The 144,179-nt window shown below is 34.8% G+C and overlaps 1 non-coding gene and 1 pseudogene across 1 annotated transcript; one reads left to right on the plus strand and one right to left on the minus strand.

Moving 5' to 3' along the window:
- Positions 1–60,229: 60,229 nt before the first annotated feature.
- On the minus strand, positions 60,230–101,608 carry LOC120245423 (annotated as a pseudogene).
- A 7,839-nt stretch (positions 101,609–109,447) lies between these two features.
- LOC120245427 lies at positions 109,448–109,555 on the plus strand. The gene has a single exon (XR_005531783.1). It is a non-coding gene; the product is annotated as a U6 spliceosomal RNA (small nuclear RNA).
- Positions 109,556–144,179: the final 34,624 nt, after the last annotated feature.

The following is a 144,179-nucleotide window of genomic DNA, read 5'->3' on the forward strand; positions in this document are numbered from 1 at the left end:
CTTCAGCTTAAAATATTCAATATGCCAAAGTACCATATTTTGTGACAATGTGTCTTGAACACACACACACACACACACACACACACACACATCCCTAATATTCACAGGGATTTTGCTGAGCGATATACATTTTTTATTGTTAACTTGACTGCCAGGAGTTGCTGACAAAACAGAGCAGACTGAAGCTTACTATTTGTCTTGAGAAAGTTATATGTCTATCTTTTTGTTTCTTTTGCCAGCTAAGGCATTTCATGGACTCTGTTCTATGGATGGTCAGATACTCATTTTTTTCCACTGCAAATGAGAGAGAGAAACTTCCTATTTTCACACAGTAGGGTGAGATTTAGACATCGCAGCAGCACTGGGCTTTATTAACACCAGCATTCCAAAAGTCAAACATTTACAAAACGCAAGATTTAACCACACAAAAATACTACATATTTGGTACTTTCAGAAAATTAAGAATTTCCAGATAATAAAGTTTTCTTGGTAGTGGTTACCTCCCTGACACATAAAACACACAGTATTTCTTTATTAGTTTAGATAAAAACTTTAGATGAATGGTTTCACAGAATTTCTTGTCTTTGTAAAGAAGGTAGTTGTTTTCTCTCCTTTTTATGACTTGAAGTGGTTTATGGTTATTTGATGATGTCTTATGAGTACATTATGTCTAGAATTTTAATAGTCCTGTATTAAATATCTCTGCATATCTAGGTTACAGAATACTGTTTGTTCTTCCTTAAGTTAGTATGCTTACTTTTTCTTCCTTCTTTATTAATATTACTTATTTATCTTTTTTGCTGCCATTTCCTACAACACCCTATTTGTTATCTCCATATGGACATCTTATTTTTACACACTTACTTTGATTATTTTTAAAGTAAGCATCAGGAGAAAATAAGTGGCTAAAATGGTCTCTCATCAATAAATTTCCTAAAGTCCTATGTGGACTATTGTCAAGTATATTTCAGGGTTTAGTAATATTTTTTTATTGCGAGTGCTTAGACATATTCAGGATGTAAGATGGCCACATAATGAACTTCAGAAAGATAATGACATATTTTAGAAAATAGACTATCACTAAGACCTGGTCAAATTATGTTTCAAATGGTTGAAAATAACTGAATAAACTTGGTGAAAATGTTCCCATATATTAACCCTATCATTTCATTTATTTGATTTCAGGTAGTAATTTATCGAGCTCATATTTTATAACAGATGATGTGCTAAGGTATTTATGCATATTATCATGTGAAATCCACAACATTTTAAAAACTTTTAAAACATATTTTGAAAAAGATTAATTTTCCTGTCAATGTCCTGAAACTACACGTGAAAAATTCAGATGTGAAACGTGAGGACTTAATCACATTTCCTTAAGACTTGATCCCTTCCTTTGCTTAAAATTATGTTTGTACTAAATGATAACAATTGCAATAACAATTAATTTAATTATTACTAATTAATTATTATTACTAATTAGTTTTGACAAATCCTAACTAATAACTTTTCTTTTTTCATCGTCAATATATCTGGCTAAAATTAATCAAATTCACATATACAATTCTTTAAACTTGAAGCAATACCCAGATAAAATCAAGTCAGTGTTGAGTCTATGTGGTTAATACTGATTAAAAATAAAAGCATTTTTAGTTAAAAATGTAAGATGATATAATGAAGCTAAATGAAATTTGATATGTCACAGAAAAATAACCTGATACACAATGAAAGAAAAAGAAAACTACAATTAGGAAAACTGAAAAGCTGTTGTATTATATAGGAAGTGTACAGGTTAACATAACCAGATACTTTAGACAGTGGTACTAATTTTTATCCAAAATCATTAGATAGCTTTCCATATAGCTTTTCTAGAAAAGTTAGCTAGTGAGTGGATAGATTTATGATATTTAATAAAAGCATTCAGAAGTATTTTTGAACAAAAAATCTACTTTAGCTCAGATAATCCAAATTTTAAGCTTCTTTTTTTTAATTTATTTTTTTATTTATTTTTCTTATTTATTTTTTTATTATTTAAAAAAATTTTTTTAATGTTTTATTTATCTCTAGGAGAAAGAGAGACACAGCGTGAGCAGGGGAGGGTCAGAGAGAGAGGGAGTCACAGACTAAAACAGGCTCCAGGCTCTGAGCTGGCAGTCAGCATAGAGCCCGTCGCGGGGCTCAAACCCATGAACCGCGAGATCATGACCTAAGCGAAAGTCAGACGCTTAACCGACTAAGCCACCCAGGTGCCCCCAAATTTTGAGCTTCTTAAAAATGTTTTTGGAAAAACAAAAAATGTCAATGCTTATTTGATAAGGGACATTGATAGAAAAAAATCATAATTCCAAGTCCACTGGAATTGTACTTTATGACATTTCATGCAGAAAAATCATCCAAAATGAGCATGCATGGTGACCTGTTTATATTGGTTTTAGATTTGCTGTTTATTTTAAAGTTATCTATTTGGCTTTTCTTTTGGGCAGGAGGGGGTTACTTTTTCTTAACTTCATCTTCATGAATGAAAATTGGCCTTTGATATATGGAATACATTTATAGATCTGAAAGCCTGATATATTATGGGGTCTTTTTTTCTAATTGGTAGGCCAATATACATTATTTAAAACTAAATAAGGCAACAGTTAGAAGTAGTTCATATTTTAACAGAAAGTAATCTTTTAAACAATAGGCATTCTAGATACAAACTTAATACCCAAATTTGTTTTGAAAAATTGTAGGAGGGGCAGCTGGCTGGCTAAGTCAATAGAGAATGAGACTCTTGATCTCAAGATTGTGAGTTCAAGCTCTATGTTGGGCATGGAGCCTACTTAAAAAACCAAGCCAAACCCCAAACCAAACAAAAAAACATTGTGTAAGATGTAGGAATCATTTAACAAATAAACTTAGTTGATTTTAGAGATAATTCTAAAAGACAAACACTTATATTGTTATAAAACTAAAAAGTTTCAAAGCAAACAAACTTTCAGAAAGGTATTCTTATATAGATGTTTTGTATTCTATCATTTCAGCCATTCATGTATAAATAAATGATTCTCTTAAAGTGCTTAAAATAATTGAAAAAAACGATGAATATTTTGATCATAATAAGAACTCTCTATTCAAATTTTTTTTCCACTTAGAAAACCCCTTCTTTGAGGGGATAGGGTAGGACTATGAAATAGTTTTCAGTCCAGCTTGATTGTCATGTAATTAAAATGAGCAGATCTGAATTAATGAGGTGATGAGGTCTAAGTGAAATATAAAGGTTTTCTGTGAATTTAAAAGTGGATAAAAAACACTAGCTGGGCCAATTTTTCCTCTAACATATGTTCTCTGACATAAGCACATAAAACGTGATCTAGATGATTTTTTTAATAGAACCTATTTTTAAGAACTGTTTTATGTTCACAGAAATACTGAGTAGAAAGTTGAAGTTCCCCACATATCCCTGCTCCTGACGCACCTCCACCTCAGTCGGCCCGACTGTCAACGTCCTACATCAGACTGGGACGTTTGTTACAACTGATAAACCTACACTGACACATCAATTATCACCTAAAGTCCTTAATTTACACTAGAACTTATTCTTGGTGTTACACATTCTATGGATCTTTGACAAAGAATGTATCTATCATCATAGCATTATTCGGAATAGTTTCAATGCCTTAAAAATCCTCTATGTTCTGTCTATTTTTCTTTCCTTCCTCCCTAATCCCTGTCAATCCATGCTTTTTATATCATCTCCAAAGTTTTGCCTTTTTTAGAGTGTCATATATTTGGAATCAGGCATTATGAAGCATTTTCAGATGGGCTTCCTTCACTTAGTGATATACATTTAAAGTTTGTCTATGTCTTTTCATGGCTTGATAGCTTCTTTCTTTTAAGCACTAAATATTATCCCATTATTTGGATGCACCACGGTTCATTTATCCATTCACCTACTGAAGGACATCTTGGTTGTTTCCAAGTTTTGGCAGTTATAAATAAAGCTGCTATAAACATCTGTGTGCAGAGTTTTATGGAACACAAATTTTCAACTCATTTGGGTAAAAGAAAGGAGCACAATTGGTGGACCATATGGTAAGAGTATGTTTAGTTTTGTAAAAACAAAACAAAACAAACAAAAAAACTACCAACTGTCTTCCAAAGTAGCTGTGCCGTTTTACATTCCCACCAGCAGCCGATGAGAGTTCCTCGTGCTCCAAACTCTACACAACATTTGGTTTTGTCAGGGTTTGGATTTTGGCCATTCTTAGAGGTATGCAATTTTACCTCATTTTTGAAAAATTTGTATTTCCCTGATAATATATGATGTGGAGCGTATTTTCACATGCTTATTTGCCATATGTATATCTTCATTGCTAGGTCATTTCAGGTCTTTCGCTCATTGTTTAGCTGAGTTGCTCATTTCTTAATATTGAATTTTAAAAGTTCTTTGTATATTTGGATAGCAGTTCTTTATCAGAAGTGACATTTACAAATAGGTTCTCCCAGTCTATCAGCCTTTCATTTTTAACAGAAAAAAACCTCCATAAATTTAATGTTCTAACTGCAGAAAACTTATTCTAGCTCTGGGCATTGCATGTTTCATTCCAACTATCTAACTGCTTAAACTATTCCAAAAACTTATGTGCATTCTGAGAACCCACAATTTTTATTGTACCAATTACTCTATGTTTTACAAGTTTTGTTGATAATTTCCTTTGTACAATAGCCTGTGGAAGTTTTAGGGGCTCTAATAGGCTCTGATTTAATCACTGAGTAAGTGGACATCTTTCTCTAGAGGGGAACTGGAATTCTCACTGAGTTAAAGAACCTTAAGTGACCAGTACGTGACTGGGTTAGGTAGATTATGTTAAACCAATTAATGCTACATTATATTTCCAATTATCTACTGATAAAACTTCCAGATATACTTACTATGGGCATACCAAATATATGGCACAAAGACTATCACTCATTTGATGCCTGCCTTCAACCCCAGATCCAAAGGCAGATATGGTAATTGATTAAAGTCTTTTTGTCTTACCCCGGATGACAAATTTCTTCCGCAAAGTGTTCCAGGAAGCTGCCCCCAAGAGAGAGGCCAGAATGAAAAAAATAATATTGTCATTTTCACTTGCCCACTAAAATTTTCTATGTTTTCCTTACTTAATATCCTTCACTTTTACCTTACAAACATAAAAATAAAAGGGAACAGTTACTCACTTAAAAGAATAAATTTCTTTTTTTTTTTCATTTTAATTACTGAAAAAAACCGCACCCGTATAACGCTTCTTCTTCATGAGCAAAACGTTAAGCCTTTATGCTCCGTCTCTGGAGTTTCTCTAAACACTGGGTTCGGACGCTCGACAAATACACAACATTCACTGCTTTCATACATTTTATGTTCAACCTGGGGAGACCCTCAATAGATGAGTAAATCAAATATCAAGATATTAAAGAGAAATAAATTCTAAAATAAAAAGAAAGCTTGAAAGAAGAGCAGGAAATACATGTGGGGTGGGGTGAAATCTTTGACCAAAAAAGCAACACTGAGTAAATGACTTTAGAGCAAAGACTTGAAGGGTGTACCTTTGTTAGCAACAGAAGGAAAAGCAAGTGTCAGCCCTGCTGTCTATGGCCTGGAATATTCAAGAACAGTAAGGAGGCCGTGTGGGTGGAGAATCGTAGGAAAGAGAACAGTCTGAGATGGTAGGAGACACCATTTCCTATTTCCCTCTTGCCTTTTCATAATGATTTTATTGAATTATTTCAGCAGACTTTCAGCACAGTTATTAATACACCATTTTGTTCAAGTGAAGACAAAATCAAAAGTTATATGATTTACTTAATGTCTAATAATTAGTAAATGATACCATTCCCTCCTCGATCTGGGTTTTTGGAATATAAATTCATCACAAATTTTGTTATAACACAGATGCTCTTTTATAATTAAAGAGATAGCTAACGTCTAAAATGGAAACTACCCAGCCACAGAGTATCCTTGGCACCTGACTCAAAACAGCAGGCAGATCGTGTCTTGCCAGTAAAATCGCTATTTCAGCAGCTTAATTCAAGCCGGGCACTTTATTTGTGGTTCTCTTCATCCATGCCAGTGTTCCGCTTGTCATGGACGTCAATAACTGAAGTCAGATTTTTACTTGTATATTCCTAAAAATATATTCTAAAAAATGGAATGAATGCTTGTCTAATTGTAGATGTTCCCTCTCTAGGAGGAATCTGAGTCATACACAGTGAGTCACAATTACAAAATTAATCAACAGAAATTACAATTTAGACATTGTCATTAGCTTTTATATTTTCTTAATATTCAAATATAAAGCAGATGAGCTGAAGTCCCACGCATGTTTCATTGGAAGATAAAATTTAGGTTTTTTTTCACCTTTAATGACTTACAAATTTGTTTCAACTGAATTACATTTCTAATATTTATATTTATTTCCAATAGTTTAAAAAACTTTTATATTCTACTAATTTAAACAAAGTAACTAAGGATCTTTCTCTAGGACTGTCTACAAGGAATGATTAATCATTTATATGTATACACACACACACACACACACACTGGTCCGAACCGAGTGTTTAGATAAGTGCCAATGACACAGAATAAAGGCCTAATGTTATATACGTGTGTGTGTGTGTGTGTGTGTGTGTGTGTGTGTGTGTGATCTCTGCTACTATGAACTTTGGAAAATAATAGAGTTGCCTATGCAATAAACAGCTATAAAAATAATATCTGTAGTCTAGAGGAATTTGCCCTTGTTTCTTTTGGTTCAAGACTCATGTTACAAAACCAATGTTAGTTTTCTCTGTCCACTAACTTCTTTTTTTTAAATATTTTTTAAATGTTTTATTTATTTCTAGGAGAGAGAGAGAGAGACAGTGTGAGCAGGGGAGGGTCAGAGAGAGAGGGAGTGACAGACTCTGACACAGGCTCCAGGCTCTGAGCTGGCAGTCAGCACAGAGCCCGGCGCGGGGCCCGAACCCAAGAACTGCGAGATCATGACCTAAGCGAAAGTCAGACGCTTAACCGACTAAGCCACCCAGGCGCTCCTCTCTGTCCACTAACTTAATACACAGGACAAATCTCCTGATCATCTGACACATGCATTTTTCCTTATAAATCACATTTTTTAGAAGCCAAGTTGAAGACTGCCTCTACCTTTGGTCTGCAATATTGAGCACCCAAAATAAAAACTGCATATGCCCAAAGCATATATTTAAATAAGATCCATCAAAAAATATTGCCCAAACTTATTAAAAGTTCCACTTAGCCATTTTTCAATGATGGGCAAAGAAAAAACAGACAGAAGGTCGATTGATTTGAAAACTGCAGCAAACTGTAACAGAATATTTAAGTAATTTCCTAAATATGGAACCCCAACTGCCTTCACAAAACAAACATGAACTATTGATCTGCTTAAATATTTTACTTAGATATGGAACATTCAGAAAATGTTCATGATATCAGTGTATAATGTAACAAGTTAATCTTCGTCAATATGCAACATTCTAAGACTTCATCTGTATTGTTTTGATTATTTTGTAAATTTTAAAGAAAATAAAATAGTTTTAAAACTGGATAGTTTTACATCAGAGATTAATTTATGAAACTGACCAAAGTTTCCTGATTATGCAATCTCTCATGGGTCACTCTGTGCCATTTTTAAAATCATAAGATGCTGAGGAAATAATATTGACCCCAGTCTGATTTTGTGCATGTGTGTGTGTGGTCAAGACCTCTATTCGTTGTTTTTTTTTTTTTTCTTAAAATAATTTATTGTCAAGTTGGTTTCCATATAACACCCAGTGCTCATCCCAAAAAGTGCCCTCCTCCATGCCCATCAACGCCCTTCCCCTCTCCCCCACTCCCATCAGCCCTCAGTTTGTTCTCGGCATTCAAGAGTCTCTCATGGTTTGCCTCCCTCCCTCTCCCCAACTATTTTTCCCCTTCTTCTCCCCCATGGTCCTCTGTTAAGTTTCTCCTAATCCACCAGTAAGTGGAAACATATGGTATCTGTCCTTCTCTGTCTGACTTATTTCACTCAGCATAACACCCTCAAGGTCCATCCATGTTGCTACACATGGCCAGATTTCATTATTTCTCATTGCCATGAAGAATTCCATAGTATAGATAAACCACATCTTCTTGATCCATTCATCAGTTGATGGACACTTGGGCTCTTTCCATGTTTTGGCTGTTGTTGAGAGTGCTGCTAGGAACATTGGGGAACATGTGCCCCTATGCAGTCAGTCTGATTTGGTTTAATAAGACAATTGAGACATTTTTTTAATTGATAGAAATATAAAATATTGGTAAAATAATACAGAAATAGAATAAGCTTTGCAGGATTACATAGAATATGCATACCTCCAGGTTCCTATGTTTTTATCTCCCTGGGAGTTTCTCTTGTTCCTTCAAAGGTTTTCTTAAGTTATAGCTTAAAAGGTACTTTTCTGTGACATCTAAAAATATCTTCCCAGGATTAGGTTAGCTGTCACTCCTATGTATTCTCTTAGGAATCTGTGCAAGTACATAGCAGAGCAATCATTTGACTGAACATTATCAAATTTTCTGATCAACCACTAGATTCTTATAACTGGTTTCTTGTTCACCAAGATAGTCCCAAAGTGAAGAAGGATCTTTATTACACAGCTGGTAGTTTAAAAAAAATCTGTTGGGGCACCTGGGTGGCTGTCGGTTAAGGGTCCGACTTCAGCTCAGGTCATGGTCTCACAGTTCATAGGTTCGAGCCCTGCGTCGGGTTCTGTGCTGACAGCTCAGAGCCTGGAGCCTGTTTCAGATTCTCTCTCTCTCTCCCTCTCTCTCCCCCCCACTCATCCTCTGTCTCTATCACAAAAATAAATAAACTATAAAAAATAAAAATTATATTAATTAAATAACAAATTAAAAACTATTATATCTCTTAGTGATAAAACGCCTTTTATAGATTTGACATTATAGAATGCCATTGGTTTCCCAATATATTGCATGGTACTTTTCAATAGAAAAAACACTGATGTGAAATGGAATGTTTAAAGAAAAAAATGGACTTCACTTCTTTGTTTTTAAAGTATAATCGAACACTGATGTATTATATAAAGTGAGTTATTTTCTTAATATAACTTTAAATTATTTAAGAATGCAAATCATAACTATTCCCCATACATTTTCTTAAGTAGTAGAAGTATATGATATGAATATTTATCTTTTTGTAATTGTAATTGTCATAGCTCTGTTTTAATATACATTTGTTTAAACAAGTGTTATACAATATCTTCTAAGAATTTATTATTTCTAGTATTGCGTTAATTAAGACAGTCCCACTGCATAATCTAGGTTCTAGGTCTATAATTTGTCAAAAACTTAAACTAAATTTTATTATCATTATTATACTTGGCAATAAATGGTCATTAATGCAAAATAGCAGTCATAGTGAATGATCCTGTTGTAAATGCCAATCAGACAAACTTACAGGAATTTGAGGTAGGATCCAGCCCCATCTTTTCACAGATGCTGTACTTGAGAACAGAAAGCGCATTATCCGGAATGTAAATATTATAGCCTTAATCACATTTCCTATTACATTGCAGATACTCATTTCATATTTGTCAAAATAATTCATAAAAATTAAATCCATTAATTTCCTAAAGGTCTCAGGTGGAATGCTGTATGAACCTTCATCGATTGCCAGTCCAACCCATTTTACTATTCTGTTCTTGCTATTTGAAGTGAGCCTCCTTCAAAGGAATGAAGAAAAGATCAAAAGAGAATGAGCAAATTACAGCTAATTTGCGAGAGGCATACCATTAACTAAAGCCAGGAAACTAACCAAAAAGAGCTCCTGCACCTGTCAGACATGATTAAAATGTGGCAACCACTAATGTTCCTGTTCAGGGAGACCTGAGCAGGAAAGGAAACCTACAGAAATAAAGGGACCATCCTGAATTCGGGAATAAAAGTCTACCCTTGTGTAAAAAAGGATTCATCATATTAACTAACATCCGTTAAACAACCTACGAACACTTCAGTTCCTTCAAGAATTGTAAAACAGTCCTTCAGGGAAACAAAATCTTGTATTATCTTTCTACTATACATTTGAGGATCTAGCAAACAATATTCTACTTTGAGCCTCATAATGTCTGGGATTCCTAGAGAATGAAATAATCCTTAGTTTGGCCTATGAAATAATGCACTATGACATGGAAAGGAAATGCTTTCATCTTCTTTGCTTTATATATTTTGAGCAAGAAATTTAAATGCATTTTAATATGATAATTAAAATATTGTACATCTTCTTCTCAAGATATTTTCACTACAGATAAATCCTTCTCTCTTTTTCAATTGATAGAACGTTTAGCCCAAACCAGCTTACTTCCCTGCTTTCCAACATATATGTCCTGTGCTTTCCCTCTTTGTACCTTCTGTTTTCCTGTTTTCAGTCACTGGAACTACAGAAATCTCTCTCTCTCTTTTTATTTCTCCATAACATTTTTCAAGTTTTGAAAACATACAATATTATAGACTTTCCTGACCCAACCTATTACAATGTTATTTCTTCCGGTTTCTTAATACAGTCAATTTTATTAAAAGGTGACATATGTGTTCTTAAATAGCACAGCACTATGCAGAATTGTCCAATAAATCCACAGGATTTAAGGAAAATAAGGTTGGGACAAAACTCAATATATCCTCAGTGATACATACACAATACAAGATAAGAGCATAATAAATATGGTAGCACAGCTTCACAAATGTTAGGTGATTAAGTGCTAGGTAAATACTAGAATGTCACTTTATTTTGAAAAAGACCAGTATGGACTGGGCATTGTGTGGATGTATAATGACGGGAAAGGAATTATATGAAACAGGGAGGAATGGAGGTACTTCATAGTTGGTGTCTGAGGGATGTGTATGTATGTGATATGTGCATTTTGTGGATTTTTTTTATATCCTTACATGTCTTGATTCATGTAACTAGATGCAGTTTTCTGCATTCATCTAGTGTTTCTCATGAGCAAAATCACACAGAAGCAAATGTAAAATTTGCATTATGCTCAAGTTATCCCTAATACACCAATCATGCTGGAACAAGCCCACATTTTCAAAACAATAGCTGAACTGTTATAGCTGAACAGACTGTAGTATATACTCAAAAACATAATTTTAAGCTTCTATTATATTTCTTAAGCATATATTAAATTTCTCTGGTAGACTGTATATACCTAGTGGATAACTTATTTATCATTCCTAATTATATTTCCTATGCTCTTTAAACTTTTGGGTCACTATATAAGTCCTTTAATAGAAGCTGCCTACTTTTGTTCTGTAAGCCATAACCTGGGCTGTGATAACATTCTTACTCTACATTTAATAATGCCTAAAATAATTACTTAAAATAAATATTTCTAAAGAAATACATAAATGAAAATGACAAATCATATCTCTAATGGTAACCATGAATCTTTTGGGGGGGGGGAATAATATATTAAAAAGCAGAGAGGATCCAAATAAAGTTAATACATAAATGCCCAGATTTCTTCGTTTTAGGTGTCTAAGAACACTTAGCTAACGGTGCCTTTTTTCTTCCAGTTTGGCCTCCTTTTTCTCATTCTTATTGTAAGGATATTCCTCAGTAAAACTTCTGGTGCTTTACCCCAAACCATTTTCACTTGTGTCACTTCCTTAGGCTAAATGCTTGCTAATAATTGGGGAAAAAAGTCTTAGTCTATGCATAAGATCAAGTCAAAGCGCGTTTTCACTAAACCTTCTTTGAGGACAAAATTCTTAAGGAGGTTTGTTTTCCTCCAACATAGTATTTATTCTATTTATCCACAACCCGTGGATGCCATCCCCCTCTTTAATTGTTTGTTTGTTTGTTTGCTTCCTTGCTTGTTTTAAGTTTATTTATTTTGAAGGGCGGGGGGAGAGAGAGAGAGAGTGAGAGAGCTGTGGTAGCAGAGAAAGAAAGATGGAGAGAGAGAATCCCAAGCAGGCTTACACATTCAGCACAGAACCCAATGTGGGGCTTGAACTCATTAACTGTGAGATCATGACCTGAGCCGAAACCAAGAGGCGGATGCTAAACCTATTACCTATTGAGCCACTCAAGTGTCCCTCATGTCTCTCTTTTCTTAACATGGCTGGTTATTGTTTTGCCCACTGTCTCTATGTTTTGCTCTTATTTATTTTGCATCTGAAGAGGATTTTATTATATATTTTGTTGGGTAGAGGATCTTTTGGTTTGGCCACCAACTGGGTATATATTTCTTTTTTTAAAAAACAATTTTTAAATGTTTATTCACTTGACAATGACATAGAATGAGTGGGAGAGGGGCAAAGAGAGGGAGACACAGAACCCGAAGCAGGTTCCAGGCTCTGAGCTGTCAACACAGAGCCCAATGTGGGGCTCAAACCCACAAGCTGTGAGTTCCTGAACTGAGCTGAATTTGGTTGCTTAACCAAGTGAGACACCCAGGCATCCAGGAACATATTTCTGTATTAACAAAAAACTAAATGCCATTCAATTCCATCTGTAAAATTCTTTTCTAATTTATGTGGATTTTATATAAATAGTATAAGTTATATTTCTTCTAGAAAGCAGTGAAAAAAAATTTTCTCAGAAGAATGTTTTTAATAAAATTGACTTTAGTGTAATAATGTCATAATACAGAACATATTTCTAATATTTTCTGCTTTTTTGAGTTCTAAAGAACTTGATTATTATTAATATGATTGAACTAATTGGTTGGAGAGAAGAATATGAGAAAGCAGAAAGATTAATATTTTTTGAGGATCTATGAAATACAAGCATGGGCTAGATGATTAATTACACATACGTGCTCAATTAATTTTCTCCAAATCTCTGAAAGTAGGAGTTTTTGTCTACATTTTATAAAAATATCATTTTATTAATAATGATCCATTAAAGGACTTTATTTTCCAAACATAAGCTTATGTCAAAGATCAGGTAGATTTACAGTGGGGAGAGGGGAGGAGATCCACCCTCTCCTTTTCCATGAAGGTGTCAGCTAAAAACATATTCTTATATACACATTACCTGCTTTCTTTGACATGAGAGAGTTGATATAATTATAAAACATGAATGCGTATATTCTACTTGACATTAGGTATAGCTCATAAATCTTAATAAATGAAGCCTACTGATAAATCTATAGAATATGCAAAGTTATCTTCTTAAAACGACACTACTGGATTGTTTGATGAGCTTTGAACGCTCATTTTCACAGGTGGAACTGCATTAGTCAACAAAAGCAACCACGTATGAAGATACCTTAGATTTTCAAGGAGTGTTCATTATTTACATTTCTAAGTATTCAGCTTCTTTGAAAGTGCCTGACAAACCAAATACGGCAGCTATTCCTCATGCAGAAGGGGGTGCGAGCGTGGTTTTTGTTCCCTCAATTGCAAGAGATAAATGGAAAAAAAGAAGTCTTAAAAGCTTTGTTGAGGTGCAGGTTTTATTTGATAATCAGACAGCATCTTAGCCGAATAGGAAAAGAATGTAAAGCGCTTTGTATCATTTATGAATCTAGAATATTCTTGCCCTCCTCATCCCGAAATGGTCAGTCAAGTTAATTAAGGATTTCATAAAGTTAATTAAGGAATTCATAAAAATTGAATGGAATTAGCTTTTGATTTTATTTTTTTTATATTCTGGTGCAATAAATAATTCTACCATACTGAACATTTGTTTAGTGGAGATCATTATTGGTATTTATGTATGTTTTAGAAGTTTATCTTTTTTCATGTTTGTCGGTTGGGTTACAGGGGCATGTTTTCATCAGTGATCATAAGTTTATAGAGTACTGGGGACCAGGCTATATAATTTGGTTTATGGATTGCCAGCAGGGCATTACATATTTATAGAAGCTCAATGTGCTATTGTGTTGATGGATATTATGATGGTGGCTGATGTCCTTTTTATTATGTGTACAGCAATAATTGTGTCTTAGTGCTTTAATCTCTCAGTGCAATGAAATGAATCTAACAGGAAACCATATGGAATATACATGCTTGCTCAACATGAATATTCATTATATTTCATAGAATATGAGCAAAAATATTTATAAATTATATACAAGGTTTAACAATAACAGAATTACCCATAAATCTGACAGAACACTGAAAAATACACTGCCAATGCCTAACTTCTATGTTTTATGATATATTTATTAGCGGAATGTCTGCCTCTTGGTTCACTGAGAATCTGTTGTGATTAAATGCTAAGTGTACGAAAATGAATAGCATGTAATTAGCTTTTTCAAATAAACCTAATTAGAAGTAAAATAGCCACAGAGTAATGCATACGAACATTGTAATTAAAAAGAATAGTGCAGATAATCCTACAAAAATTGCAAAGAGATTCGGGTAGGAATTTATTGTTGATGACATGATAAGCCATGGCTAAATATCAATTTCTGAGTCTGATAACATCATAATAATTCTATACAAAATATTTTTAGTGTTTTAGAAATCATGTACATAAAATACTTAACAACGGTTCCAAAAATATTAATAAAGTATTAGTAATTTGCTTTACTTGAGTAAGCACACAATATGATCTTTATCATTAGAAAGGCAGACAAGTGATTTTTCAAAACAACTAATTTCCTGTCTAAGAAAGGGTCCACCATTGTAGACAATGAATATTTAGAAATGTTTTCCCTTAGCTTTTTGACACTGCATTACCGATAACCTCTGGCCAAATTATCTTTTTGGAAATGTACTTTTGATACCCAAACACTAGTCTCTGAAAGCTAAACCATGTGCAGATAAGTAATTTTAGAATGACTAAAAAATACTTTTAAATCATAATATTGTTTTATTTATTATTTTATTTTATCTTATTTAAATTAATTTAATTTTAATTATTTAATTTAATTTTATTTATTTTAAATGTTTATTTATTTTTTGAAAGAGAGAGACAGATCGTGAGCAGGGGATGGGGCAGAGAGACAGGGAGACACAGAATCTGAACCAGGCTCCAGACTCTGAGCTGTCAGCACAAGAGCTGGATGCAGGGCTCAATCCGAGGAACCATGGGTTCACGGCCTGAGCCAAAGATGGATGCTAAATTGACTAAGCCACCCAGGTGCCTCAATATTGTGTTTTTAAAAGTGTATTAAAGATTTATTTAACATGAAATGGTGTTAAACTTGCATTTAAATTCAGATTGGGGCTCAGCTTTAAGACGTGCCTGGGTTGGCAGGCAGATCAGCCTAAATGTGCTGGAAAGGATTGATTAACTCCTCTTCTCCCGCGTCCTCCACTTCCTCACGGCCCCTCCCCCAGCCCAAGCAATTTGTTACATTTATAAATACACAGTTGCAACTTGGAAATGCACAAAGAGAAGGGATAGAGCATAAGGAACTTTTCCTCGAGCACCTCCAAACTGAGGACTTCACATACCAAGGGGCTATCGGTGATCATTTGGGGGGAAAATATAGCGGGAAATGACCGGATTTCTTGTGCAGAAGTGTGTTGACTGTTGCCAGGAGGCCGTCCACACCCGTGCTGCTGTCTGTCTGTGCCACTCCATTCTTTTTAAAGCTCGATTTACCTGATTTGATTTTTAAATGGATAGACATAACTGTAGGTAATGTATTAAACATTATTCTTTTCTTTGTATATATGCATATAGTATGCACTAGTCTTCTAGTAAGCTTGCTCTTCTCCTTCAGTTTTAACTTCCTCTATTCTTTTATCTTTTTTTTTTTTTTTTTTTTTTTTTTAGATCTGATTAACACACAATGTCACATTAGTTCTGGGTGTACAGCGTGGTGACTTGACAGTCTGCATGTTGTGGTGTGCTCACCCGTGTAGCTGCCCCCTGGTCCCACACGAGTTCGGTGCCGTTGATGACACTCCCTGCGACGAAATCCGAATCTTTCACCCCTGTGACTTCTTCATTCCGCAGCCGGAAGCCTGCACCTCTCCTGCCTCTTCACTCATTTATCCTTTCGCCTTTTATTGGTATTTTACATATATTTACGGTGGATTCGTACTACAGATTTAATGTAAACATATATTTAATATTTCGCTCAATCCAGTCATGACATTAGCTTGATTCTAATTTTTTTATCAAATATGAAAAAAAAAGTTATGATTAAGAAAACGCTTTAGGGGCGCTTGGGTGGCTCAGTTGGTTAAACCTCCAACTTCGGCTCAGGTCATGATCTCGCGGTTCGTGGGTTCAAGGCCCTCATTGGGCTCTGTGCTGACTGCCAGCTCAGAGCCTGGAGCCTGTTTCGGTCTGTGACTCCCTCTCTCTCTGACCCTCCCCTGCTCACGCTGTCTCTCTCTCTCTCCTAGAAATAAATAAAAACATCAAAAAAGAAAAAAGAAAGAAAACAGTTCAAATTCTGTCTCAAAGAGGCAGAGATTGCTCCTTTTCAAGGCCTCTGGGTAGCCCTGAAGTCACCTTCCAGTAAGTTAGAAAACAATGCTTCTCTTTCTGGGTGGGCGCAGTCCTGCAACCGACTACCTGGTGAATAGACAGACTTTGTGCAGAGGGAAGGGGTGGAAGCGGCGCGCCTCGTCTGCAGAGCTCAGGCTCCATCCCTCTGGGTCGGGGACCTCGGTAGCGCACAGCCTGCGTCCCTGTGCCTGACTACTCGGGTCGCGGAGTCCCACCCCCTGCGGTGCACGGCAGCCGGTCCCTGCTAGAAACCTTCCTGTCTAACCCGAGTACAATCAACCGAGGAGTAAACGCTAACAACAACGTTAGGGAATTACTTGCACCGCAACATGCATTCATTTGTCAGACCAAACTTGCGCCCTCGTTCAAATGCTACATAGACTTTCCTGGGACTTCCCTTTTCAACTGCAAGACAGCGCCGCGTTTCCCCCGGGGGTAGCACCCCTGACTGCAGAACAGTTTGCTCTCATTAACTGAACGTCCTTTGAAGGTTACAAGGAGGGAGGCACTTGTGACCAAAAATATAAACTCTCTGAAGAGACACAAAATGAGGGCGCCTGGGTGGTTCGGTCGGGTTAAGCGTCTGACTTTGGCTCAGGTCATGACCTCACAGTTCGCGAGTTCGAGCCCTGCATGGGGCTCCCTGTTAGGACAGAGCCAGTTTAGGATCCTTTCTGTCCCCCACACTGTCTTTGCCCCTCCCGTGCTGGTGGTGTCTCTCTCTCAAAAATAAACACTAATCTTTCATAAAAGGCACAAAATGAAACAGGAGGCAGATGTGTTCAAGAAGTGATTTCTCATTATAAACACAATTGTAATGTGTGCAAGTCCTCAGATGGTTGGAATTTCTGAGTGGGACTCCTCGGAGAAAGACAAGAAAGTGGCATAATAGAAACTGAAATCTCCTCTCACAGTTTTGCAAATCTTTTTCTTCTTTTCGCTTTCCTGTTACCAGTGAAAAAGTTCAGTTCCCTTCCATCAAAACAAATTAAGAAAACACATTTTCCCCAGACATTGTCTCATTTTGTTCTGCAAACCTCTTCTAAAGCTTATAAAGGAAACGTCTCACGTGCCCTCTTACTGTACTTGTTCTTACACTGGAATTCCACAATGTTCCATAATCCTCACTGTAGACTTAATACTTTCCTCACACATTGCTGGCCTTACCCTACAACTTCATTGTTTCTCAACACATTCTTTTCTTTTTTTTTTTTCTTTTAACTTTTTCTATGTTTTATTTATTTCTGAGAGAGACAGACAGCGTGAGCAGGGGAGGTTCAGAGAGAGAAGGAGATACAGAATCTGAAACAGGCTCCACGCTCTGAGCTGTCAGCACAGAGCCTGATGCGGGGCTCGAACCCACGAACTGTGAGATCATGACCTGAGCCCAAGTCGGACTCTTAACCGACTGAGCCACTCAGGTGCCCCTCAACACATTCTTTTCTTACTTCTCTGAGAACTTGCTGTACTGTCTGTGCTTCCTCCGCTGGAATACTTCCCAACCCCCTTTTTCTGGAGCCACCTCGGTCAGCATATAAATATTAGTTCACTAACATTTATGGGGAACTTAAGCCCCTTTCACTGTTAACAACAAAAACAACAATATCATCAACAATAAGTACTATTGTTTATATTTTACTTTTTATACCTTTTTAATTAAAAATTTGTTTTAAAATATATTTTAATGTTTACTAATTTTTGAGACAGAGAGAGACAGAGCATGAGCAGGGGAGCGGCAGAGAGAAAGAGGGAGACACAGAATCTGAAGCAGGCTCCAGGCTCTGAGCTGTCAGCACAGAGCCCGATGCGGGGCTCGAACTCCTGCACCGTGAGATCATGAGCCAAAGTGGGAAGCTTAACCTAAAAGGCCACCTAGGCACCCCTTTTTTACACCTGTCTCCTATTCTTTATGTAAGTGATGCCCCACATCTTTTGACCGTGACTGTTTTATTGAAAGAGAAACAAATTCTCACCAATTCTAATTCCCTTCTACTCTCAACATTACAGGTAGAATCCACCTAACTCTCTGATGTTTATATCCAGGGGTCACATTTCCTCCTTTATTTGGTTCAATTGCTTGGAATAGTTACAACAAAATCTCTCTTTTTTGGAAGGCTCTTCTTGTTTGTTCATTTGGTTTTTTTATGAGGCCATTCTCTCTTCGAGTTTCCTTTGTATAATGTGACTGTACAGCCTCACTCCCCAACGGGCTATTTTTGCATTTATAAAACATTTCTGCATTAGGTTCCTCCTTAGGCCTTCTTTTCCTCAAATTGTGTTCTGTCCTTGCAAACTCCAGAAAGAATGTCACTCATCACAAAGCACAGAAAACCATATTCTCTCTTTGCACACTTCAAAGAGAGAGCATATTCATGTATAATAATTCTGATTTTAGTGGTTAATATCTGAAATGCTTAATAAGAATCACTTAAAATAATTGCTTGCATCTGTATGCCTTTAAGACTATATATAAGAATGATACTCATGATGAAGGCTTTATAGAAGGATTAAATTTCTCCAATTTTTAATGAGTTCTTGTCTTTCCTGCCAGTTCTATTGGCAGTGACTAACTTTAATTCCCATATTAAACATAGACTGTATATTTCAGAAAGGAAATGCTTAGTATCTCAAATATTGGCCACTCACCCTTAGGTACTGATTTATTTTCTGCTTCTGCAGATTACTGAATTGGCTAATTACCTACAAAACTCTGTGTCAAGAATTCATTTCTGTTAAAAGCTGATAATGTCTGAGTAGGAATAAGTGTTTATCTACAACATGTTTTCGTAGGATCAAAATGCCCTGTATGTGTCTTTTCGTAACAAATAGAAGAAAGGGATAAAAATCCCAAACAAAAGCTCCTGGTGGCAGTATTTCTTCTGTCCATAAGTGGCCTTGCTCATGACAGCATGGATTAACAATCAGCAAAGCCAGATGTGAACTGCATTGATGAAATAAAGAAAGAGATCCTTTATTAATATAGGAACATAAAAGCTGAGCATTAGCTGAATAGAATGGAATTCTCTAGATAAAAAGTATCATAAAATTTTTACTTTTTCTTTGCTTCAAGAAAAGGAGAAAAGAATTTTTTTATCTTAAAACAACTCTTCAAAATATTGATATTAGCAAAAAAAACCTCTCACCTGCTTGGAAAAACAGGGTAGCACATTGATCAATGGTTAAATTATATTTCTTTTGATTTATTTTTGCAGGTTAAGTAGTTGTGTGAAGCTTGAAGTTCACATTTATTTATTATAGCGAGCACTTTTAAAAGTGAATTTGAAGCCTGTGAGAGCCAGAAAGATTCAGTCATACAATGCCTTCTGTGGAGTGTGCTTTCTTTTGAACTGGGCAGGAAAATGAACCCATAGTCTGTTGTTGCTGTTTGTGCACACAGACTTAAATAAGTGTCTATGTGGGGAAAGATTTAGAAACTTTGGCATGTTTCCAATGAGTATTAAGAACTTATATTATTGGAATATTTTATTTCCAAATGCAATTTAAGGCACAGATGTACTCTATATATTATGAGACTGATCTTAACATAGTTGAACAACACAGGAAATAAATGAAAACGAATCATGTAAATAGAAAGTAATACTGTTCTTTCTCATGAAGTCATGATACTATCTTCTCATTTTTAAGTGAAGAAAATACTAACTCCTATATATAGTGCCTACATGATACATTCTATCACTTCATTACATGATGTTTAAAAACATAAAATTGTTACAATTTGATGATACAGAACTAATAATACTATTTTAGGCCAGAGTTGAAATCATTAAGTCAAAAATATGATATGATATGATATGATATGATATGATATTATGATATGATGTGAAGTGCTACAACATAACAGATATAATATAGTATAATATATAACATCATATCATATAGTGTCATAACAGAATATCACAATATCATATAATGTTCCACATTTTGGGTTAATTATAGAATGTGAGCTAAGAGGTGAAGAAATATTGAATGTGCATTGCCTTGTTGGGAACAGAGCTATATTGCCTAGTAAGGAACAGAGCTAACCAAAGTTCAGGGACATTCTCAAGCATCCTATGATCAGATGCTGTGGATATGACAAAATAATGCAGGATTTATGATATGTTGGAATTAAGCACATGTAAAAAGCATATATATGGCCATGCTGAAGCATATTATTTGAAATTATGTGCATTTGTTTAAAAACAAACTGCACACACAGCGACTTGCACATATGAGGCCCCTTTCCTTTATCACTATGACATCCTTTATAGCACTTTCTTCTGAGTCTGAGCAACTTCATATTCTATGAACATGAACTCTTTAGGATTCTAGAGAGCATACAGGGTAGGACTCACTAAGCTTGGTGGCTGGAAGAAGACGCATACCTACAGAGAGCTAAAAGTTTATAGCAAATAAAACCACACACAAAAAAGTACAGTATTTGGCACTATGTGGATCTAAATCTGAATCTGGCTCTACCAGTTACTAAATGTTTGCTTTTTCCATCTATAATATTGAAATAACATTACATATTTCCCTGATTTTTAAAATATCAAGTACAATGCCTTCCATATTGTAGACATTTAATATTTTTAATGAGATGCTTACATCAAGATAGCATTTAAGTCAAAGCCTTAATTTTGAAATAGCTAAGTCCCCTATTATGGGTTATAGAGGTCATTGAAAAGTACTATTGAATGTATTAAGGGAGTTTCAGGTTTATAAGAGTAAGGATTTAATTTTTATAAAATTTATTACCCAATATTGTATGTAAGTGATGAATCACTAAATTCTACACCTGAAACTAATATTGCACCATAAGTTAACTAGCTGGAATTTAAATTAAAACTTGGAAAAAATAAATAAAATTCACTACACAAAACAGGATAGATACTAAAGAACAAATGTATCTCCTTTTGTTCTTTGGCAATTATTGTATTCAGCCCTGGTACTGTCTCCTTTACATTTCCTGTAAACTTGCTAAGTTCACCACTTCTTACAGCATCTAGGCCAAAATTGCTATTGACACTCTGGAAAGGCTTTACTTCGACATTTTCATCATTCTAGTCTTATCTACTCTCATGCAATTATTTTACTTCCTCTCGATATATAGATAAAAATATGCTAGCTCTGGTAGCAGTATTTCTTTTGATAAAAGTACAATATCCACGGTTGTTTATATTCCAAATACAGGCTGCATGAAAATAGCTTCACATACTATAAGCATGAAACAAACCTCTTTTTTTGTTTCGAATTAATCAGAGTTCTTTTCTATAACTATCAATTGAGAATGTTGAAAAATAGAGTTAACAATAAGATATTCATGAGAAAATGTGATGTATTTTTCCCACAGAAATATACTATACCATAAGCCCAAATATAGCATCAGCATTTAATATAAATACATAAAAAAACTAACAAGAGTAAATATAATGATTTGTAACAAAAGTTAAGGAGAAACTTCCACAATGTTGTGTTTGGTGGGGAGGGGACAGAATATCCGTTTTGGGCCTGTACTGAGCTCATCCACCCACATATACTTTTCCAGCACCAACTTCATAAAAGACCTCTTTTCTTTTTATCTTGAGGAATTTTTTGACATACTTCCTAATTAACCACTAACCCTAAACACTTCTAATTTCCTTATAGTCATTGGTGGGGATAAAAATATGGGGAGACTTATTTTTAATGTTCTTTATGGCTTGTTTGGCTACTATGGATCCAAAATACATCATTAAGATATGACAAAATTGAAAATTATTATGTGCTCACTTAGAATCCTTTTGTTTTCAAAATTCATTGATCATGCTTTTTCAAACTTCTTTAAATTTATTTATCAAAATAGACTTGCACCTGTAGATAATTCATATTCCTGAATATACTGGAACATACTCAAGCATCAGTGATTGCAAGGAGGCTTGGCTTTCAAGATTTTTCTAAGGCATCTCTCAATTTAAAAAATATCCTATTGGCCAGATGAATATGTTTATCTTCTTTCCTAAATTCATATTATCTGCTAATCTGAAACTAGACTAGCTTACAACTAAGCAATCTAGGACATTGTATGCCTAGCAGAATTTTAATAAATCAATCTCTTGTGATAATCTGCACACATATTAATTTTCTCTAATTTCTTCTGCCCTACAACAATTCACAATTAATGTGGGCTTAGTACTTTGAGATAATGCTATTAATTAGTAATTCTTTAATCAAGTTCTCCAAATAATTGACTTTCCTTGACAAAAATAATTACTATGGAGCAACTGTCTAATAATTGTGGGGCCTTGGAAGTATTAGATGTAACTACCACTCTAGCATAGCCTATCATATCATAATAATAAAGAATAAAATTGGCTCTCAGCTAAAATTTTGTGGGCACTGTAAAATCGTAAGAATTAAAGCAGTTCTAATCAACTCTTTGTCTTTTACCTGTAAGGCCTGATCAGTTCATGTAAGAGAGAAATATCTTCTTCCTGCCTTGCAGCCTCTGTCTCTTAATTTCCCAGCATGTATTAAATGTGTAGCTCAATCTGAAGTAGTTACCAGTTACTGGCTTCCAGCACCTAACGGTGGACCAAAGCTTTGAATGGACTGATGCTGCTCTGTTACATCTGGTTACTCTTGGCAGACTTATAGGATTGAGTCAGAAAATAGTATAATGTTCACACATTTTCTCCTCTTCAAAACTCCTCCAAGGCATACCACGTTCATCATAACCTACCCTATAAATAGATGGACTTCTCTTTGTAATTTCTATATTTGTAGTTCTATCAGATTGTACAGTGTAACACACACACACACACACACACACACACACACACACACACACTGTACTCATTTTCTTTAGGAGCTCCATAAAACAACTTTATAAGTTGGTTCTAGGCTGTCTTTTGTCCTAGTTAGTTGAGGGTAAACTAAGACCAAAGTGATTCCACATCTTTTAAGTAATTTTACTTCTTCAAATTTTAATTACAATTTGAATTCTTCTACCTTCAGAGAATTTCCTATTTAGACACTTTCTCTTTTTCTAATACTACTTCATTCTTTCCACAGTCCTATTTTACATTTTTCTTTCTACTCAAATATATCCATCTCCTACTAAAATAAGACAAAATAAAACAAATGACCAAAAAATTGCTAAATGTCCTTAAGAATCAGCAATGTCCAAAATTCTTCATTGTTCTTATAAATTATACAAGGCTGGTAATCTTCCATAAATTTCCTTTTGACAGATTCTTCTCCTAGATAGAAGAAAATAGTAACTTTAGGTCCCAGAGGTGTTCAGGACCAAAAAACACTTGAGCTGCAGTTTGCTATTTTTCCCAAATAACTGAAAGAGTCAAATACATTTATCACTACTAAGCCACTTTTTTGGGCCAAGTTCTTCAAGGATTCACAAACAAAAATGATTTATACTTCACTAGTTACATAATCTTAAACTTATAAAAAAAAAAAGACTTTGCCCTCTCTCTACCAAGATCACACTGAAAGGTAGTATACTAATTGGGCCTCTCCATTTATTAAAATTAATTTTGGTTTGCAAGCTGTTGGTGGGGGAAAAGACCGGGATGGAAAATCAAAGCCAGGCATTTATTTATAGGTAAGCATCTATTATGTCAGTATTTTGCACTTGTGAAAGGTTAAAAAAAAAAATAGCCAACAACTAAAGTTCAGATTTCTTTTGCAAATGAGTAATTTTTTACATCCTCTTTGACTATGTCTAGCTTACTTATTATATTGTGCTTTTATTTCTATACTGCTGTGTGGCAAGGCTCAAAACAAATAGACTTCCTCAAATGTAATTTCTCTGAGAGGGGTAACATTTTAGTTTACACAAGAATTCAGCACTATGAAGTTTAAGAACAATAAAACATGTGAATATAGGCAGCGTTCTGAGTGAAAGATACTGAATTAATTCAGTGGATTCTGTTCAAACTACATATGAAGCCACTAACCAACTAATAGAGTTAAGTGAGAGGAGGTGGTTAAGCACTTTTAAGATGTAGGAGAGAGTAATTATTAGTGATTTTAATTAAACAATTTTACTTTCCAAAAGAGTTATTTTTATCACATACACATTTTTGTTTAAGCTATATCTTTTTTTTAATGTTTATTTATTTTTGAGGAGGGTAGATAGAGAGATAGCGCATGCACAAGCAGGGGAGAGGCAAACAAAGAGGGAGACACAGAATCTGAAGCAGGCTCCGGGCTCTGAGCTGTCAGCACAGAGCTCAATGTGGGGCTTGAACTCATGGACTGCAAGATTATGACCCTATCTGAACTTGGATGCTTAACCTACTGAGCCACCCAGGTGGCCCAGCTATTTCCTTAAAAAAAAAAAAGTATTTGATTTGAGAGAGGAGTGTACATGCGCACGTGAGCACCAACACACAAGCTGGAGAGGGACAGAGAGAGAGAGAGAGAAGAAGAAGAAGAAGAAGAAGAAGAAGAAGAAGAAGAAGAAGAAGAAGAAGAAGAAGAAGAAGAAGAAGAAGAAAGAAAATCCTAAACAGGTTCCATACTGTCAACACAGACTCCAGCATGGGATTCCATCCCACAAACTGAGATCATAACCTGAGCTGAGATCTAGAGTCAGACTTAGCTGACTGAACCATCCAGGTGTCCTTGTTTAAACTTTCAATTCCTTATAAGATTTAGTAGGTTAAGACTCAAATCCTTTCTTTACTGGGGTTAAATTTTCACCACAAAGTATCCTTAGTAAGCAAACAAGAAGCACAAACACAATGGCTTAGTTTCAGTTAAAATACACAATCAACTACCTAACAACATACATTTTAAGCTAAATGTGTAAATAAGATAATAACTGATCTGTTTTATCATCTATTTGTTTTTGTCATCATAGATGATGTTATACATATTGACTTCTCTCTGATAGTTCCTTGCATGTTTCTGTCATAATGAAAATATTATTGTTCATTAATTCTTAGGGGTGACCTAATCATAGCAGAAATTAACAGAACTGGAACTCAAAGTCAAATGCATACATTACATTTGATAAAATTGTTTCCCATGGGGATACAAGTTAACAGTTCTGAAACTACAAGTGTACTAGAGTTAAAAAAGTAAGTAAATGAATGGCAACAAGTGGGAGCCAATGACTGGCAGTAAGTGGGAGCCAGATTCTTCACTGGTGGAATAGGAAGCCACAGATAAACACAGGCAAGAGACCACAATGATTCATGTGTTAATGGATCACAGTAGGCAACATCAGTGTGAACTCATCCTTAGCTTAATGTAACAGATAACTATGCATAGAAATATTTGCAGATATGTGTATATATTCGGGGTAGTATACACTCATATAACTTCTTACTCTTTACTCTGTCACCTAACATGCCTACATGCGGAGACATCCCAAGAGCAATAAGCCAAACTAGAGCCCAGATCTTGGTTTCCATACCAGCCTCTAAAGCCTGATACAACCTACTACCATCACCACAGTGAACAAAACACATCGCTTTTAAAAATCACATGATTTGAAAGGTTAAATTTCACTATTTCAAATGAAAATTAGATCAGTGCTGTGCATTTTGTTTGCTTGTCTGAGTGTCAGGTGGTAATTAAAACAGACAAGACTAAGTTCTGTATTATTAACGTGATATAAAGCAGTGTATGGGGGGTGGGGAAGAGGGATATTGAATTCTCCTTCAAAATATAGAAACTTGGGAATCAACAGAAAATGTTAGCAAGTCACAGCCATTATGGGAAAGAGTATGGAAAAAATTAAATTTAGAATCACCTTATCATCTAGCAATCTCAGTTTTGGGGATAAAGCCAAAGAAAGTGAAATAAAGATCTTGATGAGATCTGTACTCCATGTTCATTCCAGCATTATTGCAATAGCCAAGATATGGAATCAGCCTTGGTTTATACATTCCATACATATACACACAATGGAATATTATTCAGCCATAAAAAGAAGGAATTTCTGCCATATATGTCAGTATATGTCAATATAGGTGAAGTTGGAAGACATTTGCTGAGGGAGTCAGACACAGAAAGACAAAAACTGCATGATCTCACTTATGTGTAAAATCTAAGAAGAGTGGTTACCAGGGCTGGAGAGAGAAGGAATTATGGAGATGTTGGTCAAGGAGTATGAAGCTGCAGTTATAGAAGAACAAATTCTGGAGATATAATGTACAAAAATGTGACTGTAGTTAATATAATATTGTATATTTGAAATTTGATAAAAAAGTCAAATTTAAGTTTTATTATCATCACACCAAAAAAGTAAAGAAAACAGTTATGTGGGCTGATGGATATGTTAATTACCCTGATAGTGGTGAACATTTCACAATGTAAGGTATAACAAATTTTCAAATGGTACACATTAAATATATATAATTTTTTATTATCAGTTATAATTCAGTAAATCTGGTGGGCAGGAAGAAAATGAAGCTCTGCTTACATTTTAATATGTCACTACATATATATAATACATATATACTGAAATTAAATAGTTAAGCTATGTATTACAAATTTCTTTATACCATTTATATATATGTAATTTACATATACATTGCATAAATAATTTATATAATCAACGATAGAAAGACATTTGTCAAGACAGATGTAGAAACCAAAATCTATACAAGGCAACATATGTGGGCAGAGAGTTAACACAATTCTTCCCTCTTCTATGTGCATGATTGATCTTTGGTTAACTACTTAGCTCTGTTCCTCTGATTACCTGATAAGGTGCTAAATGATCTAAGTAACTAGCACTGGTTTTGTAGAAAGACACTGATGGGGAAATTGCATCTGGCCGGGGAGGACCACAAATACCTGAAAGGAAGCAGTAGCTTTGAGTTTCTCTGAGTGTGGTGATCCTCGTAACCGGGTCTGCCCCATGGAAGCTCAAGACCGTTTTCAGATGTTGGGACTTTGTTCAAAAATAACACATCTAAGTGTTGACGTGAATATTGAAAAACATGGTAAACTTAGTTAAAATGAGCTTATTTTTCCATTATTAATAAAAATATAAATCATGCATATTTGAACTCCATAAAAAGATGTTGCAGTGGAGAATAATGCAAACATATTCCAACAAGTATTAACCAAATCTTTGTGACATGCACTGGGGAAAAGATAGATACATTAATATTTAAAATACATAATTAAGATATAGAAAAGAAAAGCAATATTTTTTCTAAAGATAATCTAAATTTACAAGTATATGTAACTTACTACATTCTAGCACATCAGAAATGCACAATAATTTTGCATGCTAGCATATTATGAAGCTAGTAACATTATTTATGGCAACTATTTTATACCATAAGGAATTGTTTGATAAAAAATAGACCAATATTTATTTTTAAATTGGATAACATAGATCTGAAATGTTCACTAAAAAAATGGAAAGAGGGCAATGAGTTAACAATATTATTCTCTGGTTAGTGAGATTCTAAAAAAGCTTTTATTTTTTTTCCTATATGACAGTATGTGTATAATTGTTCAAAATAAATTCATTTCAGGTATATACTCCATCAGTGAGTATTATAGTTGTATAGGTTATAATCATATAATCTGATGAAAATTACATATATCAGGCAACGTTAGATAGAAAACTGAATAATTCTCCATTTTATTCTTTTTTTTTCTTTTTGGTTTTTTTTTTAATGTTTTATTTATTTCTAGCAGAGAGAGAGAGAGAGAGAGAGAGACAGCGTGAGCAGGGGAGGGTCAGAGAGAGAGAGGGAGTCACAGAATGAAACAGGCTCCAGGCTCTGAGCTGGCAGTCAGCACAGAGCCCGACGCGGGGCTCGAATCCACGAACCGCGAGATCATAACCTGAACGAAAGTCGGACGCTTAACCGACTAAGCCACCCGGGCGCCCCCCTCCATTTTATTCTTAATTAAAGCCTTTCATAAGAAGTGTTTCGAGTTTTATACAGTCCTATGGAGTATAAGGGCAAACTTTAGCAACTGCCTCCAGAGGACAGTAAAAACTTATTAATTCAAACACAAACTTAGATATAATTTGAGCCTGAGTTCAGAGTTTTACAATTTTACAAAATGTCAAGTTGTTTTAGACCTGTCTTTTTAAGTTCTTTGTATTTTGAGCCATTAAAAAAATGCTAAAATAAAATCAAGAGATAAATGACAACAGTTTAAGCATTCAGAATGTCATTTGAACTAACATTCATGGTGTTATGTATTGGAAAGAGGACATTCAGCAGTCATAATAATTTAAGAGATAATTGTACTACATATGATGTTCATTAGCTTGTTATAGATTCACTGAGATTTATCATGGAGATTTAACATTGTGACCCTCAATTTAAAGTTATTCATGTATTTAGGCTTAATATGTATTTCAGAGATTATTAATTACAAAAGGGATGATTACATTTAATGCATAGTTCACAGATTCTTAGTACTTCTCCCCTTGTATGTCATTAAATTAATGATCACATGAATAAATAACTTACTTTACTCTTTTTTGGAAAACTGCATTACCTCACTGGATAAAAGCAGACAAAGGCGTCTTTCTTTCTGTCTGTCTACATTTTCTAAAGCATCCTTTATTCTCGATTTTTTGTTTGTTAAGCTTATGAACAGCCCCGATAGAGAAAGAGGGTTTATTTCCTTTGTGTCCAGTCTCCGTCCTACAAGAAAGGTGACGAACTTTCATCTACATCAAGACACGCTTAGGGTCCATGCTTTAACTCTTAAAGAACAAACACATAACTAAAATAACCTTCTGAAAACCCCCAGTAATTTAAGTTATTTTAAAAAGTCAATAAAAATATTGTTGCTTCAGAGCAAAGTAAGGCCCAATCTGTTTCAGATGTGGAATAGGAAGCACAATTGCTAGTCAAAGATGAAGCCACAAGCTGCGGAGCACTAGCACCAGATACACATAATGATGCATTGGAGTTGGACATCAGGGAACCAGATACCTGCCGATTAGCAAGAGTATTAGACTTTGAGTAAAATTAGAGCCTAAAACAGCTGACTGTCCTACAAAGTGTAGAATAAGTAGTGTATTTATAGACAGATGATAAGAGGGAAAAAGAAAGTAAGTAGACTTGGGTCTAGCCACCAGGCTCTGTAGTTTCAATATAATTGTAGGATGGAAATTTTGAGCTACTGATAGAAAATTGCTCTGAATTGGATCTTATGGACACAAACGAAGGAGAAGCAATCAACACACACACAAATTATAAAAACAACAAAAAATCCAAAAATTATGGTCAAACATAAATCATAACTTAGATAAATATATATATTTATAGGGGCGCCTGGGTGGCTTAGTCGGTTGAGCGTCCGACTTCCGCTTAGGTCATGATCTCGCAGTTTGTGGGTTCGAGCCCCGTGTCGCGCTCTGTGCTGACTGCCAGCTCAGAGCCTGGAGCTTGTTTCAGTCTGTGACTCCCTCTCTCTCTGACCCTCCCCTGCTCATGCTGTCTCTCTCTCTGTCTCTCCTAGAAATAAATAAAACATTAAAAAAATTTTTAAAAAAGTTTAAATATATATATATTTATAAATATTTATTATGTATACACATGTATATAATCCTTGAGATAAGTGGCAAATCCTATCAAAGCAAGCAATACTAAGAAAGATGACACAACAGAACAGATAATTAGAATACAAATTCATTCTCAAAGAAATCAAATATTAGCAGTGTCTCACAATGAACTTTTTAAATGGTTATTTATTTATTTTTGAGAGAGGGAGAGAGACTGTGAGCAGGGATGGCCAGAGAGATAATCCCAAGCTGGCTCTGCACTGCCATTGCACAACCCAATGTGGGACTCGATCCCATGAACCTGTGAAATCATGATCTGAGCCAAAATCAAGAGCTGGGCACTAAACCAACGGAGTCATCTGGGTGTTCCCCAAAATGAATTTTCAAAAGATGCTTTACATCTTAAACTATTTAAAATATAAATAGCCTACATAATACAGAAATAAGGCATTAATGAGAACATGGAAACATTAGATAAGAACACACATACACACAAACAAAAATTATTAGGAAAAAAACAAAAAAATCCGGATTCATTTATTTTTTAAAAAATGTTTAAATGTTTTATTTATTTTGACAAAGAGATAGAGACAGCATGAGCAGGGGAGGGTCAGAGAGAGAGGGAGTCACAGAATGTGAAGACAGTCTCTGGACTCTGAGCTAGCTGTCAGCACAGAGCCTGACACGGGGCCCAAACCTATGAGCCGTGAGATCATGACCTGAGCCGAAGTCAGATGCTTAACCTACTGAGCCACCCAGGAACTCCCAGATTCATTTATTAACAGGAAAATAAACAAAACCAAATGTATTGGATAGGTCAATTTATATATTGAATGGTGTGGAGGGAAGAGATTTTAAGACAGTATAAAACATCGTTAAATCAGGACAAAGAGTAAAAGAATTAAAGTATGAAGTTAAGAGATAGACTTTGAGTGACTTGAACATATGCCTAGAACCATTTCAAAAAGAACTCAAGAGATAATGGTGGAAGATGTAATAATTTGAGACACTAATACTGAGAAGTTGGCTTCTACATCTCTGGATACTAGAAGTCCAGGTTCAAGGTTCTGGCTGATGTCGTTTGTGGATAGCCGCTCCTTCAAAGATGGACTCTCCTCAGTGAACTCAGGCAGAAAGAGCAAGCAAGCTCTGGTGTCTCTTTGCATAAGGGCAGTAATCTTATTGACATGGCCTCACTGTAATGACCTTATTTAACCTTAATTTTTTCCTTAGGTGCTCCATCTCTCAATATAGCCACAGTTGATATTAGAGCTTCAGCATGTGGATTTGGGTGGACATAAATATCAAGTCCATAATTCTTTTTGTTTAAAGAAGGGTTAAAATGAAAACACTGGCCATACAGAAATGAAATGAACAGTAGGTGGCAACAAGATAGTTTAAGGGGGAAATAGGCCTTGATGAAGTTCTTCCCTTGGAAGTTGAGTGTGAATAGAAAATATTGAACACATTCGTAAGTAGAATTAAATAAATTAAAGATAGATAAACATTCTAACTCTGTTTCAGGAGTCACGGGTCTGTGGAGTTAAAAATCATCAATAGTAAAAAGGTAAATGGAAGTATCACAATAGCAATAATAACAAGAGAAAAAAGTGAATAACATCTCTGAGAATTAAATGCATATACACTTTCTTCAGTGTATCAAAAGTTAAAGGAAAATCACAATTGCAGTTTTGAAATACTTAAACTGGACTACACATAACAGTATTGCATTTCAAATTTTGTGGAATGAAAGTAGATGGTATTTGAAGAAAAATGCATAGATGCAGGTATATTTTTTAAAAAAAATTAAGATTATATCTCCAACTTGTAAAAAATGTAAATGATTACATTCAATACATTAAACAAAATTTTAACACATGGAAAAAATGAAGAATGAAAAATAAATGGTATCATGGTAGGAAATATATTTTTAAAGTATAAGAAACAGAATATATGAATAACCAAAGACTGGAAATTCTATTATATCAAAAGTAAAGCTTATAAAACTGAATATTATAAAAGTATTAAAAAACAAACAGCAGACTAGAAAAGTTTAAAGTGTCAGTAACAGAATAATATATATATATTTACAAACCTCCAATGGAAGAAAATATTGAAATACAGGCAAATACTATCAATAATAAATTCCCAAAGAAAGAACTATAAAAGGTCAACAAATATAAGGAATGCCTGCAATTGTAGAAACATAACATAAAACCCTAAGAAATAGAGAGGATATAGAGAAATGGGAATTCTCACACTCTCCTAGTGAACCAACACATCAAGCTAGTTGGCTAAGTGTAAGAAATGTTTAAAGAGAACACTGTGATAAAAATATATGTAGCCAATATACTACATTGCTCAGAAAAATTATTATGAGAGTGTAAGTCATTGATCAAAACAATTTTTATGCAATAATTGAAAATACAAGCACCTGTCCAAGTGCTAAGAACTAAGACCTCCTACATGCATCAACATAACAATGAAGATTCAGAACTGAACTTATTTGTATCAATAATAACTTAATTTTTAGTTCCAGGAAATCCCTAGACAGGAAGATAAAACAATAAATCAATAAATAATTTCACTCACTGCTTCACAAAAGTTCTGCAAGCCCATCTATTTTAGAAAGAGATTGTTCATTTGGGTAAAATCTCTCCTGCTCAATCAGCTCTCATAGACAATATTTTACTTGCAAACTTCCTTAAGACCTTAGTCTCTCTGTATTCAGTAATCCTAAACTAAATTTTTCCCAATCCCAATCAATTCTCTGCTTTGAAAACAAAAACATTCAATAAATCAAAACCTCTGAAGGTGAAGCTCTGAGGACATTAGCTTTTAAAGCATATTCATTCTGAATGCAACAGTTCAAAAACTACTAGAATTAAAAGAATCCCTCGCTTCAATAAACGTATAATTTGAGAGTAAACTAAAACATGCAGAGTGCATGATGAAGAATTACTTAAACACTGAACATGATGTGAACATCATGGGAGAATCATTTGACCTACTTTCTATTATCTTTATTCTCAGATCCCATTTATTTTTAATAGCTAATTTGTAGTTCTTCACGCTGTAGTAGATGCCTCTAAGATACCTATGATTATGTAATGCATGCCCCCAGAAAAACACTTGGAATATAATCACATTTTTGTTTTATTTCCTTTCTCTTGAGCTATGAACTCTTTGAAGAAGGTATCTTGCCAAATCCATCTCCCTACTGTATAGCATCATGCTTGGCACATCACATAGGATTCAGATTTGTTAAATGAATGGACAAGAATGAAAATTTGCATGATTCCTCTATAACCTAATGGTCATATTTGTAAAATTATGTATGTTTATTTACTTTAGAAGTTAACTTTAAAATGGCTCACAAGCTTCAGTAATTTTCATTTCTAGAAGCCATGAAAAATCAGAACTAACTAAAACAGGCTCCAAAGAATATAGCTATTTTAAAAAAGAGATACTTCATTATGTTATCATTTTAAAATGTCAGTTAAAATTTCTTGCCCTTTTGAATGACAAGGAAGCATCATGATTAATGCAACTACCTTTCCATAAGAACACTTAATAATGAAGTAAGGTTACCAGGTGTGCTTGATTCCGGTTTTCAAGGGATTATGTTGTTGTTTCATATTTAGAGAAGTGATTCTCAGGAAAGGACAGGTAAATCTGTTTCAAAATATCTTGACAGGAGGTCTAATATATTTTAAAAACTTTGTCTTATCATTTAATTAAATTATTAAATACATGTAAAGAACAGTATTTGACAAATGATAATCATTTTAAGGCTTTATTACAGTTTGTAACAGTAACAAAACCATGTTTCAGTTAACAATATAGGGTTTTTTGAGTTTTAAAAGGAAATATTCAGTTGTTGTCTAGATCGCAAAATTATGTATGGTGAATTTATTTTCCCCTGATGCTCTAGTATAAAAGTAAATATGTGTTTCTTCCAGAAAATTTGAGGGGATAAATGAAAGAATTTTATAATGAAATATTACTTGTGTACTGAAATTAAATCAGAGAGTAAATGCAAATCAAAGATTTATGTCTGACAAAATGTTTTGAATATGTTTTAATGAATGAACACAATATATTTCTCAAGTGACAAACGACCGTATCTATAAATTAGATGCATTTTAAAATACTCTTTTCTCTACTCCTAGCTTTGCAGCTTTGCTAATGAGAAAAGGAACAATACATCAAATGGTCATGCAGTAACTTAGATATTTACTTTATTGCAAGTTATCTGAGCGGTAATTTTATACTTATTTGATGAACCTCTACAATTAACATCTATCATCTTAAGAAGGCTTTCTAAAGGCTCAGTATGACATTTTCTGTTATCTGTTCTTTGCTCAGTAGCAGCTCAATAAATTTTGTCAAACAAATTATCTGTGAATTCAAGATATTTTACGCAAAAGCTATAAAATGTAGCGTAATTACAGCATTAGACTGTCCTTCCTTTTCCTACTAATAGATGAAGAGTCAATCACATATTATTCAGTCAGAAAACAAATAATACAAAAGAGAAAGTCCGGAGAAAAGAGAACATTACACATTAATTGTTTTATTTTACAACTTATTTTTAATATTATCTGTTTCCCTAGACTTTATTATATAATTTCTTTAGACAAAATTACAGTATGAGGAAAATAAAATATTAGATGGGGCAGATAATATCTGAGACTTTAATTTACATACACAAACTAATGCAAATTACTTTCCGATGTTATAATTAGGCATCTGATGGAAAATTTAAGAAATTTCTCTTGAAAACCGTGATCAATAACTTCCAATTATCAAATTCAAAGAGCTATTATCCATATATTTGTCACTTTAGATGGCAATTCCTTTAAAACTTTCTTCCTTCTTGCATTTTTTAAATACTATTTTTCTTTCCTTCTACCAACTGTTCCAGTAACTCAGTCACTTTTGTATTTCATCTTCATTCTCTAATAGTTAATTAATATTCATATTCTTTGAAGTTTGTATTGGCCTTTTGTTTTCTTGTTCTCCAGTTTTTTCCTTTAACACTATACGCTTTCATTGATTTGCATAAATATAACAACCTCTCTAAACTCGCTATCTAGCATAGACCTATGTGTAATTGAGAGCCCCTGTCTTCCTCCCTATGGGTGATGATATCCACCTTGAGGTGTAATTTAAATAAAATAATGTTAAAAATTTACCAGGAGATAAGAACATGTTAAGAAAGTCTCTGACACGCAACATGTTTGGTAAATACTTAATAATACTTGTTGACGGTGATCATGATGTGCACTGTGAGAAAAGACTGGCACATGCATAAACTTATTATTGCTCCTGCAACACGGAGTCCATCCATGTAATTCAGGATAATCTCCCCATGTCAGTAGCATTAACTGAATCATGTCTACAAGTCTCTTTTGCCATGTAAGGTAACATATTCATAGATTTCACAGTTTAGACATATACATCTTTGGAAGGGCATTTGGAAGATCCTGCCACTGTGTGCTCATTGCCTCAGATGCCCACATTCACTTCATAGTAAAATACATTCACCCCAACATCCCCTGAAGTCTAAGCCAGTTACAAAATAATTCAATTCTAAATATCAGGTAAGTCGTACCACCTCAAAAGTTCTAGATTTCATCATCTAAATCACCATGGATCTGGGTGTGATCCATGCTGGTCAAACTTCCTTGCCAAATACCTGGGAAAGTAAAATCAATATACCTACTCCCAAAACGCTATAGTGTGATAGGCATAGGACACCAGTTGTAGTTCCTTTCAAAAGGAAAGAAATGAAAGGGGGAAAAAAGTCAACAGTTCCAAGTAAATGTTCAGTGTAACTGTACATCCTCCATTAGGTGCCAAGGCTTGGGAATTGTCCATCTGACCTTAGGTTCTACCCTCTCATCCCGCAGCTTTGTGTCTGGACTCTCAGTTCTACCTTATGAGTCATGCTTCTTTCTCCACGAAGCGTAGCATGTGTTTGCTGCTAAGTGGTTTTATCGGTCTTTTTCCTGCCAGTAGAATTTTGGGAGTCTGACAGCCTCCTGTCATCTGCTTTCTCTATGTTCCCTTTGGTCCAAGCCAATAGCACTTCTGCTGATATTACGTTTTTAGGTATCTTATGGACCTCCTGTGTATGTATAGAGGATTCACTCCATTAGACAGTAGACTTCTGTAAGGGTCTTTCTTGCATAATCTCATCCTTATTTTTGGTTTAAATTGCATAAATGATTATGTTTTATTTATATATGTGCTCATACTTTAATATAAAATTATTGTACATAATGGATCATAACTTATGTCATTACTTCTCTTAATGAATACATCTTATGAGCCTTAAAATGGCTAAGTAGATCCATGAGTCACATGCTTAATACCCTTAAAGAATCTTCTATGTAACTAAATAACGTGCACCTTTGTTCCTTCTGAGGAACAAAGGCACTAGAGGCACTAGAGGCACAGACATACCCATGGCTTTCTCTTAAGATCATTCTTAAGTGAGTCTCCTAATTTTAGGTCTTTTGCAATCTGGATGCATTGAAACTTTCCCAAATGAAGTCCTGCATGCTTCTGTTTAACACAATTTCCTTCCATTTATCTCTTTCTCCTTGCATTTTACTGTAGATAGCAATTCAAAACCAAGTTTTACCTTCAACACTGCTTGAAGTCTCAGTAAAACTAAGTTCATCACTTATAAATTCTGCTTTCTATACAACTGTAGGACTCAAATCAGTGAAAGTTCCTGTTGTTATATAATGACAACCTACTTTGCTCACATTTCTAATCACACATTACTGATTTCCTTCTGATTCTTAATTAACAGTGACTGTCACATCTATATTTCTACCAACACTTCCCCAAATTCATCCTGTCTTTATTCAATACCCACTTTGAAAACCATTTCCACATTTTTAAAAATAGCTTGTTTGTTTGTTTGTTTATTTTTGAGAGAGACAGAGACAGAGTGCGAGCAGGGGAGGGGCAGAGAAAGATAGAAACACAGAATCCCAAGCAGGCTCCAGGCTCTCAGCTGTCAGCACAGAGTCTGACGCGGGGTTCGAACTCACGAACTGTGAGATCATGACCTGAGCTGAACTCAGACGCTTAACCGACGGAGCCACCCAGGTACACCCACTTCCACATTTTTACATATTTGTTATTTCAGAGCTCCATTTGGGTACCAAATCTGTGCTGGTTTCCTATTGCTGCTATGACAAGTGAAGACAAACTTAGTGGCTTAAAAAAAAACCCAAAAAACTATTATCTTACCATTCTGGAAGTCAGAATTTAACATCTGAGCTAAAGGAAGAATGTCAGCAGAGCTAGTTCCTCTGGAGGCTCTAGGCACCAATCCATTTCCTTGTTTGGCCGACTTCTAGAGGCAGTCCTTACCCCTTGCTTGTGGCCATGTATCAGGTCACTTTTGCTCACTCTCTTCTCTCCAATCATCACATTGTCTTCTTTATCTTCCTCTAACTCAACAGCATCACTCATATATATATATGTATATATATATATATGCATATATATAAATGTTTTTATTCATTTTTGAGAGATAGAGACAGGGTATAAGCAGGGAAGGGGCAGAGAGGGAGACACAGAATCTGAAGCAGGTTCCAGGCTGTTAGCTGTCAGCACAGAGCCCTACGCAGGGCTCGAACTCACAAACTGCAAGATCATGACCTGAGCCAAAGTAAGACGCTTAACTAATTGAGCCACCCAGGTACCCCACTGACTGCATCATTCTTCATAGGACACTTACGATTACATGACACCTACTTGGATAATCTGGTTTATCTCCCTATCTAAGGATCCTTAAACTAATTGCATCTGAAAAGTCCTTTTCCCATATAAGGTAACAAAGTCACACTTCTGAGGATTAGGAGAGGCATACCTTGGGGTAGGGGAGACCTTATTCAGTTTGTCATATCACATTCCAAATAGGATGTATTCATTAAGAGAAATAATGACATAAGTTATGATCCATTATGTACAATAATTTTGTATTAAAATATAAGCACAATATAAATAAAATGATAATCATTTATGCTATAAAATTATGATTATCAAATGATAAGTATAGGACATCTAATTATATTTCCTCCAAATCTTATTGATATTAAATTGTTCTAACTGCATTGTCTTCCAGAAATAAATTATCCTTTTATTTTTTCCCTAGAGCATTCCATGTATTTTCCAACAAAAATTCTATGGATATTATAAAAACTACAAAAACTCATAATTTGAGAAAGAATGTTAATTTTGGTGTTATAAAATGAAGGAAACACACTGTTTCTGATTACTTAATTAATTCATTCAGATTGCTTAAAACTGTTGACAAAATGCTTTTATCCAGTTATTAGATATTCTATTTTCATTACCGCCATTTGGTAGCTTGTTATGCATAGCCTTATTATTTTAGTTATGAAATTATCTGCATACTTTCCATTAGGTCAGTTAATGAATTTACATTTTCTAGAATTTAAGCCTATGTTTCTTAGTGAAATTGTTTCAATTATACTGATGATCATTTTCAAAGCTTTCCGTAGGCAGCTTGTTTCAAAGCATTAAAAAAGTGGCTTTCTGTCCATGAACTAATTAATCCCTTTATCACTTTAGAAGATGTCTTGATGTTTCATTAATTTGCCCAAAATTGATTAAAAGTAGAGAACATAGCTTATCAGCTACATTCATTGGTTCGACTACAGATCTAAGAGCTAATGTTTCTCTTATAAAAATATTTCTTTGGGTTGCAACTGCAGTGAAATAGTAGAAACTCTCACAGCCCAAGTGTTTACAATATTGAATTATTGTTAAAAACGATAGGTTAATTTGAGAAAGTAGGAGTGATCCACACAGGTCATTTTTAATTATATATATATATATATATATATATATATATTACATATGTATGTTTATTATTTTAAAATTATATATATATATATATGAAACAGCATTGAAAAAGGAAAGTTTAATTCAAATACTGCAGCTCAAGTCTCAAGATGTCCACTGTCTTCCCTGAAGAGGGGTTGGAGATTCATTTCCACAGGAGAATATTAGGGGGCTGAGATTATTTTGGAACAGAGCATCCCTTTTCACTATGCCTCCTCTTTGTGTTCTCTTTCTTCCTTTTAGCTATTAATTTTAAAAATACTGAAAACAAAAGGGAAAGAGAATGTGCTAGTTACTAGACGGAAACTCTTAAGACTTTAACTCCTATTGAATTTGGAAGACTATGATGAGTACTTCCTTAATATCTCTAACAACAACTTGATAAAATGAAGAAATGATCAGTGCAAGGATTCCAAGCAATATGCTGGAAGGATGCTGGAAATATTTAGACACAGCTTGGAGGTGATGTCTAGTAACCGGAAAACAAAACATATGGTTGATGGTCTACATGAATGGACTTGTAATATTGCATATATGCTGACTTTTTGAAAGTTATATTTTGTATTAGCATTTTGTCATCTCACACAGAGATTATTAATGAAAGTATTAGGCCATGACTGTCATGTTACTGGTAACTGCTGGAATTTTTTTTTTGAAACTTGCTTGTTTGTGTAACAAATAAATCTCCTTTATTAAGAAAATGGACTTGTTTTATTATATCAAATTAAGTCCTCATGAATCAAAAACTTTTGTCTTTCAAACGGAGAACTATGTATAAATTAACTTTGTAAACAGAATGGGTAAGTTGTTTCTATTTCTAATCCATACAAATTACATAGAAAATTGTTTGCTTTTCTGAATTTAGGAAAATAAATCCTAATTTTTAAACTTTAAGGAGTGTCTTTGGGGAAAATAGAAACAAACCGATTAAAAATTAAGACTAAAAACTTATTATTCAAAACTCACAAAACTAAATAAGTTACGAAGAATTTTAAAAATACTTTTGATTTTTAGGAAGAAAATTCGAATGACTTTTGTTACTTTCTATCATTTATATTTGTTAAGTTCTTAAGGCTGAAGTTTCAAAAAAATTGTACACATGAATAATATAGGGACTCGTGTTTATATACTTGTGTTATTCTTTGAAATATTTCTTTCCTCAGTAATATAAAGCCGATTATAAGATTCATATAGAACCATAAAATCCTCAAAGAGTCAAAGTAATTTCGAAGAAAGAAAAACAGAGTGAGGTATCACATTTCCTGATTTCAAATTATACTACAAACCTATAATAATTAAAACAGTGTGGTGCTGACATAAAAACATACACATAGAGCAGTGGAACATGCCTTTAGCCATAAACCATATCCCATGATTGGTATTTATCTAAATATTCTGTACCTATGATTTAATCTTACTTGAAAATATTGCTATTAGATTTGACAGTATTAGTAAAGAGAAAGCAATTTGGTTTGTTTATTTTTTTAATTTTTAATGTTTTATTTATTTCTGAAAGAGAGAGAGAAACAGCGTGAGTAAGGGAGGGTCAGAGATAGGGAGATACAGAAACTGAAGAAGGCTCCAGGCTCTGAGCTAGCTGTCTGCACAGAGCCCCAATGCGGGACTTGAACCCATGAACCGTGTGATCATGACCTGAGCTGAAGTCGGAGGCTTAACTGACTGAGCCACCCAGGTGCCCATAGGTTTCTTTATTTTTTAAAATGATAAGCTATGTGGTAATAATCACACTAAAATATTTCTAAACCTTTCACTCTATTAGACTGAGAAGAAAAAAACTCACAGAGGTATACCAGCAAGATTGACAGTAGGAGCAAATGACAGAGGAAGTAGGAGAAAAGTATAATTGTACTACTTTTAAATACACATATATTTAAATGTTTGTTTATTTTGAATGAGAGGGAGTGTGTGCACTGGAGAGTGGCAAAGAGAGGGAGAGATAGAATCGCAAGCAGGCTCCATGCTGTCATTGCAGAGCCTGATGGGCTCCATCTCATGAACCATGATATCATGATGGAGCTGAAATCAAGAGTCAGATGTGCAACTGACTGAGCCCCCCAAAGAGCTGAAGATTTAAAGAATCAAATTATCATAGATTGTATAGCTATGATAGCTAGCCAGAATTTTTCAGAGTAAAACTTATCTAAGAACACAGACAATATTGAAAAAAAATCAAAATACAACAAAAAATAAAAAGAAATCCTACAAATATTTAAATGAAATAAACAAAGAAAAATATCTTTTAACCAACATTTATAAATATAAAAAACATTCTCAGAGACAGTTTTTGATTTAATAGGAAAATAAAAGTGGTTTAAATAAAATATTTGGAAAATACCAATCATGAGAGAAGTACACAGAAAAATCTACATGAATTGGCCAAATACATACTTGGAGGATAGCACATTACTTTGGAATTTCATTACTTAAAAATACAAATACACTTATCGTTTCACTCAAAAAGCTAAAAGTTACACAACAAAACAAGTCTGGGGAAAGGAGAAAAATTAATTCAGACAAAAATTAGAAGTAAAGCAGGAAAACAATCAGAGAGTAGACACGGGAGAACAATGGGATTCTTCTTTTAATTAAATGGATCCCATGCTAATATTAAATCTTTTTTTCAGTATAAAACTGAAAGCCTTCCATGAATCACTGTAATGTGCTGCTTTGCATAGACGAATGAGGTTCCCAGAAAAGAGATTCCCATTTTTTCATGGCTGGCCCACACAGTCGTTTTGAAGTTTTATGAGATACCAACAGGTTTTGTCAGAATTCTCTCTGTTTCTTTCCTGAGAGAGGTCATGGTTATTTTAGGCAAGGAAATTATCTTTAATGATTGCTAACTCTTTCTGATTTGTTCATTTAGTACTATAGCCAACAGAATCATTTGAATTCCTTGGAGGATATATTTTGCTCTAATTCCTGCTTTTAACTAAAGTCGTTCTGTTATCATTGGTCTTTGTGCTTATTAATAAATGGTGGACAGGGAAGCCTGGGTGGCTCAGTCGGTTGGGCATCTGACTTTGACTCAGGTCATGATCTCGTGGTCAGTGGGTTCGAGCCCCCCCAGTCGGGCTCAGGGCTGACAGCCCAGAGCCTGGAGCCTGCTTCGGATTCTGTGTGTCTCTCTCTACCCCTCCCTGCTCATGCTCTGTCTCTATAGCTCTCAAAAATAAATAAACATTAAACAAACAAACAAACAGATTAACAAAACAAAGGCATACAAATGTATTTAAGATTTACATGACATGAGAGCCCCCATAGGGAATGAAGACCCAAAGAAGTGGCAAAACTAGTGGCTTTTATACTAGGTTAAACACAGAGAAACAATTGTGGAAAAGTAACTAAAATATATGGGAGGCTCGGGGCGCCTGGGTGGCTTAGTCGGTTAAGCGTCCGACTTTCGCTTAGGTCATGATCTCGCGGTTCGTGGGTTCGAGCCCCGCATCGGGCTCTGTGCTGACTGCCAGCTCAGAGCCTGGAGCCTGTTTCAGAGTCTGTGTCTCTCTCTCTGACCCTCCCCTGCTCACGCTGTCTCTCTCTCTCTCTCTCTCTCTCTCATAGAAATAAATTAAAAAAAAGTTTTAAAATATATGGGAGGCTAAAAAAAATCAAGAGATATTTTAATAAAGTCTATTGTTCAGAATTTTCTTAGTTTCACCTCCCTATGAAAGATTTTTTTTCCCTCAAATAAGGAGGGCATCTTTCATGTAGGAGTTTTTATCTCCTGTTTTCAGGTACAAAAGGGAAGGTTAGAATGCCTTCTCAACTGCTGTTTCATAAGTGCCTTCAGTTCAACATAATCCTCATACCAAAGTGGCATATATGGGGGCATCATATCGTTTTGTTCCCTTCCTTTTTCTTAAAAATATAACTTAATAGTGCTTTGCATATTATATTCACTCAACAAATATTAGTTACAAGAAGTGAATTTATTAAATGCCATAGTTGAACATAAACCTGATTTCACTATGCCACTATTTAATGTCTTTCAAAAAAGTGAGATTGAGTAATATCTAAACTTCTATAACAGTGCTATCTTACTTCTGAGCTGTAATTAATATCTCAAATACCTGATGCTGATTTATTTCTGTGTTTTTGCCCCACAAAGACATTTTTTTGTCTTACCATGTCCTCTCCCAAGCTCTCTGCTCATGAGTCGGGATTTAGCACTTCTGTAACCTGCTTTGTTCAATCTTCTCGTAACTATTCAGGTGGATTAGCACTGCTTCCCCCGAACTCTCAATTGCATTTTGAATCCCACTCTCTTCCTATTGTCCCAAGTTTTTCTTATTTTTTGTAGTTCACTTCTTACGTTTGCTAAAGTATATCAAAACAGAGACCAAATTTTTTTTGCTATTTTTGCATAATCCTTTAAAGAGTGAGTGTTGTATGAAAGATCTTAAGGTCTCAAAATATTGAAATGGGTTGTATTGCAAACTGGCTTCAGTGAAAATAGAGGAGCTAGTACAGCTAGAAACTGGTGTGAAGGAGGGTCACTAAGACACTTGCCATCAGCTTAGAATTACCATTCTTGGCCTGAAAAACATCATGCTCTCTGTTTTGCTCTAAATCTTTCCAAATACACTAATTGGTTTTTGTTTCGAGGAGTAGTGATTTAGGTTGAAAATGCACTATATCTGACTAAAGTTTGTATTGCTCTTCTGGTTTAATAATTATTCAGTGTCTACCTTACCTTTAGATACAAATAATCACTTAAACTTTTAAACATGTCAATTTTAAAAAAAATTAATGTTTATTTATTTTTTGAGAGACAGAGTATGAATGGGAAAGGGGCACAGAGAGAGGGAGACACAGAATCTGAAGCAGGTTCCAAGATCTGAGCTGTCAGAGCAGAGCCTGACATGGGGCTTGAACTCAACATCCTCAATATTATGACCTGATCCAAAGTCAGACTTTCTATCAACTGAGCCACCCAGGTGACCCTAAACATGTGATTTTTAAATAACATTTATGTCAAAAGTTTTTTTCTTTTCTTTTTCTTGCAAATTTAATAAGTCAATCAATTTGAAGAATGTTGACCTGGTCATGTGGCATTATGGCCAATAAATGAAAAGTACTTAATGCAAAAATACAAGATTGGCTAAATATCATTGATTAAAAGTATACCTCAAAAGCTTAAGATTAAATGTTTCATCTGAAAAATTATAAGTAATAATAATGATGATGTAAATTTTAACATTAAGAAGACACCAAATACTCATGAAGTCATTGTGTTTTTCAATCATATAGAAACAATTTAGCTAGAAAATTCTAGTCAATTAAACCTGCCTTAGAAATATAAAATCATAGTGTTAAGCCTAGATGTATCATATACCCTTTTTTCTGAAAAAATATTTCTGTGACTAGAATAAAGTAGTAGGAAAAAAGATAAATTGCTTATCCTTATAGGCATTTATTCATAATCTAATAATTTATTTGATAACTTATTTTGTTAACTTACTTCAAGATTTGCAATACAATTAAAATTATATTCCCTTCCAGCACTTATAATGTGTGTGTATGTTTAATGAGGTATATAATGAAGTATAACTGACTTACAGGATTATATTAGTTTCTGATATAAAATACAATGATTCATAATTCATATATATTGTGAAATTATCACCACATTAAATCTAGCTAACATCATTCTATTCATAGTACAAATGTTTTTTTTCTTGTGATGAGAACTTTTAAGATCCGCTTTTCTAGCACCTTTCAAATATTCAATATAATTTTGTTAACTATAGTCACCATCCCGTATATTATATCTCCATGACTTTTTAATTTATAATGTTTTAACTTTTTGAGGTAGATTTAAAAATCAAAACAAGGAGCATCTGGGTGGCTTAGTCGGTTAAGCGTCCGACTTTCGCTCAGGTCACGATCTCGCGGTTCGTGGGTTCGAGCCCCGCGTCGGGCTCTGTGCTGACTGCCAGCTCAGAGCTTGGAGCCTATTTCAAAGTCTGTGTCTCCCTCTCTCTCTCTGACCCTCCCCTGCTCACGCTGTCTCTCTCTCTCTCTCCTAGAAATAAATAAAAAAATATTTAAAAAATAGAAAACAAAACAAAACATAAAACTGACGTATGATTTTTTTAGTTTGAATATAAGTAATCTTAAGAGTAATTTACTACATACACCTTCCACTTACCTTTATTTTTTCTGTCAAAGGTGTTATATTTTAATTGCATTATCGACAAAGGCATTATTTATTTTTTAAGAATACATTTCTGTGTTGTACTTAATTAGCAGGAGAGACTTTCTTCCCACTTAAAAGTGATATTTTGAATGCTCTGTTTATAGCACAGAATACAAAATCCTCTTTTTTCATATATATTTCCTTTTTTATTCTCTGTTTCATATACTATGGCATGATTCTCCTTTTTGGAAAAATTCATTGTTCTTTCTAACCTTTACTCCATTGCCTCACAAATGATCATGATGACCATTGATCTCCACACTGATCCAGAGATATAGGTTTATCGTGAATGTATATTCTCACATGATATTTATTTCTAAACTATCTGTGCAGACTTTAGTTACATAAACAGAGTGTTAATCTTTTGCTATTTATTGAAAGTCCTGACATCAAACCATTTTCTCAGACCTCAAAAATATTAAAACTAGAGTCATTTAAATTCTCTCTTTCCTGTTTATCCTTTGCTGGCTGGTAGAATTCACCATGTGGAACAGCCAAATACCTTTTTAACTGAAAATCAAAAAGTTTACAATTCAAAAGCTTAGTAAAACTAGAGATGTGTTCATTTATTTTTAAATGTGTTTTTAAAATTTAGGGTTTTAAAATTTTTTTATGGCTTTATTTTGTTTTGAGAGACAGAGAGCGAGTGGGGGAGGGGCAGAGAGAGAGAATAACACAATCTGAAGCAGGCTCCAGGCTCTGAGCTGTCAGCACACAGCCTGATGCAGGGCTCAAACCCACAGACTGGGAGATATTGACCTGAACCGAACTTGAACGCTTAACCCACTGAGCCACCCAGGCGCCCCTGTTTTTAATATTTTGTAAAGGAACAGGCACCTCTTAGGTTTCTCTCCTGGTTCAATTACACCCAGTTATTTCAACAAAAGGCAGCATGAAGAAAAACTTTGCAAACTCTTATGATATAATCAAAGTGAACATTAACAGAAATTAAACTGGATAATTAAAAGAACAAGGCATGTTAAAATATGACATTTTATTTTTTTTCTTGTAGTTTGCTATGAGGTATGCAAGATAAATAGTTATAGATGATAAGTGAATGAAAAAATAGGCAGTAGCATATTAGGGACTTGGAATGGTAAGTCCCAGATAACAAAAAGACCTCTGATATTCCATTTATGTCTGATGCCTTTGTTGGTTATTACTTGAATGGAGAAATTGCTAATGCAAGTATCTCAGACTCAGTCTTGTTTTAAATAGGGATAATATTTGTGTAGATTTTGGAGGAAATAATCTTTTTCTTTTTTTTAATGTTTTTTTATTTATTTCTAGGAGAGAGAAAGAGAGAGACAGCGTGAGCAGGGGACGGTCAGAGAGAGAGGGAGTCACAGACTGAAACAGGCTACAGGCTCTGAGCTGGCAGTCAGCACAGAGCCCGACGCGGGGCTCGAACCCACGAACCGCGAGATCATGACCTGAGCGGAAATCGCACGCTCAACCGACTAAGCCACCCAGGCGCCCCTTGGAGGAAATAATCTTAAGAAAGTCTTGTATTTTAAAAATTACTATACTGGTACCTTTTATATTCTCTGATATGGAAGTAGAGTCAACAAATTATTTCTTTTTTATATGACTTAGAAGAGCAAGATTTGTAAAGAATGAATGTAAGAGAATCTCCACTGATAGAAAATGTATTAATGGAATGTATTGTATGCAAGCTCATTTTCCCACACTATACATTTAGAAAATGGAAGAAACTTCTTGAAATATCAAAATTTACTACAGTGTTTTTCTTTTTTATATCTAGTTAGGAGAATAAATCTTTAGCATCTAAATGTTGCATTATTCATTTACTCTGTATAATTTTTGTTTTTGTTGTTTCAGAAAACAAAATGTGTTCACCCAATTTATAAAGGTATTCGCTAGCTCTTTTAAATGATGTCATCATTTATTTAAGATAAAAACTTTGGAGGCATTCTTAAATTATCTCTTTATTTTAAGTCTCCACCACCCCCAGCTTACCCATGAGGCATATTAGCTCTACTTTCAAGCACAACACACATCTAACCACATATCATAAGAAAGAGATAATACGAGGTTGTATCTGGCATATTTAAAATTTGTTTACTTTCAAACTAGAAAACTAAATCTCTTCTATATTAAGTTTTTTAAAAATCTACCTCATAAAAATAAGAACATTGTGATTATCCGGAACAGAATATAAATCACACTGGAAATCCAGAAATTATCCATATTATTAAAATTGCCATCATTTCTCCCACAAACTACAGATATAACTTTAAAACTATTCTCATTGCTACCAATTTTGCCCATAATTCTTCTTCTTTGCTCCAACCGATTTTTAAGGAGAGCTACAATGATACATATCATAATAATCTCTACACATTTGTTAAAATCCATAGAACCTACATATTATAAAGAGTGAAATTTACTGTACACAAGTTTTTAAAAAATCAACCTAGATATAAGGGCGAGGAGGAAGTTCAGGCTGTGGCACCTGAATCTAGCTGTGTTAAAATGTATAAGCGCACCAAAGAGGTGGGGGGAACTGTAGCTAATTTAAGTAACTTTGGAAAAAAACATTTTGATTAAATACTGTACAGTTGAAAACAAAATATAAAGACTATCCTTCAATTGGTTAATTTGTTTCTATGGGAGTAGGGATTAAAAATTCTGAAAATACAAGAATATTCATATATTTTCAATGTTTATTTTTGAGAGAGAGACAGAGACAGAGCACAAGTGGGGGAGAGGCAAAGAGTGAGGGAGACACAGAATCTGAGCATGCTCCAGCCTCTGGGCTGTCAGCACAGAGCCTGATGTGGGGCTCAAACCCATGAACTGTGAGATCATGAGCTGAACCTAAATTGGCCATTCAACTGACTGAGCCACCCAGGTGCCCCAAAATAAAAGAATATTCAAATTGAAGCATTAACTTTTTGACAATAGGAGCCGCACTTTGTTCTGTCCAAAAAGAAGTTATAAATATTAAAGAAGGTTAGATAAATGAAGGTGAATGGACCCTATGGTGCTGGATTAAGGTTGGAGATATTAGTGTGAACTCATGTTTATTTCAATATAGATACAGATATGGATAGAAGGAGAATGAATTATAACCAAGTGTGGACACGGGATAATATACATACTCATATTTCTTAGCTCAATGTACCAAGGTGGCCTAGAAGAAGTGATGGTCTAGTAGCAGTGACTTTAGAAACAGAGACAATCCAGTACCAGTGAACACACCTAGTATCCTTAACTCAATGTCTAAATCCAGTTCTTTAAGAAAAGGAACCTAGGATCCCTGAGATATGGTTGATTCTAAGGCTGTGGTGGAAGAATTAGAAGTTGAGCCTGTGGCCTGTTGTAGTGGCAGAAAAGTAAAATGGACATGGCCACATCAGAGGGACATAAGAGCCAAGTGTGAAACTCTCCCAAGAGCTAAATCTGGATCAATTTGAGCAACACTTTAAGTAACAACAGTACTAGACTATAATCCAAAGATTAAAATACATATCTAAGAGCCCATATAGATAAACAAATGATTCTATAGATATATAAATGAAGGCAAGGGGACAGATCTTCCTTAAAGAATTCCAAATAATGAATGTATAAGCAATGAAGAAACAGAAGTCATCATTACGATAATATAGTAATAGTTTCTACAGACAACATCCACAGGTGAGAGCTCATATTGGTGGACAAAACTTTAAGGAAAAACAGCATATTGGCATATTCTTGAAGTATCACCCTAAAAACATTTACTAAACATTGTGGTGGTTTAAAAATATCCAGAAATTGTTTGATACTTTCTTAAGAGAGGTGGATGTCAATTTTACTTCTTTTTAGGAAGAAATAATGGATTTAGCTACTCACTTCTAATAAACAGAGTATAGAAAGTAGAAGAAAAAGCATAGAGAAACCTGACACAAGCTTATTCACAAGATCAAGGTTAACATCACCAGTACTAACCCATGTTGATATCATGCCATTCCTTCCCATATGATGCCAAGAAAAGGACATTTCATCTCTCTGGTATTCTTCCCCCAAACCCATAAACCAGTACAATCATGATAAAACAGCACACAAACCCAAAGAAAGAAATATTTTTTCATACCTGAGCTGTCATGAACACTGAGGGAAGACTAAGAAACTGTCACACACCAGAGAAAGCCTAGGAGACACAATGACATGACATTCCGAAGTGGATACTTGAACAGAAAAGGACACAGTAGAAAAACTGTTGAATCCTGCATAATCATTTAATAGTATTGTAATTGTGTTTATTTCTCAATTTTGTTCAATATAGAAGGGTTACATAAGGTGTCATTGGGCGAAATTACATGAAAGACAAGTGAGAAGTCCCTGAACTATCTTTATAGCTTTTCAGTACATCAAATATTATTTCATTTTTTAAAAATGTTTTATTTATTTCTAGGAGAGAGAGAGAGAGAGAGAGAGAGAGACAGCATGAGCAGGGGAGGGTCAGAGAGAGAGGGAGTCACAGACTGAAACAGGCTCCAGGCTCTGAGCTGGCAGTCAGCACAGAGCCCGACACGGGGCTCGAACCCACGAACCGCGAGATCATGACCTAAGCGAAAGTCGGACGCTTAACTGACTAAGTCACCCAGGCACCCGCATCAAATATTATTTCAAAAAAAAAAAAAGTTAAAATAATATTTATAGTGATGAAATGCTTGCTACTCAAACTCTGCCGTAGTGTCCCATTACATTCACAATGACTTCCCATCTCACCACCTTGGCCTACATAACCTCAGTCTCTGGCCCTTGTACTCTGGAATTTACCACCTTCCCGTCTTCACTCTCTTGTGCACTCTGGTTGCAAGGACCTTCTTTGCTCTTTGTCCCTATATTAAGACCTTAACAATCCTTATTCTTGAACAGTAATTATCTACTGAGTACCCTGCCTTACAATAACATCACTATATTTCTTTCTCTATCTCTTCAGCTTAGTTTCAAATCTCTTTTAAGTAATAAAATTACAAAATGAACCAACTTAATTTTTAAAATCAGTTGGATTTTGTATGACCTCAATATCAAATTATCCCACCTAATTTTTCAGTTGCACAAAAAACTTAGGATATAAGCAATTTAATGAAAATACATTTTCCAATTACAATGTCAAGAAATGTGTGTTTGGTGATGACTTACATCAAAACTAAGTCAGAATACAACTGAATTGATTAAATGTGTCTTTGGAAACAGCCTAAAATCTCTATTCAACTACATGGTTTTAAATAGGTTTTTTGTTTTTATTTATTTATTTATTTTTAAGTGGATGAAATGTAGCACAGTCTACTTGGGGCCCTTTATTTTACAGATGAGGAAACCAGTGCCCTCCCAAAATTTGTGGCAATTTGCAAGAGTCTCAGGTTTACATTTGGCTCCCTAGATTATCAGGCTAGTTTATGATTCACAGATTCCCTCAGCTTCCTTTACATATCATCTTTTTTATAAGTATAAACTATATACTTATATAGGGGCTCAGGAATGAAAAAAGATTGATTGAATTAAGTCACAGTAGGTCGCATTAAACAAAGAGGTAAGACTAATCTATATCAGGCATTTTCTTTTGTTTTTATTTTTTTGTGAGGTAAATGAGTATAAATACTTTGCAAGAAAGTTTGTTAAACTAAAGATATCCCTTTCCATGGACACTTAAAAATATTCACGAAATATTAGAAATGGTAAAATTGATAACTAAGTATATGACAAAAACTCAGTATTGATTGAACACAGAAGCAATGACTGCTTTCAAATATTAATAAATCCTTTATTGCACATTAAAATCCCATCACATGAATTTATTATTTAAAACTCCAGTAAATTTAATATTATCTCTAAAGCAACTATTATAGAGACTTAATGGATTTCTTAATTAGGATATAGCATTAATGGTTATAGAATTCTAATTAAAATGGAGGGTTTGAGAAACAGCCAAAGTCTGAAGAAATCATTCAAGCAATGATTTTATTAAGAAAAAAGTGGACTGAAGCTTTATTCAGAATGTTAAAAGGAAATGTACAAATCATATACTTCATTTAGTCAGTATAGTTTTCCATGAGGATTAATATGTATTGTTCCTTTCTAAATATATATTCTACTTTACTTTAATATCTTGGAAATTATCTAATTCATCTTGCTTTATAATTGGAATTTATTAATTTTACAGAGAAATTAAAGTGCATCTTCTACAATACTTGGCAAATCTTGTGGACCCCTGATATTTCTTTCATAATTTTACTTACATGAGTGCAGACTTTCATTATAATTTTTTAATGTTTACTTATTTTTGAGAGAGACAAAGTGCAAACAGGGTAGGGGCAGAAAGAGAGAGAAGACACACGATCTGAAACAGGCTCCAGGCTGTAAGCTGTCGGTACCGAGCCTGACACAGGGCTCAAACTAACAAACCGCGAACCGCAAGATCATGACCTGCACTCGAGTCAGAGCTTAACCAACTGAGCCACCCAGGCGCCCCAGATTTTCCTCATAAACGTGCCACTACATCAAGAATTCATCTGAATAGGGGCGCCTGAATAATGGCTCAGTTGGTTAAGCGTCTTATTTCAGCTCAGGTCACGATTTCGTGGTTCATGAATTTGAGCCTGCTTTGGATTATGTGTCTCCTCCTCTCTCTCTTCTTCTCACCAGCTTTCACTCTGTCTTTGTCTCTCTCAAAAATAAATAAATATATTTTTTTAATTACAAAAATTCATCTGGATAAATTTAGAAAATGCTATCTGTAGCTGAAAAGAGTTGATGTGATAAAAATTATTTAAATGATTTTAAAACTTAGTAATAGAGTTTAATATTTGACTTCAAACTGCATAATTTGATTCAAATAAAAATTATCAACAGCTATTTTTAAGCCATTATTATACATGTTAATAAAATACCAATTTCTTTAGGATTTTTTATTAGAATACAATTCCTCCCATATTCTTTACTAGTCTCTGTTTGGATAGTTAAGATGCTTTGATCCAAGTAACAACAAATCATTTTAAAACAAAGGAAGGAGACGATGATATTGAGCACACGGAACCAGTAGTATCTCATGGAAACAAAGACCATGAAGTGCCACCAGGATTCTTGTGGGTTGTCACCCAGGAACCAGGAAATTTTCCGGAACTTGAGACATTATTCTTTTACTTGCTTATGTTTAACTTCCATGGACTTACATCTCTGCTTTTTTGTGTCTCTAATTCATCCCCTCTCTATGTAAACTGAATTTTTACTTCTTTAATAGTCTTGATGAAATCATGTCAACTTCACCATTTCAGAATTCTAAGTCCTCAAGAAAATCAAAATGATTAAAATGAATTATTTATCCCAATTCCAAAATCTGGCAAAAAGAATCTTGCTGTCCTGACCTGGATCAATAGATACTTCTAGTACAGTCAACTATGGTCTGGGCTTTAGATCCTATAATATAAATGGATGAATTAATGTCTGGTCTTATTTAAGGCAAGTGTAAGATCAGGAAAGCAGAAGTCACAGAATCCTCATAAGGTATAAACTATATGTGGAGAGAATTAACTATTACTCATAAGTTAAAATATTTATGTTTACAAGACTCAGTTCTTCACCAATGTTTAACTGGCAATATAAAATTTAAAGAGTATAAAATAATAATAACATTTTGGTGATTTATATTTAGTGGATATTTTAATGCTTCTAACAGGATGTAACTTGAATCATTTCTATGGAGAGGAGAATTATTTTACATGGAGCCAAAATTCAACACTAATGTATTACTATACTTGACAGAATATATACTAATTCTTAAAGACTTGCCGATCTGTCTCTTTTTTTCTAGATAGATACAAGTACGCCTCTAATTTCTAACAGAATTCGTCACAACTTTTGGTTACACAAACCAACACATTTTAAAATCATCACTTAATCAAAGCACTTATAATAGGTATCATAAGCCACTAAGACACATTTAAGATATATTTCTAAAAAAAAACCCAAAAAACAAAACCTAAGACAGTCCCAATGTCCCTATTTTTGTGGTGATTTTTTTCTTTGTTTGTTTTAAATATCCTACCTGTTGGTGGCCAGAGCCAGAGACACAAATGTGGGGGAGCAGGCGGCAGCTCACAGGAACTCAGGCTACCAAAGGACCAGGTGAGCACAGGCCAGAGGCACCCAATGTCCCCTCCCTGCCTGCCTCTCCCTCTCACCTCCACCTCTGCTTCCCGTCCACCTGCCTCTGCTTACCCCCACCTCTGCCTCTGCCCCCCCTCCTCTGCCTCCCTCCCCCCCCCCCCACACCTGGCCTCTGCCTCCCAGCTCCTGGAACTCTGCCCCAGCCCCAGATCTCCGTCACAACTCCCTGCCCCAGGGCTTGGCTAGGAGGGGGTGGGGCCTGCAGTGATGTGATTTGGTACCCACATCAAATGTATCAGATTTGCTTGATATAGCATATATTCTCCAATGGAACATCCTCCTACACAATAAAAACCCAAGACAAAATAGCCCCATCACATTCCAGCAAATATTGACTAACTGATGTTATGGATGGCTTGTGTCTTGTCCAGACGCTGAAGTCTCCACAGTGATATAATGTAAGAAATTCCAAAATGAACAAATTGCCTCTGAATAACTCTAGAGCAGCCTAACCTTCTACATTTTCAAAGTGTAATGTCATTCCTGGCACACAGAAAATACTCAATAAATTTCATCGAATAAATGGACGAGTAAATGGATGGAGGAAAAAAAACTAGATTTTAAATCAGACCAGGGATTAAATCAGTCATTAGGGAAGTCACTTGAGCTTCAGTTTCATTAAGGAAATAATAATTTTTATGGAGTTGATCTGTGAACAAAATCAAATCATATTTTTAAGCACTATGTTTCTTCTGGCACAAGTTGTTTCAGGCTGACTTTTACATTTTTTTCTTCAGAGCCTCAGCTCTGAAATCACCATTTCTACAATGAGTCTTAGCTCATCATAATAGAGAATGGGATTTAGAAGACAGAATGACTTGCTAGGTTTTCAAATTTTTTAAATTGCAAATTGGAGAACAAAATTCTATCTGGTGCATATAAGAATTTTCATAGCAGATGTCATAGAATAAACAATAAATGGTAATGAATTTTATTAATTATTCCTATTTGCAGTATACCTCAATATTATGCATGATACAATACTTCCTTATACACAGAAAAAGTATTAAAACAAAAAATGTCTGAAGTGTCCAACCATTTTGTGTGATTTATACAGGGATTTAAAATATTCATGAGGAAGTAATTGGGTAAAGATTTTTAAGCTGTAGGTTTTGTTTGCATGTATCACATTGTATATAAAAATTAGCTCGGGGCGCCTGGGTGGCTCAGTTGGTTAAGCATCTGACTTTGGCTCAGGTCATGATCTCACGGTCTGTGGGTTCGAGCCCCGCGTTGGGCTCTGTGCTGGCTCGGAGCCTGGAACCTGTTTCAGATTCTCTCTCTCTCTCTCAGAAGTAAATAAAACATTAAAAAAAAAAAATTAGCTCTTCTTTTTGCATTAGAAACAATGTATATTCTGGATGACTAGAATGTTTAAAGTATCATTAGTTTAAAATAGAGAATATATTATTCACAGTTGATAGCTCTGTCCAGTATTTAATCTTAACTAAATATAAAGAAAATTCAACATACACAATGCATTAGAACATTATACATACATACGTATATACATACATATTATATACACATTGCCCTGTATAGTAGTATAATAAATCATAATTAAATATGTGAGAACAAAAACAATTGAATCTGAAAGTAAAACAGCATTATTCTGCTTTAAAGGATAAATAATAAGATAATAACTATTTTTCTTTGGAAGTATTATTTTGGATTACCTTTTTCTGGCTTTATTTTGGAAGAGGGGCATACAAGTATCAGGCTCAAATTAAACTTTAATGTATTTCCTAATCTGCACTTTCACCCTTGTCTGAATGGCTTGTAACAAAATAATTCTCCCACTGAAAATAATTACAAAGGCCCTGGGGGAAAAGGGATGTGATGCTTGAAGTCACTGGGACACCGCTAAGGCACCCCGGGCTTTCTGAGCCAATCCACCAGAGAAGAGAAAAAGAAGAGAGATGTGTTGATGTAGTCCTGCTTTTGATGCTTTTCCTCTTGGGCCAGGTGCACATTGGGCACTGGGCATGACAGCCAAGCCCAAAGCCTTAGCTCAGAGTTCGTAGGCATCTCTCTTGGCTGCTGGAGCCTCAGTAGCAGCTCTGGCATCCAGGATTGAGAGGCCAGGATCCAAGAGGAAAGGAAACTTGACAGAGGGGAGCCTGAAGCATCGTACACCACTTTCCTTTGAGGATTTTGCCAATTCTCAAACTGCACGCACATGGCAAGAATGAGAGTAAAACCTCACAGCAGCAGCTAAGATGCTAAAAAGCTCAACAGAACTTTCAGGAATCTCAAGTTCTAAAAAGACAAAATTTTTATATACTGTATATGTAAATATATATTATATATAAGATTTATATATATATATCACATATATAATATATGTATTTATTATAGATAAATGAATTAATACATAAAAATTATATATGCAATGTATATAAATTATATATCCCAATATATCCCTCCAATCAGGAGGACTTCAGGAAAACATCCAGGCTTTGAGTTGAAAATACCAAAGGGCTACAACCTGGAGTCAAAATCAAACTAGAAAGGATTATCTTCCAGAAAGCTTGCATTCTACCTACTCTTGAAACATGACATTTGACAGAATCAAGAATGTTTGATTATTCTCTAGTTGCTAGCTTTAAAGAAATCAAATACTCTCTAAAAATTAAATGCCAATAATTCAGATCTTTTCATATAGATCTGAATAATCAAATAATATATAGCAATCATTTAGCAATAACCAGCCACGCAAAGACCCTAAAACGGAAAATCAAAAGAAACAGCAAACAACAGATAGATATCCACTCATTATCCAGGTAATGGAGTGATAAGACAAGATAAGTGATTGGAAATATGATATTACAGAAAGTCTCCCAGAGAATATCTTTTCCACTATTTTAATGACTCAACATAACCTTTATTTAAAAAAAAAAAAAAGAACCCAAGCTTACAGGTATAGGTTGGTCTCCTTTTTGAGCATGAAACAAAAACATTTTAAAAATATTAGTAAGTCTAATTGCAGGTATAAATTGGTACAACCTCTTTGGAAATTGTTTGACACTACAAATAATAGTGAATCTCTGCGTAAATTATTCTGCAATAACTCAATTCTTATTTACATATTGAACAGAAGGACATTTTTGTTTTCTATCAAAAGACTTATACAAGAATGTTCACAGTAGCATTATTTGTAATAGTATGAAAGGTTGGTGATGACCCAGCAGTAGAGTATATTTTTGTTTCTAACATTTCCCTACTTACTTATACAATAAAGTTATATAACTATTTCTTTTGAAATGTGACATTGCAGTGCTCCCTAGTAGTTTACATCCTGTATCTGTTTCTTCCGCACTGACTTTCAACTTGGCCAAATGATTTGCTTTACTAAGTCAGATGGGCATAGCTCAGAATAGCAGGTCTAAGGTGAGGCTTATAAGGGGCGTAGTAAGTAACCTCCAGTCCACCTCAACTCTTATCAATCATAATAAAAAACAATAGCAAGAACAAACAGACAAATAAAATGAAAAACCCAAAATCTAGATATCAGCTGTTCCTTCAGCCTTGGTTTCCGCCCCCCCTCCAAAATGACCCATAAAGCAGACCTAAATGGAGCCCTAGGTACAGCTTAATCCATGGGAACCCAAAACAAGATTGCCCAAATCTCAGCCAACCTGTCTTGGTTTATAGACACTTATGAGTCTACATAAGTGTGATGTAAGAATTTATTGTTGGAAGACACTGAAATTTTTCCTTTTGTTTTTTGCAATGTTATCTAGGGGGGAGTGGAGAGAGGAGAACTTAATGGAATCCCTCCATCAATAACAGAATGTATGAGCAAATTGTGATATATGTATGTAATAGGATGACATGCAGCACACGATAGACAGATCTTATAACTATAATATAGAGAAAGAACATGTGCCCTTTACAAGGCATTCAAAGAAATCAGGAAAATTTTTAGTAAAGAAAACCACCTACAAAGTTCATCATTCATAAAAAGTCATTGTTAACCATAACCCTATTCTTTCTATTTGTATATATAAATATAGATATTAGATAAATAGTAGATAATATAGAGTTCATTTTATAAAATACGATGAAATACTTTTTAGTTCAAAATAAAGTATATTATATTAAATTGTATTTGTTTTGCCATAGAGAAAACAGACACAAAGTAAAAGATATCTGCAATTTTTAGTAATTATTTCTTCATAACAAGAGATAATAGTTTCTAAAAACTCTTTAAACTTATGAAAACATATCAAGACAAATATTAAGTGATTGGAGTACTTTTGATTTTTAGTATGATTTGGCAATATCGAGCACATCTTTAATGCAAATAATCTGACACTAGCACTAATCTTCTCATTTCCTGTAACTAGGTCATTAATATTATAAAGTCAACTTTTATAATTTTTATATCTGTTGTGTTGCCTTGAACTTCGTAGCTGGAAATAATTCAACTTATTTTGGTAGATTTAATACTTACTCTTTTAATATCTTCATCATTTCTGAGTTTGTTCATTTATTTCTGTATTGCTTTGTGAGAACTTCATCTAATATCTGTTAGTTTGGTTGCAGAAGGCATTGAACAATCATGGATGCTGTACTCTTCAGAGTTCTGTGTATAAAACCTTGGAGAAAGCTTAAATTTTGCCATAAATTCTGGTTATCCCTTTACACAATATCAACTGTATTGCCCAGAAGGCCTCTTTATGTTGGTATTTTGTTAAACCCATTTAAAAACTAGAAAGGAGGGGTTCAAATGGATGAAACTTCTCATAGTGGACTTGAGCTCACAAATTGCCAGAGTTAGACCCTCATCCATGACTATTAATTAATGTTGCATATTACCATTTAGCATATGACTTCTTTATGTCTCACATCCACATTCTTGTGTTAATAAATTCTCCTGAAAATTCTTTGCTGAAACAAGCTCTCCTGGAATATCACTTTTTCTGCCTTATCAGCAGTTTTAGTCTTTCCTTCTCAGTTTTGTTCTTGTGCCTTGAGGATATTTTTCCGTTTTAATTATTCTCCCTGTTATTCCGGTAACATGAATTACTCATACATAGAATATTCTTTCTTCTTATATCTTTCCCACAATCAATTGTATGATTTTGTTCTTCTCATCTTCCTTTTGTGTGGTTTCCTCAGCGCTATCACTTTTGTCTGCTATGGGTTTAAAACCATGCTTATTCAACTTCTATTAGTCCTAGTACAGCTTCTATTTCTGTATTTTATTTTCCTGTACATTGAATTCTGAACTTGCCAGACACGTGGTCTGTAATTTTTTGAACCTATGGAGGTCTGTCTAAACTCATCAGTTTTCTTGGTTCATACTTCATGTAATTTTCTTTATTTACTATTTTGTAGTGTATACATTATAAATAACATCAATATTAATTTTAAATTATTGTTACTTATCCTTAAAATATAGTTTGGGGAGAATTGACAATTAAAAATGTCAGTCAACACTTCTATTAGTATTTCAGTGTCTGGAATGTTTCATTCTCTGTATCTGTTGTTTAATTTGCCTTGGGGTTGTAACTATTCTTTATTTTCTGAAAAATGTTTTTTAAAATATTGCCCACATATCATGCCATGTTGTCTTCTTTGTACCTTTTTTTTTCATTTTTGTGAAGAAACCAATCCCCTTACTCCACTATTTTTAAACATAAATCTCTTATATCACAAAATTTAACTTTATGTAGGATTTTATTTAAAACAATTAATTAATTTATTATATTTGATTGTTATATTTTCTTGAATATCTTTTCTCAATATGGTATTGTATATTTCTAATGTCTTCTTGAATTTTTATAGTTATACAATTAATTAATTGATTTGGACTTTTTGTCTTTTGTCTTTTGTTATTTTTTCATGTGTGCCAAATTGTGAACAGATCCCTCAAACTACTTAAATGTCACCTTCTGTGGTTTATAGATACTTATAGAGCATAATCTTTACACAATCATGAATCCATGGTGTTTTGAGGGAGGATGTGACCTTGTGTAATTTAGGATTTAGTTCCAATTTCCGATAAACCAGGTTGAGGTGCTCTGATTCTGAGTATGTTTTGAAGGATTACCCTAAACAGAATGTGTTGATAGATGGTCTGTGGGGTAGGGATTAAGAAGAGCCATCTATGGAGTATGATGCTGAGAATGAATTGTTTTAGTTATATTTCATAAATCAACTGTTATTTTTATAATACTGTATACTGAGGCACTTAGGTGGCTCATTTGGTTAAGCATCTAACACTTGATTTTGGCTCAGGTCTTGATCTCACAGTTCGTGAGAATGAGTCCCTCATCAGCCTCTGTGCTGACAGCGTGGAGCCGCTTGGGATTCTCTCTCTTTCTCTTTCTCTGTCTCTTTCTCTGTCTCTCTCCCTCTCCTCCTCCCCCACTCACACATGAGTGCACTGCCTCTCTTTCTCAAAGTAAATAAAATAAACTTAAAAAAAATAAGATACTATATACCTATCCAGTATATTAGACAGACATGTCACATATATATTTTATTGTAAAAAGTATGATTATAACATCATTATTATTCACCATATATTCAAATACATGTTTTAATACTATCAAAGAAAATAGAAAACTATCTCTGCATTTTTTGAAAGAAAACCTTTTTGAATATAAATGACAATAAATGCAATCTCTGGGTAAAAAGCAAAACACAACATAACTTTTTTTTTTTCATTAAATACAGAAAAAATGACAGATCCAGTTTAAACTACTTTGTGGCTCTAAGCCCTCAATTCATGTAGAGCAAACTTGACAGAATCAGAACTTTCTTTTATATTTGGAAAGGAAGTGCTGAGGTACAGAAAACTGCTTTCTGATACAAAGTGTATGATAACAAAATCAACCCAGAATATCTAAAGCAATCTTATATCTATTCTCTCTACCATTGACTTCCACTCAATAAATCCATTTAGAACACACATTAATTATACTATTTTTTTTCACATACAAGTTCTTAGTCTATTAATTGTCTCATGACAGATCTGCAAAATCACCAGCTAAAGTCAGTGCAGATCTTCACTCCTGTTGTCTGATCTCCAGCTAACATTCTGCCAGCACCAACATAGGCTTCTTTAGTCCCTCCATTTTTCTTCATTCTCTTCCTGTGTTTCTTCTGCTGTATTTTTGACGTCTTTTTCTTCTCATACAGGCTATGTCGTGAGAGCCTATGTCTGGGTTCATTTTTCTTTGCCTCATCCAAAGAATCTTAAATCATGCCAGAGTCAGTTTTCTCACCAAAATGGCTTCTGAATCCAAATATGAAGATGACGTCTGATGTGGTCTTGTACATTCTGTACACTTTTCCCAAATTTCTGTCTTAGGTACTGTCACCTTCCCAGGGTGGAGGACATTAATGACTGTTGTTTCTGCTGAAATAGTCTGTCAGTCATAAACTTTCTTGTCTGACAGTTACTGTTCAAATAGTTCATGATGGCAGCCAAGCTTCAAGGATCCAAGAAGGAAAAGATCTAAATATACTATTTAAAGTGTGAAATTATTTTGTACTAGCACATATTTGTTCACAAAATCAGAAGCCCATGGTTAAGAAATGAAGAGAATGAGAAAGGGAATTTGATAGGTCATGTAGTTATACGAAAGGGACAGTCAAGCCAGTAAGAACATCAACACAAAGAGCAGTGATGATAGTGTGACCTAATCTGTATTAAGTACCTACCAGATGCCTTTCTTTGCCCTGATTTATCATATTTCTACTTAATTTGTAAGGAATCAGTACTATAAACATTTAGTTTTTAAATATTGTTTTTACTATTATTTCTTCATTTTATTTCTATTTTTGAAATATTTTTGCTATATTTATAATAGTGCAATATAGGTTGGAACAGTATGGAAATACAAAAAGACAACCATTGGGTTGTGGTCACAATTATTCACAATAATTCTATGATAAAAAAATATCTGAAGATCACTGTCACAGACAATGGGAGATATTAAAATTCTTAAGCAAGATAATAATTTGTATTTTAGAATTTTCAAATTTTACGGTCTTTCCTATTCTGTCATTTTGTTCACCAAAAGGTTTCTTTTATAAAAGAAAGCTCTATCCACCCAAAATATCTTCTGGCTTAATAATAAGATGTAGTTCCAAAAGTTTAATGTCTACATATATATTAATAGTATTAACATACTTACCTTCTGAAAATTATTTTTTTAGCAATCTGAAGAAGTACTAATGTCAATTTGCTTGATATTTAATTCTTTTCATGGATGAAACAGCTCACAAAACATGTGGTTTAGAATAGCAGTCTTCTCTCTGCTGGCCAGCTGACCCGGAGGGAAACGGTGCACCTGAAGCCACTCGGCTGCTCTTCTGACTCAGCTCCAGCTTGAAACTTCTCAGAGGGACTCGGCTTGTGGGTTTATATTTTGAGTGGTATCAATGGGGCACAGACTAAGATCTGGAAACAAGGCGTGTTTTGGGACATAGAGCACAGCGCACCTTGGCTACACCCACTGCAAAGAGAGATTGGACCCAAAAGAGGCTACCTCAAGAAACAAGCCAAAGTACACATGGTGGAGAGTCCCAAATACCACTACAAGTAGGGAAATAAAATAACCAAAGTCTCAGCAAGAGAGACCAAGAGACACTATTCAAAGAACACTTCCTGAATGGATAGGCCCTGGACAAAGAGCCTTCTTTAATACAGCAGTACTCAAAGGTGCAGAGTGGATAACAAGCTTTTAATACTAACAAGATACAGAAAGGTAGCCAAAATGACGAAACAGAAGAACTCTCCTCTAAAGAAATTCCAGGAAGAAATAACAGCTAAAGAACAGCTCAAAACAGATATAAGAAACATAACTGAACAAAAATTTAGAGCAATAGTCATAAAATTAATCACTGGGCTTGAAAAAGGCATGGAAGACATCAGAGAAACTATTGCTACAAAGACTATGGACCTTAAAAATAGTTGTGATGAATTAAAAAATGCTATACATGAGATGCATTATAAAATGGAGGCGTCCAATGCATGGATGGAAGAGGCAGAGAGGAGAATAGGTGAATTAGAAGACAAAATTATAGAAAAAGAGGAAGTCAAGGAAAAGAGATAAACTGACCCAGGAACATGAAAGGAGAGTTCGAGAGCTGACCAATACAATCAAATGGAACAATATCCTCATCATAGGAATTCCAGAAGAGGAAGAGAGAAAGAAAGGCACTGAAAGGGTACTTGAACAAATTATAGCAGAGAACTTCCCCCCTTCCTTCTGGGGAAGGAAACAGACATTGAAATCCAAGAGGCACAGAGAACTCCCATCAGACATAACTTGAATCGATCTTCTGCACAACATATCATGGTGAAACTGGCAAAATATAAGGATGAAGAGAGAATTCTGAAAGCAGTTAGGGATAAAAGGGCCCTAACATATAAAGGGAAACCTATCAGAGTGGTGACAGACCTATCTACTGAAACTTGGCAGGCCAGAAAGGAATGGCAGGAGATCTTCAATGTGATGAACAGAAAAAATATGCAGCCAAGAATCCTCTATCCAGCAAGCCTGTCATTCAGAATAAAAGGAGAGATAAAAACCTTTCCAAATAAACAAATATTGAAAGAATTCATCACCACTAAACCAGCCCTATAAGAAATCCTGAGGGGGATGCTCTGCAAGGAACAAAGATACCAGAGACACCACCAAAAGCATGAATCCCACAAAGGACACAATGACTCTAAACCCATATTTTTCAATAATAACACTGAATGTAAATGGACTAAATGTTCCAGTCAAAAGACATAAGGTAGCAAAATTGATTTTAAAAAATCGATCTATTTGCTATCTACAAGAAACTCATTTTAGACCTGAGGACACCTTCAGATTGAAAGTAAGGGGATGAAGAAATGTATATCATAGTATTGGAAGTCAAAAGAAAGTTGGAGTAGTGATACTTATATCAGACAAACTGGACTTTAAAGTAAAGACAGTAACAAGGGATGAAGAAGGGCATCATATAATAAATAAAGGGTCTATCCAGCAGGAAGAGCTAGCAATTATAAATGTCTACACACCGAATATGGGAACACCCAAATACATACAACAATTAGTCACAAACAGAAACATTCTTATTGATAAGACTGTGCTAATAGCAGGGGACTTTAATACTCCGCTTACAGCAATGGATAGATCAACTAGGCAGAAAGTCACTAAAGAAAGAATGGACCTGAATCAACACATTGGACCAGATGGATCTGACAGGTATAGTTAGAACTCTACATCCTGAGGCTATAGAATTCACTTTCTTCTCAAGAGAAGATACCAAAACGGGAGGTATCACCATCCCAGACTTCAGCCTCTACTACAAAGCTGTCATCATCAAGACAGTATGGTATTGGCACAAAAACAGACCCATAGACCAATGGAACAGAATTGAGAACTCAGAAGTGGACCCAAAAGTATACAGCCAACTGATCTTTGACAAAACAGGAAAGAATATCCAATGGAAAAAAGACAGCCTCTTTAACAGATGGTGTTGGGAGAACTGGACAGCAACATGCAGAAGAATGAAACTAGATCATTTTCTCACACCATGCACAAAAATCAACTCAAAATGGATAAAGGACCTGAACGTGAGACAGGAAACTAATAACACCCTAGAGGAGAAAGCAGGAAACAACCTCCTTGACCTCCACCGCAGCAACTTCTTACTTGACACATCCCCAAAAGCAAGGGAATCAAGAGCAAAAATAAACGATTGGGACCTCATCAAGATTATGCTTCTGCACAGCCAAGGAAACAACCCAGAAAACTAATAGGCAACCAACGGAATGGGAAAAGATAGTTGCAAGTGACATATCAGATAAAGGGTTAATATCCAAAATCTATAAGGAACTCACCAAACTACAAGCCAGAAAAACAAACAACCCAGTGAAGAAATGGGCAGAAGATATGAACAGACACTTCTCCAAAGAGGACATCCAGATGGCCAACAGACACATGAAATGATGCTCGGCATCCCTCCTCATCAGGGAAATACAAATCAAAACCACACTGAGATACCACCTCACGCCAGTCAGAGTGGCTAAATGACCAAATCAGGAGACTCTAGATGCTGGCGAGGATGTGGAGAAATGGGCACCCTCCTATACTGTTGGTGGGAATGTAAACTGGTGCAGCCCCTCTGGTAAACAGCGTGGAGGTTCCTCAGAAAATTAACAATAGAACTCCCCCTATGACCCAACAATAGCACTGCTAGAAATTTACCCAAGGGAAACAGGAGTGATGATGCATAGGAGCACATGAACACCAATGTTCATAGCAGCACTCTCAACAATAGCCAAATCATGGAAAGAGCCTAAGTGTCCATCAACAGACAAATGGATCAAAAAGATGTGGTTTATCAATACAATGGAATACTACATGGCAGTGAGAAAGAATGAAATCTAGCCACTTATAGCAACATGGATGGAACTTGAGGGTGTTACACTGAGTGAAATAAGTCAGGAAGAGGACAGATACCATATGTTTTCACATATAGATGGATTAGGAGAAACTTAAAGAAGGACCATGGGGAAGAAGAAGGGGAAAAATAGTTGGGGAGAGAGAGGAACACAAACCATGAGAAACTCTTGAATGCTAAGAACAAACAAGGGCTGATGGGGGTGCAGAAGGGGGGAAGAGGGGTGATGGGCATGGAGTAGGGCACTTGTTAGGATGAGCACTGGGTGTTATATGGAAACCAACTTGACAATAAACTATTTAAGAAGAAAAAAAAAACAGAATGGCAGTCTTAACTGTAGACTAGAGCATGAGCTCAGTTAAAACAAGATAATATATAAAACAATTTATTGCACCATATCAAAACTGCAATATATCCCAACACACTGAAAGGAAATGGATACAGGAGGGCAATATCTTTTCTGAGAATATATTACACTCTATACTGTAATATACAGGCCCAATGAAAGATACTTTATCAACCTGTACATGAGAAATAATAACAAAGCATCTTCCTCTTTCCTACCTTCCCTTCCTCTTTCGCACTCGCTCTCTCTCTCTCTCTCTCTCTCTCTCACACACACACACACACACACACACACACTTCCTTTCTCTCTCTCCTCTCAAAAACTAAACAGAAATTTAATATTCTCTCATTTATCACCGTGTCATTTTGGGCAATGCACAGGGTATGTACATTTTACATTGGATTGCATCCATAAAAAAGGAACCCTCAAGTTTATTGGCCATAAGATTAAGGAATTTGTGAAATTTAAGAAGCCCCTAGGTGGTTTTGATATAGGTAGTCTCTAGACTTTGGAATATCACATTCTGAGATTAAAGCCATCCACTTGAGTTCAATGCAATCTGTAAACAAGTTACCATCTCTGGTCCCGTTTCCAGCCTTTCCATTATGTAACCTATTACTATCTGAAGTTCAATCACACACCATTCTTTCTCACATCTGCTTTTGACCTTTATGTCCTCTTTACTGGAATATTCTTACCTTACTTACCTAGTGAGCCTACTCAGACATCAATACCAACTCAAATGTCACGTGCTTTAAGAATATGAGTGGTGATTCTTTGCACTCACCCAATACTTTATTTATATTGCTAGAATATTCCTCAAATACATTTTATTGCTCTATAATTTCAAATGTCTATCCTTCTAGGCTAATATATTTTTTTATTTTATATTTTCACATAAACATAAGATGCTGAAGAAATGCTGTCATGTTCACAGGAAATATTTTTAATATCAAAAACCATATTATGAAAATAATGGTTCAATGTAGAAAAGTAGATGAGGAAGTATAGATTTTCAAATCCCCAAGTTACTTTCCCTAAAAATGTTCTGTATTAAAGGTTTTTCTTTCATTTTTCTTTTGCTGTTGTTCTTTTGCTTTTGCAAAAAAGTTGCAAAAGTTTACCAGGCAACATGGAGCCAATCCAGAATTTGATCCTACCTAGATTTACCCAAGAATAATGTCCTGTCTTTTCTTATCACTGCCATTAGAGCCACACAACTTTTTATTAGCCTTATCACCCATTGTTATGATAAAGGAAGCACTAAACCATTCAACCAAAGCTGCTGTCTTTAGAGGGTAATAGCTTCTTTATCTACCTGCAACAAGAAACCTGACTCTTGTTAGCTGAAGACTGGAATTTTCTTCTATCAAACTAGGCAAGAGCAAAGGTGTTCCTTAATTAATTTCCTGAGCTTCCAAATTCTCTCAAGAAAACTCATTTTGTAGAAGAAATGCAAGATTACAAATACTTAATGCTTTTGGTAGCAAAATCTTAAACTTTCCCTAAACATATAAAGGATCTATGTGTTGCACTTATTTTGCTCATGTTTTAGTATGACTGACTGTGTCAGGACTTCCAATGAAATTGACTGAAAAATAAACACCTAGTTAGCTGCTCTTGTGGTGAGCAGAGCATAATGTATAAACTTTGGATCATTAAGTTGTACACCTGAAAGTAATGCATTTTTTTGTCAAATATATTGAAGAAAGAAAGAAGGAAAAAAGAGAAAGAGAGAAAAAGAGAAAAAGAAAGAAAGAAAGAAAGAAAGAAGAAAGAAAGAAAGAAAGAAAGAAAGAAAGAAAGAAAGAAAGAAAGAAAGAAAGAAAGAGAAAGAAAGAAAGAGAGAAAAAGAAAGAATGAAATAGAAAGAAAGACAGAACTCAAAAACCACAAAGTGTTTCTTCATTGCAGGACTGAAGACCTCATGGATCCACTCAATGAACAGGATATGGGGGACCCAAGCCTTGCTGTTGGACCTCCACATACATTTAACTGGCTCTTTTGCACCTTGCATTTCTTGAAGCCTTGTGGATTCTCAGAATAATACATGAACAGGGGCTTGACTTTGAAAACCCACTTGCATTAGCACAAAAAAAGAGGGTGAGATGGTCTTTCATGGTCTTGTGACTGGGCATTGCAATCTCTTCTGTAATGTAGGGCACCTCTGGCATCTTTTTTCCATAAAACCCTGTCTCATTGTATTTAAAAACTTTCTCTGGCAGATAACACTCCTAAACCATGAGTTCTGGAACTTGGTAGTTAACTCTTCAGCTGCCTTAGTACACAAACTTACAGACTCTCTGTGCCTCACAACACTATGGGTGCCACTTCTCCTCTTAAAATGATTAAACCATGCCCCCTTCTTTCCTTGAAGACTTCCTCTTTTTTTTGTTGATGTACCTGGCAGTTTACTTACAAGGTCGGTATACAAGACCTTTGCCTTCTCCCAGATAAGGATCTTGGTCACAGTATCACCTGCTAGTTGCTTCTTGTTTAACCAATGCAAAAGCATCCATATAAAAGTTTAAATGTCAGGGTAATTAAATGGTGACAAATGCAGTTACAGAACTAGAGTGTAATCTCCAGGTTTGGAAAACAAGAGTCTATACTTATGAAGGTGTACAACATGATGTTTACACCTTTTATAAAGATAATTTTGTCTTTATTTATAAAATTTATATATTTTTTCTTAGCGGAGTATCTTTGCTTTAAAAACTTATAACTCTCGGGGCTCCTGAGTGACTCGGTCAGTTAAGCATCTGACTTTGGCTCAGGTCATGATCTCACAGTCCGTGGGTTTGAGCCCTGCGTCAGGCTCTGTGTTGACAGCTCAGAGCCTGGAGCCTGCTTCAGATTCTGTGTCTCCTTCTCTCTCTCTCTGCCCCTCCCCTGCTCGCTCTCTGTCTCTGTCTCTCAAAACAAAATAAAGACATAAAAAATTTAAAAAAAAGAACTTATAACTCTCATAATGTTCAACTTTACTAATAGCAACTGGCTATTCTAGTCAAAAGAAAATATTTGTTGTATTGCAAAACTTGAAAAAAGGCAGTTAAGGCATTTCTATCCTATATTCAGAAAACACACCATAAGATATAGTGTATGGTATCCTACATTAGATGTAAAAGCACTGTATTTATATATCTATTATTAAACTATACAGTTTGTTAACTTAGTATATAAAATAGATTCAGTAGAAAGTATACTCAGTAATTAAGGCATTCTCTGGAATTAAAGACTGCTTCTTGATATTATGGCAGTCCATTTTGCACACTAGACCAGTAAATTACACTTACTACTATCTAATACCATAATACATACCCTTGTGTATCATGTTAAGATAGTCCAAGGCTTAAATTTTTAAAAAGACATCTTATTTTGTATTCCTCTAAAATAAGACACATATAGCTATCTGCCTTAACACCTATTTTATTTTATGCATTTATATGTGACAGATATTTTTGCAGCTTTGAAATATGTTGACTTTAGCTTGAATTATGACACCTATAAAAAGCTTCCATTGCCTTCAAGCAAAGCAAAATAATCACCTTGAACAGCACATCCTCAGGCATCAGTTTACATCTATGAGAAAGGAAAGTGCCCTGATTTTTATGTTTCTAATCTTCAAAGTATCAGACGATGGTGATGGAGAGACAGGGTTGAAATGTATACCACACCTATTTAGAGTATGATGTATGAAGTCAATCTACTTTCCTTGTGTTGGTTTTCTCACTTAGAGCCCCGCCTAAATATAAAGCTATCCATAACTCAGAAGATATATCATAAAGAATCACATAGTTACTGTTTTCTGTACTTTGCCTGCAAACAATTAGATAGTTCAAGTTTACTATTCCCTTCTGTATAGTAATATTGATCCTTGACTCTTTTCAATTTTAATTCTGCATCCAAATGGAGCATTGCCCACAACTTTACGTCTGGACAGAGTAAGAAAGGAGATAATATATTGTTGGTTGGAATCTTATTTTGTCAGCTCCAGAGGTGTTCTGAAATGGCAGAAGTACAGTTAAAATTATTATGATTAAAAATAAAAATTGCCAGTAGAGACCAGCAAGCCAGGTATTTCTGCGGCACCTGCCTGTATGAATCGTACCCTATTCATTTGTCCATAGCCCTCCAAGACAAAAGTTTTGCAGAAGATGGGTTCTGTAGGAACTGGCAACGTTGTCTGAATCAAAAATAGGAAAAAGAGTCAAGGTCCTGGGGCATGGAGAAGAAATACCCATGAAATTGTAACTGGTAGAAAACAAAATGATGGTTACTTAAAAAAAAATGTATTAATATCTCAGTATTTCTGGGAAGATAGAGGAAAGCTTGGAAATAACTATAAGATTTACTGGTATGTTGCTAAATCTAGATATTAAGACAAAACATGTTTAGTTTAACCTATAAGATAGCAGGAAAATTTTAAGGAATAAAAACAAGTAAAGGAAACATAAAACAAAGTAAAATACCACAAATAAATGTATATAGAAAACTACCTAAACTATGAAATCATGAACACACATTCAATTGAAAGAAACAATCATGATAGTAAAGTAATTTATAAATAGAACACATAAGAATTAAAACTAATTTTAAGATCTTATTGGCTCAAATTAGGCTTTATTACAAAATTCAAACAATGTTTATCAGAATGTATATTATTCTTGAACTGAAATCTATTGTTTAAAAAATTACAGTGTGCTTGTGAAAAACTTATGCTTTCAAGTACTATAAACTTGGGTAAGAGCACAGCTCCATCACTTACTAGACTAATATTAAACTCACTCAGTCTTAGTCTCTGTCCATAAAAATATAGTTACTAGCCTCATATGCATGATGGCTATGAGAATCGAAAACTTTTTAATAAATATGAAACTTGACACAGTAAATATCACATAGAAAGCATATTGGTTGCTATTATCTTTATTATTCTCACTAGTTTTGTTTGATCATAAAAATATTATAATATTTTGCAAGCTCTGTTTATCATGAGCTTTATTGTCTTCAATTTATTTTATATTGCTTGAATGTTAAATACCACTCAAAAGGTTCATATATATATATTTCTTCCTATATAATTCAAATTATAATATTTTTTGCTTTTTGGTTAAAAAAAAGACTATAAAAAGTAGAGTGATAGGGACTTAGCTTTCTCTTTAAATGATTATTTCTGATTAAGCCATTGGAATTTATTAGTCAACAAAGCAGTGAGGTAGCTTTAGTAGAACCCTAATCAGGGAAATAATGTAATGATGATTGAATGTAACTTACATCCTGGGAAAACAGTGCTTTTATTACTCCTAACAATAAATATGATTTTCCATTTCAGATGTATATACAAAAATATACTATACCTACAACACACACACACAGAGATTAACCAAGTTTGGTGTGGGAAAGACCGTACATATGTCACACTATCATATGGGAGGAAATAATTAAAACAATGCATTTTAGCAACAAAAAGTGACTATATTATTTATATTATGACCCCTTAGTATAAAAATATTTGAACACTAATATAAATTATGTTAAATAATGTTAAGTCTAATTAAATATATAAGGAGCCCATGTATCCAAACATAAGCCACAGAAATGTTATTAACACTGATTGGTATTTCATATATCATAAGACATCTAAAAAAATGGTAGTAGAACAAACATCCAGAATTCAACTAGTGGTTTATTAAAATAAATATGATCAGGCAATATACATCATTTTTTAAAATAGGAGGATGGTTATACAATTTATAACTTTTCAGAAATATTTCTTAGGTACAGATCCATTTACTCTACAGTTCACTTTTTCAAACAATATTTATGGAGGTCTTATTATAGCCCAGTTACTGTTCTGTACAGTGAGCATAAGGTCATGGACAAGACCAGTAAGACTGAAAGACAGTCCTACATGGATGAATTTTACATTCTATTTGAAACACACACATACACACACACACATATTCATAGGAAATGTTAGATAGTGTTGAGTGAGGTGAAATAAAAATACAATAATATAGGGAGAAGTCTTGATTAAGACTTGACTAAAGTGAGACAGTAATCTTTGGGAGCAACTGATGGATGAACTTGCCTGAGAGAACAGTAAGTGAAAATGCCCTGTGATGGGAATGTGCTTGGCATAATAGGTGACCTGTATGGTTCAAGTGGATGACGGGGGGATTGGCAGTAGGAAATGAAGCCAGTGCCATAACAATGGGGCAGATTTTATGGCACCTTTAAGCCTTGGGAAGGATTTGGAGTTTTAATCTAGGTGTAGAATCATACTGACAGAAAGCATCGATGTCTGACTCATTTCCCATCACAAAAATTAATATAAAGTCATAAAAATTGTTTTAAGAAATCTTGAAAAAGCAGAGTGAGCTTCTGTAATTTGGAGTTAAAGAGAAGGCTATTGGAAAGATGGGGATAATTTAAATTGGATCCAATTGTGGTGCTACATGTCAACAGCATTTATTGCTGTGACACTAGACCTAAGAGACCCAATACAGCTGCACCAAGCAAAATTTCCAGGTGTGGCAGGATTCTCACATCATGGTAAACACTTTTAACAACCAGAGGCATCATGTAGGAGGCAACAGGGGCTAACGTGCAACTAGAAATTTCTCACCTTGAAATAGTTTGTGTCAGGTTAGAGTCAGCTGGGCATGAGATGGGAAGAAATTAGATGTCACAGGAAAGCAAAAGCCTGTGATCAAGGTGAATTTTCTTTGAGAAAGATTCTGAATGTACAAGGGTATCATTTTCCCAAGTTGTGAACATGCCCCAAATACAGAGCAAAGAACTCTAATGGTCCCACGTAACCAAAATAAACCAGATTTTACAAAAATTTAGAAGAAGAAAGCAGTTTCTAGATTCAGCAATTTATATATGTCTCTGTGTGTATATATATCCAGATCCATATTAATGGTCTACTTTTAACAAATATAAAAAAGTAGTTTTAGTAATACTTAACCATGTTTACATATTTATTGAACATTTATTGTATCTTAGTGTCAATTAGGGCCACACATAGAGGGATGTGATATATAATACAAACAGAGGAAACATCAATGATTTCATCATGGGCTTTTATAGGTTCCAAAAACTTGCATCACTTGATTATGAGAACATATATGGTGGTAATATGAGACTATGAGGACAAGGACTATTGAAGAAACTGAAGCTCATCAGAATTCTGGAGATCTCAGTGTAAACTCTGGGTATAAAGGCAATTTACAGGGCACAGAGTTAAAGAATAGATTCTGGTCTTATAATTAGAACAATTTGCACCTGCCCCAAACACCTGAGTTAGGAAAACTAAACAAACTAAAAACTCTTCTTTCTTTGAAATTCTTCGTGTTCAATTACCTCCTTGTTTAAATGGAAATATTAATAACTACTACTGTGTTGATGAAATATTTGCAAATGAATGAATTCTAGCATTGTTGTTATTTCTTCATTGTATTCATCAATATATATAGTGGATTATGTTGAAGAAAAGCAATGTAATTTTAGAAATTGTACTTGATGTATATGAATTTTCTAGCAAGTATGGAAATTATTACTACAAATCAATAATCTCTTTGATCTGAGTTTAACAATTTATTACAATTGTATTTTACTAAAAAACTACAATGATAATACTTTTTGACAAAATAATCAAGAGTTGCATTGAAAATATCCTCAAATATAGAAAGTGAGGACCTACTTAAACTCCAGTGGCCACAGAAAGAATATGAAGGAAGATCAATCAGGTGGGAATAAGGCATAGTTTAATATTAAATACTTAAGTGCTCTCTTTCTGATTACAGTTGAGCTCTTTATAATTTTCATATTAAACTATAAATTTTTGTTTAATCTCTCAGGTATGTAACCTTTATTAGAAAGAATAACAATCACCATACTGATAAAATGTATTTGTACAAAGATTGGATTAGATTGAGCCAAGTGAAATTTCTGAATTTAAACTATTTTTTAAAAAATAGGCAATTTAATATGTTTCAATCAAGTTATTTTTTAGTTAATTAGTTAGTTTGTTTATTTTGAGAGAGAGAGAAGAGAGAGAACATGAGCAGGAGAAGGGAAGAGAGAGGGAGAGGGTATCCCAAGTACTGTCAGCACAGACTCAAGGCAGCGCTCAATCTCTCTAACCCTGAGACCATGACCTTAGTCGAAATCCAGAGTCGGATACTCAACTGACTGACACTCCAGGCACCCCATCTACCAAATAATTTTTTTTAAAGTTAGCCATGGAATACATTCCTTTAAGGTAGGTGAGCTTTCTTATTTAAGAGGTACATAATTGCACCATTATTGCAAAAATTAAACTTTGTATGTGTGTGCATGTGCACAAGGTGGGATGGCTATCTATTATGACTATAGTTAAAAGTTAATGAATTTACTTCTAAGTTATCTAAATAAACATAAAACAAAATTTTCAGAGTTAATAAAGTCATAATTTTTAAGCACCATGTCATATAAGGAATGAATTGTAATATTTAGCAAACTGAATAAATTCTTAAATATTATTCTTTAAATATTTCTTAAACCTATTAATGCATCAATATATTTTTAAAATGTGAAAAATTTTAGCATGCAGCAGATATCTTCAAATTGTATTCCTAGAAACAATAAAGGATTAAAAGAAAGCTGAACTGGCCCAAGAGGAAAAGAAAGTATTGGTAACATTACATAAAACATCAAGGCCAGGGGCACCTGGGTGGCTTAGTCGGTTAAGCGTCCGACTTTCACTTAGGTCAAGATCTCGCGGTTCGTGGGTTCGAGCCCCGCGTCGGGCTCTGTGCTGACTGCCAGCTCAGAGCCTGGAGCCTGTTTCAGAGTCTGTGTCTCCCTCTCTCTCTGACCCTCCCCTGCTCACGCTGTCTCTCTCTCTCTCCTAGAAATAAATAAAAAAATTAAAAAAAAAAAACATCAAGGCCATATAAGATCCAAGAATACACAACATGGCATTAAAGGTACTAAGGGTTTTGTTGTTTGGCAAAACAACCCATATTTTTATTGAAATACAGATTATATCTTTATAAATCAAATTTCTCTCACATATACAACATTAGGTAAAGTCATATAAAACACACAAATGTATGTACATATTTAATAAATATTAAACAGAGCATCATGATTATACAAACAAATTATTTAACAGGTAACATGTTGCAAAACTAATCAAGTTAAAAGATTTATGTTGTTGTTAGCTTTCTGGAAGGAAGTCATTAAAAAAACAAAATACCTTGAAAAGATGTTTAGTTCTCATTGTGTTATAAATAAAATTATTTTAGTATTTTGCTTGTTTTTACTTGTTTAGTGTTCTACATCTAGTGATTTGTTTTGTTTTTCTGTAAAGATAAAATTTTTCCTAGCATTGAATTCTTATAAAATGTAGCACATGGGTCACTTTATAAAAATCATAAAGTAACATAATAAGCATTCTCCTCAATTTTATTTCTGCAGTGTGTGCATAAAATAGACATGCCTTATAATGAATTCCATCAATTCAAATGCATATTATATGGAATTGTAGTCATGACAACTGATTTCTATAGGAAGCTAGAGAGTTGTAAACCAAACGTAGTTTTAGGAGATTTTAACTTGATAGATATGTAAATAGGTAAAAACATTAAAAAAATGTAAAAATGTCCCTTGCATGATCTCATGTCTTGTAGATTGCTTTTAGGTAGCTTTAAAAATTGTAACAATGCAATTTTAATTCTACCTTAGGTTTTGCATAGGCGAATCATGTTTATTGTGTCACTTTAATAGCAGTATGGAGAAAACTCAAAGGAAAAATAGATATTTACTATAGCTCCTCCTCCTTACATTCCCATCCTGAGCCAAAAGCTCATATTTTTGTGTTCATTCATGTCACTTTTATAGTAGAAATAGTTGTCAATGTATGCACAGTGTTTTACTGTTATTAAATCATTTCTTAACTCTTATGAATCCCTTTTTCAATGTTTCACCAGGAAATAACTTAGGTCAATTTATTCATACGCAATGAGCAAATCAAGAATAATAGGCTAAAAAAATTATAAAAAAAAAAAAAAGAAAGAAAAAGGAGGGCTCCTGGGTGTCTCAGTCAGTTAATCATCCTACTCTTCATTTTGGATCAGGCTATGATCTCACAGTTTGTGAGTTCAAGTCCCACATTGACACAAAGCCTACTTGGGATTCTCACTCTCCCTTCCTCTCTCTGTTTGCTTCTCCACTGATCTCTCTATCCCTCTTTCAAAATAAATAAACACACTTAATTTTTTTAAATAGAATAATATGCTAGTCCCTGATAATTCCCTCTCTAATACAGTAATCTTACCTTGTTGTTTTTTATAGAATAGATTTGATCTTACCATCCATGTTCTTTAGTAGTGCTAAAGATAATGCAATTATATTGGTTTAAAATATATACTTTGACCTATCATAAATAATATGAGAGAGACCTTCCTACAATAGATTATAGTTAAGAGGATATATTAAACAGAGAAGTGTCTGAGGTATAAATATTATTTCCTGTAGGCTGACAAATTTATATATGCTTAAGAAGTAAACGATCAAGGCTTAAGGTTTCATTCTTCTATTGAAAGCTAAGATTGCTGACATGTCTTTGTTTTGGTGGACACTCAACATATCTTCTCTGGCATATATACCAAATATTTATCTAAAAAACAAAAGATATGTGTATCTGCTGAAGACATAATACTAATTTGATACTTGCAATTAAATTTGACTTGGAAAGAGTAAATAACTACCAACTACAGTGTTAGCCATTAAAGATTCCTACTTACAATATCTGGTTTTGAACAGTATTATCACCATTTTGGAGTTGACAGTAAATTATGTTTTCAAGTATATTTGATCAGTTGGACATAAACATTTTATACTGTTTATTTTTAAAAATTAATATCTAAGAGTGCCTGGGTGGCTCAGTTGGTTAAGTGTCCAACTTTGGCTCAGGTCATGATCTCACGATTCATAAGTTTGAGCCCTGTAATGGGGCTCTGTGCTAACAGCTCAGAGCTGGAGCCTGCTTCAGATTTTATGTCTCCATCTCTGTGCACCTGCCCTACTCACACTCTTTCCCTCTCTCTCTCTCACTCAAAAATAAATAAACATTTAAAAACTGGAAAAAATTAATGTATAATAGCATTTACTAGTAGCCAGATTCATTTTTTTTAAATTGTGACTATGATATTTATAACATGTTATCTAATATGTTTGTAAATTTATCAGTCCTTTTTAATTTGTCCAATTATGTAAATAATAAATATGAACTTAGTGGGCCTTGTGTGTTTCAGACTTCTTGTATAAGACAACAGGTCTAAATAACCCTAATAATTTGATGAGATCCACCCCTAGTAATTAAGGAAAAGAAAGTAATTGAATTTTATTGAATGCACAATCTGTTATTATTATTATATTATTTAATTGAATTATTATTTAACTGAATGAATACTTTCAGTGAATAGTGTCTTTTAATACAAAGACTCTACATTTAAAAAATTTTTTTACATTTATTTATTTTTGAGAGACAGAAAGACAGAGAATATGTTTGGGAGGGACAGAGAGAGATTGAGACACAAAATCTGAAGCAGGCTCCAGGCTCCAAGGTGTCAGCACAGGCCCTGACCCTATGTGGGGCTCGAACTCACAAACTGTGAGATCATGACCTCAGCTGAAGTTGGACGCTTAACCAACAGAGCCACCCAGGTGCCCCAAAGACTATACTTTTTATTACAACTTCTCATTTGCAATAGCTGACTCAAGGATGAAATGGGCAAGGACAAAATTTCTCACTGATATAAGACAAATATTCAAAATAGATTTAAGTTATCTTAATGATTTCAGGTGACTGGTGAAAATGTCCATTTTACATCCCCTATGATACAACATAGCCTTAGAACCCAAGTAAGTATATAAATAGCTCACTCTGCTAAATTTTCTTGACTTCTTAGCTTTATGCATTTTTGAAAGTGTTATTTGTCATTGTCTCTCTCTGCTATCAGTGTGTCAGTTGTTATTTTTCATTAATGTCAGTGTGATATCCCATTATAAGCCTCCGTATTCACATTTAATCTGCATGGTTTTGAAAACTGAATAGGCAGGTTTGCTGCATATATATGTATTACATCAGTTAGGTTCAGAGATGGTATGACTGAAGGCCCTAAATTACAGAATATACCATTTAGAAAAATATATCATATACAAAGAATTATGCATAAAATACTAAAACAGTCCTTATGCATTCTAAAGTTTGAAATTTTCTTACTAAATTAAATTAAAAATATGAAAAATTTTAAATGTTAACATCTGAATTTTTATTAATTTCACTTGTTTGTCTCTTAATTAGTATTTCCTTTAGAATAACATTCTCAGACCCAAGTAAATGGAAAATGTATCGAAAACTCTAGAATGTTTCTTCCTGATGGAAGAGTTTATTAAGAATATACGCTCATCAGTATTATCTTCAATTAAGTGGATCTTTTTCTAAGATTATAGAATATAGCAGAGAAAGGGATAAAATATAGTCTATAAAAATGGTAGTCTTTTATATATGATGCATTTTCAAAGAACTGATTGTCTATGTATATATATATATATATGCCTGAACATGGAAAGTAATTTACAAAATAGTTATTGGGTAGGTCCTACAATTTAGGTCATATTACAGTGTGGGTAAAGACTAAGGGAAAGAACCTAAATATATTAAAATTTTAAAGATGTGGCAGACAAATGGAGTAAACAAAAGCAAACAGGATAAGAATGCAAATAATGACTAGTAAGTAGACTTTACTACTCTACTATGTCTGGAAGCAACTTAGACAGATTTAAAGACAAGAAATTAAGATAGCGAAAGAAACTGGTAAATATTTGAGAGCAGAGGAAGTAGGATTAAATATTGGAAGAGTTAAAATATAAAAACACACTCTCTTTTCTATGATTGATTAATATTTCATTGTATTTATAGACCACATCTTTTTTATCCATTCATGAGTCAGTGGACATTTGGGTCTTGTCATAATTTGGCTAATGTTGATAATGCTGCTATAAACATTGGAGTGCATATGCTTCCTTAGAATCAGTATTTTTTGTATTGATTGCATAAATACATAGTAGTACAATTGCTGGGTCCTAAGGAAATTCATTTAAAAAAAAATTTTATATTGTATTTACTTATTTTAGGGAGAGTGTAATCCGGGGAGGGACAGAGAAAAGAAGACTGAAGATCCGAAGCAGGCTCTGTGCTGACAGACTGACAGTAGTGGAGGCTCAAACTCACAAACCACAAGATTATGACCTGAGTCAAAGTTAGATGTTCAACCGACTGAGCCACCCTGGAGCCCTAGATCATAGGGTAGTTCTATTTTTAACTTTTTGAGAAGCCTCCATACTGTTTTCCAGAGTGGCTGTACCAGTTTGCAACCCCACCAACAATGTAGGACGGATCCCCTTTCTCAGCATCCTCACCAAATTCTGTTGTTCCTGTGTTGCTAATTTTAGCCATTCTGACAGGTGTGTAGTGATATGTCATTGTAATTTTGATTTGTATTTCCCTGATGATGAGTGATGTTGAAGATCTTTTCATGTGTCTGTTAATCATATGGATGTCTTCTTTGGAAAAATGCCTATTCATGTTTTCACCCCATTTCTTAATTGGGATATTGAGTTTGGTAAGTTTTTTATAGATTTTGGATACTAACCTTTTATCAGATATGTCCCTTGCAAATATCTTCTCCCATCCTGTAGCTGCCTTTTAGTTTTGTTGATTGTTTCCTTCTCTGTACAGAAGATTTTTATTTTGATAAAATCCCAATTTATTTCTGCTTTTGTTTTCCTTGCCTCCAGAGACATATCAAGAAAGAATTTACTATGGCTGATGTCAAGGAGGTTGCTGCGTGTGTTCTCCTCTAAGATTTTGATTTATTTTCTCACATGTAGGTCTTACATTCATTTTGAATATATTTTGTACACAGTATAAGAAAGTGGTCAAGTTTCATTCTTTTGCATGTTATTATAAAGTTTTTCCAATTTGTTGGAAAAGTCTTACCATTTGTTGAAGAGACTGTCTTTTTTTCCATTGGCTGTCCTTTCCTGCTTTGTTAATGATTAGTTGGTGATATATAATTGTGGGTCTATTTTTGGGTTTTCTATTCTGTTTATTGATCTATGTGTCTGCTTTTGTGCCACTACCATACTGTCTTGATCATTATAGCTTTGTAACATAGTTTGAAGTCCAGAATTGTGATGCCTCCAGCTTTACATTTCTTTTTCAAGATTACTTTGGCTATTCATGATCTTTTTCAGTTCTGTACAAATTTTAGGTTTATTTGTTCTATCTCTGTGAAAAATGCTGGTGGTATTTTGATAGGGATTGTATTAAATGTATAGATTGCTTTGGGTAGTATAGACATTTTAATGGTACAGTAAAATCTTGGTTTACAAATATAATTTGTTCCGGAAACATGCTTGTAATCCAATGCACTCATATATCAAAGAGAATTTCAAGAGCCACTGGCTCATGTGTCATCATGTGACATTCAGCATCACATACTACTCATATTGCAAGACATCACTTGTTTATTAAGTTAAAATTTATTAGAAATGTTTGCTCACCTTGTGGAATATTTGCAGAAGAAGTTAATCACAATCCAAGGTTTTATTGTATTTATCTTTCCAATTTTGAACATTAAGTGATTTTCCATTTTTTTTGTGTCCTCTTCAATTTTTTTCATCAGTCTTCTATAGTTTTCAGAGTTCATATATTTCACCTCTTTGATCAGGTTTATTCCTACATATCCTATGATTTATTGTGCAATTTTAAATAGGATCAATTTCTTGACTTTTCTTTCTGGTGCTTCATTATTGGTGTATAATACAATAGATCTTTGTACATTGATTTTGTGTCCTGCAAGTTTACTGAATCCATGTGTCAGTTCTAGAACTTTTTTGGTGGAATATTTTGGGTTTTCAACATAGGATATTCATATCATCTGCAAATAGTGAAAGTTTAATTTCTTCCTTGCTGATTTTGATGCCTTTTACTTCTTTTTGTTGTCGATTGCTGAGTCTAGTACTTCCAGTACTAAGTTAAATAACAATGATGAGAGCAGATATCTTGCCATTTGCAATGAGAGGATGGAGCTGGAGTGTATTATGTAAGCGAAATTAGTCAATCAGAGAAAGACAAATACCATACAGTTTCACTCATATGTGGAATTTAAGAAACAGAACAGATGAACATAGAGGGAGGAAAAGAAAAAGAAAGGGAGACAAACCATGAAAGACTTTTCACTATAAAGAAAAAACTGAGTTACTGGAGAGGCAGTTTGTGGGAGGTTGGGATAAATAGTGGTGGGTATTAAGGAGGACACTTGTGATGAGTAAGGAGTATTATATGTAAGTGATGAGTTACTAAAATTCTGCTCCTGAAACCAACATTACAGTACATGTTAACTGACTAGAATTTAAATAAAGCTTAAACATGAAAAAAGCACAGGTTCTTATACCAGCTAGGATAGGATTGATTTCAAAATAAAGGAAAATTAATCATGGATTTACGGGGCGCTTGGGTGGTTCAGTCAGTTAAGTGTCCGACTTTGGCTCAGGTCATGATATCGCAGTTCATGGGTTCAAGCTCTGCATCAGGGCTCTGTGGTGACAGTGTGGAGCCTGCAGACTGCTTCAGATTCTGTGTCTCCGTCTCTCTCTCTGCCTCTCCTTTGGCTCACACTCTGTCTCTCTCTCTCACTGTCTTTCTTTCAAAAGTAAATAAATATTAAAAATTTTTAAAAGAATCATAAAATCATGAATTTGATACATAAATGTTTCCATAGAAAAAAACTTTTGAATGATCTTTATGACATGTACACACATAGTGTAAAATTAGACTTCCTTTCTGATTAACTTATCCAAAGAAGCCTATTTTGTAAATCCCAAATTAAAAGAATAAAGTGAAAACTTTCAAAAAATTATGAGATAATTTCTGATGATTTTTAAATTAAAAGAATAAAACTGGCCACGGGGATTATTAGTAGAATTGTGTCCTAAGGGTTCAATTTACTTGAGGGCATCCCTTCCTACCAATTTTGGTGAATTCCACAGACTCAATATGTAGTTTTGCTCTAGTAGGACAGGTTTATATCCATATTGGTTGAAATAGCTTCTTTGTGATTTAGAAAAAGAAAAAAGAGTAACCATGATTCATTAATTTTAAAAAGTTATACACTTGAAAAATAGAAGTTCTAAATTTCTACAATATAGTGATTCTATAACTCTTCTTAATTAAGCAAATGATTCAGCACTTTAAAAGCTGATGATACTCTTGAGGAGGTAGCAGAAGCATATACAAAAACTGTTCAAAAGGGTCACTTTCAAAAGGAAGTCTACCTGAGATTACTTACAGTAAATGAGTTTCCTGAAAAAGATCACACAAACACAACTTCTACCAAACATGAAGTTACAATCTATTATGAATGTAGGTCAACAAATACAGTATAAAAAGAAAACTAGTGTTGGAATGCTTTTAATTAATTGGATAATCTAAAAACTATATACAACACATATAATAAAAGTAGGTTAAAAATAATAAAGAAAATTACAGAAAGGAAAATGGAAGCTTTAAAGATGCCAGTAATCTTTCCTCTCTTTTTCTTGGCCACCTACTTCTTCATTCTGTTATCTGTTGGGTATTATTGCTGTACAATGTTGTTTTGATCCTTCAAAGTAGGAGATTTCTAATGGTGTGGGCTCACAATAGATTTCTTCCACTCCTCTTAAAGAGTTTTTGTTTGATTGTTTGTTTTTTGTTTTTTCCCCTTCTTCCAGACTCAATTCAATGGATCTTTACATGTGCCCTGGAGATGTGAGAGCATTTCCTATATAGTTTTGTTAAAATTGCTTCCTGTGACTTTCTTGGAGTGGTGGCCAATCTCCTCCATCTCAGGTAGATTGAAAATTTTAGATCTATTTGGAAAATAGTTTTCCAGATTCTCATGAATTTGTCTGAAAACCTAAGTATGGCCTAGTAATTCCAGTCTTAGGTGTTTACTCAAAAGAAATTAAAAATTGGGTTCAGACAAAAATCTGCACTTGAATGCTTATAGCACTATAATTCATAATCACCCCAAATTTGAAATAAATCAAATGTTCTTCAGCTGGGAAATGGAAAAACAAGTGTTAGATATATATATATATAATATATATACATACTACATATATATATATAATATATATACATACTACATATATATATATAATATATATACATACTATATATATAATATATATACATACTATATATATATATATAATATATATACATACTATATATATATATATATATATGTACATATGCATGAAACTACATGGGTAAATTTTAATCACAATACATGAAGTAAAGAAGCCAAATTTGAAATGTATTATGTATGTTAAATTCTTATTTATTTTTCAGTTAATTAATTTATATTATTGTCCATCATTTTCTTACCATAAGCTTTAAAATCCTACATAATCTGACCTTCTACTGACCTCACGTCAGGCATTTCCCTCACACCAAAACAGCTAATGTGTTTGTAATTCAGGGCCATTACACTTTCTCGTCCTTCTCCCTCAAACATCTTTTCATCTTTGCACAAATGATGTCCTCATCTCTGTATAATACACATCTTGATGTAAATGGGAGTTAAACCCATGATCTCTAAATTAACCATTTTTCTCCTTCCATCTTTGTCATTTTACCAGAGCTTGTTTTCTTCACACTTATTACTTTCTAAAATCGACTAATAAAATTATAATTAATATAGCAAAAAAACTCTGTATTTCAGGGAAAAGTACACTAACTACAATGCATGCAATTCTTTTTGACCAAACAAACAAGAACGCTATTTGGTACTCTTACAGGAGATGGAATAGAAGAGGACTTCAAGGGAAAATCAATCCATGTGAGAAAACAAGATCCAATATAAAACATGTGATACCAGCAATCTATTGTTATCAATGCATAATAAAACAGCAATGCAAATAGAATTATATTAGAGACAGGTGACTAACCAGAAGTCTGCTTCTAAAGATGCAGTGGGAATTGCAGGTCCATAATTTCCCTCATATAGTTTTAACATATGCAGAGCAGTGGAAACTTCTCCCTGACATGCTTCTCTATTTTCAGCTGCTTGGTGTTATCATTTTAGCTAAATGAATTAGATGTATGAAATTCTAACCTTATAGAATATGATTTTGGGGCGCCTGGGTGGCTCAGTTGGCTAAGCATCCGACTTTGGCTCAGGTCATGATCTCGGTGTTTGTGAGTTCGAGCCCCTCGTCAGGCTCTGTGCTGACAGCTAGCTCAGAGCCTGGAGCCTGTTTCAGATTCTATGTCTCCCTCTCTCTCTGATCCTCCCCTGCTCTCTCTCTCTCTCCCTCTCTCAGAAATAAATTTAAAAAAAAATTAAAAATTAAAAAAAAGAATATGATTTCTAACTGGAAAAAATTACTTCCAAATTTTCCTCTTACATGCAAAAGAAAGAAGTATATTGTAAATAAAATGTTCTACCCCTCTATGGCTATGGGATGAATTCTCCATGAGTCTGTGGCTTCCTGGAGTACTTTGGTCCTTACACTAGGGCATACTGAACCCCGTTGAATAAACTGGTAAAAGTATCTATACATAGACATTAAGAAATGTATTATCCTAGTTCCATAATGAGAGAAGTAACCAAACAATATATTATTGACTTAATTAAATGATAAAGTTATAGACAAACTATGTAATATGTGAGGAAATAATTTTGTTAAATGTTAGTTAAATCAACATTCATATGCATTTTTCATAAATAATTTTCTGCTTTTATGTAAACATTAAGCATATATATACTAATTTCATTTTTACGTTGAATAAGAAAATTTGTTACTTTAAAATTATAGTTTTAATTCAAGTCTCTATAAAATGATTCTGAATGTTAGATATATATTTTCAATGAACCAAGCTGTATCTATTCACGTTTCTTAAAGGGAATAGGAATTTACTAATTGAATGATTAACTAAATTTACAACAATCTAAACTTTAAAAATAATGCTTTAGTGATTTTATTCTTATATATTTAATCGCCAAATTTTGGTTAAATGGAATCACATCGTGATTTATTTTGGTTTTATATCATTCTAATAAATAAATTTCTTATGTTTTACATTTTTCATTTAATTGTAATGAATGATCTGAAAAAGAATATAGGAAATAAATATTGATATCGTAATTCAGTAAATGTTGCTTTAAAATAACATTTTACATTGAACACTGGTATTTAAGTGCTTGATTCTTTAAAATAAAATCAAGTAAAATATACAAATATTCAAGGAGGGGAGGAGAAATAGGTGAGACAGAAAGCATCTGACAACTAATTGAAAAGAATGTTCTTAGGTTTCCTTTAGATGTTCTCATTTATAGGGCTGAAAAATTTCAAGTGTATAAAATAGTTTATGGTCAAATTTTCAAGATGTCATCATAGAAGTTCTAGAAGATTCTCAATTGACATAATCAATATCTTAAAATACAAGAGAACAACCATAACTAAAATCACTACTGGCATCACAACCCCTTTCTTGGGTCTCTGGGGGGTTCAGTTTGTGTCTCTGGTTTTTTAAGTGCCTTTAGATTTCCTTGGTTTCTATGCTGAGAAGCATAGAAGAAGCTCCAGGGTAGGTTCTCAATGTATCTGTCCTAGACAACTGTCTCTTTTAATTGGCTGATCTATTGTTGCCTGCTTATATTACTATCGTTCATGTGCTGTCTCTGAGTATTTTTACACGTTGCCATTTTAATTTACTTGTTATGCATATGCATAACACATCCCAGATAAACAAAAATGGTTTTAGGTTGCCATTACTTTTTAAGAGTCTAAGACCAAACTTGAGGACATTTACTCTGCTGCATATGTCTTGCTTGTGTGTCTTACAAAATTTATAAGCTGTGTTTTATTCTCCACATCAGTTTAAGTGTCAAGAATGATGTATGTAGTAATTTGTAGAGTAGTAGACCAAACATTGATGAGCTGACAAGTGTTAGATATGTGCTATCTTTTTAAAGATGCTGTATTGCATCTAATTAAATTCACATTTCTGCTTTAGCAAGGTATATGTCTGTACATGCAGGAGTGAAAAAAAAAAATCATGTAATGAGAATCTTAAGTCTGTGTTTCCTGAGGGTGTCATTGAAGAGATGGAGTAAGATTGGTTTTAAAAAATAAGTCATAAAAATCTGGGCCTATAATCAGCACTGCTGTAGTTACAAAGCTTAATGCTAGGATATGTGAATCAGAACACAGCATATATTTTTTTCCTGCTTCCAATCAAAACCACTGGTATATTATTTACTGCAAAAATTCTCTGTGGGTAAAACAGAATGAAGAAGGTACTCAAAGCAGCTTCGATTTATTATGGAACAGGGCCCTCCCTGAAGCCTTCAGCAGGCACCCTCTTAGCACAGAAACCCATCTCCCTTTCCAAGTAATGGGATGAGTAACAAACTACTTGTTAGAGTAAATGCAATGTTCCTCCCCACCCCAAACTCCAGATTTCAGGAACTTCTCATGCTTATTGTGGCTGAGAACTTCACACCTTGTACTTGAGAAAAGAATTGTAATCTGCTCACTGATATCTCCCAGACTGATGCATTCAACCCTGCAGTTATTTACTGTTGATGTGGTCATTGATTTCCCAAATAGTCAGACTGAGCACTATAATGTGAGTTAGGATTATTAATTTGGTATGAACAAAGAACACATTTTTATTTTATCCGAGCTGAAGTCGGATACTTAACCGACTGAATCACCCAGGAGCCCCAGCAAAGAACAAATTTTTAAAAATGGATATGAAACACAAATTCTTTGAGATTTACTTCATTGGGTTAGGTATAGATTCTTTGGTGACTGATTTCAATTAATATATTTTTTATCTGTTATGTGATAAGTTATTAGTATTTATTGATTTTTAAAGATTTAAGCTATGTTATTATGGATTTATTTATTTTATGGGTTTATGGGTTTTTGTAAGTTTTATTTTAAAATTGGTAGAAAGCATGTACATAAAATATACCTTAATTGGCCTCTTAGCTATTTATGTAGTCTCTCTATATATACATATATATATATATATACATATATATAACTATACATATATAGTTAGCTAGCTAGTTAGTTTGAAAAACAAAGGCAAAGTGCATATCATTATTTGTTCCTTCTTAGGCTGCTTCCACCCAGGACCAACAAATTATGGCTTGGGTGTCGATTGTACCCCACTGCCCATTTGTATATGAGCTAGAATGGTTTTTACATTTTTAAACAGGTAAATAAGTAAAAAAAAAAAATTTTTTTTTTGTTTCGCATTTTGAAACGATCTAGGATTCAAATGTCAGTGCCCATAAATAAAGTTTCATTGGAACAGAGCCACATCTACTCTTTTCCACATTGTCTATGGCTGCTTTCAAGCTACAACTAGAGATTAATTGCATCAGAGATCAGAAATGCCTTCACAAGCTTTACCTCTTCCTCTCTAACTTGTGTGTTTTAAGTCTTATGTAGATGCCTCTACATTCCATATCCATGATCCCAGGTATTTTTTATCTTTTTTTGGTCTTTGAGCATAATAGGACACTCAAGAATTCCTTTTCACTGGATACATGAATGCATTCTTTTCTCTCCCAAAAGGGTCATCTTGACTTTGTTGTTTTCTGCCAGCCACACCCTCACTGCTTGCCCTCTGACTCCTTCCTACTCCAACCCAACTGTATTCATTTATTTTATACATCTTAATTATTATTAGCTTATTTTAAATTTCATCTATAAGCCATTATACATATTTATTTTCTATCTTGTTAATGTTAAGTTCATATACAATATCCTTGGCATTGCCTTTTGGTCCACAAGCTCACACTATTGACTATCTGACCCTTAAAATAATTAGCTAAGCCCTGGTTCTAGACTGTAAGTAAGCTCCATGAAGGCAGGAAGATCTTTTTTTCTTCCTTATTTTTGTTCAATTGCATAAGAACACACAGCAGATGCCAGTTTGTACTCAGTAAATGTCATTAGGTGAATACATGGTAGATAGATTTTGTTTCCCAGTACTTTGGTTCAAATGTTTAGTAACCAGATTTGCCCTCATTTTTCTTTACGTCTTTATCATTTATTTATCCAAGTATCAAGCAGCATTCTCAACTAATTTCAATTGACAGTGATTTCACTAATAAACATCAATAATTTTGTTAAACATTAATTTGACATTCAGTCACATAATCTGGTTTTATATCATCATTCAGAAATGTGTTTAAATGAACCTGGAATTCAGTGACACTTAGAAAAATCAAGAATGCATTTTATTAATTTTGGTGCCAATTAAGTAGATAAAGTAACTACTAGAACTTGTTTGTACAAATGTCTTTTAAATATATCACATTCAAATTTTTGACATATAATTTTTATTAATAATGATTATAAGTTAGAGGAGATTTAAGAGTTTCAGGGTTTTATTTTTAATTAATTTATTTTGAGAGAGGTTGAGAGAGAGAGAAGAGAGAAAGAGAAAGCATAAACAGGTTAGAGAGAGAGAGAGAGAGAGAGAGAGAAACCTAAGCAGGCTCTGTGCTGACGATGTGGGGCTTGAACTCACTAACTGTGAGACCATGACCTAACTTTAATCAAGAGTCAGATGCTTAACCAACTGAGCCACAAAAGTGCCCCAAAAGATATAATAGTTATAAGAAATTAGAAACACTACAAGTAGAGAATAACAAGGATTTGCACAAGTCTTTCTTTAAAGAGGAAATTCTGTTATTAATCATATAAATTTTTTTATACCAGGAGATCTATTAAATTTCCAGTAGGTACTAATTATGTGAAAGCTTAATTTTTATAAAATGAATTATATTAAATTATGAACATATGTATCAGTTTCATAGAAATCCAAAGTGAATCTGAGATTTCTGTGCATAAGAATACATTTTTTCTTAATACAAAAATGCATAGCTACAAAATGCTTTCTCCTTTGCAACATGACAAACAAGTGTAGCATATTCAGTCCCTTATTTTTCATTCCTCTCAAAAAAAGAGATTAAATGACATTTTTGTTCAAATTCTTAATTTAAGTACATGAAATTTTCAACACATTTCACATTTTAGCTGTTTGGAAAATAGAGTAGAATTACCTGCTTTCCATCTCTCCACAAAAGAAAGATTTTGGGTAAAAGTTATATAAACAAGCTTTCATTTTATTTTATTTTTTTAAGTTTATATATTTTGAGAGAGAGAGAAAGAGAAAGAGAACATGAGGAGGGGAGCACGAGCAGGGGAGCGGCAGAGAGAAAGGGAAAGAGAGTGTTGTGCCCGAATCGCGAGTCCCCAGAGACCTCCAAGGAGCCGACACCGATGCAAGTACATAAGGGTCTTTATTACAAGCTCGAGCAGGGGCTCACCTGCCTACCGGTGTCGTGGCATCAAGGTAAAGCCCCGAACAACAGCGAGTAGGGTTTTTATGGGGTAAGGGACGGGGGTGTTACAGTGCACATGTTGTACGTATAGCATCATCACATAAGCACCAATCATAATTGTACACACCCATGGTAACAGTTATGACCATTCAGTATCTGTGAGGTGTCATTACTTTTGGCGGGACCCAATCATGACCTTTGAGAATCCTTTGAAAATGACCAATTATGAGGTGAGCTCAAAGGGCCTACATGGGGTTTAGGCAAGCGGTGAGTGATTGGCTAGTTTGTACAGAGTAACTACCTGCAGTTCCCAGCCCTGACTCAGACCACAGGAATGTTACACATATCTTTTGATTGGCTGATCCGAGGGTGGTTTCAGTTGAAGCTTTCCTGGAACTAGGGCTACGTGCAGCCAGAGGTTGCTCTTTTTTTTTTTTTTTAATTTTTTTTTTTATGTTTTATTTATTTCTAGGGGGGAGAGAGAGAGAGAGAGAGAGAGAGAGAGACAGCGTGAGCAAGGGAGGGTCAGAGAGAGAGGGAGTCACAGACTGAAACAGGCTCCAGGCTCTGAGCTGGCAGTCAGCACAGAGCCTGACGCGGGGCTCGAACCCACCAACCGCGAGATCATGACCTAAGCGAAAGTCGGACGCTTAACCGACTAAGCCACCCAGGCGCCCCAGCCCGAGGTTGCTCTTAATGGACTTAATTTCAGCTTCCTCAAGAGAGAATCCCATGCAGGCTCTGCACTGTCAGTGCAGAGCCTGACCCGGGGGCTGGAATTCACAAACTGCAAGATCATGATGTAAGTTCAAACCAAAAATGATGATAAACCAATTGAGCCACCCATTAGCCCCTACAATTTTTTTTAAATAAAATATATTCAATTGGAAATAGTATAAACATGTTTTTAAAGTAATATATATACATAGATATAAATGAGGTATCTGGGGCCATATTGCTTAAACTATGTATTATTAAATACAGTGCTTGATAACCAAAATCTAGTCTTAGAACTACACTTAAAATTGTAAAAGACAATTGTGAACATACGTTTGTATATATCTTCTTTTGGGTGGATTTTAGTTTCAAATAGCTTACTTATCAATACAATAGTCCTATTTATTTCTTAATGAGATTGATAAGCTGATAATAAAAAATATATAAAGACACAAAAGATCTAAGATAGACAAGACAAGTCTGAAAAAGAAAAACATTAGAGGATTATACTACCTGTTTTCGAGACTTAGTAAAAACCCACAGTTGTCGAAACACATAGAATGATAGAACAGAGTAGAGGGTCTCTAGTGGGCCTTCACATATATGAGCAGTTGATACTTGGCATATATGAAAAGGTAGCTCAATGCAGAAAGAATGATGTCTTCAAGAAATAGTGCTGAAACAATTAGGAAAAATGTGAATCTCTAACCTTACTTCAAACTCTATAAGAAAGTGACCTAGAAAAAGATCATATGTGGATGGATCATATATCTATACATATATAAAAACTATATAACTTCTTAGAGAAAGCATAGTAAAACATCTTTATGATCTTTGGAACATAATCTGTCAGTTTCTAATAACATGAGAAATAAATTTGACAGATAACCCAGCAATTCCACTCCTATGTATTTCCTGAAGGAAAAGCAGATGTATGTTCACATAGAGACTTCTGCAAAGGATGCTCATAGTTATTTCTTCCAGCGCCAAAATTGGAAACAAGTCAAATGTCAATTAATAAATGAATGGATAACTAAATCATGGTATATTTGTGCAATTCAATACCTCTCAGCAATGTAAGATATTTAAGAAACAAACTAAACCAAAAAAAAATGGGTGACTTTTAAAAGCATTCTGCAAAGCAATATAAGCCAGACATGAGACTTTGTTTTGTATAGCTACATTTATATAATATTTTAGAGTTATTGGATGCATTTTTGTATATAAATTACATCTTGGTAAAATTCACTTAAACATTAAAAACATAGTTGCTGGAGTGTGTTTTACTTAGACTTCCACTGCATATTACTGTTAGACCTCCCTTTCCAAAGGAGAATCACCGAGAACAAAGCCCGCAAAACACAGAAGGAGTTGGTTATTCAGGTTTATTTTAGTCCATCCTGGAAAGCCTCTCCTGAGCACCCAAAAAGTCCTTGGAAGAGCACCCCACTGAGCCATAGCTCAGGGTTTATATAGGAAGAAGGGTGAAGCCAGTATACAGAAGCGAGAATTTTGAGGTTAGAAGTGGGGGTTGCTTAACAGTTGCTTGAAAAACATGTTTGGCCATTCTAGTCGCAATGTTCCTTAAAGATTTACATCTCAGGGACTTGATGGAGCCAGGAGGAGCTGGGTTGCTCAATCCCTGACCTTTTACCAGAATGAAGTTTGAGAACAAACAATCGTTGGTATTTTCCTCATTTGCAGGCCCCTCACCCTTTGGCCCAAGGGAGTTTTTACATTACGATATTTTAAATATTTTAGCTTTTGATTAATATATGCTAACTAAATTAATTGTGGACAGACAAGCACAAGTAATAAGCAAAAGCTCAGAACTAGGATCACGCTGCCTCTAAGATGTAGGTTTCCATCCACTAATGTATGCTGGGTTTTAATATCTCTATTTATTAACATTATCCTAAATGTTAACATGAGGTGTCTGGAGCAGAGCCGGATATTAGGACTTACATAAAGTGATCACCACAGCAGCCCCCTGTTGCCCCAATTCTAGCCCCGAATATAACATTTTGAAAACCAGTCATCATCTTACACTTAAGTGAGCCTACTGCACGCGAGGAGTCCATGGAAAAGGAGGGTTGGTGGTTACATAGGAAACAGCTGTTTCTTCTCTCCTGAGTAGGAGATCTTTTCATTCCCTAGAGCAAACAATTTCTCCTTGGAAATACAAAGGAGAAAGGTCCAGAGCTTTTTCTCTTTAAAATGTAAATAAATTCCTCCTTCAGTAAGGGAAACCCTTTTCTTTGGATTTTCAACTCAGGAATGTTTTCAATAGTTCCAGATCTTATTCCTCCTTAAAATGTAATCGCATACTTTCAAGAGAGGTAAGTCTCTCTGCAGTCTCACTAGCCAGTCATAATATCTAGGCTCAACTTTTAACCCAGGTACCAAATTTTAGTAAAATTTGCTCTGAAAGCCCAAACTGAACACAAACAGTATTTTTTTAAATAGTTTATTGTCAAGTTGGTTTCCATATAACACCCAGTGCTCATCCCCACAAGTGCCCTCCTCCATGCCCATCTCCCCCCTGCCCCCCACACCCATGAGTCCTCAGTTTGTTCTCAGCATTCAAGAGTCTCTCATGGTTTGCCTCCCTCCCCTTCCCCTCTCTATTTCCCCAGTTCTCCCCCACGGTCCTCCATTAAGTTCCTCCTAATCCTCCTATACTTGCAAATATATGGTATCTGTCCTTCTCTGCCTGACTTATTTCGTTCGCTCAGCATAACACCCTCAAGGTCCATCCATGTTGCTACACATGGCCAGATTTCATTCTTTCTCATTGCCATGTAGTATTCCATGGTATAAATAAACCACATCTTCTTGATCCATTCGTCCATTGATGGACACTTACACTCTTTCCATGCAAAAACAGTATTTTTACCACAGTTCAACATCTATGAATCCTCTTTATTAAATATTCTTCTGTATTGTACTAATTCACACATATTACTGTATTATGTTGTATGAAACAAATTTATTTACCTATTCCATTTCATTGTACATTCAGTTTCCTTGCTTCTAATTTGCTGCAATTTTAAATAATATAGAAGAATTGCAAATAACATTCATTTTAGGTATTTCCCCAGCATAACTTTACAGAAGTGAAATTGTAGGATGGCAAATCATTTGTTTAAGTTAAATCCATTCAGGTGGAAATGTTATGTCAAAAATTAAATTATAAAAGTGTCTTCCAAAAAAGTGACTGCAATAAATACCTACAAAAGGACAATTTTAGAACTGTATAATATTAATTTTGACTGAATGCATATTACAATTATTAGTATATATTCAATTTTCTTTAATTTTGGTTTATTGAGTGCTTTGATCTGCAGATATTTCAAATGATATATTATAAATTATGCCAGTTTTCATCATTTGTATCCTTCTCATTTATATTTTAAAGTGTCATGAAGGAACAATCCAGATAAAAAAATGACATTTTCAGGGCTCCTGAGTGGCTCAGTCACTTAAGTGTCTGACTCTTGGTCATGATCTCAAGATTTGTGGGATTGAGTCCCCATTGGGGCCCCACCTCACAGCCTGAGCCTGCTTGGAATTCTCTCTTTGCCCTGCTCCCCTCATGTGCACAAGTTACTTTCCCTTTCTTTAAGTGAATAAACTTAAAAAAATACTTTGTTAAAAAATGACATTCTCTTCTGGTTATCTTATAGTGTTGTTTATAATATATGATTACCTAAAACATATGATAATATTAAAAAAATAAAAAACACAGAATAGGGACCCAATAATAAAACTGTATTTATATACAGATCCTGCTTGACTAGTGACAATGAACCCAAATGCTCACTGTTTTAAGTGCAGTAAAGATTTTAGCCATATCATTTATAGGAACTTGCATATAGTAATAACGTGCACTGTGTTATATGCAGTAATTTGAACACATTAAGTAAATAATCTACAAAATAATTTAAATATAATAATTTAAAGGAAGTAACATTAAATTAAATTAAAAATGAAGTGACAGGAAGAAACATGATCAGTGTCCAGATAAAAGAATAGGAAGAGAACCATAAAAATCAAGAAATAAGCTTGGGACAGTGGGTCTGAGCACCATGGCCCCAGGGGCTCCAGATTTCTATAACTCTTACTCATGTGAGAAAGGGAAATGAGAAGAGGTCACAGATGTAGAAGGAATGTCAGGTAAATCCTCGGCTTTTTATCTGAAGCCCAGTACATGGAAGAAGAGCGGCATTTCATACAGTTTGTACCCAAACCAAAGGCCCACTGCTGTGGGAAAGGCTGCTTGACTCAGAGGAGGAGCCCATTAAACCGGAGCTCTTCAAGACAATCAGTCGAAGGCCATCTTCCGAAGGAATGACCAAGACAACCAGGAACACAAAATATGCACAAGAGAGATTTACGTGTCTTTAGAAGGAGATTATGTCCATGCTGAGTGATGGGAAGTATTTTTACCAGGAGAGAGAGATCAGAGTGAGGTTTTGGTTATCCATAGCTACACTGTGTGCAGAGAAGGAGACAAAACTCCAAGTGTGGGAGAAGAGAGGAAGCAAAGGGTAACTCTATCATTGCTCTAGTATGGCATGGGATTAACATTTGTTAAGAAGTCATCTTTTGTACTACTTAGTGTTCAGGGAATATTCTGTCACATAAAGACATCATCACAATTTAAATAAATAAATAAAAAAGTTTTATAGATGAGAAGATAAGAATGAGGAGGCAGGTGAAGAGAGATAAAAACAAGGGGGTGGGAAATGTAGTCATAAAGAAAATGAATTAGGCAAAAACAGACACATAGACCAATGGAACAGAACTGAGAACTCAGAGGTGGACCCAAAAGTATACAGCCAACTACTCTTTGACAAAGCAGGAAAGAATATCCAATGGAAAAAAGACAGCCTCTTTAACAGATGGTGTTGGGAAAACTGGACAGCAACATGCAGAAAAATGAAACTAGATCATTTTCTCACACCATACACAAAAATAAACTCAAAATGGATAAAGGACCTGAACATGAGACAGGAAACCATCAAAACCCTAGAGAAGAAAGCAGGAAACAACCTCCTTGACCTCCACCGCAGCAACTTCTTACTTGACACATCCCCAAAGGTAAGGGAATCAAGAGCAAAAATAAGCTATTGGGACCTCATCAAGATTAAAAGCTTCTGCACCGCAAAAGAACAATCAATAAAACTAATAGGCAACCAAAGGAATGGGAAAAGATAGTTGCAAATGACATATCAGATAAAGGGTTAATATCCAAAATCTATAAGGAACACATCAAACTCTACACCCAGAAAACAAACAACCCATTGAAGAAATGGGCAGAAGATATGAACAGACACTTCTCCAAAGAGGACATCCAGATGGCCAACAGACACATGAAACGATGCTCAGCATCCTTCCTCATCAGGGAAATACAAATCAAAACCACACTGAGATACCACCTCACACCAGTCAGAGTGGCTAAAATGAGCAAATCAGAGAACTCTAGATGCTGGCGAGGATGTGGAGAAACGGGCACCCTTCTTCACTGTTGGAGGGAATGTAAACTGGTGCAGCCCCTCTGGAAAACAGTGTGGAGGTTCCTCAAAAAATTAACAATAGAACTCCCTAGGACCCAACAATAGCACTCCTATGAATTTACCCGAGGGACATAGGAATGCTGATGCATAGGAGCACATGCACCCCAATGTTCATAGCAGCACTCTCAACAATACCCAAAACCTGGAAAGAGCCTAAGTGTCCATCAACGGACGAATGGATCAAGAAGATGTGGTTTATCTATACCATGGAATACTACATGGCAATGAGAAAGAATGAAATCTGGCCATGTGTAGCAACATGGATGGACCTTGAGGGTGTTATGCTGAGCGAAATAAGTCAGGCAGAGAAGGACAAATATCATATGTTTGCACGTATAGGAGGATTAGGAGGAACTTGACGGAGGAACAAGGGGGAGAAGAAGGGGGGAAATGGTGGGGGAAAGGGAGAGAGGCAAACCATGAGAGACTTTGAATGCTGATAACAAACCGAGGACTGATGGGTGTGGGGGAGGATGGTGGAGATGGGCATGGAGGAGGGCACTTGTGGGGATGGGCACTGGGTGTTATATGGAAACCAACTTGACAATAAACTATTTGTAAAAAAATAAATAAATAAATAAAGACTATAACTTGCTCATAAAAGAAAAAGAAAATGAATTAGGGAAAAGTGAAGTAAGATCTGACTTCATTTTTGAGATATATACATGTCAAGAGTGTACATTTCAAGTGACAAAATGAACTACCATGAGTGGATATATGCATTTAAACACATTATTTTTGCTAAAGAAAAAAAGTATCAGAAGTTGTAATGAGGGATGGATATGAGAATATAAGAAAAAACAATATATATTTTTTTAAATCTGAACATTATTTCTTTTCCTATTTTCATTATTTTTTGTTCCTAACAAATATAGGTTCTTAACTGTATGTGAAATCTGCAGTGTATTATGACATTCATTCTATTCTCACTCTTCATATACATTTTGAATATATGTATATATGCATATGTGCATTTTATATACATTATATATCCATTATATGCATTTTGAATATATATTTTTGAATGAATACATATTGTTGAATGAATGTATATATATATATATATATATATATATATACACACATATATATTTATATCCAGACAGAGAGAGAGCATGGGAGACAACTTAATAACCACTCTGATCATGGCTCACATTATCTTTTTCAGCAACACTCCTTTTCCTCATTCACAGCGTGAGATTTTGCTCATATTGAGTTTCTCCGTCTCACACACCAGCACGACTGCATGGAATGTTGGAAGGTCTCACTTCTCGTCAGTAGGAAGTTCGGTTATATTGTTTCCCACTGTGCTTCACTGAGTCCTCCGTACTATTCTTCAAGCTCCTTGCTTCCATCAGTCTCCTTTCATCTTTCTGTGGTTTTGTACTATTACCCAGTCTTTCCCCACTCTCCAGCCAGCTCCACTATTTCAAGGGTGTCTTTGATACTAGTGGATAGAGTAAGATAGAAAGCAATATAGAGGTAGTCCTTCATATTCTTTTGTTAGTAAGGAAATTAGTATTAGTGTAGCTCTTTCATAAAAACCTTGGGATTTTGATGTATATCCTCAAGAGAATATCATGAAAGCATGTTGGTTCACAAGCTGTCCCCTCTATACAGAAAGTAAGAGGAGATCAAAAAAAGAGGCAGCCTTTCCAGATTGGGAGGTGGCAGGTTGAATAAGCAAGGAACTTACTTATGAGGCTTGTCTTGGACAGCCATAGAGTGAGTAGACGTCTCCACCTACCTGCCATGAGATGAACCATTATCTAGAGGTCTTAACTGGGTTCAGTCACAGTATATTATCCAGATGGTCTCAACAACACATTGCTATCTCAAGTCTGCTTCCTAGAAACAGCTCCCACTGTGGGAAAGGTGGGGTGTGTGTACATTTTTTTTAAAAAAAATACTAAGATCTTTATTGATATTAATATTTTAAAATCTCTTCTTAAAATTTTTATTTATTTATTTTTATTTTTATTTTTTTAAATTTATTTATTTATTTATTTATTTTACAAATAGTTTATTGTCAAATTAGTTTCCACATAACACTCAGTGCTCATCCCCACAAGTGCCCTCCTCCATGCCCATCCCCCCCCCCCCCCCCCCCACCAGTCCTCAGTTTTTGTCAGCATTCAAGAGTCTCTCATGGTTTGCCTCTCTCCCTTTCCCCCACAATTTCCCCCTTTCTTCTCCCCCTTGTTCCTCAGTTAAGCTCCTCCTAATCCTCCTATACGTGCAAACATATGATATTTGTCCTTTTCTGCCTGACTTATTTCACTCAGCATAACACCCTCAATGTCCATCCATGTTGCTACACATGGCCAGATTTCATTGTTTCTCATTGCTATGTAGTATTCCATGGTATAGATAAACCACATCTTCTTGATCCATTCATCTGTTGATGGACACTTAGGCTCTTTCCATGTTTTGGCTATTGTGGAGAGTGCCGCTATGAACATTGGGGTACATGTGCTCCTATGCCTCAGCATTTCTGTATCCTTTGGGTGTGTGTACATTTCAAGCATAGGAGAGAAGGTGAGGTGTCTCGGATTGCAGAGTCCAGTTCCTGGGGCAACTCATGGCTGTGTCCTCTCTGTTACCTCCTCCAACAAAGCAAGAGAAATTTGGTCTGCCATTTTATCCATGACTATTTTCAATTCTATCAATTTAATTGCTACTTTTGCTTTCCACTTGGCTCTTCCTTAAATATTTTTTTATGAAGGGTTATAATAGAGAATCAAAATAGGAAAAGAATGAAATCGATGTCTTTGGCTTTTGGATCCTAGACTTCTGTACTAACTTTGCTTCAATTTTGTTTCCATCCTCTTGTTCCTTGAGTTGATCTCAATATTTGATCAGCCTGCTTATTATGTATGTGATACATATATGAGTGAGACAAATGAGTGTCTCTATCAAGCAAATGATATTTCATTCATCACTCTCCTTCACAGGATAAAATTTTTAAGATTTCGGGTACTCTGAACTCTCTATTTGTATTAAATTATTAGCTTTATGATCCTAGATAAATGACTTAATGTCTTATTTTCTCAAATTTATCAAGCTTATAATTTCTTGAAAATATCAAATAATAGCGATGAAAATAGTAATAACAGCTAATTAATAAAATAAAGATTGGATTAATAATTCACCTTAATAATTTAGCTTAAAATTCTGACACTGGTTAGTGCTCAAGAAATGCCACATTATTATATTTGCTGCATCAGTTTTCTCTGCCTAATGTGTCACTATGTTCATCTTGTCTTCTAAACTCTGTCTTCTTTCCTTTTTTCCTCCTGACACCAACATTCTAGCTTTCTGCTTCCCTAATAAGCAAACATCCTCAACTAAAACTGTACATTCTACCCTTTAAACTCTGTATATCCCACATAAATGATTTCAAGGTGGTTTCAACACATGTGACTCTCTTGAATATTCATCTATGACATGCTAAGGTCCAATCAAATTTGACAAAATCTTTGATATGTTTGATAAGATATTTTACCTAACACTTCTAGAAACACAGTTCCACTGACTTAACCCTAAAGCCAGATAAAAGTGCATGATGGGAGGGCAAGCTGAGAGGCTGACTTCCTTTCAGAAACGGAGACGGTTGAGCTCCCTTGCCTATGAAATGAAATGTCATATGAGATTTCACTTGAAAAACCGTAACATAAGGGGTGCCTGGGAGGCTCAGTTGGTGAAGTGCCAGACTTTGACTCAGGTCGTGATCTCACGGTTCATGGGTTTGAGCTTTACGTGGGGCTCTGTACTGACTGTGAGCTCAGAGCCTGGAGCCTGTTTCAGATTCTGTATCTTTCTCTCTGACCCACCACTGCTCACGCTGTCTCCCTCTCTCTCAGAAATAAATAAAACATTTTGAAGTTTTTTTTTTTAAAGAAAAAAAAAAGAAAAACCATAGCATGTACTGCCTATCTGAAGATGTACATAAAGATGAAACTCTTCTACCTTCCAAAAAACAAAATAAAATGCAGGACCACAACAACAATATTAAAAAAACAATCTTGGAGGGAGCTCAGAAAACCGCATGTGTCGATCTGCTGGGTTGATGTCTGAATCTGTGCTGTCTTCTATGTCATCACAGGGCTGGAGGCTTGAGTTACAAATAAAGTAATTTCTTCAGGATATCAGAACACATGATCAGCATGGAGGCAACGTCAAACACTACTAAACATAAAGCGTGGAAAGAGACAAAGGTGGCCAAAGAAGAGCTGAAGCCAACATAAGCTTACCAAACAGAGAAAAATAAAAATAGAAAAAAAACAAAATAAAAGTCAATAAAAAGTAAATTGAAAATTAAATAAATTCATCTTGAGATGGACTTATTGCAGATGAAACTAAAATAATTGAATAATTACAAAATGAGTATAAAATAATTGCACATATTATATTTGCAAATATAAAGAGAGAGGCAATGTCCCATTCCAAAATTATGGAATTTTTTAAATGTTTATTTATTTTTGAGAGAGAGACAGAGACAGAGTATGAGCTGGAGAGAGTTAGAGAGAGTAGACAGAGACTACGAAGCAACTCCAAGCCTGAGCTGTCGACACAGACCCTGACAGGGGACTTGAACAACTCACAAACCATGAGATCATGACCTGGGCTGAAGTCATACACTTAACCTACTGAGCCACATAGGCAACCCCCCCCAACCTCCAAAATTATGTTCTTTTAAAAAAAGAAAATATAAATAGTTTGCATTCCTGACTACATACTCTATGGACTTCAAGCCATATATATGGCAAGAGCCTTAAAAACACCCTTTATCTCCTTTCTAATGGTTCTGATTTTCTGATTGAACATGAACTGACAGACCATTTTCTACTAAAAATGTTTCCAGAAAACATGGATACGTTCTGTGAACTGATTCTTAGACATATGGACTTGTTTTTCGAATCTGATTAGATTTGAAGGTGTTATTGACTCTGTTTCTAGTACTAACGGGGCATGCAGGGGCATAAATATATTTATGGAGATAATCACATACTAATCAACTGGCAAAGTATGCATTTCCTCGTCCTGCAATGTTGGGCTTTGGTGATGTAGAGTTCTTAATTCCAAATCAGGGATACTTCCATCATGTGCACAAGCAACGGTTCCATTCATGGAGAAGTTGAGACTGCCACATACACACTGAGTTCCTCATGCCAATGAACCGACCGACAAAGAAGGGAGTTATTGGATGGGTGACTGATTTGGATAACCGAGGCAGAACTGGGGTTGCTACAATGGAGAAGGGAAATGAGGAATATGTCTGGAATGTAGGAAATCTTCTAGGTGTGTTACTTAGTACTCCCATTCCCTGCAATTGAAGTCAATAGAAAACTAAAGCAACCCAAGTGTGGTTTCAAGATGTAAGATTTAAGGCTTGGGTCATCCCAGCTGGCAAAAAACCACAACCAGCTGAGGTGCTTTCTAAGAGCAAAGACATATAGAATGGGTAGGGGGAGCTATAACTAAGTGAAGAGTTGTAGAAACAAAAACTGCAATAGTTATCAGTAGTTCTTTCTTATTTTCATATGAATAGATATGTTTGTGTGTGTATGTGCTATGGCTTTGTTAAATTAACATTTAAGTAAAGCCTCCAGGTGTTGGATGGTGAACTAAGATTTAATAAAAGACCACAACTGAAATTGAAATAGAGAGGTTTGTCCTGCATAGGTCCTGGAGGAAGTACACAGGACACCTTGAGAGGCCATAAGCAGCAGTTAAGACAGGGTGCAGGTAGAGCAAGAGATAGAGCCTGAGTCAAATATCTCCATTAAAGTCTATGGTTAGAGTGGTTTGGGATTCCCAGGCTAAGACCATATTGGTCAGTTGACAAACAAACACACAAAAAATAGTGGGGTTTTGGCAATTTCAAAGAGATTGATAGATAAAAGGGGCTGCGGGAGGCGGAAGAGATTGTTTATCACAAGGCCTGTTGGGAAAATTATTTCAGGACTTAAATTTGCTTGTGAGTCTGCAGGCTGCCCCTAGAGCATGTGCTTGTGTGATGGACTAGTGTTAGTCTGAGGCCCCCCACGGGTTGCTTGGCCAAACTAATAAAATGGATACTGAGGCAGCAATACCATGGAGTAGCTTAGGTAACTTCCCCACAGTATGTATTTATAAGAATTTCTCCCTTCACCTTACCCTATCAATGACAATAATGTATGTTAATAGTAGTTAACTTTACATCTCAATGTTTACGTTGTAAGCACGATAGTGATACCCGGGTAGAAAAATAACGAACATCAAATAAAGATGGAAAATAGTTTTAGTATCTTTTTCTAGGGGAAAAAACAAAGAGTTTGTTTTCAGCACCATATAAGACAGTAAGACAGTAGTATCAGGGCTGGTGGAATGTGATTCCATTAATGCTTTATTTGGAAGCTATGTAGGGTTTTAGGAATCTTGTTTGGATGCTGGGCTTATGAGTTGTACTACCATGGCTTTATGATACATCCCATGATTCTGCTAAATTATGTTTCCTCAAATTTTCTCCCCAGTGTATTCTGGTTAGAGTAGGCCACGAGAGATATGTTGTGTGTGATATGAGGTGAACATGAAGGAGCACCCACGCCCTTTCCCAATCAGAAGGCTGGTGAAGAAGCACCAGGTGCAATTTCAGCTCATATATGTTGTTACTTATTTGCTGGCTCACCTCATTGGCATGGGACAGCCATTCACCAGAAGCTGTGGCACCTTCCCCAGCTGTGGAGCCAGTGAATATGTAGGTCCATGAAAACGTTTGCCAAGATTCCTGCAGGACGCCAGCGTCATCAAATTGGGAGGTGCTGAGAGACGAACAGTTTCCACTCATTGGCTGTGTGTTGCAGTGGATCCTAACCCTCCTCCACTTTATACCTACCTTCCCTTCTTGATGGCTTCAAATCAAAAGTCAAAAGGCAGAGTTTCTTTTCATTCATCTCCCACAGTTACACACAAATTTCTATAACAGAGCATACATATAAAGGCTGCCTCTCTGATTGACCCCTGATTCATACACCGGTTTACCAGCTAGTAAATGTTATTATAAAACTTCTACATTTTAAGCAGGCATTGGAGCATAATAGAAAATTTATATATGGACTCTTTCATATAGAAATTGAACACAGGTGAAAAGTGACATCTCAAATTCGTGGAGAAATGAACAAAAATAAATCATTTAGAGCCAACCAGACAGTTATTTGGGAAAAATAAAATTGGATGCACATGTCACACTGTATACAAAACTAGATCCCAAGTAGATCAGAAATCTCAATTCTGAGAAAGGAATTACACGAATACTAAAAAAGAAAAACATCCAAGCACAAAACAGGTAATTTCTGTCGTAATATTGCAGGCATAAGAAAAACCTTCCTAACTCTGCCCTAAAAAAAACTAGAAGCTATGAAAGACTGTACAAATAAATTCAACTACTTATTGTCTATATGGAAGTGAGCAATTACAATTCCCTATATATAAAAGTGATTACTGTGATTTGACTAATACACAGCATATTATGAATATGAAATATGTTATTTTATGTGAAATGCATATGGGCATATATCATGGCCAGAGAAAGAATGGAAAAATCTGTTACTATTGTTATGATTGCCATTATTATTGGTCGTAGTAATAACAGCATCATTAGCATTAGTAGTATCAGTATCAGTATTATTACATTATTGCAGGTTTAAGACAATTTTAGTCTTAGGAGATAAAGACAGACCGTGAATACGTGCATGAAAAAACTATGGCTTAAAAATGACTGTGAAATATATGAACACTGTTGAGTTGATATATGACTGCTATCTGATTAGTCTGTCTGGTCTGTCCCATAAAATTCAAAAAATTCAAAAAAGAAACTGTGACAACATTTTGAAAGACACATTGAGTAATTTTTAAGAAAACTAATTAATTAAGCTCACTCCTAATGGAAAACCCAAAATTTTAAAAACATTAAAATTCTCTAGTAATAGCTCAAACACTAATTGAAACACAAGAGATAGAAAAATCACTTTTGTATTTAACTCTATTAACTGCTTAAAAGAAGCTAAGCATTATTTTCCTCTTCTAATTACAAAAGTTTCATACACCCTCAACAAAGCAAGTTAATATGCTTTACATCTTTTCTCTCTAGCCTAATGACATGCTAGGAATGTGAAATCATTGTACTTTCCTTAGCAATCTTTAATGAAGATATGGGGCATCTGGGTGGTTCAGTCGGTTAAGGGTCTGACTTCCATTCAGGTCATGATCTCACAGTTTGTGGGTTGGAGCCCTATGTCAGACTGTGCTGACAACTCAGAGCCTGGAGCCTGCTTTAGATTCTGTGTCTTCTTCTCTCTCTGCCTCACCTCCACTCATGCTCTTTCTTTCTTTCTCAGAAATGAATAAACATTAAAAAATTAAAAAATAATCTTTAATGACGATCTATTGCTACTAATTTCACATGGAACTGTCTTTCATATCATAAAACTGCATTAAACATGAATACATGAGTCTCCACAATTAAAGATGCTTGTACTGCTGCAGTTTGTTTCTCCCAAACAGACTATTATCACCAGAAAAAAAAAGAAACATCCTTTATTTAGTAAAATAATTTATAAATTAGGTAAAATTTAGTTATGAAGAGTAAAGAAATATGGGAAAGCAGCAATCTGAATCAAGATCAAAGTCTGGGTAGAAACATATTCTGATGCAGAGAAATAAAGCACAGGACTGCATTGTGATCACCTTAATTTAGCTAAAATGTTTTGGATTTCTATGTTTCCTATTTTTGAAAAAGGAAAGCACATAATTTACTAGAGTATGCACTATTATTAGTGTTCGCTCTTTGGTGATGTAACTTCTACCAAATATCAAACATTCCTGTGGAGAGCTGCATGTTAAACCATTATGAACATGAATATCTTATTTGAATTAAGGAATCGGTGTGACTCTTTTCACTCAGTAGGATCTTATGGGCAGTGCGATGGAGGGTAATCCAAATGATTTGGAGTCATGAGACCTGGTTCAGGCGGCACCTAGAATGCTTTTATTACTTCTGACTGTTTTTAAACATGACTCAGGCTGAATCTGTTCATTTGCAAAAGTGACATGATGTCAAAATATAACTCAAATATTTTGGAGTATGATTAGATAGAGATATATGTCATCAACATGATATAGATCATAAAGCAACTGCTAAATATTTCCTATTACTAGTATAATGTTGCTCCCTAAGAGTGTTAGTTGTATCTTTACAATTCCAGATCCTAGGTAGCACTTACACTGAATATGTACTTATGACTCCAATTCTTATTAGAATATGGTTGACATCTTTCATGTCCTTATAACCAATTTTAAATACTTAGAAACTGTGTAAGTAAGGGGTGCCTGGGTGGCTCAGTCGGTTGAGCGTCCGACTTCGGCTCAGGTCATGATCTCACGGTTAGGGGGTTCGGGCCCTGCATCGGGCTCTGTGCTGACAGCCAGCTCAGAGCCTGGAGCCTGCTTCAGATTCTGAGTCTCCTTCTTTCTTTGCCCCTCCCTTGTTTGTGCTCTGTCTCACTCTGTCAATAATAAATAAATGTAAAAAAAAAAATTGAAAAGAAAAGAAACTGTGTAAGTTAAAGTAACCGTTTCTTTGATGAATTTATTGAAAATTTGTGGTATTTATAATTTTTAAAAAAATATCTGTGAGCCGAATCTTAAAAAATTGTTTCTGCTTCAAGTGTATCTTAGCTTCACATTGATTTGTAATCAGTATAGAAATCAATCCAGATTGATTGTTTTTTCTGTTGTACTCCAGGATGCTGTATTTATTACCTGTTCACTTAGTCACCAAGTTCTTGTTTGAAATGATCTGGTTAGCCAGGGAGATATTCTCTCCTGGAGGTTTTCTCTCTTGATTTTTTGAATGCTACTTCAGGAAACATGGGAATTTCATTTTATACTAACTTATTTTGCATCACTACCAACATATGAGCAATGTATTATGTTGCTCCATTTTTCATAGCAAAGAAAAACACACAGAGAAGGTCAGCAAGTTTTCCTATATTGCCCACTAGTAAGTAGCGAAGGGGCTTTGCAAGAGTTGAGATTCAAACGATTACAATCTGTATTGCTATACTGTACTACCTTTTCAATCTATGGGCAGAGGGAGTTGAGAAAAACATTGTAAACATTATTTTTCTCAACACACACACACGTGTGCAAATACACACATCTTAAACTAAATAAGATACTGTGAACTATCCAGGTAGGCTGTCGATTTGCTATACAATATGTAGCCCATATGAGTTTCAACTAGGCATGCATAAACCAGGATTCTGTTTGAATTCATAGTGAATAGGTTAATAAATGGGTTTTATTGCAGAAGGGAGACACATGAACCAAAAGTCAGCAAGAAAGAGAAGGAATGGGTGCTCCTAATCTGCTCACCACACTACAGAAAAGCATAGAAGTAGGCTGACTTTTAAGATAAACCCAGATTCTTGGCGTGCTTGTGTTCACACTCTGTATAATCCCTTCCACTTGAGTTTGGGTGCAGCCTGTCATTATAATAAAATGTTACACCAGTGATAAGATTCTGTGTTCTGTGAAAAACATGATTTTTAGATGCAGTTAAGGCCCTCACTTAGTTGAATTTGAATTAATCAAAAGGTAGTTTGGGTGGACCTGATTTAATTAGGCGAAAGCCTTTTAAAGAGGCCCTGAAGAAGCAAACAGCCTGTTGTTTTAAACTGCCTAAGGAGAGGCCCAGTCTTTTAGAAGTTGAGTCACAAGGAAATGAATTGTGCCAACAATCTAAGAGAGACTAGAAGTGGATTTTTCCACGAGTAAGCCTCCAACTGAGAAGACAGCCCAGTTGACATCTTGATAGGAGACTTGGAAGATCTTGAGCAGAAAATACAGCTAAGCAGCGCCTAGTCTTCTGACAAATGAAAACTATGACATTATGCATGAGTATTGTTTCAGGACAGTAGGTTTCTGAATCTGTGCAGCGTAGAAAACCAGTACAAGGATGGTGCATTGAGGTCTTTGTTGGGCTAGTATAGGCTTGAATTTCTGTACTGCGACCCTTTCCTCTTTATGTCTCCTTGTAACAGGATAAACCTTGCTCGTGGGAAGGTACAGGCTGCTTGGCATCTGGTTGTGGAGAAATGGTGGGCCAGCTAAGTATGATACCGACCTGGCAAAGCCAGTTACCTGGGGACCTTGTGTTATAATTACACATATTTCCATTTTTTCATGTTTAATGTGTTTCATGAGTGATAAGAGTTATTAAATATAAAAAAGTGGTAGAGTTAGGGCATTTCTGAATACTTTCAAAAAGTTCTTAAAATATTCTTATTTTGCTATTCTTTTCCAGATGCACATCTTATTCCCCACACAATTTGATTTACTTTTTCTATCTCATAATAAGCAGAAGCTATATGAATGAAGATTTATATATAATTATCTAAAGTAAGAAACAGAAGGCTTTGCTGATTTGTGCCTCCAGATGTTTTATGTCAGATGAAAACCATTATATAATGCCTTGCTAAATATAGCACACCCATGTGATTATCATCACTTCTCCTGGAAAATATTTCCTTCAGTGTTAAAAACATAAACAAAACAGAAACTAAAACATCTATGAGTCGTGATTTCAATGTACAAACCTTAAAGTAGACATAGTAAGTCATCTATTTCATTTATATAACATAAAAATAAATATAATTTAATTACACAGTAAATATAATTTATACATGCTGTTTCAACTTACATTATTTTATCATATTTCATGTCTATGTTTCAAAGTAGTTTTTATTTTAGATTTAAAGTTTTTCATTTTTTCTAATGTTCTCCCTACATATCCTAGATACTTTTTATTGTTTTTTATCATGTCTAATGTGCCTGTAAAAAAATTTTCTTTGTTGGTTTATTTTAAGACACATTAAATCTGTATTACATTGTCTCTCCTAAGTTAAAGATCTATAGATTTTTAAAGGAAACAGCAATTATGCAATTATAATTTTAGGGAAATAGAGAACATTATGATTAAATTGGTGAAGTTATTTTGTGAGATATTTAGTTGTTTCCCTAAGTCATGTTAACATGAGTGATTGATTATCAACATTTGCAGAACTGGTAGCTTTTGAGGGCAGTCTTTCAGAGTTGTTCTGAATCCAGGAGGAACATTTTTGCTGTTTTTCTCCCTGGTTCTCCCTACTAAAGTAGGGGGCCTCATTTTGCTTTGCTAACATGGAGCTACCAGCCTCTTAATTGCTTGCCACCAAGCTGTCCACTGTTTTGAGAGCATCCTTAGAGTTTAACCCACCTACACTGTGTTCAATAAAGTCAGAACACTTGGGGAGAGCCTCACATATCTCTGTGGTTATGACCTGCTTTTCCCCTGGGAAAAAAAATCTCTGAGCACCTACTCCAGAGCTGGGTTCTGGGACAAAGGTCCTCTCCTCTCAGAGTGAAGTCTTTACTCTGTGAGCAATGATGGATCGGGAGCAGTCGGCTCTGGGTATGGAAACTCCATTCTGCAAGTAAGCTGAAAGGAGCATGATTGGGGTCTCTGTTCTCTTGGACTTCTATGTGTCTTATAGAGGTATTATCCTCTGAGTGAGGGCTGCGTGGAGGAAGGGGATCCCTGAAACACAAAGTTGGGGGATGAAAAATATTATCTCCTGCCTCCCTTGGGGAGACGCTGCAGCCCTAGACTGGAATCTGTGGGGAGGGACTCTTGGTCAGCCACTTAGAATGTAGTTTCCATCTTTTTGATTGGAGTGGGAGCATGGCTCAAATGCCATAGACTCAGTTTTATGAGATTTAGTAGCTTTTCTTCAATATATGCTTCTTCGTTTGTTGCCTGCCCTTTAGCCAATTAACAAAGACTTTAAATGATTCCTTTGCTCATTTATGTATTTATTTTTCTTAGTTTCACCTGTTACAGTTATTTCTCTAGGGCGAGGGTCCACAGAGCTCCCCCAAGGCACAATTCTGGAAGTCATCTGTTCCAAAGATATTTTGAAATCATATTTTAAGTAAACTTTAAGTAAGCTTCAGAACTGAGATAAAATAAAGGAGACAGGAGACACACTGTCGGTAAAGAGCCTAAGGAAAGTTTCAAATGAAATTGAAAATACAGGACACATTTAAGGATTAACACATTGTCCACCTTTGTAGGAATGTTAGAAATGTAGGAGAGTATTGAAAGAAGAGACAGGGAAGACTGCTGGGATCACAGTTTCTGATGATGAATGCAGACGGAGGTGTATTTAATTTTGTAGACAATGTAGTGGGATCAATCACTAATGAACAATATTCTTCTTTAAAATTGCTTTTCTCATTTCCAGGTCTCAATCAACATATGGGTGTAGTGCATGGTGGTGAAGTCACTGGGGAGAAGTATCACTCTGGGGATTTACTTAATCCAGGGGTAAAAAAAGTCCACTTCTTGGGATGCCTGGGTGGTTTTTCAGACTCCTGATTTCAGATCAGGTCATGATCTCATGGTTTATGGGATCAAGCCCTGTGTTGGACTCTATGCTGACAGCACGGAACCTGCTTGGGAGTCTCTCTCCCTCCATCCCTCTCTGCCCCTCCCCTGCTTTCATGGTCTCTCCTCTCTAAATAAATAAATAAATAAACATTGAAAACACACAAAAAAGAAAAGCCCACTTCTCCATTTATCAATCTATTCAACTCAGGGCTTTCCATTCTTGTTAGAGAACCTTGTAATGAATTAAAATCCAAACAAGACTATAAGAGTGGATGTCTGCCTTACGTCATAGCCTCTGAGTCTGTGGTATTAAGTGAGGAAGTGCAGGGGATACATGTCTAGTTTTCAGAAAATAAAGGAATGGAACCTCATGAATGGTTATTTTTCCAGAGAAAAATATCATTAACCATAAGATACCTAAATATATGCAATGCATGGTTAAATTTTAAAACTATAGTGGAGACTGAGGCACCTGTTCCCAGAAATAATTATTTAGTCTGTTCCCACCCTTCGACATGGCCCTCTTGTGTGAGTAGGGATGACACTTTCCCTGACAAAGATTTAATGACTTCATATGGGAACATAAGAAAAGAAGGACAAATAAAATGCCAGACTGTTTGCTGTGCTGTCACTGTTTTCTATCCTTAATGTGGTTGCTGACAGCCCAAATTGAAAACATGCTGAGTCTCCTCACCACCTGATGTTCATGAGATACTGCATGGCAGAGGCAGATCCTGTGACAGGTGAGGGGATCATGGCGGGGAAAATAGAAGCGTACAAAAAACATCGGAGGCCAAGACTGCTTGTTCTTTGCCAGGAAAAATGAGAAAACAGTGCCCAGGATTACTCCTCTCCCCTCCAAGATGCAGCATGGTCTAAGAATCTCTCCAAAAAGCTGCTACATCATGTAGGAGGAAAGAACTTTCAAAGCATGAGAGGATTCAGATTTCTAATATAAGGAAGTGCTGAGGAGCTACTTCAATGTAAATTGACTGCAAAAAAAAAATAGCCATAGGGAGATTGTTGCAACAAGAGTGATTCTAGATATGTGTTAGCCGTAAGGACAGCTTTATGGAACAAGAATGAATCTAGATGTATGAAGACATGGACTAAGTATATGATCTTTCATTGCTGTTTTCTTGGACTGCACGCTATAATGCAAATAAGTTATTTTTGCTTATTTAAAAACCAATTACACTGCTAGCTTCAGTAGTACATATACTAATATTGGAATGACATACAGAAGATTAGCATGGTCCCTGTGTTAAGGATGACATCCACTGTTGTGAAGTGTTCCATATTTTTAGAGCATAATGCTAAGCGGAGTAAGTTAGTCAGAAAAGAACAAACATCATATGAGTGAAATCATATGAGTGAACTTAGGAAGCACAAAAAATGAGCAAAGTGAGGAGGCATGGGAAAAGAGAAAGAGACAGACAAACCAAGAAACGGACTTTTAACTATTGAGAACAAACTGATGATTTCCAGAGGGTAGGCGAGTGGGGGAATGGGTGAAATAGATGATGGGGATTAAAGAGCACACTTATCATGATGAACTCTGAGTAATACACAGAAGTGCTGAATCACTATATTGTATATCCGAAAATAATATAACACTGTATGATAACTATACTGTAATTTGAATAAAAAGCTTTACAAATTACAATTTTTAGAAATTTTTTTGTGTTTGTGGTAATGCTTTCTTGAGTTCTGATTTAAAGATATATAGTAATGGGTGTTATATGGAAATCAACTTGACAGTAAACTATTTGTAAAAAATAAAAAAATAAAAAAATCCATTTTATTTGAGTTCAAAAAATAGATACATAGTAAAATAAAAGACACGTAGTATTTTATTTTAGCTAGTGGGATCTGATTATTTGCTTGCAAACTGGGAAGATGGAAAGTCTTGGTATGGCCGGCAATAGGAAATTTGTCCATAAGATACTTTAGCAGGTCTAGTCTGACACAAGGTAACATCAGATATAAACAAACCTTCAAACAAAGTGATAAAACGAAGATGAGAAGGGGCAGAATTGGGAAGAAAGTAATATGTTAAAATGAAAAGAATTTCACCAATACCACATGCCTGAATTTACTTAAGATAGAAAATACAATTGCTTTGGGGTTTTGTTTGTTTATATTTTGGGTTTTGGGTTTTTTTGGTTAAAGAAAACAAGAACTAACTTACCTGAGATCACTGACAGCTGTGGAATTGTAAATATTCTTCAATACCCAGATATGCTCATCTAGATTGTTTACTATATTTCCACTGTTTTATAACATGCATAACCTATAATGACTATATATGCATATCTATAATGTGCATAATCCATACTTACAGTATCTTTATGCATCTATGCAAAATATATGCATATGTAATTTTAAGTAAAGTTTTTTAAAGTTTATCTATTTTGAGAGAGAGAGAGAGGAAGAGAGAGAGAGAGAGAGGGAGAGAGCGTGCAATTGGGGAGGGGCAGAGAGAGGAAGAGAAAGAATCTCAGGCAGGCTCTGCACTGTCGGCACAGAGTCTGACGTGGTGCTTGAACTCACAAACCATGAGATAATGACATGAGCCAAAGTTGGACACTGAACTGACTAAGCCACCCAACTGCCCCTTAACAGAATATACTTTTATAGGGCTGTAAGCAATTTTATTTACTTAATAGGACATAATCAAATATGGTCTGAAGATCAAAGTTGCACAGATTATTTAGTATGTATAAGGATAGTAGTGCTTTTAAAAGTTTTCAATAGCTGCAAATGACTTTCAGTGTTCTTCACATGAAAATGGTGATTTGGAACATTATAAATAAACAAACTTCTCCCCTGACTCTTTCCTGAAGCTATGGATATACAGTTCTTTCTTTGGTGTGTGGGAAGTTGTACAGTGTTGTTCAAATAAACTCTAGGAGAGTCTCTTTTCAATTTACTAATTTTATTTCTTGCATTCTGCAATTGTTCTTTCTTTATTTGAAAAAATGGCAATCCAGCATATTTTAACTGTAATTTTTCTATTTAATGTTTTTTGTAAAACATCACTCCTTTCAACTTCCAGAGATCTGTCCTTTTAAATTTTGAAATATGAAATGTGAAAATGTAGTTTTTGATTCGTGTTTCTGAACAATTTGTATTTTTCCTTATAGAAATGAATGCCTACTGATCAAAGTTAGGAAATTCCCACTAATAACCAACATATATTTAGAAGCTACTATATGGTAGACTTTGTACTAGGTTCTTTGTAAATATTATCTCTAAATCTCAAACAATAAAATTTGATCTTTGCTTTATTATTCAAATTTGCACAATTGACATAACACCCACATCTTTTGTCCCTGAAAGTTGTATGCTTTCTCTCTTTCTCCAGCTTATTGAGATATAATTTACATATAATATTGTTTAAGTTTAAGGTATACAATGTGTTGATTTAATACACATATATTATGAAATGATGATCACCATAATGCTGGCTAACACCTCTATCATGTCACAATTATCCTTTTTTTTTTTTTTTGGTGATAAGAACATTTAAGATTTACCCTTTTAGCAACTTTCAAGTATATAACACAGTACTGTTAAGTATAAGCGCCATGATGCCCATTAAATTCCCAGAACTGATTAATCTTATAACTGGAAGATTATATTCTTGCATCAACAGACTCCCCGTTTCCTTCACACCCTCCAGCTCCTGACAGCCACCACTCCACTCTCTGTTTCTATGAATTTGGCTTTTTAAAAAATTATACACATAAGTGACATCATACAGTATTTGTTTGGTTTGTTAATTTTAGTATAATGCCCTCAAAGTCTATAAATGTCAGGATTTCCTTCTTTCTTCTGGTTAAATAATATCCCATTGCACATATATACCAGATTTTCTTTGTTTATACATCCAAAGATAGATACTTAAGTTGTTTCCCTATCTTGGCTATTGTGAATAATACTGCAATAAATGTGGGAGTTCAGATATCTCTTCAAGATCCTGATTTTACTTCATTTATTATCTATCCAGAATTGAGATTACTGGATCATTCAGTTCCAATTTTTCTGAAGGACTCCATACTCTTTTTCATAGTGGCTGTACCGGTTTACATTTCCATCAATAGTGCACGGGGACTTTCCTTCTCACCACATTCTTGCCAACACTTAACAGTTGTCTTTTTGATAATGGTCATCCTAATTGGTGTGAGATGATATTCCATTGCGGTTTTGATTTGCATTTCCTTGATGATTCGTAATGTTTACCACTCTTTCATGTGTTTGTTAACCATTCGGATGCTTTTCTTTAAACCATGTCTATCCAGTTCATCTGCTCATTTTTTAGTCAATTTTTGTACCGTTGAATTGTAGGAATCCATTATATATTTTGAATATGTTGCTGTATTAGATAGGTCATATACTTTCTTTTATCAATATCATCAGACATCCAGTATTAAATTGTTATCTCTACCGTCTTCTGCACTACACAAATATTTTCTGTTCTTTCCATCTTTCATTTCATTCTCTTTTCCACTCTTCATCACTTTTTCCAACAAATATTCACAAAGTATCTATTTCTACACATTCCAACACAGTAACTTGTGACTACATATGTTTACTAAGCCTTGAAGTGCGACTAGTCTAAATCGTAAGGTGTCATAAATGTAATATACACACCGCATTTCAATAAGCTAACATGAAAAATAGAATGTGAAATATAACACTAATGCCATTTATTTATTTTATTCATTTAAATGCTTATTTATTTTTGAGAGAGAGAGCATGAGTGAGGGAGGATCAGAGAGAGAGTGAAACAGGATCCAAAGTGGTCTCTGTATATACAGCAATGAACCTGATGAGAGGCTCAAACTCATGAACTGTGAGATCATGACCTGAGCTGGAGTTGGATGATCAACAGACTGAGACTGTCAGGCCCCTCAACATTAATGCCTTTTAAAATATTAAGATCCAAATGCTCCCAGTTAATGTTTTTCAGGTACATAACAGTTCTTTCCTCTCTCCCTCCTTTCCTTCCTCTGTTCTTTGCAGTTTTTAAAAAATAAACTTGTAAGATAGTTGTAAGAAATAATGCAGAGAGATACTGTGTACCCTTTATACAAATTCCCATAATAGTGACAGCTTAATAAACCCTGGTATAATATTGCATTCAGAGTATTGACTGTGACACAGTCAAGATTTTGCCCTTTGGTGACCACATCTACTTCCCTTCGCATACTCTCCTGCCTAATTCCTGACAACGACTGGTTTGTTCTGTATGTCTATAATTTGTTATTTCAAAAGTATTATATAAGTGGCATTATACAGTATGTAATTTTTTTGCAATTGTTTTTCTACACTCAGTATAATTCTCTGGAGATTGTTAGACTGTTACATGTATCAATAGTTCATTCCTTTTATTATTAAGTAGTATTCCATGCTATATATCCATACCATAGATCTATCAGTTCATTCAGCCACTCACTTGTTCAAGTGCATTTAGGTTATTTTCAAGTTTTGCTTCTGTAAACCTTCGTGAGCTTTGTGTGAACCTTCAAACTTTGTGTGAACATAAGTCTCCATTTCTCTGGTATAAATGCCTAGAAGTACAACTGCTGTGCTATATGGTAGTTTAACAAACAAACAAACAAACAAACAAACTCTATCAAACTGTTTTGGGGAAGGATTGTACCATTTTACATACCCGACAGCAAGATATGAATTTTCCAGTTTCTCCACATCCTCAATAACAGAGTTGTCATGATTTCTTTTTTTTTTTTTTGTCTTATAGATAGGTATATAGTGCTATCTCATTGTGGTTCTAATTTTCATTTGATGATTGTTTAATGAGGTATATCATCTTTTCTATGTTAATTTGCCATCTGGGTATCCTCTTGCTTATATTCAAGTTGAATTGTTTTTTTTTTACTATTGAGTGTTGAGAATTCTTTATATATTTTAGATACAAGTCTGTTGCTAGATATATGGTTTGCAAATCTGTTCTCCCACTCTGTAACTTGTCTTTTCATTCTCTTAACAGCATCTTTTAAAGACCAAAATGTTAAATTTTGTTGCAGTCCAATTTGTTGATCTTTCCTTTAATGGATAAGGCTATTTGGTGTCAGGTATGAAGTCTTTGCTTACCTCTAGATTTTCTCCTATATTAATATTTAAAACTTCTGTATTTTTACTTTTTTTAAAAGTGCATGGTCATTTTGAGTTAATTTTTAATAAGATGTTAGATTTAGGTCAAGACTGATTGATTGAGTTTTGGCTGTAGAAAATTCAGTGCATAGTCCTAAGTCGTCTTGTTGAATTGGCACTTTATCATTATATAATGTCTCTCTTGGTCTCCTGTAATTTTATTTGCTCTGAAATCTACTTTATCTGATACATTATAGCCATTTCTACTTTGCTTTAATTAATAATTTTATGATATATCTTCTCTCATGTGTTTGCTTTCAAGCTGCCTATATCATTATATTTGAAGTGAGTTGGGTTATGGCAGCATATGGTTGGGTTATGATTCCTAATCCCTTTTGTCAATTTCTGTCTTTTAATTGTTCTATGTAGACCATCTGCATTTAATGATTTGTTAGTGCTTTTGTTGTGCCATTTTATTTTTCTGTTTTCTGTTCGTTTTACATATATATATTATTTTCTGTTTTCATTTTCCTACCTTCTTGTAAGCTACCCATACATTTTTAGGATTCCATTTTTACTTATCTATGATGATTTTTGTGGCTGTTCTAGGTACTATGTTATACACATAACTAATCTACCGGTGTCATCATTTTAACAGTGTGTGTATAGAAATGTTAATTTGGCATTCTTTTGCTCATCTTGTCACTTTTAGAATATAATTATTTTAAATATTTCTTATACGTAAATCAGAACTACATCTCACAGTGTTACAATTTTACTTCAACATCAAACATAAATTAGAACCTCAAGAGAATGGAATTCTATTGTATTTACCCATATTTTTGCTTACCACATTCTTTTTCCATTTTTACGTTCCAATGTACCTTTTCCTAAAGATCATATTCTTCCTTTTTAGAGAACTTCTTCCTTGGGTCATTCTTTCAGATCAGAACTGCTGGTGACAAACCCTTCATCTGAAGATATATTGATTTCCCCTTCATTTATGGAGTATATTTTTGCTGAGTATAAGATTCTGAGTGAATAGTACTTAAATTTTAGCTCTTAAAAAAGTTTTATTCTAGGGATGCCTGGGTACCTCAGTTGGTTAGGTGTCCGACTTCAGCTCAGGTCATGATCTCCTGGTTCATGAGTTCAAGCCCCTCGTCAGGCTCTGTGCTGACAGCTCAGAGCCTGGAGCCTGCTTCGGATTCTGTGTATCTCTCTCTCCCCCTCCCCTGCTCATACTCTGTCTCTGTCTCTCTCAGAAATAAATAACCATCAAAAAAAATTTTTTTAAGTTTTTATTCTATTCATTTTGGCTGTCTTGATTTTGGATGAGAAATCTGCTGTCATTTGAATTTTTTTTTTTCTCTTGTAGGTAAGGTGTCATTTTTCTCTTGGTCTTTTCTTCTCGACACCAATATGACAAGGTGTTGGAGTACCTGTTACAGTTTTGGAAGAGGAGGTCCTGAGGCCCCTCACTGGGCACTTTCTGGCATAGGTACGAGTTGTACCGCACATCTTTCTATGGTATTTGGCTGGAAGAGAGCACTTCTTGCCTAAGTGTTTTCTGTCTTGTTAAGCTTCTTTATTCCTGGTCCTTTGGCTAGGGAGCACAGGTTCTTGTTGAGGCTTTTTTTTTTTTCCCCTTTCCTTTTCTATTTCTTAAGTCTGATATGTATGAGGCAAAAAGAAAACAAAGTGTTCACCACTGTATTGTACTTTGGGCCCCAAGTTTCCCAGTGACTTCCTTCCACCTTTTAAAGTTACCTTTTATTTACTTATTTTTTATATACAATGTCCAGGAGTTGTAGTTGAACTTAGTAAAAATAATAAAGAAAAGTGAAGTGTCTACTTCACTTTTGTGGAGGCAGAATGTTCAACATAGCAGATTGTTAAAGTCTGAGTTTAGCAGTGGACAGGACATTCGGGACATCATATTCCATGTTAAAGCATTTGGATTTTATTACAAATGAAATTAGAGATGTCCAGAAATATTTCCATCACATAATCTTGAGTAATGTGGTATGTGGTGGAACCACTTACTGAAGTGAACTTGAAGGAGCATTAAGTATGTAGGAGAATCAAGTGTTTATAATTGGATATGTATTATATACCTATGATTCCCTTATAGGTCTGATGTTTAGAGAGAAATTTATCTGAATTTAAAATATTTCACTATGTGAGCATATGAACTCCATTGCAAACATTGAAAAGGAAAATTTTAAACACGAAAATTTCATTAGAGGCAGATTATAGAGATAGGAAAACAGTGGGCCCAGAAAATTGCCTTGGAAAAAGTCAAAAACAAGACAATAGGCCATTTGGGAAGATCCAATCAAAGACACAAATTAAAATCAATGAGATTATGAATGGAGAGTGGACATTGTCAAGTTTAGAAGCCAAAAAAAGAGAGTGAGTTCTGTTACAATGAATGAGAAATAGGGGTTAATGATATGAATATTGAAATATGGTCACTGGGTTTAACAACATAGAAATCACTATTTATTTTGGAAAGAACTGATTTTACTTGATTCTCTTGAGTAGATTGGATGAGGGGTTACTCAGAGAGTGAAAGGCAAATGAAGAAGTGCATACATCATATGGAGATAACTCTCCAAAATATCATGTGAGAGGAGAGTACAAAATGAGACAATAGCTAGAATGAGGAAAGGTGAGTTTTTAAGGCATTCTGGTTTGTTTTAAAACTAGTTGAATGTGTGCTTGTTAATAAAAACGATACAGCAGAAAAGGAAGTATTGTATATGTGCCAAAGCAGGAGAAATCAATCTTGTACCTTTAGCTTTTTTGTATATTTTAAACTTATAATAATGGCTTTCTTATCTATCTTGACTCTTTCTTGCTTAAGTTTTATGTAAAAAAAGAACAGAAAATATTAGGTAGTATCCTTATTTAAATGTTCAAACATAGTTACCTTTTTATATGTTTGGAAGAAATACAAGTAAGTAGCAAAATATCTGAATGCATTTTTTAAAAAAAATTATTACCTAAGATTATTGCAACATCTGGTTCATGGTTGATAAACAGTATCAATAGGAAAATATATACAAGATGGTACTTTGAACTATAAATCATATTTAATGGCCCTCTAAATATTAGTTTATAAGTCTTTGGGTACATAAAACAATTTCTTCTTACTTGGAGAAGTGGTGATACGTACTAAGATTTAAAAAAATTCTGGCTTCAATTTAGAAAGTTTGTTGTTTTAAGATCTTGCTTGACCACCTACAACATGTGTTTGTAAATCCCTGCTTGCAGCTTTGAGTTTTTCATGAGACTTTCTATTCCAATAAGAACAGCTGGTGAAATTAAGGTTACTGTCCTAAATTTCATTTAGAAGCCATTGGTGTAAAGCTATTTTCAGGATCATTTACTTGGCTCTCAAATAAACTCCTTTTAGTTGTTAGAAATGTAATCTCACTTTGCTACTGTTCAAGTCACAGATAGATACCATCATGGTTCTGAAAATGTGTTTATATTGGATGGGTTAAATGCATATAGTAGACTAAAAAAATAATTTGGACATCATTTAAAAATTATCATTTTAAAAGTTTAATTTTAGACTTTGAGAACTTTGGTGGTATTATCTGTTAGACTACAGGTCTTTTAAATGCTTAAAATAATTATTTGTTGATTTATTCACTTTTGTTTGCAGTGTGTGAGGAGGGGGTTGTTATTTCATTTTGGTTTCCAAGAAAGGACTTTATTGAGATTTATAAAAGACTTCAGACTTTAAAAAACCCTAGGGCTATCCAGACTAACCCCATCATCTTACAAATAAACTCATCAGAGATACAATAATAAGGGAACATAAATAATATTTGTCAAGTGGTAATACTACAAAGTGACCCATGTTTTTAAATCCTTGATATTTGCCTTTTCCAACAGAGTGCTACTCCTTTTATTGTTTTCGACTAAGACTATACTGAACAGTTGTATATTTTTACAGTAGAGGAGACTACTAGAAAAAAAGAAAAGATCTCATGTTCTAAAATTAAATGCCACGTGCTGGAGTTTTAATAGTATAATAGCCAATACTTCCCTCCTTTTTTCCTTACACAGTTTGAAATCAAATGACAAATAGGAAGAACAGTTGGAAATGAAAGTAACTCTTTATGATAATAAAAATATTTGGAAAATGTGGCTTAGGTCTGTGGATATCTTCAAATTAAAATTATATGTTTAAGGCATGGGCTAATTCACTTTGGTAATTGCTACCTAAGAAAATTAGAGCATGGGATTGAAGAATCATTTGCAAAGGAAAGATACCAAAGAGAAACAGAAGGGCCTGAACATTAATTCTCTGTCTATCGTACCGAATTCATCCACTAGATAATTTAGCTCTTCTCCACTGGAAGTGAATGAGGACACATGACAATGTTCAGGATAAAAACCCAATGGAAGCTCCTCTCCATGCAAAAGTGAAGAGCAGAGAAGAAATATCCCAGGCAAATATACCAGATAGTGTGAAAAAGATTGCATTATTAACTGAGCTTTCTTAAATCCCAACAATATTGTATTAGGCATGACTGTAGCTATGATATGAACATATTGGAAATATGACTTCTATACCTCTAGATTCTGAAAATCTGTCAAGCTTGAAAATTGAAAGTAAAGAAAAATAACCATATTACACACACACACACACACACACATACCTCATCTTTCAACACCAAACATAGGATTTATTTTAGATATGACAGAAATTAGTCCATAGGAAAGAAAATAACCCTCACAAGATAAACTAAGATTTTGTTAATTAATAGCAATTAAGAATTTTTTAAAAGAAAAATTATTGCTAAATAACTAATATATTTTTTTAAGTTGAAAAACATTCCAAACAAATATGTCGTGGACTGATTCTAAAATACATTACAAGAATAAAGTTTGAAACAAAATTATACTTTATTACCTAAATAATATATAGCTGCGATTTTCTTTTAATCACTGACCAGTTCACTAATCAATTATTAATTATTAACTTTCAAAATAACCCTGTAGCTTTATAAGAATACTTGAAGAATCTGTTACCAAAATTCAGTGTTTTCTGAACTTCTAGATATTTTAGTTTATAAAGCCATTACCAAGGGTAACCATGACTCACTCATGCATATTTTATGTCCATAGATTTTTCTATCTTTTGATATAATTTCATAGCTCTCTGAAGATGCTTTTGGAATTATATTCTTGAATACTTGTTCTTATAAAAGTAATACACTATGGAGTGGATGTTTGTGTCCCCTGGCAAATTCATATGTTAAAACCCTATCTGCCAATGCAATGATATTAGGAAGTGGGGCCTTTGAATGTAATCAAGATAGATAAGATCTTGAGAATAGAACCTTCAAGAGTGGGATTAATACCCTTACAAGAGATCTTGCCTCCATCACATGATGACAAAGCAAGAAGCCTACAGTTTGTAACTAGAAAGAGGGCTTTCCCTGGAACTGGCCATGCTGATACAGTAATTTGGACCTCCAGCCTCCAAAACTGTGAGAAGTAAATTGCTGCTTATAAGCCACCTGCTGTATTTTGTTATAACAGCTCATACTAAGATATAATGATTAAAGTTTCAATAATAAAATAATGAATTATATGGACTTTTGTTATTTAATCCCACATATCACTTAAAATTAAACAAAAATCATGTGATTATTAACTTATCTTCCACTTCCCACATTCAATGAATCACAAAATCTACTAATGCATTTTCTTCTTCTATTGCTCACAGGCACTGTCTTGGTCCAGGCTCTTATCTTCTGGGTTTGTCCAACATAGCCTAATAGAATTTTCCACCTGTATTGTTTCTACTTCTCTATCTACAGACTTTTGCCAGTGTCATATCTCTAAAAGTTTACTGTGATTAAGTCAGGTTCATACTTGAAAGTTTCCAAAGATTTTAATTTGAACAGTAGCCACTAGCAACAATCAAATTGATTCAAACAATTCACTACCACTGATGCATATACTCTTCTGGGGAATGTAATGTTAGAAATTACCCTCATATGTTCATTCAAGTGAATGCCACCTGCATTAACATTGTTTGGATTATAAACTGGAGACAGCCATTCATAATGAAGTCAATATGGGAACTTTAAATTAAGTACATTTCACCAACTCCGAAAAATGCCAAGATGACAGAAACACACACACACACACACACACACACACACACATGCACATGCACAAAATTAGATCAGAAACTAAGAAATGAGAGAAAACTTTAGTATCCTTTACATATATTAAACAGAATTAACAGAGATCAAAGCAATACAAAAAAAGGAAGTAAATTTATTTTATTTGCTTTAATGCTATATTAAAATTACAACTCAACAAACACATGGCAGAGTAAAGTGAGAAAGACTGGCCATATCTTCTCTACTCAACCTCTGAGACACTAAGTCTCAAATCAGAAAAGTAGACCCCAGTCCCTCCCAAAACATTCAAAAAAGACAGTAAAGGGAGTATCAAGACAGTAATGTTACTTGTGATTTCTACCTTGGAAGAGGGATTCTCCATTAAAAAAAATAGAAGTACTAATGAGGGGGAAAAAGGCAAAAAGTTTTCAGCAGAGCATACTGTAGACTTTTTGTTCATGTTCTCCATCAGTTCAAATCACTTGATAACAATCTAGTGAGAGCCTGAGAAGCCATTATCTTTTTTATGTGAGGAAGTAAACTGGGTAAATGAGTCTGGAAAGTAAGAGTTTGAATGGAAGTTAGACATCAATATGATGTCTGGTTCAATAGGGATAGTTAAATACAAAACCATATAGACTGTCAGGGCAGGACAATCCATTCAGACAAATCATTAGAAAATTTGCAATTGGATTAATGTTGAATATTCAAAGATGGTACTTAAGGAAATAAATCAAACATGAGACATAGGCTTATTGAATCCAACTCAATTCAAACAAAATAACTGCAAATAAAGAAAAGAGAGACACATGAAGATGAACAAACAATAGATATATCTAAAAAGATTTATTGATCAATGCACAAGAACATTCCACAGATGTTTAGCTTCAACCATAGAAGGAGAGAACAATTGGTCCCCACGAAACAAGAATATATAGCTTTAACAACAATCTTCAGGTAACAAAATGGAATAATAGAATAAAAGATAGAGCACAGTTTAAAATTAAAATAAGAGAAATCGATTAGCTATGGCACATTTGCAAGAGAACTAAATTCGTGCTCTGTTAATATGGATTCGGTGAAAGAGACAGAAGATTTGATTAGTCTTTGGAAAAGGCAAAAGAATAAAAAAAATGAGATGTGAGGTATTATTAGAGATGGCAGATAATAAAGAACCAATAAATCCAAAACTAGTTTTCTTGAAAAAGAGTAGAACACATAGAGCAAAAGCAATAGTTACGTTAGGGAGAAAACTTCTGAGAGGAGACAAGACCAATGTGTTTGTAGGTGAGAAACAAGTGTCATATTCATGGGAAAATAGAATTTTTCTAAATTGAGCTTGTGGAGTTTCAAGAAAAGGTATTAGGAACTAAGAATACTATATATACTCAGTAATCAAAGTTTTCCTGAGAGATTTACCTGTTTTTTTATTAGTGTCTGCATGCCCTCCACAGCCAAAAATTCCACCAAAGTGTTCAAAAGTTAAGCGTACTATGTGTAGGATTCAAGGAAAGACATATAAATTACTGAGAAATTACAGGCATATGGAAATAAAAGAAAAATTAGTTAATTTCAGATTTGTTAATTATATTGCAATCATTATATTAGTATATCATTTAAATTAAAATTAAATTAATCATTTAAATTAAATTAAAATCAGAATATATTTTGTATTTAAGATAAGTATATATATTATTTTTCTCTGATTTTTGGATACATTAAGATGATTTTTTTGATTGTTCCTAATAAGGCTACATGTGACTTACTAAGTCATGTAGAATTCAAATCTCTGCTGCTGTCATCTTTCAGTTCTTAATCAATTTTGAACAGGGTCCTATATATTTATTGTGCTTTGTGCTTTATATATTGTGTGGTCAGTGCTGGTGCCACAGTTAGGTCTTATCCAATTATACTTATTTACTTCCCTCTCTCTGTACTGTCTTCCTTTTTTTTTTTTTTTTTTTTTTTGATATGATTATCATTGTCACTTGGGGTAGAGGATATTTCAAATAACCGGCAAACCATAGCAAATAATAAAATAAACACCCATGTAATCCCGACTCTGGAAGTGTTAAATGACCACGTACTCTAATGAAAGGAAGCACACAGAACTTGCCCAAGTAAGCAGAAGGGTATTAAAGAGGATTTAATAAGAGATTCTAGCATGAGAATTTCTTCAAAAACTGTTATCAGATTGTTGGGTGCATCTCTTAACCTCCACTGTTATGCACAGAGGTTCTCTCACCTCAAACCCAGGGATGATGTTAAGAGATAAGTGGTTAGTTTGACTGTGTCTGTGGCACTTTGAAGACACAGATGTAGGTGTCTGAGCCTTATCTGAAATGACAAAAGGTAAGAGATGGGTTTGAGCAGTCTTGGAGCCATAAGCAGAGGGGGTGGCAGAGAAGAACATGCACTCTAACTAAGATTACGGGGTTTTCTGTGTGCTTACTGATTCTGTAAAAGAATCCTACTCCCTGACAGTTTTCCTATCAGTGATGAGACTACCTAATGAGCAAGGCACATCAGCCTGGAAGGGAATCAAAAGATAGAGGTGTAAGGATGGGCAGCTTGGAGGGAAACAACCACTTCACCAATGCCAGGGAGCTCAGGGGAGAGAGGTCCCTGAGGAACCCACAGATTTGTCCCACTCTTTAGTAGATCCAGTACAATCTTGGATTGTGGAGTAACTTGTTCTGTGAGTGTTCTGCAAGACCAGGGAACATTTCTAATAAACTTTAACTTGATAAAGGAGTGATGTCTTGCAATATGATTAGTACGTGATGCCAAACGTCACATGGTCACAAGTGAGCCAATGGTTCTTCTCTCTCTCTGTCTCTCTCCCTTGTTGCAGGATTGTGGGTGATTGTCTCCCAGGCTCAGCTGCTTGGTTTCAGGCTGCAGTGTTTGGCAGCAATCAGTGATTTTTCAGAATGTTCAAAGCACCTATGGACAGTTCTTTGCTTTTCCATACAAAAGGAAGCCTAGGAAGATTTTGCTTCATTGTAGGTCAGCCTGCTTGCAGATATAGACCCTTTCCTCTGCTGCCTTATTGTCATTTCCAGTAAATATAGTATATGACAAGAGTTTATTAATGCTGCACTGTAGTCAACAGCGAGTGTATGCAATGGTCCCCATGCAGAAAAAGGTTGAACAGAAAGGCAGTAGGAAGAAGGAGATGGTACATCATCAAGAAGTATGAATGAGGTAGGTGAGTAGCCAAAACTGCAAGATTTTGTAAGAAGTATACTTCTGCATTTCATCTGCAGAGGAGGAGGAGAAAAGACAGAAGAATCCCTCACTTCAAATGGGATTAGGGGCATGTGTAAAATAAGGGGAACAGTGCAAAAGTTTGTAGACAATCACCACCTGTATAAGGCTGTAGCATTGTGAGCAATGAATCTGCTTAAAAACAATGCAACGTCACATTTCTGTGAAATCCTCAAAAGGAGGTAGAAGTAAATGTCATTGGATTGCTTCCTTGGTAAGTTTGCACAAAAAGAAAAAAGTTCCATTGACCCAATTGACAGCAGTGATTTTGTTAGTGATGGTGAAAATCATCCTACATCCACTTCTCTCCTGTCTTCCTCACACCGGCCATGAAGGTTTTCACAGGTAAATGCAGGTTACTTTGTTTATATTTCTTTATGTTTTCTTTATTATCTTGTATTCTATTACAGTATTGTAATCATTTTATATGAATATTTTTGGGTGGTGGAATGAATCAACTGAGTTTCCATGTTTTCTTATGGAGAAATCTGCTTTGATATACAACTGCTTTGGATTACAAGCATGTTTCCAGAGCAAACTATGCTCACAAACCGAGGTTTTACTGTATTCGAAATTCTCTCCCAATGTCTCTCTGTTCTTAAAACTTGGGAAGCCTACAGTGTTCAGCCATACTATATTTTTCTTACTTATATTTTTCTGTAATCCTAATTTTATTCATATATTTTGCTTTTTTTCCCCTGAGTTTAGAAGAGAAGAAACCCTTTGACCTCGCAGTCTCTGGCTTCAAGCTCTTATTCTTGTCTCAGGTAAAATAGTAAACTTTACTCCACATAATTGAATTTTCAACAGTAAATGCTACTCCAAGACCCAGGACAATCCTATTTGGTGCAATATGTTATGTAGAATGGGAAAAGATTTAATATTTGATTTTCTGTACAAGAGAGGAAAAAAAGAAGAAAAAAAAAAAAAAAGACCAGGCCTAAATGGGCTTCAAGTGTATTGTTTTAAGAATACTAAAAACATATTATTTAAAACAAAGTCTCCCGAGGCATACAATTTAAGCCTTGTGTTCTTGACCACATCCAAGGCTATGTTTTTGAGAGAGCAGGATCATTGCTCAATTGCAAATCTCCCCACCAAACTACTCTGGTGATGGTGACTATCATGATATATGTAAAATTCAGAGGTTCCATGTTGGCTTTTCCCCTCCAGAAATGTTCTACTTTATATCTTGCAATCTATTTCTCAAAATTTCTGTTCCCATCATTCTCTTCATCACCATATTCTGTCCAGTGGCTTCACTCTTCCAATGCTGGTGTATGACTTCTGACCTCTCTTCTGGTACCTCTGGTTTTAAAGTTTTTTAAAGGAAGGAGTGAAGGTAATAGTTATTCATATTGAGCCAGTTTACTAAATCCAGATAATGCCACGTTACTAAGTCCAATAAATTAGCATCTAAGAGAGGTGATGTATGAATAAAAAGGGTTGAAGTAAGGCTGTTTCTTTCTGGATTGAGCATTCTAGGTCAAAGTTTTCAACATGAAGCAAAGAAAACCAATCAAATCACTTCTTCTCAGCCTTAGTTCTAATACATGCTGCTATTTACATCACAGAAACATATTCTATATTTTAATCTTCTAGATACATTTCTGTTTTCTGTGTTCAAAATAACTGGCTTTGCTAAGTTGACATTTGTGCATGTCTGAAAAGGTGGTTTATTGAAAACAGATAATGTGTTTCAAACAGGAAATATGTTATGACAAATACTCTGGTTAAAAAACTTTCTTAAACTCTGTGATTCTCATTTATTGCTGGCCTTGTTACTGGCAACCCTGTTAAAAAAAATTATTCTGACATTTTTTGAGGACTATGTCAGACTTTACTCAGGAAGACTCATACAATGGGGTTTTGCAGTGGGGGAGTTGAACTCAATCTCTGTCCTTCATAGCAAAGCCCCATTGTAGGAACACCTATGAAGGAGGAACAGCCACCTTTGTTTTAGGGACACATTAGGGGAGACTTCTCAAATCAGTATCTAAATGCTGGCTCTGCCATTACATAACAGCAGAAAATCCAGAAAACTTTCAGACCTTAATTAAAAAAAAAAAAAAAAAAGCCATACAATTTAAAGTACTAGAAGCAGCGTTCTTTGATTTTATAGGAATGAGCCTCTGTTCTTCTTTTCACACAAGAGATATTCTAGAACAGATTCTGAACTGAGCATCAAAATTAATCATAATATTGACATTTTATTGTCCCTTCTTCCCATATCTGGTCGTTCTTAAGTTATTATCATGAGGATAATCTTTATTGTCTTTCTTTCAGTAGATAGTATTTTCTTATGCTACATTTATTACTATTAATATTAGCTAATAACACTTTGTGATTACTACTACTACTAATTACTACTACTGATATTAGTTACATATATATATTTGAACTATTCTAACTTCTTTTTAGGAGTCAATTTATTTAATTATTAGTCATATATCAGTGAAGTTATCATTAATCCCAATTCTAGATAAGGACAGGGATTGGTTGGAGAGACTAAGTAACACAATTGACCTCTGAACAATGCAGGGGTTAAAGGTGCTGACCTCCAACAGAGCCAAAATTCCACATATAACTTTTTCTTTTATTTATTTTTTTGATGTTTATTTATTATTGAGACAGAGAGAAACAGAGCATGAATAGGGGAGGGGCAGAGAGAGAGGGAGTCACAGAATCAGAAGCAGGCTCCAGGCTCCAAGCTGTCAGCACAGAGTTTGAGCGGGGCTCGAACCCACAAACCGCGAGATCATGACCTGAGCTAAAGTCAGACACTTAACTGACTGAGCCACCCAGGCGTCCCACCACATATAACTTCTGACTCCACAAGAATTTAACTACCAATAGCCTCCTGTTGACTAAAAGTCTTAAAAATAACATGAACAGTTGATCAGCACATATTTTATATGTTGTGTGCATTATATGTTATTATTTAATAACATAAGGTAACAAAAAGACATGTTATTAAGAAAATCATGAAGAAGAGAAAATACAGTGATAATACTCCCATTGTGTTTATTTAAAAAAATCTGCATATAAGTAGACCCACACATTTCAAACCCATGTTGTTCAAGCATCAACCATATTTTTTTAAACATTAAAATGTTAGCCTGAGGCACCTGAGTGACTCAGTTGGTTAAGCATCTGGCTCAGGTTCAGCTTAGGTCATGATCTCACAATTTAGTGAGTTCAAGATCCACGTCCAGCTCTGTACTGATGGTATGGAGCCTGCTTGGGTTTCTCTTCTCCCTCTCTCTCTGCCCCTTCACTGCTTTCCCTAAGTAGATAGATAGATGATAGAGAGAGAGAGAGATAGAAAGATAGATAGATAGATAGATAGATAGATAGATAGATAGATAGATAAACTTAAAAAATATTAGCCTGTGATCAAGCCTCGATTTGGGCTTGTTGTTTGAATTTAGGGATTTTGTTATTTATCAGTATATTCTCTTGTTTCCTACACATAAAATTCAAACCTTACAGTTCGAAGTTTGATATTAGTATCAAGTGTAAGGCACCTTATCTGGACACTTTATCCTTATATAAATTTAAACTATATATTTTATATCAAGGGAAGAACAGGGACTCTCACATTAACTGAGTCCCTACTGTAAGCACATTCTAGTTCTTTTAGTAAACACCCTATAGGTTGCTGGCAGTCAGAGCAGCTTCTGTAGCTATGTACCATTATCTATTTTTCCATATAAGGAAACCAAGGCACCTGGAGGTTAATTGGCAATTCTGTTTTGAAAATCCCGTGATGATCATCTGAAAAGGATAGCAGATCATCTTTTACTTAGTGGAAAGACTCAATAAATAGATGAAAACACAAAAGAAATTTAGTTTAGAAAAAAGTTGAAAATTTTATCCAAAGTTTTCTTCTATTAGAGAATTTTATAATTAGAAACCCTGACTTCTCCTCTGTTCTAAAATGGATGATTGCAATTCATTCTGGGTTTTTGATATTTTCTGCTTGTCCTTTTGTGCTACTTTTTAACACATTCTATAAATGCATAAATATTTTTAATAATGGTGTTTACTTGCATCTATACCATGTCCATCAAGTAGTTTTTCAGACTCTTACATTTCATGACACCATCTAGTATGTATCAGATGGAAGCAGATTCCCCATATCTGGCCATGGTTGGAAAAGTGAGGCAAGAGTTTTTATAGTATTATAGTCAGAGTATTAATATATCAATACTTTATCAATTAACAATATAAATTATTCATTTATATCTCACAAAGAAGTAGAAAAAGAGTATATATTTTTCAAAGCTTTACTTCCTTTTTTACACTAATCATCATTTTCCAGGATCTTGTGTCATGATTTTTACACATATTTTGAAAATAATTGGTCTCACACATTCTTGTTGTAAGCTGTTCCAAAGCTTTGTGATACTAAGGACACACACATATTTGTACATGTGCAATATGTATATATGTCTATGACTTTGCTTTTCTAGACCTGCTAAATTATTGCTGCACCATTATGAATGATAATACTTAAAATTAGAAAACTTAATTGCATCGTAATCAATATTTCTTCTCCTTTGGCATTCTACAGCAATTCTCCTAGATTTTTCTTCATTTTTTAAATTTATAAGTAGAGCCTTCTCTTTCAATACTTCATAAATTGCTTGTTTCCTCGGAGAGTATTATTTTGATAGTTAAGTATTGAAAATATGCACATTTACAAATCACAGCAAGCCAGCGATTACCATGTTAGATTTCAAATCTTACAAGGCATGGTACTAAATGTAAAAAAAAAAAAAAAAAATTGATGAGGCAATCATGAACCTTTATTTTTATTTCTTAACTTGAAGTTTTAAAAAATTTACTTTCCTATGCATATACTGTGACTTCAAAATATGTTTAGTAATACGAATGTCCAGGTAGCCTAGAGTCAAGGATTAAAAAAAAAAAAAAGATACTATCATTTTACTCCTTATGCAATAAGGGAGGGGTATAATTTTTGGCAATATTACTTAATAGGCTTAGACTCATGGCAGATGAAAGTAAACCGATGTCTCTCATTAAGACTAGGACAGAATCAACAATTTGCTTTTAACTTACATTTTCCTATCTGTTTCCTGGTGTGTAGTTAATTAACTGATAAAAATTTTTTAGCTAAACTGTTGAGAAATTTTGCAGTTTATTCAAAAGTCACTAGTGGTGAAAGAAAAATCATTGAATTATGTATGTTTTTCTTTTTTCTTATCTTTTTCCTTCTCTAATAATTGTTTAAGACAGTTATCACATACTGTGTTAATGACTGAGTCATATGTAATTAAACAAATAATTGGTACAGCTTTCCTAATAGCTCTAAAAGCTCTGCCTTATCCAGGTGTGCTATGCACTGTGATCAGGACTTCAGGTGTTAATGAGAAATCTAAGTGATGTAAATAAAATTTCTTTTCCATATAGAGTGGAAGAGGTAAGTTCCTCTACCACCATCCTTAAGCTCCAATCCCAGAATCCCTTCAGGGTCCCAGACAATTGCTCCAACTCCAAATCCCCTTATCAGCATTCCAAACAGCAAAAGGAAGTAGGCGGAGAAAGTCTTACTTTCCTTTCAAAGGAAACTCTTAGAAGTTGCACTTACCACTTCTGTTAATATTCCATTGGCCGGTGTCCCACTAAGCTTCAATGTCTGCAGAATGAGGTAATCATTGTGTATTACCGAGCTCCCAACTAAACACTGGCTCTTCTAAATCTGTAGAAAAAGTGTTGCAGAGAACTTAATTGAATTATCCTATCTCTACCACAAAACTTAACTGGTCAATGAATACTAGTAAATAAAATCATGCTAAAGCTGTAGTTAATGCTGATTTATAGATTACATTGTTCTAATCCTAAAGCTATAACAGTCAGCCATTTGTTTTATACTACTAGCTACAAGATATTTTCTAGATGTGTGATTGATTGTGCTACAAGGCAAAAGAGCCTTGCTTAAAAATTATCCGTTACATCAATAAACTACTATATTATATTTAGCAATCTTGACATTTTTGTTTAGAATTTTATGTCAATAATGAATCTTTTTAAGGCCATAGATGTTATTAGATTTTACATTTTGGAAATGTGTAAATCCTTTAGAAATTGTGTAAATATTTATATTTTTCAAGTGACATGTCACCAACAGCTTAATCTCCTGAGAAGATTATTGTACTGTCATTTTAATACCTTAAAAAGAATGCACAAATCAGTACAATTACCTTACAGATGGACTAATAAAAAATAATGTAATGATTCATCACATTTTCCCACCACATTCTCTGGCTTATCTGTAGTTATTCTTTATTTTACCATGCATTATGAGTCAAAATGACTAATGCAAACAGATGTAACATATGGCAGTTTAATGCACAAACATGGGAAATAAGAGAAGCAGAGCCTGGTCTAATCATTTAGTATGAGGATTAGCCTCCAAATAAAAGTGGGCTTGTTATGACATATTAATGGATTTTAAAAGTATATTGTTTTTCTTGTTTGTGTAAATTTTCTCTAATTCATTAGAGCAATAATTTATTTTTATCACATCATGCTCCAATACAAGCAAAACATGAGAAACTAATGGAAAATAGGGAAAAATGTAACACCTTAGGTTTTTCAAATATTACCTATGCATGAGACTAATCTCTTTATAATATTATATAAAATATATATAAATATTAATAAAATAGAATTAACTCCAATATCTATGTGCTAAATTCTACCTGGTTGTCATCAGTTAGACACTTTACTTCTGGTCCCGAATGGTATAATTTCTGGGGCATTCCTGCCCTCAGAGACACTTTTACATTTTAGACATCATTACAAATTCAAGGAAGCTGCACTTTAGTACTGCTGCTGATCTGGGCTTTACTTTTGAGGATAAGCATTAGAGACCACACACCTCATGATGGGGAGCCTGTAGGGGATAGTTACACTTACTCAACATAATCTCTCTGCTCCTCTTTTTTTCTTGGCATATAGTTCCCTTTATAGTTGTGTTTGACCATACTATGAAATTCCAACCGAGAGACTGTAGCTCATGTTTTATGAAATATCCAAGGTCAATGCACTGAAGAAGCTATACTTCCTCCATTTTTTTTCTTCCTTTCTCACAGCAGATGAGAAAAGATGTCTAAAGACAAGCTAATAGTAGTAGACAGAACCATAAAATGGAAACAGCCTTGGATTCTGACCCCCTCTTCTGCCATGGAGAATATCTACCAGGTACACTGTTTAACAGGATTATTGATGGAGTGCAAATGTATTTCACCATACATACCATTTATGCTATTTAGGTCTATTTGTTACTGGAGGCTATTCTACTCTGCCTAACAGCCAAATATATTCTCCTTAAGGTTAACCTTTTTATTTTAGTTCCTTTCTGAATATTTCAAATGCATTACTTCACTCCGCATAGGTTTTTCTGAGACTAGAGATAGTATGATTAAAACAAACTAAAAATAAATATTGTTAGTAAAAAAATATACAGTGTAGGGGACTTGGGTGGCTCAGTTGGCTAAGTGTCCAGCTCTTGTTTTTGGCTCAGGTCATGATCTCACGGTTCATGAGGTCGAGTCCCACTTAGGGCTCTGCACTGACAGCATGCAATCCATTTAAAACTCTCTCTCGCTCTCTCGTTCTCTCTCTCTCTCTCTGCCCCTCCCTTCCTCTCTCTCACATGCTCTAAAAAATAAATAAGTAAACTTACAAAAAATATATACAGTGTAAAATGTAGGATTAAGTAATAAGTATTTATCTTTCAACTCGTTGCAGTAATATAAGAACATAAAATGTTCATGGTTTTAAATTTTCCTACACATCTGAGACATTCAAAAGTTTAACAGATTTTTAACAAAAACATAAAACAGTTCCACAGCCAGTGTTATTGTCTTGCTCACTATTCACTTATCACTGAACAAAAATATGTAAGAGACCTAAAAAAAATGTGGCTCTTATCTTTTAGTAAAGATCGTTCTCAGGAGCTTGAAATTACCTATTTCTTTTTTGTCATTTCTGGGTTGATATTTTATGCGAAATATTTTTGTGTGAAAATTATCCTTTCATACATGGTATTCTATTTGGCTCTATCTTTTCCTGTCAGGTTGAACACTAACCTGAGCTACATTGGTTAGTACCTGACAGCCATCACCACCCTGGCAGTTGAAAAGGGACTTTACTGCATGGATTTCAAGGATAAAGATGAATGTAGGTGAGGATGTGTTTCATAACCTAGTGGGGGACTCACTTCCTCATAGGCTTCAGAACTCTTTGTAATTCTCTGAATGCTCCATGTTTATGTATCTGAGGATTTGCACTTAACTTTCCCACAGCCTAGAATGATATTCATGGTCCTGATCACCTGGTGAACAACATGAGGCTCTGAAATAACCTCATCTGATAGTATTTTCAAAGCATTTGCTGAGGACATCCTCCACTTTCTCTGCTCCCATAACTCTCATAATACTTGGTGCATTATAGTTACTTAACTTTTCAGCTAAAACCTGCAGTCATTGAGAGAAGAGTGGTGGCACACTAACCTTTATGAGCCAGTCCAGTATGTGGAACATAGAAGTCTATGGGTAGATACTGACAATAATAAGTTACAGAGTTTTAAATGAGATAAAGCTGCTACTGATGCAGATCAAAGATTTCATGCATGTCTCAGTCAGCAGATCCTAGTGAAATGAGGTAGTTCACATTAGAATAGCACCAGAATTGCACTTCAATATACCGGTAGTTGCTGTAGAAAATGTTTCTTAAGTAAACTTCAAGTTAAATGTCAATGTTTATTTCATTCTGCAACTTGTAATTCTGTTGCGTTATAATTTTCCACACTAGAGAAATTGTCTACATACTAGTAAGAAGATTCACAATACTCAGATAAGGCAGCTAAGAGGGCATATTCTGGGAATCTGAAGGGGAAAAAATCAGATAGTTTCTAAGTGTGTACAACTTTACAGTTTCAGGAAATGGTTGTTTACTTATCCTTATAATAACCCCACGAATAGTGCTTATTCCAAATTTCAATTATCTTCTTAAGTACTGAAGTGATTTTAATAATCTCTTTTACTTTACAAGAAATGGGGTCCAGAAAGATTGGGACCTGCCCCAAACCACATACTAAATAGGTTTAGATGAGATTAAGAACCCAGGTGAATGACTTTAATTAGGTTCAGTTTGGATTTCAAATATGTAACATTGCTTCTATTTCTTTACTACAGTCAATGTAAATGAGTACAAGATAGATAGTTCATATAAGTGCTCAAAAACTGAATAATACTACTGATAAGATATTTATTGAACAGCTGCCAATTGACAGAAAGTACACATACATTCAGTTCTTTCTCATGTTTTATGATATATAGATATGCAATTTATTTATTTTTTTGATGTTTTACTTATTTCTGTGTGTGAGAGAGAATGAGAGAGAAAGAGAGAGGGAGAGAGGACAGAGAGAGAGAGAGCGTGAGCAGGGGAGGGTCAGAGAGAGAGGGAGATACAGAATCTGAAGACAGACTCCAGGCTCTGAGCTAGCTGTCAGCACAGAGCCCAATATGGGGCTCGAACCTAGGAACCATGAGATCATGACCTAAGCCTAAGTCAGACGCTTAACCGACTGAGCCACCCAGGTGCCCCAAAAGATATGCAATTTAACCAATCACCACTATCAGCTGATCTTTTTGAATTGTTGATTTTTTTTCACTGAAAGTAGCATCTTGATAGAACCTCAACATTCATTTAACATATGGTCTAATTTAAAATTTTCTGATTGTATTTATTAGAAAAGGAAAAAATAGGTGATGGCTTATTTAGTCTCCGAGTGAGGTCAGGAAGGTACATATATGGGAATTCCATGTCTTCCCATGGGATTTGTGGCTTTAGTATTGGTTTTCCTTTCCTTCTTTTGGCCAACATGACCTCTGAGCATAAGGAACACTTGGCTATTGGTAGGGAATCATCAGTGGGAGGCAATTTAGTGAGATGGAACCAAAGAGGAGTCTAGGGATCTTGCTAATGTTTTCCTGCGTAAGTATATGCCCTTTTGCTAATTAGCATAGCAGCCTTGCCTAAAAGTTTCACAGTGCAGTAAATCTTCCTTCTTCTGTGGGAGGTGACCATTACAGCATCTGCTTTGCCTACATGTTATTTATGCAAAAATACTCTGTTTCAGGGTTAGGTTGCTCAATTAGAAGAAAGGGAGAGCTCCCAGGAGTCAGTGTTATACTCCTGCTGACATGCCAAGTAGTGTCTTCACTGCAGCTCAGTTGGGATTTGGAAGTCCTGACAGCACAGGTTAAGTAACTCAGGGTGTGTAAAATGGCTACAGAACTTGCTTCATCTAATATATGCCTTTTTTGATGAGTGAAGTTAAATGTGTTTAAAGCAAACCTAATTGTATGTACAATACAAAATGGTTATAATCATTAATATAATACTAGGTGTACCAAGAAGATGAAAGCATCAATAGTTTTACATTTTAGTATCATAGGAAAAATGTTGTAGGGAGCGAACACAGGGAGAAAAGTTTCAAATCAGCACAAAACCAAAAATAAAGACAAAATTCCATGAGTATCCAGAAAAAGAGGATTGTTCATCTTCAAATTAACATAAATCAGATTTGCTTCAAGCTTCTCAACAATGATACTGGGGAACAGAAATTAACAGTTTCATAATTGTTTCTATACTGCATATAAAAAAAACACTTAAACCTAAGATTTTATACTAGCCAAATTATCATTTAAAATGGAAGGGTATAATATTTTCAAGCATATTTCCTAGGAAAGATTGTACCACAAAAAGACCCATTGAAAACATTATTTATAAAAAGAATTTTTAATGCTTATTTATTTTTGAGAGAGAGAGACAGAGAGAGAGAGAGAGAATGGAGGCTTGAGGGAAAGAAGGGGAAAGAGACACAGAATCAGAAGCAGGCTCCAGGCTCTGAGCTCTCAGCACAGAGCCTGATGTGGGGATCAAATTCATGAACTGTGATATCATGACCTGAACCAAGTTGGACACTTAACTGACTGAGCCACCCAGGCACCCCATGAAAACATTCTTAATGAGGAAAAAAATCTAGACAGATGATATCAATATGGGAAGCAAGAGTGATCAAGTAACTTAATAACGTAAAAACAAAGGACAGAAAATATAAAAGGGGAGGGAGAATATTTCCATATTCTCAAGAATACTAACCCCCATTTTATGTGTATATGGTTAAAGTCTAATGAAAGAAAAGACAGAGACTCTCAGATTTAACTGAAATACACACAGTCCCACACACACACACCCCCCACCCCAGTACCCACAGTGTCAACAGAATGAGTTCTACAAGAGGCACACCAAAACAAAAAATGCAGTGAAAATTTGAAAATCAAAGGTTGGGATAGATATGCCAGGCACATATAAACCAAAAGACGAATGGGCCTGGGGCATGCGAGGGAGATGTTATTATCTAACAACAACAAAACTAAACTAAACAAAACATTTAAGCCAGAAAATATCAAAGAAACAAGGTAGAGTGTTATCTACCCATACAAGGAACAACAAAATAGGAAGATATATTTATGATAAACACAGATGTTTATTCCTAGTGTCAGAGCTTAAAGATAAGCAAAGGAAAGCAGCAGCGAGAGAGCTATGCAAGGCTACTGAAAGCATAGCCCTACATGCCAGGCTTTGTGGGACATGCCTAGGACCACATGTGGAAGGAGGTTTATCACTTTAAATACAATTACCAGAATAGCAGAATGGTTGTAAACAAACTAAAACTGCTTTCAGTGGAAAGCCTAGTGGGAAGACTCAGGCACACAACCTTGAGGACTCTGAACCTTGGAATACCTTCATTTCCTCATTTCCTCATGCCGCAGTTGCTGTATTTGTTGTGTGGATTTACAGTTAAAATTGAGCATATGAGTTCAAAACATGCCCCAGTGCGTCATCTGGACTAAACATTCCTCCCTTCTGCCATCATGTAACAGCAGCCTGCTTTTCCCTGACGATAACAGTGATTATCCCTGCCATAGTTGTGAGTCCATTTCTTACCCGATGGTCTCTTGGCAGGAGGAGAATTAAGCAGCCAGAAGCAGCCAGAGCTTACAGTTAAGTGGTACTGTTAATATGCTTTCCAGTAAGAACATTCCCCCTTTGGGAAGAGGGACATCTAGAACTATATTGGCCAGCATTTCAGAATGCTATCTTAGTCTGTTTGGATTGTTATAACAAAAATACCATAAACTGGGTGGCTTATAAACAAACGAAATTTATTTTTCACATTTCTGGAGGCTGGGAAGTGAAGACCAGGGCACTAAGCAGGGTCGATGTCTGGTGAGAGCCCACTTTCTTATTGAGAAAACTTATAAGGTGGAAAAGGCGAGCGAGTTTCTGTGCTTTTATAAGGACACTAATTCCATTCATGTGTCCCTTTGTGATCTACATACTTCCCAAAGTCCCACTTCCCAATAGGCTAAGATTTCAACATATGGAAGTTGGGAGGAGAGAAACAATCAATCTACAGCAAATCGGAAGCACAATTTCCCAATGGGTTACCAAAAAAAAAATGGTGACTAATCTTTATTCCTATGATTGATTCCTATTGATTTTCAGATCCAGGCTTAGGACTTAAATTTCTGAGTGTCAGAGATTCAGATGAGGCTGAATTCTAAGCCGTACCCAATATCTTCAGCTAAGACAGGAACATCTTCAGTCTTGGAATTGATATCAGTGTCCACTCTGTATTGAGAGAATGTAGAGGCCCCTCAGAGTGAGATACCATGTATAAGTCTCAAATAAGGCAGATGCTCATAAGACGATACTTTCTTTATCTCCCATCTGGAAACCCAGTCTGTAATAAGGGTCAGAGTTTAGTATACTCCAAATGGAATGTGAAAACAGATTGTCTGATGAAATAATTGCAAATTTCTTTATGGGCCAGCAACATCTGAGAGTAAAGAGGGGGCTGTGCTTAAGGGTGAGGGATCAAAGAATAAAGAGTATACGTGTGGATAAGGGAGGTTTCGATAACGGGGGAGCATTTTTCTGTGATACAAAATTTCAGATCTTGGAAAGGGCCTTGGGAAGAAGTCCTAATATACTGCTGAGATAGTTATGAGAAACTTAGGGGAAAATGATAGTTGATAATACATGAGGTAGAAATGGTGAAATTGTCTAGTGGCAGGGAAAAAGGGACCTAAAGGCACGAAAATTGTGTATGCTAGTGTGGATATTCTACCAAATGCCAGAAAACTAAACAGTCTACTGCTTTCCATTGTTGGGCCGACAGGACATCCCATTTTATCAAAGTAATAAGGAATGCGCTGGTGTGAAACTAAGTTATGATTGTTCTCTGTAGTCCAGTGCTGATGGTAGGAGAGAGTGTTACAGAGTCTGGGCTTCTGAATCTAAGTGGAATAATAGAATCTCAAAATGAATAAGACCAGGTGGTGAGATTTAACTCTCAGGAGCAAGGTGTGCAAAAAAATTGCAATCAAAGGCAAAATTTAAGTGGCAGTCAGAGTCACAACATATAGAAATTTATGGAGATAATTAATAGAATGTGATTTTCTCTGAAATATGTTAAATGAATCATCATCAAGGGTATTACTTAATTTATAGAATACAAAAATCACGGAGGATAATTAGAATACCAGTTTTAAAAGTCATAACCCCCTGATTGGTTTCCAGACCGGAACCATTTCTCAAGTTCAAACTCATTATCTGAAGATAGAGATTCCATTCTGTTTGTCTTCTGGCTTGAGAAGGCTAGAGCTTCCTGAAATCCTGCCAGGATTTCAGGCTGGCAGGGTTGGGTTATGCTAGGGTTGCTTGTTGTCTTTCAAATTTTTTCCCCTTAAATTGATGTTTAACCCTCTCATACCTGCCATTCTCCCATTTTATGGATCCATGGTGCTCACCGACAGGCAAAATTTTACATAGTCATCATAATTATAGATCCTCCATACCTATCCAGTCTCAAAGATATTTTACCAACCAGCTATTTTTCCTTCTGTGGTGAAAACAACAACAATTGCACTGTTAGAGCACGTCAGGGGACGCTATACCTACATTCCGTTATCATCAGGGTTTGAAGAGATCCAGCAAGCCAGGAAGTAATACATTCCCAAAATCCTTCTGTAAAATTTCCTTCCTAAGTTCATCCCAAATATGGCACCAACTATTTAAAAATCAGTTTCCTGGAAACAGACTATGTTGTGGAAAATACCAGACCGGAACCTTACTGAAGAGTACTCTTAGGTGATATCTCTAAAGGGAAATTAGGAATGCAGGACAGGGTAGAAAGAGAAGCTGTTAAATCCTTTGTGAAGTTGTAAAGCTTGGATGGCCTTTCAGCATTGACCCAATGGAGGAAAAGAGACAGACTCTCTCCAGATGCTGACAGATGGATTTGTCGCTTTTTAGGGCATCTAAACAGAACAACACAGTACCACGTATAGTAGTGATATTTGTGCCTCTATTTTGCATTTCCATACCATTTATGAATCTTGACACCTAATTAGAAATTTTAATTGTATTTTAAGATTATATATATACTTATTGGTTGTATTGTTGTTTGCTTTATCTGTCAGCCATTTCAGAAATGTATAAAAGTATTAAACTATGTGGATTTATTATTCCTTCTGTTAAGTTTTGCTTTATATAATTTCGAGCTTTATTTTGAGTGTATATATTTTTAAGCATTCTTAATATTCTTGTTGAATTGATGCTTTAAAAAAGTTATTAATGTCATATAGCTATGCATATCCATGGCCAACAATTTGCTTTCTTCTTTGCTATATAAATGATTGCACTTATGTCACATACATTTTGAAACATAAATCGACGACAGATAGCTGGTCACCATTGACGAGACCCAGGCATTGAGGCAATTATTTAAGGTGCTTTAAATTATAGTTGACTATGACAGAGGGCACACACTTATAACAAATGAAATGCAAAGATGTGGTGTGCCTTTCCCACAAGAGTGTGAAGATATACACTCATTTAAACCTCTCACACTGCGTCAGTTGTCAAATATATACCCAAAGGTAACTTGAATCTTTTTTTATATTTCTTAATATTCATAAGACAATTAGCTTTATGGTTTGATCACATCAAATTATTAAACAAAATAAACAGTACATTTAACTTTAGTTATTAAGTAAATACATTTTTTTTTAAATGGAGAATTTCTAGAAACTTAATACTCCTAATTAAATGAAAAATAATATACTATTTCAGAGGAAAACAGAAAAACAATGGAGTACAATAAATCTTGAAGGTACCCATGTCTACTTCCTCTTCTATTTTGTAGAAGAAGAAAACATAGACATTCTGAGTACACATCCTCAGGTCATGAGTTAAATGAATGTCAAAAATGGGTCTACAAAACATATCATGTGATCCCAACCTACAACATGGTCAACAAAACTATATTTTCTTTTGATTTCTTTCACTCATCAGCAATGGATTTGTCTTTCTAGTGAGACATTGAGCATTAGTATATCATTTAATAATAAACACCAGTGTATGTTTTTTAAATATAATAGTTCATTGAACGTCAGATTAGTGAAGCCTTTTGTACTGATCATTTAGAGTACATTGATTTGGAAATGTTGATTATTTATGTTAAATAGTAGTTGACAGAAATCTGAATTTATTTTTTGAACCATTTTTTCCCAAAAATTGTAGAATTGTAGTGCATATACAGTGGGAAATGAACCTGGCCAGACTTCATAGTAATTTGAAGAGGGAGCTATAACTTTGGAAGTGTAAATGTAAATTTTATATCAAGTCAAGCAATGTGAACACAAAGTAGAACAGTGGGAGAATAAAACAGTAGCATATAGGATGAACAATTCAATTTCAGTGATATAAAAGATACCAAAAAAAAAAAATAGATGCACATTCTTTTTCTTTCTGCCAGCAGCTAGGCTTAAGTTGCCACCAGTTAAAAAAAGGAAAAGCTTAAAAGGGATAAAAAATTTTGCCTGGAAAATAAGTAAATTATAAAAAAATCTCCACCTAAATTTGGAAACTACACACCTTTATCTATATTTTAGCAATGCGCACATACTGGTTCAAAGAAGGTAATTTTGTATTCTGTGTGTAATCAGTAAGAAGAAATATAGAATAAGAATGTTTATTCAGAGTTCAAATTAGAATACAGGAGACAGAACTATGACTTTTATTAGCGTTCATTTGAATATCTCCTTCCAAAGCCAATACTAGACCACTAACTTCAAATGTTTCATCTTTCTGCTGTTAGAGACACATTAGAAAATATTTTCTCTGTTCTCAATACCTTTTATGATTAGACCTCACACATAAAAACCACATCTTAATAAGGAGACTGAAACCTTTGGCATTAAGTAGGCTAGAATAGCAAATATCTGGTTATATAACTTGTTATAATGGAAACTGATACCAAATTAACTCAACCTTAACATCTCCATCTGAAATATTTTTCTATTTAATATAAACGATGCATGTTAAGTATTTACACTTCTGTCTTCAAAAGAGTAATAGAAACTATAAATTTTTCAGTGCTTAGCTCTGCTCGAAGACCATAGCAGGAGTACATCACATCTGAAGGATTTCTGGACTGGACTGACAGAACCTGGGAGGACATTGGTTAGAACTTCTTTGAAGACAGAAGCTGTTGTGCGGGACAGAGGTCGTTGACCAGCCCCAGCTGCTGCGCCCTCAGGATACACTGCAGGACGGGAGCCAAGGCAAAGCTGTTTCCAGTGGCTCCAGGCCAAAGACTGAGAACAGGGGGGCTCTAGAGCCAAGCCCTTCCTGTCCGATGCAGGACTTCTCTAGAGGGCAATCTTTGTTTTGAACCTCGCCAATAGCCTGGACAACTTTCTCAGAGATGCACTGCAGTCTGAGACTCTCTCTGACCTCTCATTCCTTCCCAATTCCTCTTCTATGGAGCCAGACCTGAACTGTGTTCAGGGATTCTCCCTACCTGCCTCTATGTCCTCTCCCCTTTACACTTTATGGGAGTGCCCAGTAAACCATTTATAATTCTGATTCAGTCTTAGAACTTATTTCCTAGAGAACCCAAACTGGGAAGGGTGCACCTGCGCGCGTGTGCACACACACACACACACACACACACACACATGATTTAAATCAAAATTGGAAAAACCTGAAAAACTCTATAGATTCATACATAAGACAGAGCCAAGAACAAAAAAATAACTCTTACATGGAGGCCATGAGAGAAAACCCCAAATCAGGTCTAAGGAAGTCTATGAATAGACGTTGCAAACAGCAATCACAAGGGCAATCAAAAAATAAAAATAGAAAAGTCTTCTTCTATGTGTCAATTTCTTATTTGCAAATTGTCTGCCTCATGTATTTAAACTTGGACTAATACTCTGAGATTAGCTTGGTAAATAAATAGGGTGATTGTTCTGGATACTCTAGAGTGTATTTTCATGTCTGAGAGAGAACTAAGATAGAGGTTTTTTGTCTTTTTTTTGTTATTGTTTTTACAAATAGTTTATTGTCAAGTTGGTTTCCATATAACACCCAGCGCTCATCCGCACAAGTGCCCTCCTCCATGCCCATCACCCCCACCCCCCCAAAACCCATCAGTCCTCAGTTTGTTCTCAGTATTCAAGAGTCTTTCATGGTTTGCCTCGCTCCCTCTCCCCCACTATTTCCCCCCCTTCTTCTCCCCCTTGGTCCTCTGTTAAGTTCCTCCTAATCCTCCTATACGTGCACACATATGGTATTTGTCCTTCTCTGCCTGACTTATTTCACTCAACATAATACCCTCAAGGTCCATCCATGTTGCTACACATGTAAGATAGAGTCTTAAGTAAGATTTGGCTGCCATGATGGGCAAGAAGTCACATGGTCCAAAATTATAGCTCCATATATAAACTAATACAAAGCGTACCTAGTTTCATTTCCTTCCAAATTCCCATTTTAGGTCAAAAGCTTTAAAACATGAATCTTTTCCAAAAGAACAGTGATTTTTCACTTAAACTAAAGACCAAAAATTAAATATATATATATATATATATATATTTTAGGAAGCCCACAGCATGAAAAGATAAACTGGGTAAATAGAAGAAGAAAACAAAGATGGAGACAAGGTAAATTCTCTGAGCATGTACGTGTAAGTATCTATGTGTGTTATGTACATTATTATAAGATATAATAATTTATCATTAGTATCTTCACAGAGAAGATATTTTATCTGTTAACCCAGGCAATATTACTTTGGAGTGAAAAAAAAAAAAAAAGCCCTAGAAGCTAAAGTGTACTCTGTTACATATAACAAGACCACGACTTGAGTGGGCTCAAAAATAGAACTATTTCTCTTTCTTAATCCCTAATCTTCCCAAATTTTTCTAGAATCTCTAAATGATTCTCAAATTGAGGAGTGATGTCCAGCAAAAATCATATTCAGCTTGCTGTTAGGAAAACATGGTATAACAATAAAGCCAAGGATGTGACTTCAAAATGGTTGGTTAAGGTCTTAGAAAAATTTACAGTGGTGCCTCATAATCATTCAGACAGACAACATGCTTGTAAAGATTGTAAGGGTGTGTCATACAAATGTCCATTCATTCATAAGGTTTCTAAGAACCCCACAGTGGAATGAGCTCTAATAAGACTTATAAAAACTTACAGAGTGTTTCAGAAAGTTGTAGTAATAAGAACATTGCTGTTTGGAGTAAAAGGGGAAGAGGTATTACAGAAGAAAAGATTCTTTGGACTCCCAAACTACTATGTGCAGAAGCAAGCTAAGGCATGTTACTCACCTGAAAACTTGGGCTACATTTTATGTTAAAGGAATTCTAATTCAAAGGATGGAACCAATCGTCCAGAGAGAGGAGCCAAGATTCAGGAAGAATATTTCTGAGCAGAAGATTTGAGCACTAGTTAAGAACCTGCCACATGGTTTCTGAACTGGATTTCAGAACTGTACTGACTAGTGGCTGCTCTGTGCCTCTTTTCCTTCCCCTAGAGAATGGGAGTACCTAGAGGAGTTAGTTACTTAAATTGATGATACTATCAGATAATGAGTTCCCCAGGAGTAGATGCCTGGATAGGACTTCTGATTAAGAGGAATGCTTTTCAAGGAGCAATACCCCAAAATTTATACCCAAGAAGCTACCTCTGTCCCTGACTCTGAATTAGATGACAGGATCCTAGAAGTCAAATTGAATATAATGACACGAAAGATGAGACTTTGGAGGATCTTGGGATGTATGGAGTTTAATATGCATGTGGAAGAAAAGTGAATACTTTGTGGTTCAGAAAGACTACTAATTGTGTTCAGATATTTCAGTAAAGCACTTGATACTCCATTTATCAGGATGGGGGTCTAATTTACCCTCCTTTGCATATGTGCTGGACTTAGCTGTTCACTTTTAACCAATGGAAGCTAGCAAAACTGGCATCGTGTGACTTGCAAGGCTATGTTGGAAGAAGTGAAACCAGGCTTTACCTGGTTCTTTCTGTTGGAATAGTTTCTTTTTTCTCTTTTCGGATTGCCATGGATTTTATACCCAATTATCCTAATTTTATACCACTATGAAATTTCAATAAATTCTAACATTTCAAAATAGCATAAATCATATTCTCTGAGGTTCAGTGAACTAAAATAATGAATGTGTATTTTGGAAATATACATGACTATTTATAATTAATTGGTACGATATGATTTGTGATGAAGGTGACATTAGAAATGAATGCTTAAGCATAGAGACCAAAGTGTTTGCTACCTAGTAGGCAAATCATCAATAATCATTTGCTGAATAGATCAGTGTGTGCATACTTGTTAGAGACATAAGGGCATTTGAGATGGTATAAGTTTATATAAATAGGGAATAAACCTGGCATGCCTGTACTATGTAAAAATCAGAAGAATTCATATTTTGTATTGTACTCTTTTTAAGTTTTCTCTTCCTGTTTTTTTCCCTTTTTTTACTATGCTAATTAACAAATTAAAGCACAGGATGATAATCAGAATGTGCTACTAACTTACCTATCAATATTCATTTGATTGATCAATTTTAACTTAAATCAAAAGAGTGAATTTGTGAATGTTGAGCATGATTTTGGCTCTACTACAATGGAGTATGAATAAGTCAATGTTATTTAGCAAATAAGCCTAAATAAGTAATAGGAAGAGTGGCCTGATTCTGACCTTCTTACATTTTCTTCCCTTCCTATGTCCTCACAAAAGGATAATACATCATTATTCAGAAAAGCCAGCAAATTTATAGGTTTGTCTGACTTATCTTCTCATAAACCTTCATATTTGCAGCTGGAGTTACCACGAACACAATGTTTTAAATATAGTGCCTAGTATTTCCACACACAATCAAATACATCTGATTGTTTAGCTC

Source organism: Hyaena hyaena, unplaced genomic scaffold (genome assembly GCF_003009895.1).
Source record: "Hyaena hyaena isolate Hyena2069 unplaced genomic scaffold, ASM300989v1 scaffold_416, whole genome shotgun sequence".
Classification (NCBI taxonomy): Eukaryota; Metazoa; Chordata; class Mammalia; order Carnivora; family Hyaenidae; genus Hyaena; species Hyaena hyaena.